The sequence below is a fragment of the Pristis pectinata genome, chromosome 9 (assembly GCF_009764475.1).
Source record: "Pristis pectinata isolate sPriPec2 chromosome 9, sPriPec2.1.pri, whole genome shotgun sequence".
NCBI lineage: Eukaryota > Metazoa > Chordata > Chondrichthyes > Rhinopristiformes > Pristidae > Pristis > Pristis pectinata.
In genome coordinates, this window is record NC_067413.1 from 87,634,384 (window position 1) to 87,778,562 (window position 144,179).

The window sequence follows — 144,179 nt, forward strand, 5'->3', positions numbered from 1 at the left end:
GGAAGCCCTGTCGAGAGTTTAAGGGCAGGCACGGTAATGTAGCAGTTAGCGTGACACTATTACAGCGCCAGCAACCCGGGTTCAATTCTGGCAGCTGTCTATAAGGAGTTTGTATGTTCTCCAGGTGTCTGCGTGGGTTTCCTCTGGGTGCTCCGGTTTCCTCCCACATTCCAAAGACATACGGTTTAGGAAGTTGCGGGCATGCTATGTTGGTGCTGGAAGCGTGGCAACACTTGCAGGCTGCCCCCAAGAACACTGTGTGTTTCAATGTACATGTAACTAATAAAGAAATCTTATCTTAAAAGACGGCACCTGCGACAGTGCAGGGCTCCCTCAGTCCAGTAGTGGAGTGTCAGCCTAAGTTGTACTTAACGATAAAGTGCAAGCTGGATCCCCCCACTTAACGTCTCCATCCTTGATTCTGGTCCATTTTCTCGCAACGTAAGGGGCGAGAATCACTGCCCTTCACTCAGACTTCATGTGAACGAGTTGCCCGCATTAAACATGGCGGCGGCCCATAGGGGAGCAGGCTGCGACTGCACATGCGTGGCGCCGCTCGGCTCTCGCCGTGCCAGTCTGCCGAGGTCCCGGATTTCCCAACACACACAAAAAAAACGGTCCGGCCGGGTCCCCATCAAGGCCGAGGGAGCCCCTGTCGGCTTCGCGGCCGCTGCCGCCGCCGTCCTCCGATACCGAGCTGCTCCGCGGGCTCGGCATGAGCGGCGCTAGGAACAATCGGGTGATGATGGAGGGAGTCGGGGCCCGGGTGGTGCGGGGTCCCGACTGGAAATGGGGCAAGCAGGACGGCGGAGAGGGGCATGTGGGCACCGTCCGGAGCTTCGAGAGCCCCGAGGAGGTGGTGGTGGTCTGGGATAACGGCACCGCCGCCAACTACCGCTGCTCCGGGGCCTACGACCTGCGCATTCTGGACAGCGCACCGACAGGTAGGGGAGCGGGAGCGGGGGCCGGGGGCTCGTCATGTTGAGCCTGTCCGAAAATCTGTACGGTGCAGGCCCCACCCCAGTGAGGCCGAGAATCAGCATCAAACCCTTGGACACAGAACAATTTCAGATACTCTGTAAAATTTCCCTCATCAACAATGGCTATAAATACAAGTAACTCGGGGGGTGGGGGGAACAGTAATATAAATGTATTGCTGCAAATGAGGGGGCTGAGAGTAATTACTGACATTGAGTTCCCTATTGTCGCCCAAAATAACTTCATTGTGTAGAATGTATCATCTTTGTTGGCTTAGCTATACGTTAATCTTTAGGCATTTAATGTTTTTCTTCACTCCCGGCTTTAGTTTTCACGAAATGTCTTTGTTTTGCGTTGGTTGGGAGGAATTCATTTAGTTGTGTAAAAACAATGTATGTTGTAGTGAAAGCTGACCGCTTTTATTGTAAATAGGGCTTCAAAATGAATAACTACCTTTGATTTTTTTTGAATGAAAGTGGATTAGGACACTTCACCACCCCCCCCCCCCCCCCGAGTCCCTGCCATGCAGCTTCAGTTTTATCTTATTGTATAAGAAAACATAGATTACATCATAGAAACATTTGCAAGCTGTCATTTAAGTTTTATGGACTTTTATTAGTTGTGTCAAATTTTACAGTGGAAATTTTCATTATCTGCAAATCTTTTTGTGATCTGTAGAGTTTCTTCTGAATGACCAGTGTGAATGATTTCCATTTTATATACTAGCTTTGGGATCTCATCGCATTGTTATCTACCTTTTATCTGAGAAGATTGTCAGAAACAGTAGTTATCAAATTGTTGTGATCTGTAATTCTCCTGGGTTCCTTGGGTCAGCTGTAATGACCTTCAGAGAGAGTGCATATTTTCAGAATCTAGTTGATGAGGCGTCATGCGGGTTTATATGTGCAATAAGTCAATAGTTAGTTATTACCAGTAGAAATGTTTGTGTTATTAAGAGGAATGTTTGTGTTATTGTTAGGCTGTTAATATTATGGTACCACTGAGCCCTTGGCGCTTTACAATCTTATGCGTATTACCTCTGTGAAGGGGCAGTACAATGCAAACAATACAATTGCTGACAATACAAAGCTACATGGTAAAGTGAGCTGGTGAGGAAGATGCAAAGAGTTTACCTAATGATGTACGTGGGTTCAGCTGACAAGAAGGTTCCATACTTTTGGAAAATATCAGGCTATTTATTTTTGTAGAAAGTAGAATAATTGAGTGCCTTTTTTTAAACACTGAGAAAGCATGAAATGTTGGTTGATGGACTTGACTGTGCTTATACTCAATACACAGGAATGTATCCTGTAGGTACAGTAAGCAGTTAGAAGTCAAATAATACGTTGATCTTTCATGACAAGGCTTTCATTGTACAAGAGTAAGGAAGACGTGCTGTAATTGGTCTTTGGTGAGATTGCATCTGGAGTACTGTGTGCAGCTTTGCACCGAAGGAACGATATACTTGCCTCAGAGGCAGTGCAGAATGCATGCAGTTTATTAGGTGAATCTCTAGGATGAGGGGATTGTTCTTTGAGGAGTGATTATTTAAGATTGGGCTATATTCACAGGAGTTTAAAAGAATGAGAGGTGATCCTATTTAAGTCTTCAAGGATTTTGAGAGATTGATAAGGTAGATGCTGAGAGACTGCTTCCTCTATTATAGAGTCCATTGGACAATCTCCGGGTGAAGGGTTGGCAATTAAGGTGTGAGTTTGAGAAATTTCTTCATTCAGAAAGTTTTGAGTCTTTGAATTGTTCTACCTTTTAAAGATTGTGATACTTGGTCATTAAGAGATTTTTTTAACAGAAGGAATAAATGAATATTGGGAATTAAGCATTAAATCTGTAGTAATTGGGCAGTAAGCTGTCAATGTCATCTAAACATTTGAGATTGTTGAACTTGAAGCTGCTGGATGAGCAGTTCAGAGTTGCTTTTGATGACAATGATAGTATTTGCCACCTTATCTAACACTCGGCTCCAGTTACACACTTAAAAATATTGTTGGCTTGGATGGATTTTTTTTTGCTGTAATAATTGAAAAAAATGGTGTCAAACTGTTACAGCAAAATTGGCTTAAGATATTGCATATGGGAAATGTACACTTGTGTGCATTCTTAACTGTTTATTTTGATTTTTGGATTTCCTCTAAAATGTTTAAACCTGTCCAGTTTATAAACAAGTGCAGAATGAAGCTTTCAACTGAGTGTACTTGGAATATAGATGAAGCCCAGCTTCAAATAGCACTGCAAATAACATTGTTTCACTATTATCACTTGATGGATTACTAGTGAGCTGAAGTTTGAAAGGATAGACCAGTAAAGCAAGAGACCTGTCTCACCTTTTGGCACCTAAAAGCTAGATGGTTTTGAGGGGAATGTAAAGAGGCTTTAGGAATATATAGCAAGGCGAAATGAATGACCGAGGACATGGCAGATGGGATATAAGGTGGAAAAGTTATAAACGCCAAGTATTTTTTTAAATGTTGGGAGACTGAAATGTGTTGCTGTTCAGGGGAATCTTGGTGTCCTCGTACACAAGGCAAATTATATCTTGGCCTTGTTGGCAAAAGGTACAAGAGTAGAGAATGCTGTAATTATATAATGCCCTGGTGACACTGCATTTTGGAATGTTGAATGCAAGTCTGGCCTACCTAAAGAAGGATATATTTTCAAATGTTCAGTAGGTTGATTCCTTGCATGGTGGGTTTATGATACGAGGAGAGATTAAATGAACTGGGCAGATAAGAATGAACAAGGTGATTTCACTGAAAAATATAAAATTGTTAAGAGGCTTAATGGGGTAGAGAGTTGATGTTTCATCTGGCTTGGGTGTCTAGAATCAGAGATTTCAAATTAAGGGTGCAAGTATTCAGGACTGATGTGAGAGGCAATTTCTTCACTCGGGAAAAATGAATCTTGGGAATTCTCTAACCAAGGGGGCTGTGAAGACTTAGTTGTTGCCAGAAATCAATATGTTTTTGGATATTAAGGGAATTTAGAGATATGGGGAGTGTCTGTAGGAAAGTGATGCTGAGACAAAAGATCAGCCATGTTCTTATTGAATGGTGGAGCGGGCATGAGGGGCTGAGTGGCTTATTCTCACTTGTTCTACCCTGTCAGTGAAGATCCAGTCAGGGAGGTGATGAAGTGTTTGCTGATTGCCTAGGTGAGTGTAACTGCAAAAACTAATGAACTTTATCTGCATCCATAACAAATCAGATTGCTTGATTGCCACCTCTGTCACTGGATACTGTTTACTGTCTCTCTTTATGCTGTGGATACAGTCTGTACAATTAACATTGCAGTTCCTCAACAAAGTTTCTGTAACAGCACTTTCCAATGTTTTATAATATTGTCTTGAACAATATTATGGGAGCATCAGCTGCAGATCTCATGTTGAAAATTCAGTCTGTTGTCACAAAGTTAATATCTTGGATTTCTTTATTTACAACTGTTATGGACAAACAACATAATTATTACTGTTTGATGGAGTCCTCCACCACTGAAATGTGCAGTAAATTATGATACCAGCATATTCCATGTACCAAGAAAAAATGTGAAACTGAAGTAAAGAAATGTGAAGTTGAGAAGATATTTAATAATATTGGGGAGTAAAATGGGGACAACTAATGCAATTAGCAAAAGGTACTATTGTTGTAATGTTAGAAATTCTATTGCATTCCTCTGAATTTCAGTGATATTCCACAATTGACAGAAAGAAAATGATGTTTAGACAATGTACAATATTGAGGTGCTTGGATTTTTTTTCAGGCAGAATCTTTTTTTTACATTCTCCTTGATGTTTGCTGCCTTTCAACATAGTCTTCTAAACTATCACCTGCTCATTTGGTGCAACTTTCAGCACTGAACTAGCAGCTAGTTTGTTCAGATTCCACTCCATTACTTCAGTGTCCAATATGTGCTAATACTTCAGTGCCACATTGGGAATGGATTTGGCTTCTTTCATTGGAGATGTTGAAGTGACTGTCATGTGATCTTTGAAGAGGTTCCATGATGTCGTGAGGAGTTGTTTTGTCCTGGCCAATATTTGTTCACATTGAACACCACAAGGAAACAGATTAATGACTGTTTGTCTCTGAATTCATTCCATTGAATTGCAACATCATTTTAAACATCTATTAGATCGCTACTGATATGTCTAAACTTGAGGGAATACAGACCAAATTTATGCAACATACTCCTTAAACCTTTAAGCTCTTGTGAATCAATGCTTAGGCCAATATATCTTTACTGGAAAGAGCACCCACAAGTTAATGTAGCACTTCAAGTAATGGTCTGCCTGAAGCATTGTACAACTGAAATGTAGCATTTTTTCCACAGCAATCTTAACCCTCTTGAGGTAAAGGCAAAAAATCCATTAATATTTTTGATTAATTTTTGTAGCATCCTAATGCATGTTAAGTTTTGGTTTCAGACTTCCTTCAGAGTTGAGTTGCTTTCTTTGGTTGATACGTTAGATTCAGAGCTAACCTTGAAAGTAAATCTGTGGCAAAAGGGGGAGGAGAGGGAGCCTGCTTACACTGTATGGCTTATGACAGAAGGTTTGTGCCTTTGTCACATCCTATGAGAATTAATATGTAATCAATTAGTAATGAATCTTGGATTTGGCAGTCGGAAACAACAGGAACTTGTATGTGTTTTCTGCTGGTAGGCTGCATGGTTAGTCTCTGGGAATATCCTTGTGCAAATAGTCAGGTTAGGAGCACGGTGGGAGGGAATCTAGTATCTTCTTGGACATTGGCAGCTGTTTTGCCGCACATCTTGGTTACTTTGGGCCTTTTGAGTTGGGGCAGTTCTTGTGCTTTTGGTTCTTTCATAAATGTCATAGAGAATGTGAAAGAGTTAACATCTGACAAAGGGTCTTTGATCTGAAATGTTAACTCCATTACTCATTCCTCGGGCATTGCCTGATCTAAGTTTCTTGTATTTTTGCTTTCATTTCAGCTTTGCAGCATATGCAGTTTTTTTAATAAACAACACACTAGTATATTAACCCCGTGCCAATAAGCTTGTATTTTTCAGCTCCCTGAAAGTGACAACACAAGTGGATAGGGTTGTACAGAAGGCATGTGGCATGCTTGCCTTCATTGGTCAGGGCATGAAAGTTGGTATGTCATGTTGCAGCTGTAAAAAAAACTTTAGTTGGGTCACTTTTGGAGTATTGTGTGCAGTTCTAGTCACCATAGTATAGGAAGGGTGTTGATGCTTTGGAGAAGGTGCAGAAGAGGTTCACTAGGATGTTGCCAGGATTGTAGTGTATTAGCTGTAAGGAGAAGTTGGACAAACTTGGATTGTTTTGTCTAGAGTGTCAGAGGATGAGGCGTGAACTGATAGAAATGTATAAAATTGTGAGAGGCATAGATGGGATTATATAGTCAGAGACTTTTTCCCAGTGTGTAAATGTCAAATACTAGAGGACATAGATCTAAGGTGAGAGGGGGAAAACTTAAAGATATGAGAGGCAAGTTTTCTTACACAGAGTAGTAGGAACCTGGAACATGCTGCTAAGGAAGGTGATAGAAGGAGATATAATAGCAGTGTTTAGGTAGACACATGAATAGGCAGGGAATAGAGGGATATGGACTCTGTGCAGGCAGATGGAATTAGATAGTTTGGAATCATGCTTGGCGCAGATGTGGTGGGCCCAAGGGCCTTTTCCTGCACTGTGCTGTTGTATGTTCTAACAGTCGTGGAAGGAGAAGATGTAGTGAAAGAAACCTTGGTGAGAAACTGTTGTGCATCTTGCTGAATGTATACACTGCATGTATACACTACAGATGCTGATAAAATTCAATAGTTTCTGGATCCAACCTGGAGATAAGTACTCTATAACCTCCCACTTGCAGCTTCATGTATGGTATGGAGACTTCTGAATTAACAAGTAATCTACTACTGATCAAATACTCAAACTTGTCTCTCCCCTTACAGCTATGATATTAATGTTTTTGATTCAAATAACCTTCCAGTCATTGGTGATCCTCCTAGATGTTGATAGTGGGTACTGTTGAAGCTGATACACAGATGGCTGGCCTTGTTACCACTAATGTTATTTGTTTCTTGTGCCATCTTGTGAATGCTTTCTGTTGTAATACTCTGCCTTGCTGCTTCCATCTTGCATTATAAGCTAGTGAGATAGGAGATGGGGGATGAATTCTCTTAACCTAGGCTCTTGCCACCTTTTCAAGTTCAGTTCTCTGAATGTTCTAGGTATCTATCTCTTTCATTGAGAATACAGTCATACTCTCAAACAAACATGAAGTGTTAAACTGAGGTCTTCTGTCACATATCAGAAACCTAGTTGGTCAAATAACAAGTAGGGCTTTTTTCAGTACCTGCGACTGGTGACCTCTGAGTTACAGCAATTTGGGTAATGGAAATCCGCCTAATGAAATTCACAAATTGCTACAAAAAAATCTGAGATACAGAACAAAAATTCGTTCTCACAAAGTTTGTGTCAATTTTTATTTTCAGCTCACATTTCTTGGTGCATGTGCAAATGATGAGGCTTCACATCATCTGAGAATGCAACCACCAACCCTCCCCCCCCCCCCCCCCCCCCCACCCCCGCCCTAGTAACGGGAGTTGCCTGTTTTCCTGCTAGTAAATGAGGCTAAGGATTAATTTCTACATTAAATAAATTAAGTATTGTAAAGATATGGACAAGCTGTTAGGTGGTGGTGGACCCCTTGCTTTGTATGATCCTGGAAAGCTGTTCTATTGTTTAATTAGTAAGGCATTAGTGGCAAACCCTGTTTGGAAATTTAGAACTTTTGTTTTACAAAATGATAAATCATCTTGTTATATCCTATGTGTAGTGACACGGAACCTAAAATGTATTTACTTGGAATGTAGGGCTGCAATGTAGTCTGCTTGCACAAGCTCTAACAGGATTTCTGCATTATATGACATTTTAAACTATAACTCAGTGAATGTGAATAGAAATATGATCCCCAAAACCTATAAAATAATTATATTATAAATTTATAAGACTTAAACATAATAAATTTGAAATGTATCCTGAAATTTGATAATTTTTTTGTATGTTGCTATAAAATGCTGTGAATACTGAAAATGTTTCTCTTGGCCAGCTGTTGATTATCTAGAGCAGCTCATTCCACTGTATTAAGACTAATTAGGCTGCATGGCTGAAACCTAATCCAGTTAAATCTGCTGATTTAAGTAAAAGTTGACATTGATGACTAATTTTGAATAACCTAATAATTTATGAAATCGTAAAACAAGAATTTACTGCAGTTTTTTAATCTGTTAATTTGAATTAGTAACTAAGAATAAACTATATTGCAGTTATTGTAAAGCAGCTTATGATATTAGGACCTGCTTGCAATTGCAAAGGTTTTGTTTTAAAATGATTATATATTGAGGGAGATGATGGATTATTGAATTTGAGAAACAGATGCAGTCTAGAGTGGCTATGGGAAAAATTTCACTGAGTGTCTCTTTTTAGTATTAAATGGTGTAGTTTACGGGAACATCGTGCTATGCTGCAAAATGGTATAAAATGGTAAATGCTGGCTCTTACTAGTTGTTGTTCCTGGGAGATTGCTAAATAGAAGAGTGATGTAATGTGAAGCTGATTGGAAGCCAGCAGCAATCCCTCAAAGGAAAATGGATTAGTTATTTCAGTATGCTTTTCTACACCTTCCAACATTTGGTCATTTTATCAGATTGCCATTTATTTGTCTAAACACATCCATATTATTGACCATTAGATCACAATGGAGAGAAATATTTTAGTCCAAAGTTACCAGGAGATGAACTACCTTGATGTTGTATGAATAAACATAATTGTTAGGTGACTTTCTAAATGTTAGTTTATCTTTGACATGTTATTGAATTTAGTATTTTTTTTTCAAACAGTATTCCCTAATTTTAGCCCCATCCATTTGGTTATTAAAATAGAATATAGAATACAAGTGATGTTCACGATGCTTCTGAAATTACAAAAGATTGTGTAATATGTTCTAGTTAAGGAGATAGAAGTCACTTTTTCCTATTGAAGTATTCAGGAGTAGCCATACCAACCACAGTAGTTGTGCTCTTCCACATTTCCCATCATATTCACCCTTATTTTAGGTTGACTTGGGCTGCAGTTTTGTTCAGTGCTAACTGATGATCCGAAATTTCCTTGGGCTATTCAGCTTTGGAAGACATGACAGGAAGTCCGATTCTAATGTGGAGTTGATGCACTTTTAGCTATACTCATGGTATAGTAGTTATTTTTCTTCCCTCATCTGTCTGAATCTTTTCCAGCAAAGTATGCACAAATTTTAAAGCATGGCTGTTTGTTGAAAAGAAGATTGAAGTTAGCTCTTTGACTTCAGTCAGAGAAAGTTTCATTAATTTGTAATGGAACTTAATGAAAAACATTCAATGGGATTCAGCAGTGTTGTCTGCAGCATGCAAGCAGGCCAGCAGCTCTACTTACTGTGCCATGGTACCACCCCCTTTCCGGTGGAGGTTTCATTTGCATTTGTTTTCTTTTTCCCCTCCACCTCCCATAGGCAATTAAAAGGAATATTTAGGTATACTTTTCCTAAAATCCTAATGACATTGGTACCTCTTACTTTGTTTAGTTGATATCGATCCATTATAACTTTCAATTTTATGGACATTGATATGATTTTTTTTCGAGGGCATCAAAGTGAAGTGCTCCTGAAGTCTGGGAAACTTGTCTTTTGTGAATAATGCAACACTCATTTTTGGTGGTAGATATTTTTATTCAACAAATGTGGTTTAGCAGTTTTGAGATCTAAAATATTGTTTGAAAGGTCTGCCCTGATTTTTTTTTTTAGCTTCATCAGCTTCTGTTTCCAGTCCTCAAGTTTATTCCAACCTTTAAGTTCTTTTCAATGTTACTCTGGTTAACTAAATTGAAGGAATTTATTTAAGCTATCCAGATGCAATGTTTTAAAGATCTGGGCATTTTTCTTCAACTTCTCAGAATAGGAATTTCAGCATCAGGTTTATTATCACTGACTTGTATGTTGTGAAATGTTGTTTTGTGGCAGCAGCATAGTGCAAGACATAAAAATTACTATAAATTACAAAATAAATAGTGCAAAACAAAAAGGAATTACGTAGTGTTCATGGACCGTTCAGAAATCTAATGGCGGAGGAGAAGAAGCTGTTCCTAAGCCGTTGAGTGTGGGTCTTCAGGCTCTGTGTACCTTCTCCTTGATGGTGGTAACGAGAAGGTATGCCTGGATGGTGAGGGTCCTTAGTGATGGATGCCACCGCCTTGAAGTACCGGCTCTTGAAGATGTCCTCGATGTTGGGGAAGGTTGTGCCTGTGATGGAGCTGGCTGAGTTTGACCCTCTGCAGCTTCTTGTGATCCTGTACATTGGAGCCTCCATGCCAGGCTGTGATGCATTGTACATCTATAGAAATTTGCACGTCTTTGGTGACGTACCAAGTCTCCTCAAACTCCTAATGGAAAAACTGGAGTATTGTCCCCAGTGAAAGCAAGCTCAGTTTGCCTTTAGTTTTGGATTTGGCTCTAATCTCCTGTATTCTTCTAAGGTAGAATAGAAAAGATTTATCTGGCTTAATTTGATGGGGTTCAGATGTGTTTTTATTTTTATTTACAATTGTTCTCCTTTTGTTTTTGCCACACTTTGATTTGGTTAGGGTTGTCTGTATCAAACAAATACTGACATGAAGGATTTAATAGTCAAAAGTAGAGAATAACATCATTTGTGGAATTAGTACAATTGACTTGGGTTAATATAATTCAGCAATTGGACAAAATGAGCTGATCAGAGAGTGTACAGTGCATCTGTACAGGAAATCAGCCAAGAAAATGAATTTTACTCTTTTTGGTACTCTGAACAATTGTTATTCTGCACCAGTGCTGACTCAGCTTCCTGCAAATTAAAAAAAACAGGTTGATTTGCATCAAGATATGTATACTTAATTTGGATTTGTGTGGTTCCCAGCAGGATCACACTCGATTTTGTGCAGCTGCTATGCACTAGTGAAAGAAGGGCAGGTCAGGCTCGGTAGTGTAGCGGTTAGCATAATGCTTTACAGCACCAGTGACCCGGGTTCAATTCCAGCTGCTGTCTGTCAGGAGTTTGTACGTCCTCCCCGTGTCTGTGTGGGTTTCCCCCATGTGCTCTGATTTGCTCCCACATTCCAAAGACGTATGGGTTAGGAAGTTGTGGGCATGCTATGTTGGTGATGGAAGCATGGCGACACTTGCAGGCTTTCACTCCCCCCCCCCCCCCCCCCCCCCCCCGAATACTCTGTGCAATAGATGCATTTCACTGTGTGTTTCGATGTACATGTGACTAATAAAGATATCTTATCTTGGGGTATTAACCCTAAGAAGTCTTGCTTTCCATGGCAGCCAACTGCCACCCATGTATAGTGGAGTCATGGAGGGGACCAAGAGGGACGTGAGGGGCAGGCAGAGAGCCAGTTGTAATTATTTTCATTTTGTTTTTTTTGTTGATTAAACAGTTCTGAACAGAAGTTCTGTTCAGTTGTACCCTCAGTAAGGGTAAATCACATCACTTGTCCAGATCCTTCATTGTACATAGATGTGGCTGCTGCTGGCATTGCTGCAAACACTGCTGTACATCTGATAGAAAGGTTGCTAATGGAGAGCTGCCAGTGATATCATCACTGAAGCATCCAGTGAATGAAAATTTGAGCAGCTAAATGCAAGAAAAAACATGCCATTAGTTTTAGCGCACCTTTTAAAGTCTACGGCATGCCTGCATTGAGTTGTGAAGCTGTCCAGTCAGGTCTCTGATTTCTGCAGAGTGCCCCTTTTAAAAAAGCGCAAGGCTTTATTTTATGTCGAGAAAGGATTAACTTGGGTATTGTGGTGAACATGGATAGCTTTGGGTCAATGTCTGATGCCAGTAAAATGTTGGGTGTGCCAAGGTGCATTGTGTACAAAAGGCCCAGTACAATTTCAGGATGTGTGTAATTTCACCAGGTAATGATCATTAACACAGTCTTAAAACATTAGTTAAGTCAACTTTTGTCTGAGTTGGGTGCAGATAAAAATGTCAAGACTTAATAAATTTAATTTCTAGGCTGTAATGTCCAACAGTTGAACTTTTCTTTTGAAGAATTAACTAATCTGGTGGTTATTTTTAAGTGGCGCAGGTGAGGCAGCTGTGGACGTTGTTGTGCCTTGGCCAGAGAGGTTGTGAATGAAGTGCTGCCAGTGGTATCAATAAAGCAAAAAACTTCAGATACTGGAAAACTGAAATTAAAACAAAAATTCTGAAAGTATTCAGTTTAGGCAAGACCTGTGGACCGAGGGGGAAAAAAAAACAGTTAACATTTAAGGCCAACTGAAGAAAAAAGTTAGAATTACAATACACATAAGATTTATATACCTTCCTGGCTATCTCTCTGTTGCCACTGCCACAACCTCTGTCATTCAGTCTCTCATGATTTTCGCCCTATCACAGATGGCAGGCACGGTAGTTTAGCAGTCAGTGTAACACTATTATAGCACCAGTGACCCAGATTCACTGTCTGTGAGGAGTTTTTACGTTCTCCCGCCTGTCTGCGTGGGTTTCCTCCCGCGTTCCAAAGACGTACGGGCTAGGAAGTTGTGGGCGTGCTATGTTGGCGCCAGAAGCGTGGCGACACTTGCGGGCTGCCCCCAGAACACTCTATGCAGAAGATGTATTTCACTGTGTGTTTCGATATCTTTATTGGTCATATGTACATCAAAACACACAGTTCTGGGGGCAGCCCGCAAGTGTCGCCACGCTTCTGGCGCCAACATAGCACGCCCACAACTTCCTAGCCCGTACGTCTTTGGAACGCGGGAGGAAACCCACGCAGACAGGCGGGAGAACGTAAAAACTCCTTAGAGACAGCGGCGGGGATTGAACTCGGGTCGCTGGCTCTGTAATAGTTACGCTAACCGCTTCTATATTTTCTCTATCCTGCTTTTCTGCAACATTTGACTTCTAATTTTCCTCTATTCCAATGGAAGGACATCAATTTGAAATGCTAACCGTTTCTATCTCCACAGAACATTACTGAGTTGTTGATTATTTCCAGCTTTCTGTGCTTTCATTTGGGATTTCAACAACATTTTTAAAAACATTTTTACATAAAAATAACAGATAATGATGTGGGATTTAAAGCTGTCTTGACAGGGAGCTAGCTGGGAGTCTTGGATGACCGAGTAAATTATCTCTTTGCTGACCATGCCATGTTAATTGGCACATAGCAAATAGTGTACATAGAAACAGAAGCATTAAGTTGCAAATAAATATAAAGTGTGTGTGTGCAAAATTGGCAATTGGACTTCATTGGAGGGAAGATGCAAGGGGATCCATTTTAGAGGTAAGTAAGGGAATTTTGTAAACAATTAAAAACAGATTTTGTGGATTCAGACAATTCAGGGTACAAATTCAGAAGTAACTCAGATTGTGTGTACAAAAATCAATTAAAAAGCTAATAGAACATGGTCATAAGTAGAGGATACATTGGAGCTAGATGGTTCACAAGTATCAGGGAGACTCCTTCACATGTTGAGTGGCAATGTGGGAGTCTCCTTCCAACAAAAAAACAAGGTCTAATTGATGGATCACCCATGATCTGTTTGAATGATGGAACTAATTTGATGAGTTAGTGTCAAATTTTTCCCTTTGGGAAGAGAGTCATTGGGGCCATTGAGCATATGTTGTGAAAGCTGTCTGTATTTTCAATCCAACTGGTAAATGAGCTAACTTTTCTTTCATTGAACACTTTTTCTAAGGAATCAAGCATGATGGAACAATGTGTGATACGTGTCGTCAGCAGCCGATTATTGGCATTCGGTGGAAGTGTGCAGAATGTACAAATTATGACCTTTGCACAGTTTGCTACCATGGTGATAAGCACCATCTGAGGCACAGATTCTATAGAATCACTATTCCTGGAAGTGAAAGGTAAGAGTATAGAAGAATTTGCAAATGATGCAGATGTTATTTGGTCATCCTTATTTTATAGATCTGTATCCTGTCATGTAAAATTTTAGCATTCTAGAATAATTCTTCAGTTAGTGTTGCTAGCTTTAGTAGAAGCTTGTTGAACTTGTTCAGTGAGTGGCTGAACTGTATGGGCCAGCAAGGACCCAGTTTCAATTTCTAATCTTGCTGAGTTAGCCAATTTCATCTAGGTTGATGGAAGGGTTACTGCTGTTTGCTTTGGTTATTCTTGGTTGGTAAAAGTTCCATCTCCTGGTCAATATTTACCACTGTAAAGCAATGTTGTATAGGAGAGCACAGGCCATTCCCGGGTAATGAATGGGTTCTGTTTTTACAGATGTCCATAAGTCAGGAAATGCGCAAAAATCACTTGATTATTGTAGTCATATCTCCACAGTATTGTACTGAATGGCATCATAAGACTGATAAGAATAATTACTAAAAGTGGAGAGAGAGAGAGGAAGCTAATTCTGCCATTTGTAGGAACAAACGTGTATGTATGTTGGACTTTTGAATTTAACAATATTATAGGAGCTCGCTCGTATGTAGCAGTGTTCATAAGTCGGATGTTCTTAACTTGGAGAAGGCCTGTACTTTCCACTTCTAGTCTATTTATCTGGTAATACTTTTATATGACTCTTGGATGTAAAGAATATCCACTTTTTTGCACTAAGTGGTCAAGTGGTAGGTCAAGGCTAAAGCTTTATTTATAATTGGTCACCGGTAGTTGTGGTAAAACTGATATCTTCCTTCTACTCTTCCCCATGTAATCATTGTGTTTGGACAAAAATAGCACTTTTGTAAGCCAGGTGATTGAACTTCATTTTTCTTTCTTTCTTCTATTCCGTTCTTATTCCCAGATCTCATTGTACAGTTCAACAAGTTGCTATGTGCTGTTGCATTCATTCAAAATGCTATTTTTTTAATAGTATTAATTATTTGCCAAAATTGCTGTAAGTTGCATTAATTGTACAATAAAATTCTGATAACTTGGTAGTTTGGAAACACTGGTGATCAGCATCTGGCTCACTCAGAATGCAAGTTGGAGGTCCAGACAGTTAGCGGGGTGTGTGGCCGGATTTCAAACTGTGGCCAGATTTCATACTGTGAACCAGATGTGTAGCCGAAGCAGAGTTCCAGTGTGCTTGTATGTTTAAGCTTGATTTGACTTGTTGAAAATACAAACTGAAACTCACCTAGTTCTATTATCCACTCCCATTTAAACTCACCAGGTTAACTGAAAAAAAATGGTGAAATAAAATTGCTTTGGGGTATTAATAAAAGTGACATCCAGTAGTCAATTAAATCTGCTGGTCCAGCACCACCTAAATCCTGAGGGTGCCAGATTAGTTTTACTCTTGCCAGGTAGAAATTTCTGCTGAGTCAAGATGGAATCGACTATTTTGTTGGATCTTGGTTGCTGCCAATTAAGGCTTGAAATTAGCATGCTAAGGTATGCTGGGTCAGAACTTGTGTCAGGTATAATGTATCAGGTATATGCCACTGAGTTCAGAATGTTTGTTTATGTTAATTTTATATAACAAAACAGAGTACGGTGAGTTTATCTAACTGTGGAGAGGCCTTGTATTAAATTCAGAACACCTTGGATCTGAAGGTCACAGTGGTATCTGGTCTTTCTCCCCTTTCAGACAATGGTTTATGAGTCGCAGGTTCACAATAAATCAGAGAGCATTGTCAAAGCAGTTCAATGTTATGAATGTCCAGAATATCCCATTTGGTTGTTTGACTTTTTAAGCCATGCCGTTTTCACCAGGATGAGCAAAAATTAAAATGACTTAAATTTAATTCTGATTTTGATGGAAAAGTGATGTTATTTGGTTATTGGTTTATGGTCCATTGCTATCAAGTATTGGATGTCCACTTGGGTTTGATAACCTTATCTGAGCCTGATGATACCCAACTATGTGATGAGATTGGGTCGGGTATCTAAACAATCATGGACTTGGGTTAGATTGAGATGGCTCTTGTATAAATAAATGAATTAATCGCCACATTTTGACATCATTCCAAAACATTTATCCTTTATTTAAACTAAAAGGCTGAATTAAAACAATTTTTTAGTGAAATTAAAACAGATAGTTGCCCATTTGATCTCTCTGAATGTCCCTTGCAGTTCAGCTTGATTTAGGAACAGGGCCCACTTCTGAACTGTCTCCTTCCAACCTGTTGATCCAGTAAGCTGAGGAATGGTACTGAGTGATGTAGAAGCATCTGGAACTTCTGGTTATGCTCTACTTTCAGTTGTTGGGAGGCTGGCCTGTGCAGGTCAGTAGTGGAAACTCTGAGAACTAGTTCTAACAGATCAGTAACCTTGTACCACACTAGGGCTGCCTTAAGATTGAGGGCCCTCTGCAAAATGTAGTCCAGTGGACAGTACAGGAGATCTCCTACCTATGCAGGGTGACTTTAGGAAGAGTGGACATCTAGCAGAGAAGAAGGGCACACAGCCTCTGGCTTGGATGAGCAGCCTGTTCTCCTGGGCAGCTCTACTCCGGCCATCTCAGCTCTGCATCTACTACTCTGAGCCTGATGTCAGATTGTGCTTTGTGCCACTACTGGCACAGTCTTTGTTCCAATTCCTGATGGGCAGGATGTGGGACCAAGAGCCGGGCAGGATGTGGGACCAAGAGCCAGGCAGGGATCGTCCCAGTTGCCAGATAGCAACTGTGTCGTTGGTAGATCGTAACAATTCCACAAGGCTGATGTTTGTGACAAAAGCCTGGCTTCCTGACTTGAGCCTGATGGAACCATCTACCTGTTTAGTTTGAGTTGTTTTATCAAAAAATTGTTGTTCATATTGGATTTTAATTTTACCCAAGCAGATCTCTAATATCCCTAATCCAGGGATAACTGAAGAGAAGGCAATTTACTGATGTTTGGGAGGATGAGGAAACAGCTGTGTAAATAGGTTGAGTGGAAATGTAAATTAAATACTTTGCCAATTGTATAATTTCTGTTTTCTTTCAATTAGAGTTTTGCTGGAGTCTCGGCGGAAGTCGAAGAAGATAACAGCAAGAGGCATTTTTGCTGGTGCAAGGGTAGTACGTGGAGTGGATTGGCAGTGGGAGGACCAGGATGGGGGCAATGGACGTAGAGGAAAGGTGAGCAGTTTATTGAACAGCGTTTGGGATCTGTTCAATGTTTAAGTTGCTTATTTGGCAGAGCTGATCTAAGGTGGCTGCTGCTTATGTATAGAATTAACATCAAGCAGACTTAGTGGGTAAACCACGTGCTTTTCTGTTTGGTGCCTTTTACCATCAAATATAACATAACTGATGAAAGTCAGTTGGGAATCTGAAATAAAATTAGAAAATGCTGTAAATACTCTGCAGATCAGACAGCATTTGTGGTGATAGAAGCAACTAATGCTTCAGGTTGACAAACTTTCATTAGACGGGAAAAGTGAGAAAGTAAGTCTGCTTTAAGTTGCAGAGGATGGTGATTGAATAAAACAAAAGGGGTGTTTCTGATAGGGTGGTGACTGAGAATGATTGTCACAAAAGTGTTGGTGCCAGTTGCATTGGCTTGTTAATCAGAGCTAATCTGTCTGGAGGAGGTGAATGAGGACAGAGGGGAGAGATACAAAACTTGGCAGTTGCTAGAAATCTGAAAATAAAGAGAATGCTTGAAGTATCCAGCAGGTCAGGCAGCATCAGTGAGAGACAAAAACTGAGTTAACTGATGAACTGACCTTTCATCAGAACTGGCCAGTTCTTAGAAACTGTAAAGGTTGCTCATCTGAAATGCTACATTCACTGAGTTCTGGGAGTTGTGCTATTCCTTGAGCTTAGGTTCAGCTTTGTTGGAACAGTGTAAAATGTTGAAAGCAGAGGTACCAGAGGATTAGATAACCACAAATGCAACATCTCTGTTCAAGAAAGTATTGTGGCAGAAATTGTGAAACAGTATCATCTGTCAATAGGAAAATGTTGGAATCATTATTAAGGAAGTAATAGCAGGTAAAGTAGAAAGTTGTAAGGCAATCAGAGTCATCCTGGTTTTATGAAAGAGAAATTGTGTTTGGCACATTTACTAGAGTTCTTTGAAGATGTAATGAATGGGTGGATGAAGAGGAACCAATTGATAGAATATCCTTGGGTATCCAGATGGCATTTGATAAGATGCCACATAAAAGATTATCACTCAGGATAAGAGCACATGGGTTGGCAGTAATATATAGGCATAGATAGCGAAGCAGCTCAGTAAAAAAAAAAGTCGGGATTAAAAAAAACACAAGAATTAGGAACAGGTGGAGGCCATCTGGCCTTTTGAACTGCTGATCTTTTACTTTAGTTGCCATTTTCCAGCACTGTCCCCATAACCTTTGATTCACTTGATATCCAGAACTCGCTTGATCTGAGTTTTGGATGAACACATCTAAACTACATAGAAAGGTATGGGTTCTAATTAGTAACAGATGCATATCCACGAACAATATAAATAAGTTGTTAAAATAATTTAGTGAATACAAAGTTGAATTACGATACTTTCGGCCTTGTCATTGTATAACAATTAACTTGATACTGCAGTGGAGGGAATTTTAGGCTTTTCTCAAGGTATACATTGCAGTGGGTTGAATAGCTATCCATATTCATATTAATCATGTAACCTTGCTTTATTACCTCTTTGATCATGTGTGTTACCATTAGAAATTATGCCTTTCCACTCAATTAAAATATCTGAGCAGTTATGTATAAAGAACTATTTAGTATAATATTTGATGATAAAGTTGATGATAGGTTTACTGAAAAGCAAAAAAAAAGATGCTGGAAATTTGAAATAAAACAGAAAATGCTTAAATACCTGCTGAATATTTCCAGCATTTTCTATTCTTATGAAGAATTTACTGTTTGTGCCTCAAGCAAAACAGAAAAGAGATAAATATGATTAAAAATAATTCCTTAAATTGCTCATTTTTGAATGGGATAAATAAAATGAAATCATATATAATGTCTTTATCCTAAATAATCAGCATGCCTTTGCTGTTGCTTCTAAATTTCTTAAAGGTCTTTGCATACAGTCTTGGTGCTGTTTCATGACACCCATCAGAAAATACAAGGTTGAGGGAAGAATCATTGTCTTTTCCAACGGATATCTAAAATGCATTTTGTAGAATTCTGGACTGCCCTGCTGTTAATATGCATACATGGGAGAGGACAAACAATGCTAAGGAATGTTATAACAGGGAAGGTTATTTGGAGGAACATAGTTCTGGACAATGCAGTTTCTTCAGTCATTGGATTGTAACATACTATGCTAGAGAAATGAAAAGCAAACAGGTCATGACATGTAAATTGCAGATTTTTGTTAAACAGATAGGCTTTTGAACTGTATTGCATGTATTTGTTATGTGAAGTATAAACACAGATTTAACTGGAAATATTTTGAATTCTTGCAGAAGATGCTGTTATACAAAACTATATTGATAATCAAAAAGTTAACTAAGATTTAAACGGGCATCTTCAAGTTTTTTTAACTTTCATTTTTAATTTAATATGATAAATCAACAGATGAGAGACTTATGAAAGGAACAAAATTCCTGGTAGATTGAAAACGAGATGAGATTTATTGGGTCATGGGAAAGTGTAATTAAATCATTGATATTAAAAGAATGATGCTGCCATCAGTTGAGGGAGAAAACTGCTAGACAAAGCATTGGTGAAAAACTGAAAGGATACGTGGTGAAAATAAATACTACACTTGGACATTTTCCTCTGATTAAGGTTAGAATCCATCAACGCCATGCTATGGAAATTTACAGTACTCTTGAGAAAGAAAATGCTCAGTAAATAATAAGCAACGTCTGTGTTAAATACTTAAATTCTTTAACTTCTTGTATTTGTTAATAACCAGTAAAAATAACAAAGGAACCATGTATGTCATGGATACATGGTCTCCGTCATGAATGAATGTTTAAATTAAAATCATGGTGGAAAGAGAACTGATATAAATTACATCGAGATTGAAGGAATCTTCTAGAAAAGGTCCTCCAGGATATTGCCTTGTATTTATAGATCTTCAGTGTCCTGTTATTTTAAAAGTAAAAGCAGCATAGTAGACTGATTTATTGAGACAATTATTGCTCTTGGTTCTGACTTTTTTATGTCTGTTTTATTGCATCACTTTGCTCGGCTAGAGTTGATAGTTGCTTCTTCCTCCTTGTGATTATTCTTTAAACAGCTTTTCCTGGAAGAGCGTTTGTGAATATTTGTGAGTATTGTGAAAGGGATTGGCTATGGTGCAGTTAAATTGTTTAATTTTCATCTGGGCTTACAATTCCTGCGTATTTATTGTAGAGCATTGTTAAACAGTGTCATGGAACATTGTTGCAAAAGTGAGGGAGCATATTATTTATAAGTATTAGAATATAGAATGTGAATTTAGTGTAAAAGGAATGAATATATTCAAAAATATTAGGACATAAGTGTTTGTCAAGGAGTAAAGCAAAAGAAAAGTAACTGGAATAGGTGTACAAGAGGGCTGTTAATACTTAAGCACAAAGGCAGTTGAGGTGGATTAAATAGCACTATTTGTGCTGTAAAATATTTTTTTTAGTAGCAGCATACATTCTATTGTTGAACTTCATTGTGCTATCTTTTGGATGAAATGTAAAATAGTGATCCTGTAATTTCCCTTGTCTGTCTCTGGATGTAAAAGATTCTGTTTCAAGAGGGGAGAATGTTACTTTTGGTATCCTGAATCATCACCATTATCACAGAAACAGATTATCTAGTCATCATCACATTATGTTTGCGGTTCCTTGTTTTGTTGAAATTAGCTCCTGTGTTTCTTACACTATTACAATGAATACTCGTAATAAGCTGCATGTCCAGAAAGGAATGTGAAAGTTGTTATATAAATGCAAGCCTTTTTTTTTTCAAATGACCAGAATTTTGTAATATCCATTTGAGATGTTAACTTCTTGTACTTGTTGAATATGCAAATATAATCATGGAACTGAGGTTATTGTTATTGCTTTGAATGTAGGCTGTTGGACAAATGAATAAAGTATTTAATATAGTTGCTCTGATATATTAATAAGAGAAAATAGTCCCTTAACTTGTCCAGGAGGAGAAATTGAATTTCAAAAGACCCAAAGAGCTTGTATCTGTTGACAGAGCAAGTGATAGAATTCTTGGCCAATGAAGGTTCTGTATTTTAATATCTATGAAGGGTGGAACATGTCGGGCAAATATTGGGAAAGTAGGTCTGAGGATTAGATGGGACAAGTAAAAGGGATTTTGTCAACTCTGAAGTATTTTCTTCAACCCCTTTACAAACTTGCCTCCTGAGAAACTCAAGGAACTGGTGGACAACTTTCCCAGTAAGATCATCTGTTCAACTGCTATAGTGCTCGCCCTGCAACTTGTTTCAGTTTTTGTCTAACCCCTATTCATCCTTTCATTTAGTCTGTGAGACTGTTGTTTTCTCAGCCCTATTTCCACTTGGCTGTTGCCCATCTAACTTTCACTTTTTTTACCTCCATGTTTGCTGATATTTTAAACTCAGAAACAGTCAACACTCTAAATGTCAACAAAATGCCTACCTTTGAGCACTGTCTTTGCAGAAAACTACCTCAATCTCCAACAATCTTTTACACCTCAAAAGGCATTGTCGTTTATTTCCAAGAGCTCAGTGTGTGACACTCTACAATTTGGATTGTTTATAATAGTACTGAAGTGACCATGCTCTATATCTGTTTTGTTGGTAATCTGTACCTTTTTTCTGAAGAACTTCTCGTCTCATCTCCTATTGTGCATTTAAGAGCTGTCTTCACTTCTGTTCTACTCTTGCCAGATAAATTGTAACCTATGAATCTCATCCAAGAGCTTCTAATCCCATCACTGTGCAGTTGCTTTTTAAGTCTCCCAGAATGCTTCTTTCTTGCTAGAAGAATTTAGTGGGTCAAATGGATGGTTGACATTTTGGGTTGAGACCCTGCATCTAAATGTTGATCATCCCTTTGCATCCACAGGTGCTGCTTGACCCACTGAGTTCTTCTGGCAGTTTATCTTCTGTTCCAGTTTCCAGAATCTGCAGTGTTTTGTCTCCATGCTTATTTCTTATTTGCACACCTTCTTGGAAGTATATTTCACAGGCATAGAATTAGTTCCACATTGACCCACCCAGCCTACTTCCAAGTAAGGATTGAGAAGTTCAAAGTTTTTTGTCTTGAGTCCACATCTTAATTCTTTTACTCACCGCTAATTTTGACCTGTAACTCCCACTACCCTGCTTTGAGCTTGCTCCCTTTGGTGCTGAACTGGTTGCTTCATTATTGCTGCTGGTTCCTCTCGGTCATCGTTCCTCCAGGAGATGGCAAAAACTGATAATGAATTTATGAAATATTATCTGCGTAAACAAGTGCAGTCTTTCCACTGTGACAAGGAAGCTAGGAATTGTTTGCTGCACAGAAAATGTTAAAGTTCATTCTTCTGCTGAAATTGTTTTATCTTCTGCAACCTCTGCACGTTATTATAACCCTCGGGCTCTGGTGATTTTACATTTTCCCTCACTGCTGTTCTTTTGGTGCTTTCCTTAATCCCTATGGTAGCTTTCCATTCTTTTATATCCAATTTGTACGTAGACATTCTGGCATTGCTGTAATGATATGAATGTCTTTTTTCCTAGGTGACTGAAATTCAAGATTGGAGTGCTTCTAGTCCTCACAGTGCAGCGTATGTTTTGTGGGACAATGGAGCCAAGAACTTATACAGAGTGGGGTTTGAAGGCATGGTAAGTGATGCAATGTTTTATCATCAAGGTAAAGAGTTCAGATATTGAAAGTCTGAGCTAATCATTTATTTGTGATGTGGCACATACATCAATTATGCTAAAATAATATAAAATTTATCAAGAGTTAATAAAATGGAAAAAAGTTATGCCTATAGGTCATGACAAAATTGATCTTCATAAAGATCACTGATGAAGTACAACTTGCTTCATACTCTATACAAGTCATAACTTGTATAAAAATTTCCCATACCATGTTTGTGTTTTTGAGTTACTTGCAGACCAAGCAAACAGGCATTTTGGCCTTGACTTTGAAACTATTGTGTACTCTCACCTTTGAATGACAACATTCCTGGTTCAGGAATTCCTGGTTTCCATTGACTTGAGCGTGAAAATCCAGTCTGGCACGCCACCATTACCCTTGAAGTAGTTCTTTACGTCATGATGGGATAATTAAACATAGAATAATACAACATTTGGGTTGACTCAGATCTTGCAGTCAGCAGCAACTGATCTGCAGAGCTGCTCTAATCCAGCATTTATTCCAGTGTAGTGCTCTGGAAAGATGTCTGTGGTGAAATCGAAACAAGACTTTTTAATCAGAATGCAGCATTCTCACTGAAACATAGTCTAAAATAGGAAGTATAAATTAGAAAAATACTTAAGATTTAAATCATGTACAAGAACCAAAAGATTGGAAACAAAAATGGAATTAAGGGAAAAACAGTAAAAAGATTTCAGTTTTACTTCTCCAATATATGAAGGAAATAAGTCACTACATTTCTAAAATTAAGTTTTCAGAGCCATGGGCTTTCCAGCATTTATTAAGTTTTATTGTGCTATTAAAAACTCAATTACACCGAAATGTTCAAACTGTAACTTTATGCTAAGACTGTCAGTGAGGACAATGATGTATCCTGAACAGCAAGATATCTCTGACAAATTCTGCTTTTAACTGGTTCTTCATTTTAACAATTGGTTGTTTGCCACACCATTATTCATATCATTGTCGGGCATTTTCAATCAGCAGCTATGGAGTTTTCCATTACCGTATTGCATGTTTGGAAAATTGTATCCATCCAGTTGCTTTTTTAATGGAAGTTTAAAACACAGTCCAAACCTCATCTAAAGCCAAGAATAAAATAAGTACCGCTCCTAGAGCATTCCTTTAAAATTCTGAGATGAATGAAGTTTAAACAATGGCTTTATTTAAGTTTTAAAAACATTCAAAGTTCTTCCTTTTCAAAAGAAGTGCTACTTTTGTCCCAATTTACCAGAAGCTCATGATCACTCCTTTGGACTGAGTGTAGGTGCTCTGCAAAGTGATCACCCGGTCAATGTTTGGTTTCTGTAATGTAGAGGAGGCCTCATTGTGAACATTGAATGCAGTACACTAGATTGGAAGGTGTGTGAGTGAATTGCTGCTTCACCTGGAAAGGACCATTTGGTCCCTGGATGGAAGGAAAGAGGTGAAAGGATAGGTCTTGCATCTCCTTTCCCTCCTTGCATGGCAAAGTGCCATAAGACTGGAATGGTAGGTTGGGACAGAAGAATGGACCAGGAAGCTGCAGAGTGAGCAATCCTTTGGAAGTGTTGAAGAGGAAGGGAATTTATAGTGCTGGACTCTTTGTTTCCAAGAAACAGACAAAGAAGCTTAATCTGATCTTTACTGCCACATTGCAGTCTCCTCCTATCTGACATGTTCACTTTGTTCCACCCCTACTCTTTCCCCTCCCTGACCTTATCTTCTACCTAAAAGCAACTTATTTTATTTCTAAAACAAAAACAGAAGATGCTGGAAATACTCAGCAGGTCCAGGGGCACATCTGTGGGAAGAGAAACAAAGTCAACATTTCAGGTCAGAGACCCTCCATCAGAATCATTGACTTTGTTTCAATGTTTCTGACGAGCAGTCTCCGACCTGAAACTTTGACTCTCTTTCTCTTCCCACAGATGCAGCCTGATCTGCTGAATATTTTCAATTCTTTTAGATTTGTTTTGTTTTATTGTCTCTTTCCCAGATTTGATGATGGGTCCCAGACTGGAAATGTTAACTGTTTCTCTTTCCACAGATGCTGACTGACCTCCTGAGTGTTTCCAGCATTTTCTATTTTTAGTACTGAGAATTAATTGGGAGCTCTGTAACCTGTTTTGGTTACCTACATGGAAGGTTAAGTCCCTGAACCATTTGTAAGGTTTTGATTTCTATTTTTTTTTTAAACTTAGGGTTTGAGTGAAATCTTAATATATATTGAACTTCTGTTTCTTGTACTTTTGTAAGAAAGTATGTAATGCAAGAGCAATAATATTCTTTCTTTTTCCCTATTTTTTAACCAGTCTGATTTGAAATGTGTGCAAGATGCAAAAGGAGGTTCCTTTTACAGAGATCATTGTCCCGTTCTAGGTACGTAACTGCAGCAGTTTTTATTTTAAGAAGGGCCTCAAGCCCACTGATTAGCTGAATACATTACGTGCTAAATCTGCATATTTTAATCCAGGATTCTGGGTTTATTTCTATCATTGTTCTCTATCAGTGATCATCTGAGGTTAAAAGGCTGCTACATTTTGATAGTAATAGCATGATGATGACTCTTAAAGTGTAAATCTCATTGTTGTTTTTGGACAGCCTATTTTGTTGAATTTTGTATTACAGCTATATCATAGTTTGTGGACAATCCAAGGAGTAGCACATGGCCTTTTGCTAATTTTTCCCTCAAGGGTTGCACTACCCTGTTCCAGGCACACCTCTGTCCGGAGCCATTGGCACTTTCTGAAGTTCAGATGTCAAACCTGTTAATGTAATATCCACATCACCTTGGACTAGTTAATGCCAAATGTTAGGTGATAACTGCCAAAAAAGTTGAATGAGCTTACATGAAGGCAGCATTTGACCAATTGTGGTACCAGAGAACTAATCACTCGATGGTGATTGCAAGGAAAACTCTCCAAAGAATTATTCCATTATTATGGAGTTGTTAGCGGCCAGTTATTTCTTTCCAGGATCATTCAGCAGATTTTCAACAGGGGCATGTCCAGATTCAAAGGCAAGTTCCTGTAGATGCTGGAAATATGAAAGGAAAATTGCTGGAAACACTTAACAACTTGGGTAGCATCTGGGGAGAGAGGAACAGAGGTAAAGTTTCAAGCTGATGATCTTTTATCAAAACTTGGAATACTTTACAGAGGTTTTAAGATGTGGGTGGGTTGATATGGGTAAGGATGTAGAGAACAAAAAAATGTTTATGATTGATGGAAGACTAGAGAAATGACAATGGGACTGATTATGCAGGTAACATAAGCCCTGGAGGAGTTGAAAATGCAGAGCATTTATCTGAAAATACAAAGGAACTTGTAAGGGGTGGTAAAAATCTGGAATAAAAGTGCTGTAATTACTCTGTCTGAAACCGTTGCGTCTGGAAAGTTGTATTTTGCCAAATGAAAATGTGAGATGTTTTTACTCAAGTTCATGTTGCACTTTATTGGAACTGTATTGGAGGCAGAGACCAGAGAACCAGTAAGAATGGAGTTTTAAAGTGACTATCTCATATTAAAGTGTACAAGTTCAGCTGTGTCCAGCTAGTTCAGTGGCCGCCTTCCATCATGGAAACTTCACTGATGATTGCACCAAATTAAGCTTCTTCGTCAGGAACTGGTAATGAAGCAATCCATGGCTATGTTCAGCAGGATTCTGAGAACATCCAGGCTTGAACTAACATTAATGATTTGGAAGAGGAGACCCAGTGTAGTGTACCTAAGCTTGCTGAATTGAGTGGAAAAGCAAATTGCGCAGAGGATGCGGAGAGTCTGCAGAGATATAGATCGGTTAAGTGAGTGGGCAAGGGTCTGGCAGATGGAGTACAATGTAGGTAAATGTGAGGTCACCCACTTTGGAAGGAAAAATAGAAGATCAGATTATTATTTAAATGGTGAAATATTGCAGCATGCTGTTATGCAGAGGGACTTGGGAGTGCTTGTGCGTAAATTGCAAAAAGGTTGGTTTGCAGGTGCATCAGATTATCAAGAAGGCAAATGGAACGTTGGCCTTCATTGCTAGAGAGATTGAATTTAAGAGCAGGGAGGTTATGCTGCAACTCTGCAGGGTACTGGTGAGGCTGCACCTGGAGTACTGTGTGCAGTTCTGGTCTCCTTACTCGAGGAACGATGTACTGGCTTTGGAGGCGGTGCAGAGGAGCTTCACCAGGTTGATTCTGGAGATGAGGGCGTTAGCCTATGAGGGGAGAGCCTGGGACTATACTCGCTGGAATTCAGAAGAGAGGGGATCTTATAGAAACATAAAATTCTGAAAGGGATAGAGGCAGGAAGATTGTTTCCACTGGTAGGTGAGACTAGAACTAGGGGACATAGCCTCAAGATTCGGGGGAATAGATTTAGGACAGAGATGAGGAGAAACTGCTTTTCCCAGTGAGTAGTGAATCTGTGGAATTCTCTGCCCAGGGAAGTAGTGGAGGCTACCTCATTAAATATACTTAAGACACACTTAGAGTTTTGCAGAGTAGGGGAATTAAGGATTATGGGGAAAAGGCAGGTAGGTGGATCTGAGTCCACGGCCAGAGCAGCCATGATTTATTGAATGGTGGATCAGGCTCGATGGGCCAGATGGCCTACTCCTGCTCCTATTTCTTATGCTCTTATGAGTGCTAAGCAACATGAGAGAGACATGTTAGAAAGTGCCTAATCTCAAGATGAATAGCTCTCTACCCTTGAGATTACTAAATGCCCCACAGTTGCCTTTCTGACAATCAGAAATTGAACTTAACTAGTCACACAAGGCATGACGATCCGAATGAATGAGCTTTTGGATATTCTTTAGTCTTGGCTAGTTTTTCTAGAAGCAAGTGGCTCATCTCCTAACATTCAATTTTTAGGATATTGGCATTGATGGCAAGACTAGTATTTATTGCCCATCCTAATTGCTTGTATGTGGCTTGCCAGGCCATATCAAAGGGCATTTAAGATTGCAATTGCATGCAACCCTGAGTGGATAAGGATGCCATCAATGAAGCAGTTAGTGTTTTAATGACAATCCAGTAGATTTGTTGTCAGGCCTAAATTTTAAATTCTAAATTAACTGAATTTAAATTCTACAGCTGCCTTGGTGGAATTTGAACTCTGGATCACTGGATGGTGGTCAGTGGGTTGTTAAACCAAACCACTGAGCCACCACCATACTTCCAAAGCCTCATCATCTGCACCCCCCAATTAGGAATTCAATGAGATATTCTCTGATCCCCTAATAACTTAAATTTACTACTGTAGTCCCTACCTGTAAAACATCCACACTTAAAATGGTTGGTCACTTACATTTAAAGAAAATTGATATCTATTAATTGCACAATAATTTCTAAGTATTTAAGTATTTGCTTTACTTGTGGCAGAAGCAGCTGTGTTTAATCATTAATTTGCAGCTTATTGAGCAGACCTATTACAAGGATAAATGTAATAGCACCAAGTTAAAGTTGACTGAATGTAACAGTTGTCTTAATAACTTTACTAACCTTCAGCTTCTCTTTCCTCTACAGTTTGAAATGCAGATTTAATATAAAACACATTTTCAGATTTTCTTATGGACTGTCCTTTGAACTTTTTTGAATGATTTTATCTCTAGTAGCTTTGCACAAGCTTGCGAAAAGAAAAAGAACCTTTATTAGTATTGGATGAGTAATAGAATAAAAGTTGTAAATTTTATTTACATCAGGGCCTAAATGCATTTACATTACTACTTGTCAAACAATTCTGAGCAGTTTTTATGACAGGACTGATAGCACATACAAAACTGTTAAAATTGAACAAAGAACAAGGTATATTGTCAATTCATTTTGTTAAGTTGAAAGAAGAACTGAATTCACAGAGCAGCCCATCATTTAAGGCATTTTATGTACACAGTTTCTGGACAGTGTAATTTTAATTTAACTAAATTTATCACGAAGTTTGTAAATTATGCCCGCACAAATACTTCTGCTTCGAGCAGCAAGGAACTGCATCAGGAAAACATCAATATATTTGATTGGCATTTGATACTCGAATGGCATAACCTGGCTATACTGCGTTATCAAGAAGATATAGAAACTTGCTAAATAAAATTATACCATTAAAAAAAAATGATAATTGGCAAGTCTGAGCATGAGACTTCTTCCAAATGTGACATTTAAATTTAAATTTTTAAATTTTATTTACAGCGTGGTAACAGGCCCTTCCGGCCCAACGAGTCCGCACCGCCCATTTTAAACCCAAATTAACCTACCCGTACGTCTTTGCAATGTGGGAGGAAACCGGAGCACCCGGAGGAAGCCCACGCAGACACGGGAGAACGTACAAACTCCTTACAGACAGCGACGGGAATCGAACCCCGATTGCTGGCGCTGTAATAGCATCGCGCTACCCACTATGCTACCGTGCCGCCCCCATTAAAAGATGAATAAATCTTAATGTAAATATGAGGTGGTGCAGTTTGGTAGGACAAATAAATACATCAAATACACCTTAGAAATTGAATGGGGTACAAAAACATAGGAAACTAGTGATTTGGATTACAAATTATTAAAAGCAGCAGGAAAGCAATTAAAAATAAAAACAAATCTCTTGAACTTGTACATCTGGGTCACAGAATTCAAAAGTGTAGAGGGTATGTGAAACTAAGGCCTTGGTGAAGCCACATTTGGTACTGTGAAATGGACCTAGAAGCATTGGAAGATATGCAAAAGAGATTTGAAGTAATAGTAAAATAAAAGAAACTGCAACTTTTGTTGGAGGTTGATGAAGTGAGGAACTATTTTCCCAACTATCATCCCTCAAATGCGAGGAACTAAAAGTTCCTAATTTTGATTTTAAATTGGCTAGTTCTAATGTTAAACATACAGTATTTCCTCTTGTTCTGCATTCCCAAATCAGATGAAATAGTTTTTCTTACTGTTTGGAATCACTTTTTAAATCCCTCAATTAGGTCACCCATTTTAGCCTTGGTGCTGTTCAGTTACCGTTCAAGGGATATGGGAATAATATTTTAAAAAATAGTTTGAGGTTAGGTAATTGATTAAGCAAGATCTTATCGAATGATGGTGCAGGTTGTTTAGTTTCTTGGGATGTGTTTGCCTTGTATTCTGTTTCCGAGGTCTCTGCATTATTACAATTGAAACATCACTTCCTAATTTGAATTCCAATTGCTTTAGGGCACAAGTCCACATTCCATAACTTTTTTCATTTACTTTTGGTACCAGTGCACTGGTTTTAGTGATTTGTTGATCTGAATATGTATATGCTTGTGCTTTTCTGTAACTCTTGTCATTAACAGATATTCTAGTTTACCTGTGTCAGCTTCAAAGTGGATGATCTTACATCTGCTTTGTCTTTGTCCTCTGCATCTTCCTGCTTTTATTCTCTCGCTTTAAGGTTCCTCCTAGCAATGCCACTTTGAAACTTAAATACACTCTATTCCTTCACATCAGTTATTCATCATCAAGTGCCTTCTAGTTTTCTATATAGACATTGTCCAAAGACACTCTCCTATTTATTTTTAAATGTTATGTCGGATAAATAGTATTTGAAAGTTGGGCAACAACAGAATGTTTAATGGGTACATTCTAAGAAATGGAGCATAAATGGTTCAAATGGTTTATCATAGTATTAACTGCTGTTGCTGAAGAGCAACAAAGGACTGCAGATGCTGGAATCGAGATAAAAACACTATGATGCTGGAGGAACTCAGCAGGCCAGGCAGCAGCCATGGAGAAAAGCAGGCGGTCAACATTTTGGGTCAGGACCCTTCTTCAGGACTGAAGATGGGAAAAGGGGAAGCCCAATATCAAGGATATCTCCTTGAGGCTATCTTTGGGGTCTTTTTGGGGAATTGGGAGAATAAATTTTAAAAAGTCAGAATCAGGTTTGTTATCACTGACATATGTCATAAGATTTGTTATTTTGCAGCAGCAATACAGTGCAAGACATAAAAATTGCTATAAGTTACAAAATAAATAGCATAAAAGAAGAATAACGAGGTAGTGTTGATGGGTTCAAGCATGGTTTGACTGTTATCTCAAGTTAGTTCTTTTGATGTGACATTACCCAATAGCATCTTGTGTGGAAACAGAAACACTACTGTTTTTGTTTTCGCTTGAGTTTAAATCCTGTTTGTGGATCCTTGTTTAGTATAAACAACAATCTAAACTGTAATTAGTTACAGATCTTTTGGTCATAATTATTACCCAATTTAGCTGTGCACTTGGTTTGCTCTGATGTGAAAATAATGCCAGTAGTATAATTAACAACTGTACAAAACCATTTTGCTCCTCTTATTATTTTCTGAGTAAGTAAAGGGTTTTTCTAAAGCACCGTGGGTTGAGAGAATTTTTATCTTGAGAAGCCCATGCATTTGCATTCATTTAATTAGTATTGTAAAATCTTTCAAGGCTGCAGCAATGTTCTCAGAGAAAAATCAAAATAGTTAATAATTTTGACCACCAGGTGTCAGCATTAATGTACACTTGTTGAGACAATTTTCTATAATGTTGGACAAAATTAATTTTGTTGTGCTTTGAAGACAGTTGTCTGGAATTTGCTATGAGAATACGGTAAAGCTTTAAGCACATACTGTAACAATAGAGTAAATCCAACAACTTTCCATATGCCGATGTACAGTTAATCACAGAGATCCACGTTAATGTCAGTGGTTTGCTGATCCTCTGCATGGTGCACTATTTTGCAGCTTACTGGATTTGGAAATTAATTATCAAGAGCTTTTAACTATTTAAACTCTTCTGATTGGTTAAAAATGACCTGAATAAATATTCCTTAATAAATGAGGTAGAAGCTTTTTTAGATAATAAACTGAATTATAACTATGGTTTATCAAATTTATTGGCATCAAAAAAACTTCTTATAAATGTTGATATTTCAGCTTGTGCATATCCCAATCTTTATTTAACATTTTATGAAATGTTTAAAAAGTTGGTTAAACTTGTTACTTTTTGATTCCTGGTTTGTCGGATGAGAATTTTTCAGAGTAAGTGACTGCTCTGCCTATTTGGTGCCATCAGATATTGCTGTATACTAGAGAGATGTAACTTAGACTAGAATGAAGTTAACACCAAGGGTAAATACATGCCTTTGAGATTGCTAAATTTATGAGGGCAGGGAGTTTTGATTATTTTACCACTGGCTGCCAAATGCAGGCCATTGTTTTATTAATGTATTTTTGTCAAGATAATGAAATGATAGTTAATTTATTTTTTCTTTTTGGTAATAAATGTCACCAGGTGAACAAAATGGGAGCCGGAACCCTGGTGGCCTCCAGATTGGTGATCTTGTAAATATTGATCTGGATCTAGAAATTGTTCAGTCGTTACAACATGGGCATGGTGGTTGGACAGATGGCATGTTTGAGACATTAACTACCACTGGCACAGTTTGTGGCATTGACGAAGACCATGACATTGTTGTACAGTATCCAAGTGGGAACAGGTATGTTGGTGAAAAATCAGAAGAGAAACCCCACAGAAATGATATGTAAGAAATGAAACTTCAGTTCATGCCTCTTTGGTTCTTAAGGTTCTTTGTTTCTTTTATTGCTATAGATGGACGTTCAATCCTGCAGTTCTGACCAAGGCTAACGTGGTTAGAAGTGGAGATGCAGTACAGGGAGCGGAAGGTGGATCGTCACCATTTAATGTTGGTGATCTGGTTCAAATTTGTTATGACCTGGAGCGAATCAAACTTCTTCAGCGAGGTCATGGAGAATGGGCTGAAGCTATGCTTCCTGTAAGTAAAAGTTCTTGTCCTTTAAGCTACATTTTAAAGTGTTTACAGTCCTTGAGTACTACAGAACAGAACCAGGCTCTTTGGCCCATCTAGTCCATGCCAACCTGATCTTCTGCCTGGTCCCATCTACCTGCATCCGGACCATATCCCTCCAAACCCCTCTCATCCATGTACCTATCCAAACCTCTCTTAAACGTTACAATTGAACCCGCATCTACCACTTCTGCTGGCATCTCGTTCTGCACTCACACCACCCTCTGGGTGAAGAAGTTTCCCCTCAGATTCCCCTTATATATTTCACCTTTTGCCCTAAACCTAAGTCCTCTAGTTCTAGTCTCACCCAACCTGAGGGGAAAAAGCCGATATGAATTCACCCTATCTATACCCTTCATAATTCTGTAAACCTCTATAAGATCTTCCCTCATTCTCCTGCGCTCAGGGAATGAAGTCCTAACCTATTCAACCTTTCCCTATAACTCAGGTCAAGTCCTGGCAACATCCTTGTAAGTTTTCTCTGCATCCTTTCAAGCTTATTGATATGTTTCCTGTAGGTAGGCGACCAGAACTGCACACAGTACTCCAAATTTGGCCTCACCAACATCTTGTATGGTGGCCTCACCAATGTTTTTATATTGTGATTTTGGTACAGTTTCAGGTTTTTTGGCTGTTAAGCTTTGGAGTCTTCAACCTGATCTAAATTGTGTATGAAAATCAGAGTGATTCCTTTTGGGGGAAAAAGATAGACTTTTGTAAATGCAAAAGTGGATATTTGTGTACGAGAAATGTGAAATAAAAACAAAAATTGGCAGCAAATAGGTAGGATATGTGAAGAAATGAAGAAACACCTTGTGTTTCAGGATAATGACCATTTACATAACCTTGTAAAGCATCAGTTCTGTTGAAAGGCAATTGATCTGAAATGTTCGCAGTAAACTGCAAGAACAACTCAGCGGGTCAAGCAGCATCTGTAGAGGGAAAAGGGATGAATCGACAGTTTGAATCAAGACCCTGCATCAGAGGTCGGGGGGGGGGGGAGGGTGGTGGGGAGGGGAGGGGATGGGCGGTATAAGAAAGATAGTCTGTATATGTAAGTGCAGGGGAAGAGTGAGACAGCAGCTCGTAGATGAGGGGTGGATGTGGGGGGGGGAGGGGGTAGGGATGTAAAATCTGAACAAAGGGAGAGAGAATCTGGGTGGACTGGTGGAAGTTGGAAAGGAACATAGAGGTGTGGGTTACTTGAAATTGGAAAATTCAATGTTCATATCACTGGGTTGCAGGCCACCCAAGTGGAATAAGGTTTTGTTCTTCTAGTTTGCGTTTAGCCTCACTGTGGCAGTAGTAAAGGCTGAGGACAGACAGGTTAGTGTGGGAATGCATTGGGGAGTTAAAATGAGATGTAATTTGAAGCTCAAGAAGGGCATTGCGAAATGGTCACCTAGATTATGTTTAGTCTTGCTGATATAGAGGAGGCTGTATCATGAGTGTCAAATGTAGGTTGGACGAGGTGCATGTGAATCTCTGCCTCACCTGGAAGGGTTGTTTGGGTCCCTGGATGATGGTGTGGGAGGAAGTAAAGGGACAAGTGTTGCATTTCCTGTGGTTGGTAAAAGTGCCCAGGGATGGGGAGTGATGAGTGGACCGGGGAGTGATGAGTGGACCAGGGAGTGGCCCCTGGGGGAGAGGAGAAGATGTAACTGGTGGTGGGATCCCATTGGAGCTGGAGGAAATGGGAAATTATGGTATGCTGGATGAGAAGGCTAATGGGGTGAAAGGTGAGGACCAAGGGAACTCTTTTCTGTTCTATCTGGGAAGGAGGGGTGGGATAACAGATATGGGGGAAATGCCTGTGAGGGCTCCAACTACAGCAGAAAGCAAGCCATAATTCCAGAAGAAGGAGGTATTTCACAAGTCCTAGAGCAGAAAGCCTGATCATGAGAACAGATGCGGTACAGACTGAGAAAAAAGGGATGGCATCGAGACAAGAAAGGGACAAGGAAGAGGTGGATCTATAGTAAATATCGGTGGCTAGTTTGTCTCCTGGGATGGGGGCAGATCCAGAAAGGGGAGAGAGAGTCCAGGTGAACGTGAGAGCAGGGTGGAAGTTGGTAATAAAATTGGCGGGCTCCGCACAAGTGCAGGAAGCAGCACCAATGCAGTCGTCATTGTAATGGAAAAAGCTTTGAGTAGGGGTGCCAGAGTAGGTCTGGAAGGAGGACTGTACTATGTAGCCACTAAAAAGACAGACATGGCCAGGGCCCATGCAAGTGACTATCACTAAAGCTTTGATCTGTAGAAAGGGGGAGGAATCGAAAGAGAAGATGTTGAGTGTGAAATATTATCTCTGAATTGTTACACCTGTTTGAGTCTCCACAGATACTGGCTGACCTGCTGAGTATTTCCAGCATTTTCTGTTTTTGTTGCATTGTTTTAGATTGATCCTGTACAGAGTACTTGTCCAATATTTTGTCAAACAGTGGAGAATGGTTAAATGTCCAGTGTTCCAGTTTCTTGGCTTTTTGAATGAGTACACTTGTCTTATTGAAATATATGACCGCTGTCCACCATTGACAGTCCTACCATAATCGCATAATACATTTTGATTTTGTTTTAATGCAGACATTGGGGAAAGTTGGACGTGTGCAGCAGATTTACTCTGATAGTGATCTGAAAGTAGAAGTGTGCGGGACATCTTGGACTTACAACCCTGCAGCTGTTACTAAAGTGGCGTCGGCTGGATCTGCTGTGAGCAATGCTTCTGGTGGTATGTATAAGCTTCTGAACAAATGTTATTCTTTTTACCTCTTTGTTACAAAACTTTAATTGATACCTTTCATCAGTGAATGAAACTTGTAATAAAAAAAGTTTTCTTTTGTTTGATTTGTTGCCTTTACTGTTGAAAGCAAGAAACAAGCCTGAGTAAAACTTAAGCTCCCTTTCAGCCAGCATTACAAGTTGATGCTTCAATTAGCACACATCACAAGTATGCAGAAAGTCAAATGTGGGCATAGAATGGAGCTTTATGAAACATGGGTTAAGCCATTGCTCGAATATTGTGTGCAGTTTTTGTTGCCATACAATAGGAAGGATGTGATTGCACTGAAGAGAGTGCAGATGAGATTCACCAGAATGTTGTCAGGGATGGAATGGTTGAGTTCTGAGGAGAGACTGGATGGGCTGAGTTTGTTTTCCATGGAGCAGAGGAGGCTGAGAAGGGACCATATAGAGATTTATAAAATTATGAGGGGCATAGATAGGGTAGTTTATGAGAAACTTTTCCCAATGGCAAGTGTCTCAGATCAGAGAACATGGGTTTAAGGTGAGGAGTAAGAGCTTAGGAGGGGATCCAAGGTGATTGAAGTTTGCAGGTCAGGCTGCATCTGTGGATAAAGGAATAGAGTTATAGCTTCACGACAAAGACTCACAGTTATGATGATGATTCCAGCATTTTCTGTTTTAGTCCATTTTAGTAAAGGGCAGTCAAGTGGATCGGTTAAGGGAAGAACATGAGTTATGACTGAACTAGTGCATCACTCTAGCCTGATAAGGACTCATTTATTGCAAGTCTTTGTTTTCTATGTGACAGCCTGTTTTCAGTCCATGCTGACACACTTCCTCTAATACCTTGGGCTCTTAATATATGCACCAACCTCTTTTGTAGAACCTTGTCAAATACCTTTTGAAAATCTAAATACACTGCAGAAGGATGTGATGGTTTTAAAGATTTTGGGGTGCTGAGGTTGGGGGAGCAGTAATTTCCAGGCCTGGAGAGTTTTAGTTTTGAGAAAGATTGGCTGAGGTGGAGATGTTTTTTTGCTTCTTGGAATTGCTGATGCTGAATTGAGATTTAAGTGGTGTTTATAAGATTGAGAACCCTAGGTTGATGAGTTCCCTGCCTGAAGACTAATGGAAGTAATAGAAGTATCTAGGTGAGGACTTTGTGTCATTGCCTACGGGATTACAGGCTGAGAGCAGGGAGGTCAGACTATTTTCAATAGCTTTGTTTGTCTGTCTGTCTCCCAACCCTAAGACCTACACTATGATTTCCTACCCTTGATTCCTGAGCCCCAGTGAGGTGGGTGTACTCGATTAGTTTCAACTTGTTCCATCCTACATGTGACTCTAATCACACCATAATTTCTTATTCTACTGTCCTGATGAAGGTCTCAGCCTGAAACGTCGACCATTAATTTCTTATCAGTCTTGGTCCTTTTATTACAAACAACTGTTTCTTTTTAACTCTTGATCTATATTAATGTTACAAACCAGCAACAAAAGAAACACACCGAGTCATGTATCAGTTTTAAAAAAAAGTACTTTATTAATAACTAATGATAATAACAGAAATAAAAGTAAAAATGTTAGAAGTAAAAATGTTAAATCTTAAACATTAACCCCAAAAACTAAACTTGTAGTGTGTGTGTGGCAAATTCCCAAACTCCAAGTCCAGGAATGGTTCTTTAAGTTCAGTTCAGCAAGCCATAAGGTGAAACGTGAGCAAAGGCTTCTTCAACAACCACTGTTGACTGAAGACAAAACATAGATGTAGAGAGAAAATAGAGAGCAATTATGAAATCCAAATGTTCCACTATGGAACCCATATGACACCTCAGTGTCTACTCAGCAGTGACTACTTCACTGCATCTGCCTTACCCCGAAAGGTACTCGAATCGTGGCTGTCCACACAAATACGTGTTTCCTTCTACAGGTCAACAACAAAGTGAACTCCACTGCTTTGTTCTGAAATATCTGCCACCCTGAAAAGCATCCGAGAAGTGGCCGTCCACACAAATGCCTGTTTCCCTCTACAGGTTAATGACAAAGTGGGCTCCACTGGATTACTCCAAGAAGCCATACATGGATTGTAGTGACAGGCACAGTTATTGTTTCTCATCCATCAATAGAGAAACTTGCAGGCTGGTCTCCCTCTGTCCTTCCTTCCACCACCAGCACCACCACCCCCAATCCCCCCCCCCCCCCCCCTCCGATTCCAACTGACTGCTTCAAAAAAAAAACATCATAACGTCCTTTATCTTCTGTTGTCGTAAGCACGCCAACACACACACACCACTATGCCCTATCTTAAAGGGATATTCACCAGTTGTAACCCAGTTCATAACATTAAGAGGAAGTGAACAAGTTAAGTAAAGTTAACAAGTGTTTACTTTTGTTAGTTTGGAGGCTTAATACTGTTATGAATTATTCTATTCACAATTTTTTGTTTCATCAGAGCGCTTATCACAACTATTGAAAAAACTATTTGAAACACAAGAATCTGGAGACATCAATGAAGAACTTGTTAAAGCTGCAGCCAATGGTGATGTTGCAAAAGTGGAAGAAATAATGGCACGGCCAGATGTTGATGTGAGTGTTTTTAATACCTGTTTTTCTGCCAGCATACTAATATATTTTTGTGGAAATTGAGGCAGAGAAAAAGTGAGAGCCAGGTTTTGGATAACGCATTCTCTTGACACAAGTTAAAATGCCCAATAGAGTGCTTTTGGGATTTAAAATGGATATCTATCTTTTAATTTTTGCCTTCAAGTTTCCATGGGAAGAGATATTCCAAAAAATGTATTGGTATCAGTCTACAGGACAACAATGTGGTACATCTGGTTAGTACTCTGAGGATATCCCATTGCTTTTGATATTATAATTATTTTTCTAAAAAAGAGCAGAGTTACACAAAATGGTTTTGTTTCAGAAGGATGACATATGCAGTGCTTTTTTTTCAAAATAATAATTTACTTCTTGTGAAAGCCAACATTATGCTTGGGGTCCTTTGACTCAAGCATCATCACCTACCTGCATTTTGAGCGGAATGTTCAGCAGTCCATTTTATGTACATCTACAAATCGAATGCACTATTACATACAAGCCACTGGTTTTTCATTTTATTAGCTTTGTAGCGGTTGCTACCGCGAAATAAAACAAGACGCTAGTCGGAGGATTGTCGAACAAGAAGTGGTTTATTTTCCCGCCTTGCACGGGCCCTTTAAGGGAGACTGTTCCCGCCCAAAGCAACTGGCAATGACGTAAGTACTACGTCATCAAGACTTTCCTGCGCGCGGGTTCTCCCCGTCGCTCGGGAAAGACGAGGCCCGCGGCCATCTTGGGCCTCGTCGCTCCGACGCCGCGCGACCCGACTGCCGAGCCGGTTCGCCCAACTAAACGGTGAGTCGCCACACAACCCCCCCCCCAGAACTGGCGATACAGTCCCCAAGGTCCGCGGGCTGTGCCAGCTGCCGCTTAGGGGGCCGGCCTCTGCGTCGTGGCGCTGCAACCTCGACAGGTTGTTGCAGATCCAAATGGGCCGGTTTGAGGCGGTCCGCCGTGAAAACCTGTTCCCTGCCTCCAATGTCCAAAATAAAGGTGGATCCATTATTCCGTATGACTCGGAACGGTCCCTCATATGGTCGTTGCAATGGCGCCGCGGTGTGCCCCTGCGAACGAAAACAAACTTACAGTCCCGTAGTTCCTTGGGCTGGCAGGATGGGGCTTGACCGTGCCGTGAGGTGAGAATCGGGGCCAAGTTGCCAAGCTTCTCGTGCAGTCTTTGTAGGACTGCTGGGGGTTGTTCACCTTGGTCCCGAAGGGCAGGTATGAAATCCCCGGGGACAACTAGGGGCTCCCCGTACACAAGCTCAGCTGACGAAATGCGGAGGTCTTCTTTGGGGGCAGTGCGTATGCCGAGCAGGACCCAAGGCAGCTCGTCAACCCAGTTAAGACCCTTCAGGCGGGCCATCAAGGCTGATTTCAGATGGCGGTGAAAACGTTCCACCAACCCGTTTGCTTGAGGATGGTAGGCCATGGTGGTGTGCAGCTGCGTGTCTAGCAGGTTCGCTAATGCAGCCCAGAGACTGGAAGTGAATTGGGTGCCTCTGTCTGAAGTGATGTGGGCCGGAACACCAAAACGTGAGACCCAAGTTGTGAGCAGCGCCCGGGCGCAGGAATCGGTTGTGATGTCAGTCAGGGGGGTTGCCTCAGGCCACCTCGTGAACCGGTCCACGATGGTAAGGAGGTACCGGGCTCCTCTTGAAACCGGCAGAGGGCCCACGAGGTCGACGTGTATGTGGTTGAACTTCCTACGGGTAGGCTTGAACTGCTGTGGTGGGACCTTGGTGTGTCGCTGGATTTTTGACGTCTGGCAGTGCGGACAAGTCCTGGCCCACACACTAACCTGTTTGCGCAGGCCATGCCAGACAAACTTGCTGGCGACCAGTCGGACAGTAGATCTGATGGACGGGTGCGCCAACCCATGTACCGAGTCAAAAACGCGTCTTCGCCAGGCTGCAGGGACTATAGGGCGGGGCTGACCAGTCGCAACGTCGCAAAGTAGGGTCCGCTGACCTGGACCAACCAAGAAATCTCGGAGCTGCAGACCCGAGACTGCGGTTCTGTAGCTGGGCAGTTCGTCGTCGGCTTGTTGTGCGTCAGCTAGGGCCGCGTAGTCGACACCCAAGGATAGGTTGTGGATGGTTGGTCTGGAAAGTGCATCAGCAATGACATTATCCTTTCCGGAGACATGTTGGATGTCAGTTGTGAATTCGGAAATGTAGGATAAATGTCTCTGCTGACGAGCTGACCAAGGATCGGAGACTTTGGAGAAGGCAAAGGACAGAGGCTTATGATCGGTGAAAGCGGTGAAAGGCCTGCCTTCTAGAAAGTATCAGAAATGCCGGACCGCCAGATACAGTGCTAGAAGTTCCCGATCAAAAGCGCTGTACTTCAGTTCGGGCGGTCTAAGGTGCTTGCTGAAAAATGCCAAGGGTTGCCAGCGGCCTTCGAGTAGCTGTTCCAGTACCCCACCCACCGCGGTGTTGGACGCGTCCACCGTGAGGGCAGTCGGGACGTCAGTCCTAGGGTGTACAAGCATCGTGGCGTCTGCCAGGGCGTCTTTGGCCTTAACGAAAGCAGCCGCAGCCTCGTCAGTTCAGGTGATGTTCTTGCCCTTACCAGCCAGCAGCGAGAACAGAGGGCGCATGATATGGGCTGCTGCAGGGATGAATCGATGGTAAAAGTTGACCATCCCAAGGAATTCCTGTAGGCCTTTGACTGTGTCGGGGCGGGCAAAATGGCGGATAGCGTCCACCTTGGCGGGTAGGGGTGTTGCCCCGTCGCTGGTGATTTTGTGGCCGAGGAAATCGATAGAGTCAAGTCCGAATTGGCACTTGGATGGGTTGATCGTGAGGCCGAAATTGCGGAGGCGGGAATACAGCTGGCGGAGGTGGGAAAGGTGTTCCTGGCGGTTACGGCTGGCGATCAGTATGTCGTCTAAGTAAATGAACACGAAGTCCAGGTCTCGGCCTACCGCGTCCATCAGCCGCTGGAAGGTCTGCGCGGCGTTCTTAAGGCTGAATGGCATCCGAAGGAATTCGAACAGGCCGAATGGGGTGATAATCGCTGTCTTGGGGACGTCATCCGGATGGACCGGGATCTGGTGGTATCCCCGAACGAGGTCCACTTTGGAAAAGATGCGGGCTCCGTGTAAGTTCGCTACGAAGTCCTGGATGTGAGGGATGGGATAGCGGTCCGGGGTGGTAGCGTCATTCAGCCTGCGGTAGTCACCGCAGGGCCTCCACCCTCCGGTGGCTTTGGGGACCATGTGCAGGGGGGAGGCCCAGGGGCTGTCTGACCTGCGAACAATCCCCAGCTCCTCCATGTGACGGAACTCTTCCTTTGCCAGGCGGAGCTTGTCTAGAGGTAATCGTCGTGCTCGGGCATGAAGGGGTGGCCCTGTAGTAATGATGTGGTGTCGTACCCCGTGTCTGGGCCTAGAATTCGTAAACGAAGGTGCCAAAATTGATGGGAATTCGGCTAGGAGCTTGGCGAAATCGTCAACCAGGAAGGGAAATGGAGTCCAGGTGCGGGGCTGGTGTGCTGATTTCTCCCAGGGGATAGGTCTGGAAGGTGCTAGAGTGGACTAACCGCTTCCCTCGCAGGTCGACTAACAGGTTGCGGGCCCGAAGGAAATCAGCTCCTAGGAGTGGTCGGGCGACCGTGGCAAGGGTAAAGGTCCAGGTAAAACGGCTGCTGCCGAATTGTAATTGAAGTGTATGGGTGCCGAAAGACCGTATCGTTGTACCGTTGGCAGCATTGAGTAGAGGACCGGGTGGCCTGTTACGAGTGTCGCGGCCGGTCGGGGGCAAAATACTGACCTCTGCTCCAGTATCAACGAGGAAACGCCGTCCAGATTTCTTGTCCTGAACGAATAGGAGGCTCTGTCGGCGGCCAGCCGCCGTAGCCATCAGCGGCAGCTGGCCCTGGCGTTTCCCTGAAACTTGCAGGGTGGGCGGCATCGACGGGCCTCCGCACCCTACCTCTGATGGTAGAAGCACAACTGGTCACCCGTGTCGTCGTCTGCGTTCCTGGGGCGTGGTTGCTCGGTTGCTGGGGCCGGGCGAGGCGGGCATTGGGCTCGCGGCCTGGTGATTTGACTGACGGACGAGCCGCTCTCGCGCTTGGCCCTCCACAGGACGTCTGCCCGGGCAGCCACCTCACAGGGGTTGCTGAAGTCGGCATCAGCTAACAACAGGTGGATGTCATCGGGGAGCTGTTTGAGGAAGGCCTGTTCGAACATCAGGCATGGCTTGTGTCCCTCGGCCAATGCCGGCATCTCATTCATTAGGGCGGATGGGGATCTGTCCCCCAGGCCGTCCAGATGAAGCAGGCGGGCAGCGCGCTCACGACGGGAGAGGCCGAAGGTCCGAATCAAAAGGTCTTTGAAAGTCGGGTACTTATCTTCCTCCGGAGGCGACTGGATGAAGTCTCCAACCTGGGCAGCTGTCTCTTGGTCCAGAGAGCTAACCACATGGTAGTACTTCGTGGAGTCGGAGGTGATCTGCCGAAGGTGGAATTGTGCTTCGGCCTGGTCAAACCAGACGCTGGGCCGAAGTGACCAAAAGGTGGGCAGCTTGAGGGCCACTGCGTTGGCTGCTGTGCTGTCGGCCATTGCGCGGGTCCAAAATCCGTTTGGACCATCGGGGTCACCAATGTAGTGGTTGCTACCGCGAAATAAAACAAGATGCTAGTCAGAGGATTGTCGAACAAGAAGTGGTTTATTTTCCTGCCTTGCGCGGGCCCTTTAAGGGAGACTGTTCCCGCCCAAAGCAACCGGCAATGACGTAAGTACTATGTCATCAAGACTTTCCCGCGTGCGGGTTCTCCCCATCGCTCGGGAAAGACGAGGCCCGCCGCCATCTTGGGCCTCGTCGCTCCGACGCCGCGCGACACGACTGCCGAGCCAGTTCGCCCGACTAAACGGTGAGTCGCCACAGCTTCAACAAAATAAACTTGAAATTTTAAATGTGTTTAGTTGAAGCCAGTTATAATTTATAATAAATCCAAGCCATTACAGCCCAGCATGTTTCCTACAATTTTACTTTGGCAGATCTGATAGCAGATCCTGAGCCCTACAGCAAAACATTCCTCCTAGCAATTGTAATTGTTTTCCTAACCTGTATTGCTGACCCTCTTTTTTTTCATCCCCCCTCTTTCCCTTGTGAAATCCATGCTGAGGTGCTATTCTATTCACCTTTAAGCCATAAATTAGTAATATGTCATCTGTCTAACTCACAGAGCTCATTGAATTAGGCATTGCCAAACTCTCTTACTGTTGATTTTCTAGCTATTGCTCTTTCTCCCTTTCAAACTTGTGTATTGTTTCTATGTCTTCCATTTCTAGTTTTGTTTCTCTCCTTTCTGAATACTCTCATTTCCACTACCTGCCAAGTTAGTTTAAACTCTTCCTTTTGAATACCAATGACAACTTCATTTAGACTGTATTGTTCCTGTCCCAGGAGTATCAAGTATTCCTTGCACCAACTGTCCAGCCAAGCTTTCATCTGTGCTTTTCTCTTATTTCTATGCCCGTGCATGGGACTAGAAATAATCTCGAGTATTTATCTTTTGAAGTCCTACCTATTAAATTCTTCCTTGGCTCTCAAATCTGCCTACAGAACCTCACTCCTCTGTCTGCTTGTTGCTAGTATTAATATGCACCACAGATTCCTGGCTGTTTCCTGATTTCATCAATGTTCCAGGTGATATCCTCATCCTTGGCTCCAGGGAGGCAACATTAATTTCATCTGTGGTTGCAGAAATGCTTGTCTGTCCCCCTATTGCTATTGCTTTTGTGATCTTGTCTCTGTGTACCTGAGCTGCCCATGGGACTGTGGACTTGGCTCTCACTGTTCTCCCCTAATAAATCATTCCCCTCTTCAGAAGTGAACTGAATTATTTTTCTACAGCTTGACACACTTGGGACTTGTGTTCTACCAGTCATTACCTCCTTTCCAGCCCGGCAGTCGTGCATTCTTGTGGCTGAACACTACATTAGGGTTAGAGCTAGCTGCCATGTACTACTAGTCGAAATGTGCATCACAAGTGGCTTTCAGCCTTGCTGTAAAGTCTGCTGATGTTCAAAGTCTGGAAAGCCAGAAGTCAAACTTCTCCATCTTATGATATTTGTTGCTTATCATTTTACAGGGCACAGCAAGTATACTTTCTACATGGTTCAGGACGTATAGTGGATGGGTCTAAGGTTTTCCACTTTGCTTCTTTATTGGACTAAGTTTATCAGAAATAATCTTGGAAGTTGTCCCTGATCTAGTTGAAAGTGCTCACTATTTACTCACCAACAGTTCCTCCTATTGTGTTGGTGTCGTTCCGGGTGATTTTTGAAACCTTTCTCTTTGACACCTGCACTTCCTTACCTCCTGACTTGCTGATTAAGATTTGTAAGGCATAAATGTGCCACTGCTCTGCTTTTCTACACTTTCAGGTCTGTATTCCTTGCCTCCAAGTCATTGAATACATCAATTACAGTTCTGTGAATATAATCTCATATATCTAGGCAGATTTCTGAGTAGGGCATTTAACCAAAACCCCACTGACTAGTTGAAGATCCTAAGAATGTACTTGTCTCCTTTTGCTGGCCAATGACATACTATAAAGCGTATTCACAAAAGATTTAACTGGTAATAAGCCTTAAAACTGTTTGAAGGACATTGCTGGCACAGAATTACTGTATATTGGCTATACTATAATTACTGTACATCTGGTAACTTTTCAAGTGTTTGTTTTAAAGAATATTAGTTTTACATTATCTGAAATGAATTTTCAGAAATGGATATCTTGATTCTACTTTCTCAATGGTTAGTTCAGCTGTTCCTTTCGAACTTATTTCTCAATGAAACTTGTGTTAGAACTTTCAGAACTTTCTCCAGTTGGAAGTGTTAATTTAGAATTTGGACAGAACAGTGTTTATGGACTTGAATGATGGAAAATTGTTTAATTTTAATCTTGCAGGTGAATGGTCAGTGTGCAGGACACACTGCAATGCAGGCAGCAAGCCAGAATGGACATGTGGATGTCCTGAAGCTTCTTCTCAAACACAGTGTTGACTTAGAAGTTGAGGTAAGTTTTTATGGTTTATATAAATTTGTTCTCTCATGTAAAATTGTTCATATTGTATTCTTGCATGGACCCTGAAGTTAGTTCCCAAATTTAACTGCTGTATGGTACATGGGTACTGGTGCTGTAGGGGAAAATATTGGCTCCTTAGTATAAAAATTAGACATGAGCACAAAAGGACAGTAGTTGGGTGTGTAATTGTCAGAAATTTACAAATCTGTGAAAACGTTTCTATTGATTTTTAGAGCATAGTAAGAAGTGTTAATGTGCTCAGAGGGGTGGAGAGTAATCCGGTTGTCCTGCTTTGAACAATTAAGAAGCCATTGTTCCAATTTGTGTATCTTTTTTTTGTTTGTATTTTAAGGTTAAATTTGTCTTGTTGTTCATTGGCTCACTCTGTCATTAAAAAGCCAAAGGGTCAATTCTTTGGCACCAGAACCTCAGTGGTAAAATTTATTATTTAAGTGATATATTGGGCCAGATTGCACTGGACCTGGTCCATTGCCCACACTTGCTGTCCACCTGCTTGGATGTAGCTCTTCCAGATGTGGAGGACTAATTTTGCTGACCTCCTCACCAAAGAGGTGTCCCATGAAGCAGAGCAGGCAGCACAGTGGAACAACTAGTAAAGCTGTTATCTCGCATCTCCAACAACCCAGGTTCAGTTTGTTTGGAGTTGACGCTTTCTATGTCACTGCATAGATTTCCTCTAGATCCCAAAGATAATATGGGGTTATGGTAGGATTATTTTAAATAGGTACAGTGGCATGCAAAAGTTTGGGCACTCTGGTCAAAATTTCTATTACTGTGAATAGCTAAGTGAGTAAAAGATGACCTGATTTGCAAAAGGCATAAAGTTAAAGATGAGACATTTCTTTAATATTTTAAGCAAGATTACTTTTTTTATTTCCATCTTTTACAGTTTCAAAATAACAAAAAAGGAAAAGGGCCGGAAGCAAAAGTTTGGGCACCCTGCATGGTCAGTACTTAGTAACACCCCCACCCCCTTTGGCAAGTATCACAGCTTGTAAACGCTTTCTGTAGCCAGCTAAGAGTCTTTCAATTCTTGTTTGGGGGATTTTCGCCCATTCTTCCTTGCAAAAGGCTTCTAGTTCTGTGAGATTCTTGGGCTCTCCTGAGGGCTATCCACAGATTTTTGGTGATGTTTAGGTCAGTGGACTGTGAGGGCCATGGCAAAACCTTCAGCTTGTGCCTCGAGGTAGTCCATTGTGGATTTTGAGGTGTGTTTAGGATCGTTATCCTGTTGTAGAAGCCATCCCCTTTTCATCTTTAGCTTTTTTTTTACAGACAGTGTGATGTTTGCTTCCAGAATTTGCTGGTATTTAATTGAGTTCATTCTTCCCTCTACCAGTGAAATGTTCCCCGTGCCACTGGCTGCAACACAAGCCCAAAGCATGATCGATCCATCCCCGTGCTTAACAGTTGGAGAGGTGTTCTTTTCATGAAATTCTGCACCCTTTTTTCTCCAAACTTTCCGGCGTCCTTACTACAAAATTCAGTGTCAGAAGTTTGCAAAGGAACATCTAAACAAGCCTAATGCATTTTAGAAACAAGTCTTGTGGACTGATGAAGTTAAAATAGAACCTTTTGGCTGCAATGAGCAAAGATATGTTTGGAGAAAAAAGGGTGCAGAATTTCATGAAAAGAACACCTCTCCAACTGTTAAGCACGGGGGTGGATCGATCATGCTTTGGGCTTGTGTTGCAGCCAGTGGCACGGGGAACATTTTACTGGTAGAGGGAAGAATGAATTCAATTAAATACCAGCAAATTCTGGAAGCAAACATCACACAGTCTGTTTTTTAAAAAAAAAGCTGAAAATGAAAAGAGGATGGCTTCTACAACAGGATAACAATCCTAAACACACCTCAAAATCCACAATGGACTACTTCGAGGCACAAGCTGAAGGTTTTGCCATGGTCCTCACAGTCCCCTGACCTAAACATCACTGAAAATCTGTGGATAGACCTCAGAAGAGCAGTGCATGCAAGACGGCCCAAGAATCTCACAGAACTAGAAGCCTTTTGTAAGGAAGAATGGGCGAAAATCCCTCAAACAAGAACTGAGAGATTCTTAGCTGGCTGCAGAAAGCGTTTACAAACCGTGATACTTGCCAAAGGGCATGTTACTAAGTACTGACCATGCAGGGTGCCCAAACTTTTGCTTCGGGATCTTTTCCTTTTCCTTTGTTATTTTGAAACTGTAAAAGATGGAAATAGAAAAGCAATCTTCCTTAAAATATTAAAGAAATGTGTCATCTTTAACTTTTTGGAAATCAGGTCATCTTTTACTCACTTAGCTATTCACAGTAATAGAAATTTTGACCAGGGGTGCCCAAACTTTTGCATGCCACTGTATATGATGGTCAGCGCTGATTTGGTGGGCTAACAGGCCGGTTTCCATGCTGTATCTCTCGATGACAAGGACTAAAAGGCGAGTAAGGCATAGTAGATGTACCACTGACCCTCTCTCCAGAATGTACTGATGGCCTTTAACAGGTCGTTCCCATTGTGTATCTGATAGAAATGATTAAAAGCTATTCAAATATATTTAATATTTGAAGAAATAAATCACTCAAGTTAAAAATAGCTTTCCTATAAGGTTAAAATCATTAAAAGTGTAGAAAAGTGAAATAATTTGTGTTACTGACATTTAATTTTTTCTGTCGAGTCAGCAACCCTGTTCAAATGAATGGTTTCACCACTCGGGCACCAGCTGTCCCTGTATAAGAGTAACCATAGGAAATGAATCCACCCCTTCTCTAGCACTTAGTGCTCCATTGCTAGACTTGATGGTGAGTTCAGCTGCAGAGTGGACCTCTAGCTCATCAACAGAATGACTGGCTCTCAATCAGTTGCTATGTTCATACTTTCAAGTCACTATGTTATCTCTGGCAAGGTTTGTTGTATAGTGGAACAATGAATTGTGATTTATAATAGTGACAAGAATTTTGTGTATTTAATGCTATAGAGTTCTAACATAACTGGAGGTAAAGTGGGAGTTACCTTTCATTAGCCCAATTTTTGTGTGGAGGCCAGAGATAGATAGACTTAGATTTGGCCAAATTATTGGGTATATACATTTGTCAAGATCAGAGGCTTAGCTTGGATGTAAGGAATGTGTTGAGCAAATTAGAACCTCAGTATAACTAACATGATGGTAGTTATTGAGGCTAGACTGCCAGCTGGTCATGAGTAGGAGATAAAAATTGCAGATCAAGTCAGACTTTGCTGTCATTGTAAAACATAGCACTGGCTGTTACAGCTGTCTACAAATGTTGGACTTTTGAGGGGCAGCTTGTGGTCATTGGCACCTGCGGGGATCTATGTAAATAGGGCAGGTGACAAAGTGTCTCTTCAACCAATCAGATTAATGAAACCCTTACTGAGGAAACAAATTCTAAACCAGGAAATATAATTTTTAAATATAAAATCACACTATGAAAATAAAGTTGTGAAATTTAGGCGTGGTGGTGATGGAGCAAGATGGGATTGTATGAGAGAAATAAAATAAAATGAAATAAGTAAAACAAAGACATTTTAATTTTTCTTTCAAACCTTCAATAATTAAAATCTGAAGAAGGGGATTCCATGTAAATTGATTTTTATTGCCAGTAATAACTAAAAATACACATATGGACCCTAACCTTTCTTGGCATGTTTCACAGGTATCTAGAGGGTAAATACAGCACTGTCATATGTTTCAGTGCCAAGTCTTCCAGTGCTGAGTCTTTCATCAAAGTATCAGTGTAGCGAAGTTTGTGAAGAAGGAAGGTAAACCAGACAACAAATAACTGCACGTTTGTAAACACTAGAAAATATGCTCCAGAGTACTACATAATGATGCTGAACACTGGTAGCCTCAACATTATTCTTAATGTAGAAAGAAGTTGGCAAGCTTGAAGACCAATAAAGCCCAAGGACCAAATGATCAACGTCTCAAAGTTTTATAGGAGGTGCCTATGGAGATAGTGGAAGCTCTGGATATCATCTAACAAAATTCAGAATCCTTCCTGTGAATTGGAAGGTAGTTAATGTGACCCCACTGCTTTTTTTTTAAAAAAAATGAGAGAAGGAAAATCTGGGAACTGCTGACCTATTAGCTTAACATCAATAGTAGGGAAAATGTTGGAATCTCTAATAAAGGATATCATTACAGAACACTTGGGGGGGGGGGTGGGGGGGAGAAGGGAAAAAGTAATAGGCTTAAGCAGAGCCAGCACAAATGTGTGAAAGGGAAATTGTTTGATTGCTATGCTGGTGGTGTTTGATGATGTGATGAGTTTCCCCCTTATTTATTCATTGAGAATTGGTCGTGGGACAGTAAGCAAAGAGTAGGGGGGAGAAAAAAGGCTCTCAGATTAGTGGATAGCGTCTAGTGGGGTACCATAGAGGTTGGTGCTTGGGCCCCCAGCTATTCGTAATCTATCTCAACAGTTTGGCTGAGGTGGACCAAATGTCATAATTTCAAGTTCGCCGATGATACTAAACAGGGTGGGATTGTTAGTATGGAGGAGAATGTAAAGAGAGGCTACAAAGAGGCCTCAAAGGGTAATAGACAAGTTGTATAAGTGGGTCAGTACATGGCAGATGGAATATAACGTGGAAAAATGAGGACACAAAATAGAAAAAAGCGTTAGTTAAATGGTGAAAGATAGGGTGATATTCAAAGGGACCTAGGTGTACGTACAGAAATCACTTACAGCCAACATGCAGAAGGAGCAAGCCATTAGAAACATAAATGATATATTGAGAGGATTTGAATATAAGAGTAAGGAAGTCTTATTTGCAATTTTGTATTGTCTTGTTGAGACTGCAACTGGAGTATTGTGTACAGTTTTGCTCTCCTTGCCTAAGAAAGGATACCCTTGCCAAAGAGTGAATGACGTGAAGATTCACCAGTGTTCCAATGGTTGGTGGCTTTGCTATGAGAGGAGAGAGCAGGTAGATGAGGTCTGTATTCTCTGGAGATCAGAAGAACAAGGGGAGATCTCATGACTCTTATAAAAATTGGTAGAAGGCAAGATGCAGAGAGGATATTTCCCGTGGCTGAGAAATCTAGAACCAGTATGTTTAGGACTCAGATGAGGAGAAACTTATTCACGCAGAGGGTGGTGAATCTTTGGAATTCTCTACCACAGTGGGTTGTGGAGGCTGTTGTTGAGTTAAACCGTAATGGAAACTTATCGATTTCTGGATAGTAAGGGAATTGAGGAATATGGGGATAGTGCAGAAAATTGGCATTAAGTTAGAAGATCAACCCAGATTTGGATAAATGGGGTGAAAGGGCCAGATAGTTCCTTCCTGCTCCTATTTCTTAGACCGATGAGTATAAGTGAATCAGGAAACAGTGCAGGTCTGTAACTTCAGTCTTGTAATGGTACAAAGATTTGTGGCTAGCTGTGAATAAAAGTATAACATTTTTAAGAATCATAAATTGATTAATAGATCATAAGTGGACTTAAATGCACATAAGTGTGGGTTAAGTCTGGACCAGCAAAAAGTAGAAGAGGATTTTTTAAATGGTAAAATGGGAGAAAGAGTGATAATTGGGCAAAGTCACTATTATGTGATTAGTTACAAAAAATAATAATAAAAAGCAATGGGGTGTTAGCCTTTTTATCTGTAGACCTGGAATATAAACAGGAAGTTTCCCTATAAAGTTTTAATTAGATCACAGCGAGAACTGTTCACCATTCTGGCATCTCAGCTGGAAGGAGTCCATCTGAGATGTACCAGAATATTACCAGGGCACTAAAGGTTCTGTTAGGATGAGAGAATATTGGGGTTGTGTTCCTTGGAATTTGAAGGTTAAGCAATGCTAGTATTATGATTTTGAAAAAAAAATATGGGGTGGATAAAAGCTTTTTGTTGCTGAGGGTGTCCAGGACAAGGGCATATAAACTTAAAAACAATGTTTGGGAGAGAGGTTAGGAAGCTTCTTCATGCAAAGAATATGTACAGAACACTTTCAAAAGTAGTAGATGCTACTTCAATTCATTGTAAATTTAAGATTGATTAATTTTTGGTAGCAAATGCAGCATCAAGAAAATCTCAAGGAGAGCTTTCAGTGAGAGCTATTTGTTTGGTACACCACCAGTAGTGAGAGAGATGGGTGATGTACAACAATGATGAAAGGTTATACATGAAATGCACTGACCTTGGATAGAGCTATTTGACCAAAGATGAGAGTTATTCAATCCAGATGGCTAGAGCCCAGTGGACAAGTGGCTGACTTGGAGAAACCATGTGTCTTTCCAATTGGTCTGAGTAAGTGCTAGGGGCATAGGTAATGATGAGCAGGCATGAGGGTCATAGATGTTTGGGAGGGTAGTAATGGAGGTTGTGACTTTATCCATTAAAGTATCCAATGTAGACCTCAGATGTGATTTTTCTGACTTGAATAAAAAGTACAATTACTGTAACATTTACAGGTCAACAACCATTTCAATTGGATGTCCAAAAATCCAAAATACATAGTTCAAAAAATGTAAGAATTACATTTACACAGCGATTTTTTTTCACAATTTCAAGAAGTCCCAAGGAGGAGCATCATAATATTTTTAATTTTGAAATGTAGTCATTGTTGTAATAAAGATAACCATAAAATTAGTGAATTGAGATAGAATCCTTACATGCCATATGATGTTTCTTTCGTGACCCAGCTTGAAGGGGTGCCTCTTGATGGCAGAGTACTTCACTCTTGGGAATTAGAAGCTGAGGGACCCATCTTGCCCTGTTAATATGCTTCATGCTATTTGAAAAGTACATAGTTCAGATTGTTCTTCCAGCTAACTGAGGTTGAATGTGATGGAGAGGTAATATTTTTCCCCCATTCGTGGCACTGAGTGACATGGTGAAAATTTGAGTCTCAACAATCTTTGCTTTTGTTGGCAGTATGAATCACTGGTTCTGTTTCAGTTATACTTTGTATCACTCATGAAAAACATTGTTAGTTTAGTACATAGGAAACCATTTGGTCCACTTTGTATGTGCTCTATACAGGACCTTCATATGGTTTTATATAGCCCTGTTTCTTTGTTTCTCTGAGGTTCCCACTTTGATATTTATCTTGACTATGGTGGAATAATATGTTTAATTAAATTTTGATCATTACGTAAACTGGATTAAATTTTTCTTTTGGTCTTGCCTATCTCACTTTGTGATTCTCTGAAGATCATGGCTTTTGGTTGGCATCTCAACTGTCAGGAGAAAATATCTATCTGCATTTGTCTGCTCCTTTAGCCCCCAGAATGTCAGTTTGAGGAAAGATGCACTTACTTGATTTTAATAATAGTTCAAGATTTCCCCAATCTTGGTGTTAAAATGGAAGGTCTGTTGTCCCACTTGCTAAGGTTTTTATAATCTAGTCACTGTCCCCCAAGGTTACTCAGTTTGATGCAAGGATCACTACATATAGAGTCATCTAGGAATCTGAACCCAAAGCTTTGTATTTTAGCCCATCTGCTCATCAAGACGATAATACATCTTCATGCCCAAGAACTATATTCAGTGTAATGAGTGTATTCCGACCAGATTTTATCCATAATCCTATAAATTTTAAAAGGAAATCTTTTTTTTCATTGGATTGGTCCAAGATGCTCTGAAGTTTTCCTACTACTGACACTCCACTGTTAACTTTTTTTCTCCAAATCATTTTGCATAAGGTGTCTTTCTTCTGCAGTTGGCTAAATTTAATCAATATTTTTTTCCCTTTTTATACTTTGCTTTTTCTTTTTAATCAATAAAGCTAATAAGAAAATTGGTCCTTTTTTTTCTATTTTCATGGTGCTGATTTATATTGATCCAGAAGTTTCTTGAATGGATTACATTCCTCCTTTTAATCCTTGCCAGATTTCATCCACAGTCTGTCTTGTGGAGATGATAATATGTCACTAATTACCCAATTATTTCCATACATGTCTCAGCTTTCTGCAGACTTTCTTGTTTTATTTTAAGCAATTTGATTGTCTTTAAAAGGATACTCCATATTCCCATGTACTTATTTCATTGGCTCAATTCCTAAATGGATCAAATATAAATTTAAAAACAGTAATAAACTTCCTGTAGCTTAATTCATTTTCCCTTCTTTGAATTAAGGCATAGGTTGTGGTAAACTAATTAGAGTGTGTTGCAGAGATCAGAGTCTGTGGTTTTAGTTTTTCCTATAAATTCCACTGAGGGCATATGAATCCATCCAGAAAAATCTTGAGAATTCTTTACTTTAGTTGCAGTGTTATGCAAATGGTTAGCTGGCTCCGGTTGGAAATGTTGGAAGAACACTCAAGAAATGGATAAAATGTACTATGATTTGAAGAAATTGAAGTACCAAATGCCAGTGTTTTAAAGGGCTTTTTTGCTGTATAGGAAATGGCTTCTTTGCGTCTTTTATCATGTTTTCTTTTGTTAAAGGATAAAGATGGGGACAGAGCTGTTCACCATGCGTCATTTGGGGATGAAGGAGCTGTTATTGATGTTTTACACAGAGGAGGAGCAGATCTAAATGCTCGGAATAAGCGGAGACAGACTCCGTTGCACATTGCTGTAAATAAAGGTCATTTGCAAGTTGTTAAGACTTTGCTAGATCTTGGATGCCACCCAAGCCTTCAGGTAAGACATTCATTGTATTGCCTAAATGTTCAAATAGAAGTGTAAAAGATTTATGATGTACCATTTTTAGTTTGCATCTCTCGGTGTTTATTGTTGAGCAGTTGCAATTAGTCATTCATTCTAAAACGAATGTTGATTTTAAAAGAAAATAAAATTTATTTGAAGTAGATTTAAGAAAACACTAAGTATCATTATTTATGGCAGCTGATTTTTAAAAATAACATTCAGTGGTTGTGGCCAGAAGTGGTATCCACAGAGAGAGAAATTAACAATTAAGTTCTCTATAAACTATTATATATGTCCTTTAAAAGTTCTGTTTAATCCATATATGGGACTTTAATTTATTCCATCATTTTATATAGGAATAAATTGCAGGCATATTAAGTTTACCTTTACACATATAGCAACATTTTTAAGCGTACATTTTTATTAGTTTTTACTTCATTTTTCACTTAAGCAGTCTGATTTTGAATGAAAAATTGGCAGCTTTAGAAGTTTATTTTATATTTTCAAATTATACCAAATGCTTTTCATGATACCTATAGAGAAATATTCCATGATTTATTGACAAAATATTTAGCATTAGGTAATCATTAGAACATCTTTGTTTATATTTGGGGAATATTGTGAACAAAATGTTTTTGAATATATTGATCTCTAAGACATTCAGCAAAATGCCATTAATAGTCAAGGGATTTCACATAGTAAATTTTCAATATTTCTATGTTCTCAGGCATTATATAGTACTTTGGAAAGTATTTATTTAATACATTTTTATATATTTTTGAGGAAAGAACCAATGGTCTAGATTACTAACACATTGAAGTGTATTTTGAAGATAATATCTTTACTGAGATGAACTTATTTTTCTATAATCTTGTTTCTGCCTCATCACTAGAGTACCTGTATGACATTCTGAGCACAAAGCTCTTATTATTTCTGTAGGATTCTGAAGGTGACACACCTCTTCATGATGCAATAAGCAAAAAACGGGATGATATGCTCTCAGTGCTGCTTGAATCAGGTGCAGATGTAACAATCACTAACAACAATGGCTTCAATGCTCTTCATCATGCTGCACTGCGAGGAAATCCCAGGTATGGTTCACATCAAATTTTATTTCTTTAGACTCCTGGGAAGCTGCTTGAGACATTATGCAACTTTAAAGGTGCTATATAATTTTTCAATGTTGTTTGTCGCTCATTATGTTGGGAGTGTGGTTTACTGAAAAACTTTCAGGTCATTCTTATGAAAAGCTATTATAAAACAGCCAGATTTATCTGCTCTGCTTGTAGATGATTGTTGTTTCAGCAGAAAGTGTACCATGATTTATTTGTCACTTAAAGCTTTATGTATGGTGTCACCCAGTTTCTTATTTAATAATATCTGGTGGGAATTAGAATGTGCATGCAGTTGCACATTCTGAATTCTCAGTATCTGTGTTGAACTGTTGTTTCTGAAGTTTTACTGTAGCTAAGAAAGCAGGTGGGTTGTTATGTCAACTTTTTAATACCGATTCTTTTTCCACTTTTCATGTGCTCTTTTCTCGTTCTTGGGCAGATCATTGCCCCATTTAAAATGACTTCATGATCTTTTTCAAATTCTGAGCACTATTACTGGTTCTTGACTGTATCAGGAACCGATATTAAATGATGTGTCTTTTATTTCTTTTCCTCAATCTACTTTCTTAAGTGATGAGAGCTTTTGAGACAGAAATGTAGCTTGCACTTGTGAATGAGAGAACAATAGAATTACTTTGTATTAATTTTTGTCAAGGAATGTAAAACTAGTGAGAGTAACTAAGTAGGACATGGAAAGAAACAGCTTGGGCAAAAAACAAAACCTGAAGATTGTGAACAATAATAGACATAAAACTAGAAACAAAATAAGGCTCATATGATGTGCATTTAAAATGCTGAAGGAGGTAAGATATTATCCATGATTTTTTTTTCACAAATCTTGGTTGAAAGGAATTGTGACAAAAAGTTGAACAATGTCAAAAATTGTTTCTAAATCTTGCTGTGTTTTTTTTTAAAAAATGGGAAATTATAATTCATTAAGTCCTTTGTCAGATGTACTGTGGGTCAGAACATAGGATAAGGTCAGTAAACTTTATCCCATTTTATTGACCCAAAATGTGTCTGAAATGAGACTGAATGGATTTATCAAAGGCATGTTCTGAATTTGTTGAGGAAATCTGTGAATGTGCAGGAAGTGTTATACATAGGTATTTTCAGAAGGTGCTTGATATAAACTAGCAGTCAACGTTGTAAATTTATTTTCATTTAATATTGAAGACGTGATCCACATCTGGTCAAGCAAAAACCTAACTTAGTTGTAGTCAGAAAATCTGCCCTTTCACCCAACATCCCAAAATATTCCTTTTTCATCTCTTGGAGAAAAGATGTGGTAGAAGACTGAAATTAATTGGGAGCAAGTGACCTTCAGTATTGACTCCAGACCCTGTGATATTTTGTGACATTAGGTTAAACAGGAGCCAAGAAAGCTGCTGATTATCATCTGGAGTTCACCTTCAGCTGATGATTCAGTACTCCATGTTGAATACTGTGGAAAGAAACGTGGAAATAGCAAACAAAAGTAAAATCTTTGGGTGGTGTCATCCATGTCCATCACCAAGAGGTGAGCCACTACTGACCAAGCTTGTCAAGTCCTGAAGGAATAAAGTCTTCATTATCCATCACTAGGAGTAGCACCATTATTGACCAGGGTTGTTGAACCCTGAAGGATCTTGTTGCCCAGCTAGGTCCAAAATGTTTGGCAAGAGAACAAATGAGAAGGGAAATCTTATTTGATACACCTCTCTCAAAACTGGGAAACCATAAGGTGGGCCACGAACAGCATTGTATTCCACCACAAACATGCCCAATTGGATTCTGCCCACCCCACATCTACCATTGGATAAAACTGGAATACAAATATTTGTTAGAGATTCTGTTGTGCTATAGGCACAAAATTATTGCTGTGATTTGGTCACAAACCCCGAACAATTGATATGCATATAAATCAAGCTAGGATAAAATCCATGATAATTATGTTACCAGTCATGCATTTGGACAGGTGCCAATTGGCAGTATTCTTGTCTTTAATTCTTCAGTTGTCAGTCTTCCAATTGAATAAGGTGCTGGATGAAAGTCAGCATTAAGTCAGTTTCTTGGAGCGATTTTTTTTCGCTGCTCGGTACTGACAGAAGCAAGTTGCCTACTTTAACAGCAGTTTTTACCGGTTGTTCTTGAAACAGGTTACTGGGTGGCTGGTGACGACTGTATCTTTATTTGTGTTGTATTGGTCTTGTAGCATTTTGACGGATGACTATTTGCTGCCTTCATGCTTCTATTTTTAATTACATCTGTCAAGAATTTGTTTTATCCCTCCTTTTTCTGCATGGATAATTTGACAGATACATATAGTATTTACACATCTAAAAAATTACAATAGCACACATCTTAACATCACATTCTGATTCTCAGCATATTCTAACACTAGTTTACTGAGCAATGTGGAAGAATGCACTAGATATATCTGAAAATAAGCTGCAAACCTATTTAAGCTACACCACAAGGCTACATGCATATTAAACAGTGGAAGCCGCATGCTATTAGAGCTGATGCTTATTAAAACTCATGGATCAGCTCGAAGTTCGGTCATCCAGTTATTTCAGTTGTAAATTGTGGTGGATAGTTATACCATTGAGAAAAGATGCCTCCGTATCCCCATTCCATCTAAGTGGAATCCATTGGATGAATATAGAAGATGAATCTGAAAGCTTTCCACCATTTTCAGCTGGAAGTGTGAAATGGATTCTAATTCATTCCTATCACCTCTGAAGCCACTGTTCAGACAATTTGTTTCAGCCTACACAATATCAAAAGATGGCTAGATGCACTGGATACAGTGAAGGCCATGGGTCTGTCAACATCCTATCTGTAGTACTAAAGACTTGTACTCCAGAATTAGATGTGTCTCCAGCCAGGAACGGTTCCAGTGCACTGCAAAACTGGTATTTAACTGACAATGTGGAAAGCTGTCCAGGCACTCCTGTCCAGAAATAGCAGGACAAATCCAGTTTGACTAATCACTGCTGTCTCATCCTAGTCGTCTTAGAGGGTAACTTGAAATCAAGTTTGGCTGACTTTCACTCCAGGTCCATTGGTTCTTAGGGGACTGTGGATAGTGTGGGACTTGTAGATTTTGCTGCAGATGGAGCAAACAATGCTTTGTAGGGCAGGTGGGTGAATGGATAGGGAGGTGGTGCGCTCCTTTTGCCTTGTATGCAGATCTTCTCTTTGCTCTTGATACATGGAACTTGATTCGTGGTGTCACTCTAAATACTCCTCTCTGTGTAGTCATGACTTGGGGATTCCCAGGAGTCAATGGGGTTGTAGCAACTCTTTCAAGGATGTTTTTGAAATATTAATTCTTTTACTCAGTCCACCTGGTAATCACTTCCATGACAAATCTCAGAAACGTGTCGAAGGATGCATATGACTTGGGAGCTCAGTGCCGGGTACTGGGCCTGGGATAGGATGCTGACACTGGTTTGCTTATCTTGCAAGTGGATTTGAAGAATTTTGTCAAGATAGTGTTTTCTCTCCAGTTGCTTGAGGTGCCTGACACAGGTGGTTCATATCTTAAGAGGAATATAGAAGGGCAGGATCACTGCTGCCCAGATTTTTGTGCTGGGTTTGAGGTCTTGATTTTCAAAGAACTTTTTCCTGAGACAGACAGTTTTGTTGTGAAGTTGATGGTATCATTGATAATGCTGTCAAGTGGCATTTTAATCACCAGTAACTTGCTCGCTGATGTTGTTTGGGTTCTGCACGAAGCACTCTACTCCAGACCTCATTTCAGCCTTGGTGAATGCATAAACAGAAGTGCTGAATTCCAAAGATTAAAGTAACTGCCTTTAATGTCAGTGCAGCATTTGACTGATTGTCACATCATGGAGGTTGAATTAAAGTGAGGTTAAAAGGAAATTTGGAGAAAGACATTCTACTGTCCAGAGCAAGATATCAGATAAAGGAAGATAGCTGTAGACGTTGCAATGACAGTCATCTTGGTCCCAGGAATTTGTCAGGATTGCTCCAAGACGGGCCATCTAGCTTGCATCCTCAGGTCAGATGTAGTGATATTTACTTAAGATTCAATACTGTCTAGTGTCATTCATATTTCCTCAGCAAGAGCTAGGCTAGATTCAGATTTATAGTATTCAAGGGTAAGTAACATTTGTAGTTCAAGAAGTCATTTTGTACTTTTCAAAAAAAAACATTGACACAATACTCCAATTGTGGTTAACCAATTTCTAGGAGCTGCAAGTTGTATAAAGGCTGTAGAGAGTTTGCAGAAGAGATTACCAAATGATCCCAAGGATGAGGGACTTCAGTTAAGGGACAGACTGGAGAAGCTGGGGTTCTTCTCCCTTGAACATAGTGGGACTTTTGAGGAGATTTTGAGAGAAGTATTCAAAAACATAGAATAGGTAAAGAGAAACTATCCTGCTTGGTGGAGAGGGCAAAGCTCTGGTGCGTAGAATGAAGGTGATTGGTGAAAGAACCAAAGTGATGTAAATTTTTTTTAAAGTAGCAAGTGGTTAGGATTAGCACTGCATTGCTGGAGTAGGTGCAGAGATGTCCAAATGGGTTGGATAAAGAGGAACCAGTAAGTGTAGTGTAGTTGGAGTTCCAGAGGCATTTGATAAGGAGCCACATAGATGGTTATTGTACAGGATAGGAGCACATGGGGTTGATTGCAATATATTGACGTGGTTAAATGGAGTGAGACTGCAAAATGTTGTGGTAGAATGGGGATCCTAGTCCATTTGTGTCGCGGTTAGCATAATGCTATTACAGCGTCAGCGACCTGGGTTCAATGTAAGGAGTTTGTACGTTCTCCCTGTGACTGCGTGGGTTTCCTCTGGGTGCTTCGGTTTCCTCCTGCATTCCAAAGACGTATGGGTTGGGAAGTTGCGGGCATGTTATGTTGGCGCTGGAAGCATGGCGACACTTGCGGGCTACCCCCAGAATATTCTATGCATTTCACTGCGTGTTTTGATGTACGTGTGACTAACAAAGAAATCTGATCTGAAGCATTGTTGGCATGCAGATACAGCAAGTAATTAGGGACCTTATGGAACATTAGCCTTTAGGGGCATGGAATATAATAGCTGGAAGTACTGATGAAACAGTTTTGGTCATATTTAAGGAAGGATAAACTTGCACAGGAAGCAGTGCAGGGAAAATTCACTGGGTTGATCCCCTGGTTGAAGGAGTTGACGTTTGGGGAAAAAAAAAGGTTGAATGAGTTGGGCCTATGCTCATTGAAGTGTAGAAGAAAGAGAGGGGATCTTCTTGAAATACATTCTCTAAAGGGCTTTGACAGGGTGGGTGCTTTGTATGTGTTAAAGTATTGCTGACAGAAGGTTTGTATTGGAACTTTACTGCACCATAAAACTACTACTCAGCAGCTGAATGAAAAAGCTTCTGATTCCATGTTTTTCTTGAAGGACATATCACACTGACTTCATGATTGCTTATTTAATAATGAATTTTTATTGAAGTTATCCTAAAGTAAAAGTCACTCAAGTTAAAATATGTTTCAGAAAGGTTTAATATGGCATTAAAATTGGGTAACTAAGTAACCTATAATCATTGACTCTGGTATCAGTTAAGTAAAATCGATCCACTCGAGGTTGATAGTTACCCTTTGTTTAACATGAACCATTGTATATCAATAAACATGTAACATTTTAAAGCAACTGCTATTTCCCGTGCACCTATACCAGTTATATTTCTTACAACATGATTGGTTTTCAGCCATTGTAACCAATTTTGGTTACTTAACTTATTTTGGCATTCCATAACTTATTACGTTTATAACTACAGAGTTGGTTGACTTGCTATGTTGTTAAAAATAAACTGTTCCCCACTGTAAATATTTCAATTTGAATGGTTATTGCAGTTCTGTATATCCACAAAATTTCCGAAGAGGGTTATAATACATAAAAAGCACAGTTCACATTATTTAAATTTGTTTTAGATGACTGACTCAAAATTAATCACTGCTTGCACCATGCGAGAGTTAACATTTTTTCCATTGCCCCACTCCCGGCCCAGGCCACCTGAATTACCTGTTGTTCACTATATTATCATATTTGCTCCTAGCCCATATTCTGTTTCTTTTCGACTTATTCTTGATGCATTTGCAACAATACAAACGTAAAATGATCCTGTCATAACAGCCTCCATCATTTCTCTCTGCTTGTGCAAGATCAGGGATACCAGCAGTTGTCATTTTTGCCCAACTGATTTATAGTATGCATGTAGCACTCAAATCGCTCCTATTTTCTTTCAGGGTTCAAAGGCTAGTTCTTTTCCCCATCTGTACAGTGTTTAGTACACAAGACAATTATTATTGATTTTGAGATTCCAGTCAGTGCATCTTGACCCATTTATCCAGAATATTCCTAATGTCCCTTTACAACATCCCTTTATTACTTAAATAATACTCTCCATCTCTACCTTATCTGAAGGAAATGTTCCCTGTTTGATCACTTCTTTACGATACTTTTTGTTACTTCTGCCTATGATCCTCTCCTTTACACGTCAATTTTAAAGTTATCTACTTTTTACTAATTTAAACCATGGTACAGTTCTGTTCTCCGCCATGTTTTGAAAATACCCTGTATTTTACTCAACAGAAACAAGTACTCAGCACATCACTTATGTAATGTTTTGTTTGTTTAATTTTAGTATCTTTATATTGGTCTAGAATGACTAGCATGACAAGTCTTGGGTTTGGTGTTGCTGCCTGCATCCTGTTTAATGCTGGTGTTTATGCTGCAAGGACAATGTCATGGAAAGAATGCATTTAGTTTGGCATTTTTGTCCTGCTCTACTTGGTATATGAATAGTAGACTAATTTAATTAAAAGAAAATAACAGTTAAGAATGTGAAAACTCTGTTTGGATGAATGATTAGAAATTTACAGCATAGAACAAAGTAATTTGGCCCATTGTATAATGCTATCTGAATATGAAGTATTTAGCTTATTCCCATTTCCCTGTTCATGCATTGCCTTGTAGATTATGGTTACTCGAGGACCATCCAGATACATTTTAAACTTGAGGGTTTTGGCCTCCACCGTCATTTCAGGCACACTCAATGAGTTCGGGGGGGGGGGGGGGGGGGGGGGGGAATTTTAATCTAATTAAGCATCACAGCCAAACATTGTTTCAGCTGTTATGCCTTGAATAACATTAATGCTTTCTGCTAATGCTGGTAATTTTCTCTTTTGTACACGTCAATCTTGACTTAGTCAGAAGGAAGGTGGTCATCTAACATCCTGACAAATAAGTTGTGGAAAATTCAGTCAGTTATGTTTGGCAATGCAGTGGGAGTTTGTATGAGTGGCAGAACTTCCTGCAGTGGCTACAAGTTCCTTGCCAAATGGAAAGTGAAGCATATCCTGTTTGCCTGTGAACCTCTGCCTGGGCTCTTTGGCTCTTCATGGTGATTGCATCAACTTGACATTGCTAGACTGAGGAATTGTTGTCAATGTTCTTCTCGTTGTTAGTGGGAATATTGAATTTGTTCAGACCTTGCTTGATCCTGTCAATGTGTCAAATCTTCTATGTCATCCTCATACTGATGGTTGCCTTTGTTTCCTCGTAAACGGTAGAATACCATAGCCAAATTTTAGCAGGATCTTATAGCTGCATTCCTACTGGGTTAAAGGTTTTCTGCAAGTTTATGAACACTGCGCAGACCACTTTTATTTTTCAATGAGTACAATTGTGAGAGATGTCTGATATGGAACCAGAGGGTCAAGTGTTTAAGGTGATGAATACATAATCAAAGCTGGCATTTCCTTGCACAGTTTCAGATTGCTTGTTAAATAGAGGTCCCAGCTCTAATCAATAGATAAGAGAACAAGGAATTTGGTCAACACTTATCTCTCAATCAATTTTAGTAAAATTTATTATTTGATCTTAATTCTGTGTGCAAATTGTCTGCTGTGTTTGCATCTGATGCAACAGACTACATTCAAAAATACTTAGTTGTTAAGTGCTGTTGTATCCCTTGAGGTGTGGGAAGTATTTTTGTATATATGTATTTTTAGTGTTGTTCTTTTATCAGCATTGTAATTTTTGAATTCTGCTGCTGCTCCTAGTTTGGTATCCTTTGCAAGGTCAACCAAGATGTGTTGATTTTCCAAGTTCGGATCACAAATTAGAAACTGCAGTAATCCAGGGTATGCTAAATAAGTGCCTGTTGTTTTTTGGCATTTATTTTTGACTCTAATTCTAATTGGCCACTACCCAGTAGTCTTCCATGTATGCCTTCATCAATTACCTTCAGGGAGTCGCAACAGTTAACTTAGGATATTTTTACAAGGCATGAAGGAGATTGATCTAAACAAGACCTTCTCCTCCTGAACACATTGAATGCTGTTAATTGTTAATCATGTGGGTATTTAGTTTGTATTTGGTATTCCCCTATTCAGCATCTCTTCTGCACCCCCCACCCCCCCCCCCCCCCACCACACCTTTTAAATATCACTGATTCTGTCATCATGGATCTAATCAACTTGATTTTGCTTAAGTTTTTATACATAATGTTCCTGCTGCCCACTTATTGTCAGTGCACATCTGATTCCCTAATGTGTTTTGTTCAGTCTCTATCCCGAGTAATGAATGTGCTGTTCAACTTGTCAGTCAGTAGCTGTAACTGCATTGCAGATATCTGAAACTACCTCTGTGAAGGTGACAAAAGGATGTTCAAGGGTACTGCTGTAAAACCACGAAGAAATTAGCAAAAAGCATTGAAGTTAGCTCTGATTTCCAGATATCTTGGGTGTATCTTGTCTTTTTGCAGGTCTTGTGTAAACTGCAAAAGATTTAAAACTGTTGAACTGAGAATTTTAAATGTAAACATGTATTTATTTGCAAGGGAGGCTTATAAGATACAGCATTGAGACCAATTTTATGTATTAAATGTTTTATGCGTTGTATTATGTGGCTGATAATACAGCCAAATCAAAGGTAAATATCCTAACTGAAATTTGTAGTTGGTACTGAATGCTGTATTAAATTCACAAATATTTTATTACATATTAACATATTTGCAGAATGTTTGCCTGAATGTAAAGGAGTTTTTTGTGACTGTTCATAAGGCACTGCAGTCAGTTGAAGCATTGTAATGCCATGGTATTATTTCAAATTTGAACACTTTTTGAAGAATATCCTCTTCCAGTAATTTGCTGTTAATCCAACAATTGGGGTACTCCATTAATATGTTTTGGCTTTCTTGCTTCTGCAGTGGTATCATACTTCCTGGCAATGGTAAATATTTTAGCACTTTTTTAACTTGACATTTTAACTTCTAAAGTAGAGATTTTAGCTTATTCATCTTTACTGACAACAAAAAATGAACTGTTCACCAAATACCATTTCACAACCTTAGCTCAGATAAGTTTCAAGTATGTTCTTTTCAATTGGAATACAATACATTTATAAAGTGCAATTTCAGTACAAATATACAAATAGATACAAGTTGCAGTTGGAGAATAGCATTGTGTTGTCCCTTTAAAATTTAAAAAAAAGTCTGAATTGGATTTTTATATAAATATGAAGATTTGAAAACCAGGTATTAAATTTATGCATTGGCCTCCCAAGCTCTCTTAGTTCATAGATTGACAGTGTCAAATGTACGGATGGCAAGTGAGTACTATTTTCACTCCTGCTCATGTTGTGATCAATGCACAGCTACAGCTGGTTGAAGGGGACCAAATCCATTGAAATGTTGATTTGGTTCCATTTTACCAGCTTTAGTAAAGCATTGGCTATTGAGAAGTTGGCCAAAATAAACTTTTCTAAGGGAGGTGGTGCATACATTGACCTTTGTTCCTTTAATTGCCCCCCCCCCCCCCCCCCATATTTCTGTGTCCAATAAAAATGCAAAGCGGTGTCACAGTTATCTAGTTAATAATGAACATGTTGCATTTCAGATTCTTTTGATGGAAAACATAACATATATAGTGACATCAAATTATTTTTACGTAGACTACCTTTAAGTATCTCAGAATATGAGATATAAAAGCAAAAGACCAGCTATGAAAGAAGGAAATTTGAAGATGTTTGAAAGGGAGATGGGTAGTGGTGGCAGGGTGGAGGTAGCAAGGGTCCAAATGTTTTGGGAAAGGAGCACAGTGCCTGAGGGAGCCACTTCCAGTGTTGCACCAAAGACACTAGTTATGTTACGATTCTATTCCTATTGGTATTCTTGATCCCATTCCAACGTCCAGGGAATTTATATCAGATTTTTTTAAAACTTCATCAAAAGAAGACACTAAAACTCATTCATTTCCAAACACCAGTGATATTTTCCCATTGATGCAATGCTCATGGTGCATTGTACATGTGAATGTTGTATTACATATATTTCTTGCTGTTCTCATTCATGGTCCACAGTTTTACCAGCCTTGCCTTCCTTCAGTAAAACTGTTAATATTATGCATTTCTACATCTTTGGCTTTAAACTTAAACAGTCTTGTCCTTGCATCACTTAAGCACTTGTTTGAACAGGATTGATCCGTTCAGAATATTTCACTGGATGAATTATTATGTCTGATGTTGCATCTTTTGTAGTAATCTGTTGCGCTGCTCAATGCAGTTCTGGTCACATTATCATTGCCACTTTAGTCAAGTGCTGTGTAGTGGAACAGCAGTGACAAAGTCAGCTGTAAATTGTGTTAATAATAGCCAATGTAGTAGTGTGCTTGGGTGAGTGGATGAAGAGCAGTGTGCTTTCATGCAGTGACTATATCCACAGACAACTAGCAAGCTGCCAGAACGTGTCAGTTGCCAGTCCTTGGACCATCCTCTCAGGATATATTTGTTTTCTGGGAGGCTGCCTCCCAGTTGGTTGATAGGCCCAACACAGCATACCACATGACAGGATCCCTTTGGAGTGCAAGTGGTCAGCTGTGCTTCCAAAAGTGCCTTGGTAATCAGTGAAGCCCAAGCTCGGCCACTGTCAGAATTGTTACTCACAAGCATTCAAAAATATCCAGGAAGTACTGAAGAAGTACGAGTTTTAAAGAAATTATCGAAATTAAAATTGACAAAAATACTTACAACGATCTGCTGGAGGAGCTCAGTGGGTTGAGTAGTGTTTTTGGGGGGGGGGGCCAAGGTTTCAACCCGAAATATCGACAATTCCCAACCCCCCTCCCCCCCCGCAGATACTGCTCAACCTGCTGAGTTCCTCCAGCAATTGTTTGTTGCTCCAGATTCCAGCACCTGCAGTCTCTTGTGTCTACAAAAATACTTGTACAGGCAAATGTAAATGCATTTAAACTAACTTAAATTATAAATGTCTACTTACAGTGCTTCAGGTAGATGTTGCCTTTCATTTCTTTGAGCTATTGTATTTGTACAACATTAACTTGAAGGTTGAGTGGAAAAATAAAACACCTCTGTGCTGAGCCATTTGGATGAGTCACATCCGCTAGCACAGCACAGATATGGCTGGCACTTACCTGGAACAGGAGACTGCACTTCATCCTGTAGATATATCAGCTTTTAACCTTTAATACCAAATAATATCAACATCTGTTTACAGTGTATAAGTCAATTGTTTGGAAATCTTAGTGTACAATCAGCAAAAGCTCGAGCTTCTGATTTTCAGTGTTTTAAAAGGGATGGGGGTGGGGGGAGAAGAGGAGGAGCGGTGGCGATACTGGTCAGGGATACTATTACAGCTGCAGAAAGGGTGGATGATGTAGAAGGATCCTCTCTAGAGTCAGTATGGGTGGAAGTTAGGAATAAGAAAGGAGCAGTTACTCTACTGGGAGTATTCTGTAGGCCCCCCGGTAGCAGCACAGATACTGAGAGGTAGTTTGGGAGGCAGATTTTGGAAAGATGCAAGAATAACAGGGTTGTTATCATGGGAGACTTCAACTTCCCAAATATTGATTGGCACCTGCTTAGTGCCAAAGGTTTAGATGGGGCAGAGTTTAAGTGTGTCCAGGATGGATTCCTGTCGCAGTATGTTGACAGACTGACTAGAGGGAATGCCATATTAGATCTAGTATTAGGTAATGAACCAGGTCAGGTGACAGATCTCTCAGTGGGTGAGCATTTGGGGGACAGCGACCCCTGCTCCATAACCTTTAGCATTGTCATGGACAGGGATAGGAGCAAAGAGGACAGGAAGGTATTTAATTGGGGAAAGGCAAATTATGAGGCTATAAGGCTAGAATTTGAGAGTGTAAATTGGGATGACATTTTTGAAGGGAAATGTACTATGGAGATGTGGTCAATGTTCAGGGATCTCTTGCAGGATGTTAGGGATGAATTTGTCCCGGTGAGGCAGAGAAAGAATGGCAGGGTGAAGGATCCATGGGTGATGAGAGGTGGAACAACTAGTTAGGAAGAAGAAGGCAGTGTACATAAGGTGTAAGCAGCAAGGATCAGATAGGGCTCGTGAGGAATATAGGGTAACAAGGAAGGAGCTTAAGAGGGGGACATGAAGAGGCTTTGGCAAGTAGGGTTAAGGAGAATCCCAAGGCTTTTTTTCTCGTATGTGAAGAGCAGAAGGATGACGAGAGTAACGGTAGGACTGATTAGAGACAAAGGTGGGAAGATGTGCCTGGAAGCTGTGGAAGTGGGTGAGGTTCTCAATGAATACTTCACTTCAGTATTCACCAAAGAGAGGGGCCTGGATGACGCTGAGGACAGTGTTGATAAGGTTAATGTTCCAGAGCATGTAGATATTGAGAGAGAGGATTTGTTGGAGCTATTAGAAAATATTAGGACAGATAAGTCCCCGGGTCCTGACGGAATATTCCTCAGGCTGCTTCGCGAGACGAGGGAGGAGATTGCTGAACCGTTGGCTAGGATCTTTGAGTCCTCGTTGTCCACGGGAATGGTACCAGAGGATTGGAAGGTGGCAAATGTTGTCCCCTTATTCAAAAAAGCTAGTAGGGATAGTCCAGGGAATTACAGACCAGTGAGCCTTACGTCTGTGGTGGGCAACCTGTTAGAAAGGATTCTAAGAGATAGGACCTATGGGCATTTAGAGAATCATGGACTGATTAGGGACAGCCAGCATGGCTTTGTGAAGGGAAGATCTTGCCTCACAAGCCTGATAGGGTTCTTTGAGGAGGTGACCAGGAAGATTGATGAGGGTAGTGCAGTAGATGTGGTCTACATGGATTTTAGTATGGCGTTTGACAAGGTTCCACATGGTAGGCTTCTTCAGAAGGTCAGAGGGCAAGTAATCCAGGGAGGCTTGGCTATGTGGATTCAGAATTGGTTTGCCTGTAGAAAGCAGAGGGTTGTGATGGAGGGAGTGCATTCGGATTGGAGGGCTGTGACTAGTGGTGTCCTACAAGGATCGGTTCTGGGACCTCTACTTTTCGTGATATTTATTAATGACTTGGATGAGGGGGTGGAAGGCTGGGTTAGCAAATTTGCAGACGACACAAAGGTCGGTGGTGTTGTGGATAGTGTGGAGGGCTGTCGAAGCTTAGAGGGATATTGATAGGATGCAGAGAAGTGGCAGATGGAGTTCAATCCGGAGAAGTGTGAGGTGGTACACTTTGGAAGGACAAACTCCAAGGTGGAGTACAAGGTTAATGGCAGGATTCTGGGGAGTGTGGAAGAGCAGAGGGATCTGGGGGGTTCATATCCATAGATCCCTGAAAGTTGCCTCACAGGTGGATAGGGTAGTTAAGAAAGCTTACGGGATGTTAGCTTTCATAAGTCGTGGGATCGAGTTTAAGAGCCGCGAGGTAATGATGCAGCTCTACAAAACTCTGGTTAGACCACACTTGGAGTACTGTGTCCAATTCTGGTCATCTCATTATAGGAAATATGTTGGAAAGGGTGCAGAGGAGATTTACCAGGATGCTGCCTGGATTAGAGAGTATGGATTATGAGGAGAGACTAAGGGAGCTAGGGCTTTACTCACTGGAGAGGAGGATGATAAGGGGAGACATGATAGAGATATACAAAATATTAAGAGGAATAGATAGAGTGGACAGCCAGTGCCTCTTTCCCAGGGCACCAATGCTCAATACAAGAGGACATGGCTTTAAGGTAATGGGTGGGAAGTTCAAGGGAGATATCAGAGGGAGGTTTTTCACCCAGAGTGGTTGGTGCATAGAAAGCGCTGCCCGGGGTGGTGGTGGAGGCTGATATGTTGGTCAAGTTCAAGAGATTGTTAGATAAGCATATGGAGGAATTTAAAATAGGGGGATATGTGGGAGGAAGGGGTTAGTTGGTCTTAGGAGTGGTTTAAAGGTTGGCACAACATGGTGGGCTGAAGGGTCTGTATTGTGCTGTATTGTTCTATGGTTCTTCTATTTTGTAAGGTGAGGTAGTCAGGTTAAGGATGTGACATTAGTGGTCACTTGATTGGAGAATAAGTACTTGCTTTCTTCGGAATTCCTAATTGTGTTGCCTTGATAAATGAGACAACAATTATACTTCTAAATCTATGAAGCTTCAGAGTCTTAAACCTTGCCATGAAGTAAAATGATGTGCACAGATGGGGAAAATTTAACAGTAAATAACAGCACACATTCCAATATAGTTTGTAACATTCAAACCAATCAATGAACATACTTTTGCTTTTATATTTGTATACCTATTTACCCATTGTGCATGTAATCTTTATAGGGACTTGAACATTGATATCTTGTATTTATGTGTTCAGAAACCTCCATTCTTCACTGAATGCTGCTGGAGTCCTTGGACAGATGAATGAAATTTATTTAACTCATTTTACTTACTTTCATGTGATTTCACATGCTACTAGCTGACTTTTTAAGAGAACTTGGCCTGTTTGTCAAACAGCCCTGTTCCTTGATGCATTCCTGCAGCATTATGTTGTGCAGAGCTGAATGCCAAACTTGAACAATATTTGCTATGGATATCTTACTGAAGCACAAACCTTCAAGGACTGCATTTATGTAATAATGTATTTGTTGGGTTAATATCTTACCATAGTTCTTTTATTCTTCCTCTCTCCCCCCCTCCTCCTCTCTCCCTCCCCCCTCCTCCTCCTCCTCCTCTCTCCCTCCACCACCACCTCCTCCTCTCTCCCCTCTCCCTCCCCCCTCCTCCTCCTCTCTCCCTCCCCCCCCTCGTTCTTGTAGAACTTATCATAATCATAGTGTAACATTCTAAAATCTCAGTCAAACTGAGTTAATTGCAGCAGTTGATGTCCACAGGAGAAGACCTTCAATGATAGAATGAATACTCATAAGTTGGTTAGCGGATATCCTGGATAGCTGCTAACCAACTTACGAGTATCCATTCTATCACTGAAGTTTTCTTTGGTTGGAAAAATGTGGTGATCAGGGATGGCAAAAGAACAAATGAGCCGGACTATTTGTAATTGAGCTTTTTCACTGAAACATTCAGCAAGGATTAGCAATAACTTTGAGAAGTACAAGTAGGAATAAGTCAATTCTTTTAACCATTTAAAGAATCTTATCCTGCTGCAATTGAATAAAATGGCTATTAACAATTCAAATAATATTTGATTATTTGAATCAATTGTGTTTTATTTTAAAGCTATTTTACCAGTGCTTTCTTTCAAAGCACTGGTAAGCTTATCTATTGATGCATTTGGATATTTTTGTTATCCTATTTTACTACTTTTCAATTTCTTTATTTTCATAGCATCTCAAATGCTTATTTCTGAAGAAATTTGGAGTCAGTTTAATTTGCAGCTTTCTTTGGGAATGTAAACTCAGTCTTCAGCCTCCGGAAAAGGGTAGAATAAATTGTGATATTGGAAGGGGGAGGAATGTACTTTGTGCATATAGCAAATTTGTAGGTCTTTTTCCGAATGTCCCGGAACACTTCAGAGCCAATTAAGTACTTAAATTGTAGTTGTTGTTGCAATATGGGAAATGCAGCAGAAGGGAAGTGTTGTGGAATTATGAATCCCTTCAAATAGTTGCTAACATTTTGATTGAATTAATTAGGTCTCAACTTGCATTCAAATTTGCAGAAACTACAGTTAATTTCCATGCAGAAGACTATAAAGGGATTTTGTTTATTTCAAATCTGATTGAACACATGCCCTGGAACTTGTGCAGTGTTAGTTCAGCCTTCAGGGATTGCACATCTTCCATCAAAGGATATGAGAAAGTACTACAGTATTTAAAATGTTATCTTAAGGTTATTTTACCAATGCTTCCAAATTTAACCATTGATGCATTTTAAAGATTTTTTGATAAACAGGAGAATTTAGAGACTGTGAAATGTTAATATTTAATATTGTTACTTACTAGCTGTGCTGCAACTTATTGAAAATGCTCTGGCTCATATTTGATAAACTTGACTTTTGACTTATGCTTTTAAAAAGCAGAAAATTCAGCATAAGGGTAGTTTGTTTTGGTTTTTCAAATTAGTTAAATCATTGAAATTTTGTGTACCTATGAATGGATAATTGTCTTTGACAGACAATGGTATATTAAAAGTAACTTAAGCTGCTAATATTGTTGTAGGCTCTGATATTAATTTAAACTGGAAATGATTATATTTTGTCCACTAAGAATTACTGGCCTTCATTCCCCATTTTTGTTTAGCATTGTTTTAAATCATATCTTCAGTATGAGGCATCTTTAAAGAAAGGACTGAATCCTCAGTTTATTGGACAATTGCTAATTTGGTATATTAGTTTTATTGGTATAAGTCCTGCTTTGCAGTATTTCACATTTGTATTGAATGCTCTGTGAATTCTATGACAAAAACTGAAAGCCGTACTTTGCTCAGTAGCCTAATACTTTTTTATTCAGTAGGAGCTAAATTTATTACGCTTAGATGCTTGATATTTTTGTTTGACATGATTTTCTGAAAATATTTCAAATTTATTATCTCTGCATCTTCATTTATATTGCATGACTTCTATGAATTAAATTTCAGTTTGATAACTTATAATTTTAGCCAGTCTTTAATAAGCTGTGCACTTTGTATACTTAAAAGATGCAGAATGCACATTTTAATGAAAAGCTGGTTTAAACAAAAATGCTTAGCACTATATTTCCCTGTTGGCTTTGTATAATGGTGCAGAGTCAAGCAACAGGTATTGGTCAGTGGCTTTTATTGCTTTCCAGCCAAATTTGTTACCTGTAAAATATGTTTTGTATTCAACGAGGAAAGAGAAATAATTAGCATCCATCTCAAGCAGACAATGTATATCCAAGGGTTTTATTTGTTTTCCATCATATGTTTTAGCTCACATTTTGGGTGCTTGTTCTTCTTGGTTGCTCATTGCCTACCAGAAATACATACTTCTTTACATTCCATAGTTGTTTAGGTTCATATGGGCATATAAAGAAGTATGTGTTCCAGGCAGGGAAAACATTTGCAGGTCATCTTTCTTGAATATAACTGCTTTAAAGTGATGTGTTTTGCTATAAGATTCATCTGTGGCTGAAACACTTTTTCCCACCAGTGTTACAAGGAATAAGAGGCTGAACTTGGTAGAAATACTGCAGAAAATGGTACCTTTCTCAAAGCAGTTTTGTCAATTACCTTAAAAATGCCAGCTTGGAGGTTAATCTTTCACCGACACAAAATCAAATGCCAGCAGTCGTACTTCATTTTCTGTTGTCTTATTTATCCACTTTTCCATTTCCTGCAGAAATTAGACGGATCCTTTTCAGCGCATTTCAATTCCATTCATGATCTGTTATTTGTGTGCACAAAGATTTCTTGATTATCATTTGGAATTATTATTTTTGAGGACCAAAATTTGTTGCAATATTTTTGTTCACATGCAGGATGTTAAGGGTATCAATCACTTTAGCTCTGGAGCATTGTCCTTTGAAGACTTGTCTTTTATCTTTTGACGTTTTTAACTTTTTACAACACGTCCCTTTTTGCTTCTTGTATCCTTGATGCTGTGCTACCTAATGAAGTTCTGATGAACTTTGAAATTATCTCAAAATATTGAGCCATTATGTGTGGGATTTAAAGTACAGGCAGATTATAAGTCACAAGGAAATTTAATGCTTATAAAGCATTTCTTTAATATAGCATTTTCTTTGTCCACTCACTTTCAGAGCAGGGAAGAAGGACAAATCTGTTCCAGGCTTTCCCTATCAATATATACATGTGAAATGAACAGTTTGCAGTTAATGAGTTTTTTCCCCGTTTCTTGGATTCCACGAGTAATTACTGCCTTAGAAGGAAAAACATTTGTCTCCAAATGGTTATGCAAAGAAAATTATGCAGAAACAAAACTACAAAGTTAAAGTTGCTGTTTTGGTAGGCAGATTAAGGATACTTGAAATTTATGAGCAAGTTAACTGTTAAAAGTGCTTTGAGTATCGCATATTAAAATTTCTATAAATGTCTTATGTTCTCTGGACAGTTGTATCATATTCAGGAATTTCAATGATTTTTGAACAATGGGATAAACGTAACTAAATTTTTGAAGCACGATATTTAAAAAAAAATGTTCAGAGGTTGAAACATCTGAGTTGCAGTTAGAACAGAAGCAGGGCAGGCAAAAGCACTGCAGCATTTAAAAAAACCAGGCAGTCTGCGTATTTAAAATAGGTTATTGTATCTACTAGTTTCATGCAGGCAAACTCATAGTTTTTAAAACTAGCTACAATGAGTTCTAAAGACAGAGATTATTGCTACTGTTGTCTGTTATCATTGGGATTCTTGTTTCAGAGCAATGCTTTAAGATAAATCTAAATCTTACACAAATGAAATTACAGCTTTAAATTTGCTCTTTAACTTGGATGAAATTTTGTGGGACACATGCATATAGCTAACAGCTGGCATTGACAGCAGCACATTAACCATCTCCTCGTATAATGCAAAATAAGTTTGTTAGAAACATGCAGTAATTTTCAATTAAATTAACAGCCACGAGGGCTGCAGTCATTCAGCCAAAACTATTTGCTGCAGTAGCTAAATCACCCCACTTTTTCCTGGGATGGCTACACAGATAGCCAAAACAGATAACGCACTGATATATTTTTTAAAAAGACGGCATGATTCTATTGTTAAGGCTTATGGGGGGGGGTGTAAAAGGTCTTAAATGGGCAGTTTGTACAAGCCTTAGCAGCTTTCCTTTTTTTAAAAAAATAAAAGAAACAAACAAGATTGGCCTATATTAGTGGGAAACAAATACCTTTTGCTTGCCCTGCCAGAAGTTGAACACAGCAGGGTTGTTGCTCAGGTGATTAGCAGAAGCTGAGAAGCAGAAAGATATAGAGGGAGAGAGAAGGATGCTGAGAAATGTTCGGCACTTTAGGTGGAAAGATGGATCTTCTGCCTGCTTCGACGCTGCACTGCGTCACTTCTCACTTCTGGCTTTACGTATAGATTGAACATCTGTTGGAGACTACTACGTTTCTTCAGAGGTCAGGTCTGCTACCGAGGTCAGGGTTTCCGCACACAAAAAGCTGCTGGACGCATTTTGCACTCGGAAGGAAAAACTAAACTGTCCTAGCTTTATAGTCAGCTAAGCATTTGAAACATGCATTACCAGGCAACCAAGCTCACCAGTATCGCTCCCTCCCTGACCATATTTAGTCAACCATAGCAAAAAATAGCCTTTCAGCTGTCGATTGTCGATCCAAGAGCTGGGGAGTTCTATCGTGTGTTCAGTCTATTGATTGCTTCTCCTGCAGATCCCTGACAAGGCTGTGCCATTTGGTTTCTATTTTTAGTTGAACCAAATAAAGCAGTCTCTCATGTTTCTACTAATATTTCCTGGCTTTTCGGTGTTCCTATACTGCACATGGTAGAGTCTGATGCAATCTGCACTATACTTAGAAGCACTGCAGAGAACCAAGGGAAAGTGGGAAGGAAAAAGGATTGTGTAACTTGATCTCATTTGTAATATAATAAATTACTGGGAAAAATGTGACTAGTGTAGAGGTACAATCGCAGGGATCATGTTAAGTCATTCACTTGCCATCACAAGTTTCTCTACACTAATATATTTTGCAGAAAATTTCACAATTTGTCTATTAAGCGCAGCACATTTCAAAAATCATTAAGTTTAATATTTTTGAAATATAAAATAATCTGAATGACATTGCATCAGGTATTTTATCATTAACTTTTTATTACAAATGCAGTTGTTCTGAAGATATGCACAATATTTCACCGTAGAGGCTAAATTAATCTGTGCTGAAGGTCAGTTTTACATCCTGAATGTTGATTCATCTGCTGCTGTCTCATTGTGACTGTAGAATGAGGCCAAATCCAATGTCATATAGATATTTAAAACATAAGATAAACATTGGGATTACAATGGGACTAATCCTTTGCTGTCTAGAGCAGTTGAAGATATCCTTTTCCTTAGCATTCCACAACTAAGAAAATTATGATTTATGGACAAACGATCAGTATAGTTACTGTGAAAGAACTGGGAAGTTTCTCTAGACTTGCAGATCACGTATGTATGGGAGATGGGGAATGGAAAAATAGAGAACATCCTCATAACCCTTCATCAAATAAGTTTTTTTAAATGCATAATTTTTACACAGCATTTTGTATGCAACTAATTGCTTTTTTTCCTCTAAATTAAACATTAACAATGTGGTCATAAGCTTATCATATGAAATTTGAGCTGTTAAGCTTTGCTTTACCTTAGCAAAAGCTGCACAATAAATTGACAAGTTTTTCACTGTACCTCCGTACAAGTGACAATAATATACCAATTAATCAACATAAGTAATATCAAAAATGCTACTGTCTTTAATTCTTGTTCTTGTTTGAAATTGCAATGGTTTTGCCCCACTGCTCTTCCAGGCCTCTATCTTCTGAAATGGTCTGATCTTTCAAATTCTATGCATGCTTCACTTACTCATTCATCCTCTTAGATGGATCATTTAATTATCTCTGCTCTTTTCTCCATATCTCTTGGTTGTTCTCTAATTATCTACCTTTCATTTCATCCTATCAAAGTCATTCTCAAAACCCTTTTCCAGACAAACTCTCAGGCTCCAAATTCAATTCTAGTTCTTGTGCAGGAAATCCTTGATCTTTTCTACAAATGAAACAGCAACTTCCATTTATCTAGGATCTTTTGTGACCTCAAGGCATCACTAAGCTGCTATTAGTCAATTAAGTACTACTGAATTAAAGTGATTGTTATAATGTGGAAAACTTGCTAATTTGTGCACTTAAAACTCCTCCTACAAATCGATTCTTCTTCAAGTCCCTTGGGATCATGGATAACTTGCTTCTACCCCAGTTTTGATGCCAGTGTGGGAACTTAGGAGCATGCCAAAAGTGGCAGAATGCACTGGACAGGTGGATAGTTTAAGAAACAATGCATTTTCTTCCATTCATACTGATCTTTAGTGTGCTCCCAACAAGTGGGCTCGATTTTTTTTTTTAACTACAATCCCATATCCTTATCCATTTTGACCAGTCAAAGCCCAGGGATTCCCAAGAGATAGTAAAGAGCACATGTTTTGCAGATGAATTACCATTCTGTTGTTTGCTTTGGTGAACTAATTGATCGTGACTTGGAGCTCAGCTCTTGAATGTGCACATATGCAATTGTTGCCTATGTATGGAAACTCAATGGCTGTGGTTCTGGAACAGAGGGATAGGTTGAGCACTTTCCTACTTATCCTGGGAAAATGCTCAACCTACAGTGTCACCCCTGTAAGAAGCTTGTCTGAAGTGAAGTGTGGCATTGTGTTAAGAAAGCCAGTAAAGTTTTTGAGTGATGACAGAAATTTGCTTGACACTAGGCTCCATGAGATTTGGTCTGTTGTGGACTCCTTGGTTAAAATCAAAACCACGAAGAAGCTAAGGTAATATGGAAATAAATTTCTGCAGGTAGCCAAGTTTGAGAATGATGTTCCATAATCCCTCTTAACTACATAGTCAAAGGCTACTGTGAGTTTAAATAAACCCAAGTGTAGTGTTCGATGGTGATTCCTGTATTTTTCTTGTAATTGATCTGTGGTGAAGCTCCCTTCCATTATCCCTATGGATGGACAAAATTCACGCAACAATTCAAGAAGCAGCTTTTGGCCTTCTGTATTTGCAGTTAATTAACTCTTGCATCTCCTCATCATGCTCATTATACTAATCTTTGGTAGATGAGCCAAGAGTCTTCTCACTGCAGTTAATTATGGTGTGGCTTCAGGGCATTCCAGATGCTGAAAGTGCACTGCTGCTCTTGCTGATGAGGAGCTGTCTGTGAGTCGCTTCCTGAGTAGAGCTCCATGTTGGCTTTTGATCAAGCAATTAAAAGCAGATTGTATTTGTGACGACCAGCCTATCATCGGCAGCAATGGGTCAGATGAGGCAAATTGGATATGTGGTGAAGTTGGCCTGCTTCAGGGTTCTCCTTGGTTCTTGAAAGACCCATGATTGTGGCAACTCTACCAACCTTGCCCCTGTGGTTTGTATGAAGTGTGAGTTGCAATTCCCTTTGGCCAGAGAAAAGCAGCCCACTAACCCAGCTGTATTCCATTATTACTTCTCCCTCCACGCCCCCCCCCCCCCCCCCCCCCCAGCAGTCAAACATAGTGTCAGAGACGCAGGTTCAGTCCTAATCTCAGGTGCTGTCTGTGTGGAGTTTGCATGTTTTCCCCCATGACCGTGTGGGGTTTCCTCTGATTTTCCACCCACATTCCAAAGGTGTGAGAGTTAATTGGCCACTGTAAATTGCCCCTATAGTATGTAGGTGAGTGGTAGAATCTGGGGGAGGAGTTGATGTGAATGTTAACACAGTTAAAACAAAAATGGGATTGATGTAGGATTCATGTAAAATAGGTGGTTGATTGTTGGTGTGGACTTGGTGAGCCAAAGGGTTTGTTTCCTTGTGAATCTCTGACTCCTAAGACACTAGGAGGAGCTAAGCTGACAGCAGAGGGAAGAATTGCAGTGGCATTGGTGAGGCATGAGGTTGGCCACAACATGGTGCTCACCTCTTAACGCATCATCAATCTTTCGGAGATGATATCCAGCAATTAGTTCAGGTAATGGTAGTGGCTTAGGGTGCTCCTCTGTTTCAGCAGACATTCAATTTTCCTGTCCAGATTTTGCAGCCTAGATGAAGGGTCTCGATGACTCAACGTCAAACTGTCAATTTCCCTCCATAAATGCTGCCTGACCCACTGAGTTCCACCAGCTTTTTGTGTGTTGCTCCAGATTCTGGCATCTGCAGTCTCTTGTGTCTTCAATTTTCCTCTCTCCCTTTTGTGTGGGAATCTCACTGAGCCTGTGCTGGTGACTTTCACAATGTTACCTTGCGCAGCAGTTTTCAAAAATTTTTTAAATTTTTTATTTACAGCGTGGTAACAGGCCCTTTCAGCCCAACGAGTCCGCGCTGCCCATTTTAAACCCCAGATTAACCTATTTGTACGTCTTTTGAATGTGGGAGGAAACCGGAGCACCCGGAGGAAACCCACACAGACACTGGAGAATGTACAAACTCCTCACAGACAGCGACGGGAATCGAACCCCGATCGCTGGTGCTGTAATAGCGTCGCGTTAACCGCTACGCTACTGTGCCGCCTGTGCCCCTTACACAGATCACCGTTTCTCTGCTCCACTTCTTTGTGTCCCAGCACAAGTTTTAAAATTGTCTGTTGAGGCCACAGCTTTCTGTGTTAAATGATTTATGATGGTGCTTCAAAGTTCAATCACAACTGCATCGACACATCTGCCAGTTAGACTTAACTGCCTGAAATGTCACATCATGATGTTTCGTATTTCCCAGTCATTTTCCCTACTCCTCTGGCAGGATTAGATTCCACAGAAATCAGTGATTTTTGAAGGATCTCATTTAATTTTTTATTAATTTATTTGAGGGATGTGGACCTTGCAGGCTGAGCCGGCATTTAATTGCCCATCCTTAATTGCTTATGAGAAGGTGTTGGTGAGCTGCTGCCTTGAACTTCTGCAGTCCTTGAGGTGTGGATATATCCACAATGCTGTTCAGCTGGGAGTTCCAGTATTTTAACCAGAAACAGTGAAGGAACAGCAATATATTTCCAAGTCAGGATGGTATGTGGCTTGGAGGGTAACATCTGGCTGGTGGTGTTCCATGTTTTTGCTGCCCTTGTCCTTCTAGCTGGTAGATATCGCAGGTTTGCAAGGTCCTATCTGTCTTGGTGAGTTGCTGCAGTGCATCCTGTAGATAGTACTAACTGCTACTACTGTGTGCCAGTGGTGGAGTGAGCAAATGGTTATGGATGGGTTGCCTATGAAGCAGGCTGCTATGTCATGTATGGTATCAGGCTTCTTGAATGTTGTTGAAGCTGCACACATCCAGATAAGTGGAGAGTATTCCATCACATTCCTGACTTGAGTCTTGTAGATGGTGGAAAGGCTTTGCAAAGTTAGGTGGTGAGTTCCTTGCTGCAGGATTGCCAGCTTCTGACCTGCCCTTATAGCCAGCACTGAATGTCAGGGGGTGTTAGCTGAAATTTTCTTGTTGGAGACGGTCATTGCCTGGCATTTCTATGGCATGAATGTTACTTGTCACCTATCAGCACAGGCTTGGATATTGACATTTGGATGTGGACTGCTTCATTATCTGAAGTCATGAATGGTGTTAAATATTATGCAATCATTAGCGAACATTCCTACTTCTCACCTTGTGATTGAAGGAAGGTCATTGATGAAGCAGCTGGGGATGGTTGGGCCTAAGACACTACCCTGAGGAACTCCCGCAGAGATGTCCATTGGCTGAAATGATTGACCTCCAACCACCACAATCATCTTCCTTTGTGCCAGGTATGATTCCAACCAGTGGAAGGGTTTCCCCTTGATTCCCATTGACCACAGTTTAACCAGGGCTCCTTGATGCCATAGTCAATCAAATGCTACCTTGATGTCAAGAGCAGTTACTCTCACTTCACCTCTGGAGTTCTGCTCCTTTGTTCATCTTTGGAGCAAGTCTGTAATGAGGTCAGGAGCTGAGTCACTTTGGCAGAACACAAACTGAGCTTCTGGGAGCAGGTTCTTGCTAACCAAATGCTGCTTGATAGCATTATTGTTTATCCCTTTCATCTCTTTGCTGATGATTGACAGTAGAATAATGGGGTGGTAATTGGCCGGGTTGGATTTGCCCTTCTTCTTGTGGACAGAACATATCTGGGCAATTTTCCGTATCGTCCGGTGGATGCCAGTGTTGTAGCTTTACTGGAAAAGCTTGGCTGAGGGTGTGGCAAGTCTGAAGCACCAGTACTATTGCCGGAATATTGTCAGGGCCCATAGCCTTTGCTGTATCTAATGTCTTTAGCTGTTTCTTGATGTCACATTGACTGATGACTGACGTCTGTCGTGCTGGAGATCACTTGAGGATGAGGTGGATCATCCACTTGGCACTTCCAGCTGAAGATCTTCCAAGTGCTTCAGCTTTCTCTTTTGCACAGATATGCAGGGCTCCCCCATCGCTGAAAATGGGGATATTTGTGGAGCTGCCTCGTGAGTTGTTTAATCGTTCAAATAAAAATTCTGTGTGTGTAAGCCTACAAGGAGTGTAAACTAGTTGGGTGGCGATGGCCAGTATTGGAACAAAGGAAACAAGGTTCAAGTTCGTTACTTTATTGTCATTCACCCATATGCTATAAAAACAGAAGAACGAAATGTCGTTTCTCCCAGATCCTCACAACAGAGGACATACATAAAATAGAGAACATATAATAAATGCAGACAAAAAAAGTTGTGCAAGTACAAATAGTGCAAAAACGGTATATACAGAATACAATTTAGTGTAGAGTTAGTGCAAAACCGAGTTGGATGAAGAAAATACAGAACTTAATTCTATAAGCATGTTCAGCAGCAGCCAAAGTTCTTATATGCCGTTGTGCAAACCAGGGCTTTTGACACGGCATTTGTCTGAAACTGCCTCCAGGGTATTCAGGAGCCTGACAGCCTGGGGGGAAAAGACTGTTGTACAGTCTAGTAGTTCTAGCCCGGATGCTCCGGTACCGCTTGCCAGACGGCAGTGGGACAAATAGGTCGTGGGAGGGATGAGAAAGGTCATCTATGATTCTGCAGACCTTGCGTGTGCATCGTGTGTTGTAGATATCCAGAGGAAGAGGTACTCCAATGATCTTTCCAGCTGTACTCACAATTCTCTGCAAAGACTTACGGTCAGAGATGTTACAGTTACCATACCAGGCAGAGATGCAGCTGGTCAGGACACTCTCAATGGTACCCCTGTAGAATGTGGTGAGGGTGGGGGAGGGCAGGGTTGCTCTCTTCAGCCGCTTTAAAAAGCGGAGATGCTGCAAGGTTGCGTGAGGAGCTGGAATTAGAGGAGCACAGAGATCTCGAGATGGTGACAGAAATATGGAATGGCAAACTCGTGGAAGAATTTGAACACAAGAATGTGAATTTTAAATTTCACTACCAGAAGCTATAAAGGCGAGCATACAGATTAGAAATAGGAGTAGACCACTCAGTCCCTCAGGCCTGCTCAACCATTTGTTAAACTCATCGGCTATACAAAGATAATTGGTAATTTGCTTCTGTTTAATTAAGTCCAGTTAATTCACAGTTTTTATGTATTCAGTACCCTATATCAGGATATGAATACAAATACACTGATATACCTTTCATGTTATTGAGGAAGTTCCAAAGGTATGGATACTAAATTTGAATACCATGTATTTTAGGTGGGTAGAGGATTTGCATTAATACTGATCCCTTTGTGTTTTGAGGACTTTCTGTGCTGCTTCGCACTCCATTAGTTACTCAAAGTTTCGGCACTGATTTAAAGAGAATTCCAATAACCAATTTGCCCAGAAGAAGAATTAAACAACGTTGAGAGAAGAAATATTTTATGTGTGATGATTATATTTTCATAAGAGCTTTGGAAGAACCCCCTTTGGTGCCATAGAAAATCTTTTGCATTCACCTGAATGGGTAGATGGAACTTTGGTTTAACATCTCGTAGAGTCATAGAAAATTATGACATTGAAATGGCCCTTTTGCCCACCAAGTCTGTGCTGAATGTCAACCACCCACCAGTGGAGCATTCCTCAGCACTGCACTGAATTGTCATCCTAGACTAAGTGCTCAAGCATGATTGTCACATTCCTGTCTGTTCAAAATATTCCAAGGATGTTATTGGCTCAAATATGTATGCTTAATTATAAGGAACATCGAACACATTTTATTACTCAAACATTTCTTGTATGGTAAAAACCAATGTGCTGCGCAAGATTTGATATTGCTATCCTAGTGGATCTGAATTTCAGCTTCAGCTTTTCACTGTATACAGTACATTGATGATGAATGTGGAAACAGAGTGGTTTCTGGAAGTTTGTGGATGAAGTCAAGATAGGAAGTGCAATACATTGTGCAGATGGGAAGAAGAAATTCCAAAGGAGTGGGCCCAGTCTGGGCAAAGTTGTGGTAGATGCATTTAGTTGTGGGTAAGCATGATGTCATCCATTCTGGATCTGAGTAAGAGAACTTGGAATATTTTCTGTGTGGTGAGAGATGAAATGTGACCAAGCAAAAGGATTTAGAATCCTTGCATTTAAATCTCTGAAGGCTTAATTGCAGGTACATAAACTTATTGTGAAAACTGCACAGCATCAAATGCTGCAGCATTTTCTTTGTCCTGCATTTTTTGTTTTCTAATGTTCACTGAGATAGCCAGTCATGTTTATGTACAATTTTATTGGTATCTTGGAGTCTTTGTCTGAATCACAGTAGCTGGAGCTGCTTTATGTAGTTTCAAAATTACCCTTTGTCCCTACAGAATAGTACCTAATGTATAACTGGCAGTTTACCATAAATATGCTTGGTTCATTTTTGCTTGTTATCATGTTCTTTGAAATGTATTCAGTATTTTGATAATTGTGTTGGTGACCTGTTCCTGGATGTGATTAAGGTATCTTTTTATTTCTATAACATTGAAATAACCTTCACTTGCATGAATTGGGCTCTGGTTATTGTACCCAGATCCCCAGCTGACTTGGTAGACAGCTGATTCCTATTTTAATGTGTGACAATGACTCCTGCACTTGTCCGTGACACTTGTGTGGCTCACATGGGATGTGTTGTATGTTCATGGTCTTTTCAGTATCAAATTATTTCCACCTGTTTTGAACATTTTTATAATTAACAAAGATATTTGTGTAATTGCTGTATTTCAATGCTCAAATGATTTGTGCTGCTTAAATATTTAAGGAAGAAAGCATCAGTGATCATTACAATGCTTAAAATATCCTTAAAATTTGTATTAAACCTATTAACCATATTTCCTGTAGAAGTTTTGAGTGCTGTCATTTTCTCAGGAATGTACTACAATTGTGCTTTTATATTTCTATATTTTTTAAAAATAGGTGATAAAATTGGCTCAAGAATCTTGATTCTATTTGTACTCAATCTCTCTATTCAAGCAAGGAACATTTAAATAAATTTGAACAAACTGGAAATGATCTTTGCTGGAAATGTGATCAAACTGGAAATGTTTTCTGTTTTTGGTGAATTTTAGGGTTTGGCGAAACCAGATGAATGCAAGATTAATGTAATCAACATGGGATAGAGCAGAAGTATCTTTTACTTCTCGTAAGTTGATAGAATTTGCTGATTGAAACACATCAGCTTTTAAGAATAGGTGAGGGTGAAGAATAGAATTGGTACATGGATTGATTACTGCTTATGTGGCAAACCAATGTAGACTAATTGGGCTGAGCAGCTCACTTCAATACATTAAATTTTTTGCAAAAATCTTCAAATATTAAATAGTACTGAATTTGCTGCATAATTTGAGCTTTCAGCTGACTTATGGACTATTCATTACCTTTTTTTTCAAAATAGTACTCCTGACCATGCATTTGATAGAGATGAGACCCATCTTGGTTTGTTTTTAATTGGTTTGCTTTGTGTGAAAGGAGCAAGAGAGATTTCATTCTTGCTACTATTAGCAATTGAAACTTCTCTTTAATTGGTTCTTAAGTTTAATACTTTCTTACATACTTTTAAAAATATTAAAAATGAACATGCAGAACAAGTCAGTACTGAATGTTATAAGACCGGATTGACTGTATTCTAAAATAATAAGCTCCAGGTAAGTTTATAAAATGTGAAAGTGATACCGAGACACTTCATAAAATGGATTTAGTGCAGCATTGTTGTTCTATCCCATGGAGTTAGAATATCTTCCTTTGGGAGTTCCATAATCACTTTATATGAATTCAGTTAGAATCAAATTCAGGTCATACCCTCACTTTTGAAACAACATAATCTTAAAGGGGCATTATAACTGCACCTTTTGAATGTAGTGCTATTGGTGAGATTTAAAAAGTGAAAGCCCAGTACAATGCTTAGAAAATTAAATTGCAAGGATAATAGATATTTGGATTGATCAGTCTTATTTGGCAGTGTTCCTAAACACATTCATATTGAAGAATATGACAAACATTTGCAAGTGCAATAGGAGGAGTTAATTCAGCATTTCATTCAATAGTGTTAAAAATTGGAGGTGATCTGAGAAAGATCCAATAGTTTACCTGAAAGCAGCAACACACTATTTCAGCTGATGCATGCAGCAGTTAAGAGTATGTTATTTAATCATGTGTTGTTGCTGGTATTCTAATACCATCTCTCTTTACATTCTTATTCTGTTTACAGTTACATTGGTGTGTCAGAATAATGCAATGTGATTTAGACAGTTTGTAGTAGTGTGCAAATTTTGTTTCAATTCATGATGATTATCTTTAGAGCAGCCATGTTTTGTTATGGTCTCTTCTTAGCTAGGCCAACCACCCTTAGAGGTAAAGGAAGGCTGGCCTTTTCAGTGATGACTACAGACCCTGTAATATGTTAATGGTTTGTGCAGTTTCAGGACTACAGTACATTTGCTGGATTGTTTGACTTGAATGGAAATGCTATGTTCTATTCTGCAGCAGCTTGGATATTTATATAATCTTTGCTGCAGTTTCAAAAATTTAAAGGTTCATTGCTGAAATATGCAGCATACCTCCAATATATTATGACGGCAATATGCAGTCATTGGAAGCAGTGCAGAAAAAGGCAGAAAAACTTTGCTTTCTTTAACTTATCTGAACTGTGAAAAGAGGTTAAAAAGTTTGATTGCTTACGTTGATGAAGTGAGCAAGTGTAGCCGAACGTGACGCGTTGCTGAAAGGAAAACTCAGAGATGTGGAGGCTGAGCTGGAGCACACTTTACTGTGACAAGCAAAACGTGCGCGCGCAAAAGTACCCGAGAGCCTCTCCGGCGGACGTGACGTAAGATTCCTGCCAGAAGGCCAGGCCCGCCCCACGGTTAGTCTACAACGCGCTTCCGCCCGTGGCTGCCAATGGTGGTTCGAGTCCCGTGAGTACGGGCTGCTACACAAGTACCATTTAGAAATATGATGGGAGTGTACAAAGTGAAATCTCCAGTAATATTTAAGGTTTGACTTCTGAAATTTGTGCCATTAGAAAGGTGCACAGATGTCACTTTTTATTCTTGCTATTTGGGTGTTACTTACAGGCTCTGTCTTCCGGTATCACCATCAAGAGTTTTGAAATTATAGCCAAAACAGTGATTGTGTTTTTCTCTAAATATTACTTAAGATCTGCCACACGATGCCATTGGTGAATTGGGTGGATAAGGTGTCAGTTGAGCGGAGTCTTTTGTTGTGATGCAGTCCACTGTGCTTATAGTAAGCACGTTCATTTGAACATGATTTTCCCACTTAGTATGGCAAAAAAATCACTCTTCAAAGAGACTGTGTTTGAAGTGTTTTGCTAAATCATTGCTTGGTTTGCAATATACTTTTCATTCTTTTAAACATTTTGTAAATGGTGTTATTCATATCATAACCAAAGTTTACGTGATTGAAAAGAGATGGCTTAAAATTAAATTATAAACAGAAAATGCTGTAAATACTCAGCAGGACAGACTGTCCACGGAATGAGAAACAGTTAATCATTTCAGGTCAGTGAACTTTAACCAGAGCCGATGAAAGATCACCAACCCAAAAGGGTAACTATTTTACTTCAGAGTTTGAGCATTCACAATGTTTTTCTATTTTGCGGCATAATTTTGCTTCTGGTGTAAGTAAAACCTACAACTGTTGCATAACTGCCTTGTTGTTCCCACAGTATCAATCGGTTTGATATTTTTAATAAATTGATCGACTTATAATTCATGAACATTTAAAATTATACAAGAAATGCAAGCCCAAGAGTAGTAAAGTCTGTAACTCAGACATTTTTGCATTTGCTACAGATTAATGAGGTGAAATTTACTTATGTTTGTTCTTGCATTCACTGAACCTCTGAGATGCCATTGAGTGAATACAGCTGTTTCCGGCAGGAATAAACACTGTGGCCCAGAGTTTCCACTGATTGCTGAACTGCCCAAGGTCACAGCTTACTTTCCCTCAAAGCACGTTTTGACTTGGAGCTGGTCTTCTGCCGGGAAGCTGGGTCCCAGCTGATCTGCAAGGCCCTGCACAAAATAGTGCAATGCCCCAGAATGAAATTGACATCCCATATACCCACCCCTCCCCCTCCCACGCCTCCGGAATATTTTAAGAGCTGGTGAGACAACACCCCCTCAGATTTATCAGTTGGCAAAGCTGTTAATAATTTTCCATAAAGCAAAGAACTTCAGATGCTGGAAATCTGAAATCAAACACAAAATGGTGGAGCTATTCAGCAGATCAGAATGCTGTCTGACCTGCTGAGTATCGATGCTATTTTTTAAATGACGGATATTCAGTGTTTGAATGTTCCTGACATTCACAAATGTTCTAAAGCACTCACACTCTTTCTTAAAAAAAAACTCTGCAGATCTTATACTATCTTTAAAAAAAATTTGAAGCACATGACAGCAGTGCAAAACAATTAATAACATTTAAATCAACTGAATTAAAATATGTGGGAAAAAATTGCCTCGTATCTGTTCCTTTGTTCACAACCTTTTTCCATTGAAACCAATGGACCTGCTGGACTTGTACCAGGTTAATCTGGCACAGGTTCAGTAGGCATTTTCCCAGCTAAAGGGTTGGGAAGTATGCCTAAATTTATGCTGCGCAACTGGGCTTCAGAGGGCAGTTGCCTGTTATTAACAATCAGCTGAGCTGAAGTTCAGGACTTTTGCCTGTGTTCAAGAGTCCTGAACTTCTGCCAAGTAGGTTAAAGCAAGCTTTAATAAGGGTACTTACCAGTTTCTAATCAAGATCTGGGCCAAGCATAAATGGTGAACTTAGAGTTGATATAAATGGTTAATGGGTACTATCTTTTGTACCAGAGTAACCAATGTGGATTGATTTTAAAACAAAGAAAAACAAATCTAGGCTATGGAAGACATTCTGTTACACCTCATATTAAGAGTATAAAGGAATAGCAGCCTGTGACATGTTGTAATACTATGGAATATGTGTGGCTGACTATGTTTACATTTTGAACATGGTCATCATGAAGGTGATGAATTTGGCAGATTCCAAGATCTTGAAGGGAGTTAGTTTGACACTCCTGCAAATAGCCATTAACTGGCACTTGTGAAAGCTCCAATATTATTCTCCACTTATCAGCCAAGTTTAGATGTTTTCTAGGTCTTGTTACATGCAAGCGTGGAATGAATGCTCCATTACTTGAGGAATTATTGGTAGTCTCTCTCACGCTCTATTATGTTGTTTCACATATATTCATGACTGATGAATTAACCAAGCATTATTGTAAATTGGAGGTAAATGTTATTCCGTAAATGTTATTCCTACTGAATTTTTAGTTGCTAAGTACAGTACAATATAAATAGCATTGTTAGATACAATTACTGAATAAATAAAATAATGTAACTTAAAACTGACAGTGAGGAGTCAGAAGTGTAATTTCTGTAGTGTAAGGCATTCTTTGATTCCTGTGACAAAGCTAGTTCTCAATAAATCTTGAAATGATACAATCTTAAATCTGTTTAGTGTTTCAAAACAAATTACATTTTGATTACCTTAAGGTAAAAGTAATAGTCCTATTTAATATAAATTTTAGGTGCAGTTTAGTCTTCTTTCATTGATTTAAAAGCGATTATTGTATAGTTAGGAAGCCCAAATTAAAGATTCTGTGTGGGCTGTGTTTAAGGCTAATTAAATAAGAAATGCTTGGAGAAAATCTCTTGAATTTTTACTTTTGCATTGTACTTCTGCCAAATTCCAATTTTTTTTTACACTTCCTGATCTTTGTAGGGTTAAGATCTATTGGTGCTGTTGGCCAAGTAACAATTACATATTTGTGAGCATGAGCAGTGAGTGGCAATGGGGCTGTTCCTTGGTGCAGGGTTTTTTTTACAGTCAAGCTTTATGCTGTTCTTAAACATCCAAAATTGATAGAAGTGTGCAGCATAGGTACCTTTGGTAATCATGTCTGCATTCACATTTTGCAATGTTTATTTAAATCCTAAACTGTTGCTCTATTTTCATAATTTTTATATTTTATGGCATTCTTGGTATTCTCAGCTTCATAGAGCACTACAGTGCAAAAACAGGCCCTTCGGCCCATCTAGTCCATGCCAGCCTAGTTTTGTGCCTAGTCCCATCTACCTGCACCCAGACCATAGCCCTCCATACCTCCCTCATTCACGTACCTATCCAAACTTCTCTTAAATGTCACAATTGAACCCGCATCCACCACTTCCGCCGGCAGCTCATTCCACACTCGCACCACCCTCTGAGTGAAGTAGTTCCCTGTCAGATTATCCTTAAATATTTCACCTTTCACCCTAAACCTGTGACCTCTAGTTCTAGTCTCACTCAACCTGAGGGGGAAAAGCCTGCATGCATTCACCCTATCTATACCCCTCATAATTTTGTATACTTCTATAAGACCTCCCCTCATTCTCCTGTGCTTCAGGGAATAAAGTCCCAACCTATTCAATCTATCCCTGTAACTCAGGTCCTCAAGTCCTGGTGGCAACTGTGTAAATTTTCTCTGCACTCTTTCAATCTTATATCTTTCCTGTAGGCAGGTGACCACAGCTGCACACACTATTCTAAATTTGGCCTCACCAACATCTTCTACAACTCCAACATAACATCCCAATTCCTGTACTCAGTGTCCTGATTTATGAAGGCCAGTGTGCCAAAAGCTCTCTTTACAACCCTATCTACCTGCGATGGAAACAGTATTGCTCTTCTCTCTTTGAAGCTATACATTCTCATCCCTCCCAACATCTTAGTGAATGTATGCTGTTAAGGTCCATTTTATAATGTAGTGCTTAAATTGCACGCAGCCCTCATTTGCCTTAACCAGACCTTATCATTAGCTTTTCATTCTTGCATAGTTCTCTTGAACAATTATAACAGCCTAAGTGATTTTTGTTTTTATTACCTTTAAAATCATGTTTGTTAATGCCAATTATAGATCCCCAGTTGTTCCCTTGGCTTAGATCAACTAATTCACTGTGTTAGAAACTATAATCTAGAAAATTCCTGATCCATGTGCTGTTCAGTAGATAGATTAACTGGTATTGTTTTATTATTGTCACTTGTACCGAGGTACAGTGGAAAAACTTGTCTTGCATACTGTTTGTACAGATCAATTCATTACACAGTGCAGATACATTGAGTTGGTACAGAGTGCATGGAGGTAGTACAGGTGAAAACAATAACAGAGTACAGAGTAAAGTGTCACAGCTACAAGGAAGTGCATTGCAGGTAGACAAGGTGCAAGGTCATAAGGTAAATTGTGAAATATCAAGTGAATGTAAACCAAGAATTAACATAATTTGGTATTTTTATGTGGGTTTCCTATGTTACTATCCTTTCCATGAATTGGAAAATACTGTGTGCTATATTTGAACTTTGACTTGGATGGAGTATTTGAGAAAAAGGACCAATGAAATTGACATTTGACATCTTTTGTTACTACAGTGCCATGCGTGTGTTACTTTCCAAACTTCCAAGGCCGTGGATTGTGGATGAGAAAAAAGATGATGGATATACTGCTTTACATTTAGCAGCACTGAACAATCATGTTGAAGTGGCAGAATTATTGGTGCATCAGGTATGACTTTGTGCTCAAAATGTTTACATTATGGAAATTGAAACAATTGGAGGCAAGATGTGTTAACTATAATTTCACCAGTGAAGTAATTCACTAAAATTAGCTTCATTTTTTAAAATTGTGGAAACAGATTAGGTAAGAGTACATTTAGGAACAGTGTGCATTGCAGTGTTTTACTAATAGTACAAGAATGATTGGGGGTGGGGGGAGGGGGTAGGGAGGCATTTAAAAATATGGTACCTAGAGAGTTCAGTAGAAAAGAGTACTTTTGCAACTGCTGAGTTAGAGTCTGGAAAGTTGGATTGTGGGTGCTCTTCCAATGTGCACAGTGAGAGTGAATTAATTTAGAACTGATGCGGCAAGGCTTATGTAAAACATATGCTTAGATTGTTTGCTGGAAATGTTGTTCTGCAATAGACTCTTGACATTCAGAACTGCTTACTGTACTGATATTGCAGTGATTTCTTTTTTTCATCCACAAGTTCTTGGAGTTCTCCCTTTTTAACAATGGTGTATTCAGTTGTTGCAGACTTGGTGCATTTTTCCTCCATCGAAAGCCAAGTTATTCAAGATGTAGCAGGTGCAGACCTAATTGGTATTGAAAAAGTCTCTCTCAATTATCCGCCCCATATTTACCAGGAGGCTGTGATGTTGGGGAGTTGGAGATGGACAGATTGAGGTGTTGAACAAATGGTAGTTGGTTAGTAGTATTTACAGATTTTCTTGACATATTTAGATAGTTTTCTGCCAGACTTAAAAGACAGCCAGATACAAATTTTGGAATGTATTACTGGGCTGCAACCAGCCTGATTGAGAGGCTGGCTGTTGGGTAGATAGGAGTGCAACACAAAGCAATAACTATAAAGAAAGGTGGTAGGGTGGGATAGTGGTTGCATATGCAGTGATATTGTGGATCAAGAGATGAGGTCAGAGTGCAATTGGGGGGGCGATGGAGAGAATATCATATTGCACTATTGAGAAGAACAGAGGTTGGGGAGGGTATTTGTTCTTTGGATCACGGGATGCATGGATGATTACTGGGGAAGTTGTAGCTCTATGATCTGAGAGGAAGATTTCCATTCTCTCAGCCCACAAGCATTGCTGGAAAGGTACTTGCCTGTTCCATCCAACAATTTGAGCCACTCTTCAGCTGACAAGTTGAAGGGGGAACGAGCAGGGATATTGTCTTCGGCATTAATAGAGTAAAGATGCAGTCAGGGGCATTGAGTCTTAAATATTTAAATAAGGAGACAAATCCCTAAGAGCCAGTTCACTTCCCAATCCCTATTCTCATCACAACTGGAAGTAGGTTGGATCTGGGTTTGACATTTTTTTAAATATAATTTTTTATCCTACCCAACCATACCCATTACTTTTCAATCACAATTACTTCCTGCAACACACATCCTCTCTCGTTGCCCTAGTCTTCCATTGCATCGCTTTCCAGCTAGGATTCATTGATCCAACAGCAAAATACTGCTGATGATTAAAATTTGAAATAAAAACAGTAAATTCTGGAAATAATCAGCAGGTCATGCAGCCTCTGCTGAGAGAGAAACAGAGTTGGCAGTTAAATTCAGTGGCCTTTCATTAAAAACACTTGTTCTTGAGATTCATTGATGCCTAGTGTCAGCAGCCATGGCAACAGCAAGGAGGCACTGACCCTTAATGGCTATTATTGAGCATGTGGCTCTTGATAAAAGCAAAATTGAGAGTATATTGGAGTGTCACCTGATGAATGCAGCTACCAGGATATCACGTAGAATCTGCGTAATTTGTGGAGATGGTGGCATGCTAGTCACACATTTAAAAGCTTAATTCCTTGCCTGCTCATGCTGCTAGTAAGTAGCATAAGAACAGTGAATACTAACGTGAACTTGTTGCAATCTGGCAACCCCTGAAAATAGCAATGTTTTATTGTTGACTATTGGTAACTCCTAAAGGGTACCTTGATATGCTAGTCATGGATATAGTGATTTTGATAGGTTAATGAAATATGCTACCACATAGATGTACTGATTAATAAACCGCTTGGCTGAAGGCCACCTATCTAATGATGTGTACCTTTTTCTAATTGTGCTTGAATTATTTAAATCTCTGATTGCTCTGAAAGTGCATGAGAAGCATATGGTATTCCACAGTTCATAAAATGATATGGAAAGAGGCATAGATAGGGTAGATAGTCAAAATCTTTTTCCCATAGTTGGAGTATTAAAAATATGGGAGCTTGGGTTTAAGAAGAGAGGAAGGGTTTTGAAGGGGATTTGAGGGGAAAGTTTTAAACAGTGGTTGATATCTGGAACTTGCTGCTGGAATCAGATAAAGTTACTATTAAGAGTCATTAAGACACTTAAATAGACATTACATAGAAGGATATGGTCCTAATACAGGTACATTGTGGTTAGTGTAGATGGGCAAAAAGGTTGACATTGAACATAGTGGGCTGAAGCGCCCATTTCTGTACTATACAGTTCTGACTATTTCCAGAATTAAAGTAATGTTTGATTAATAATTACAACTACATTAGAAAGCAAGAATGATCACAATTATACATTTGTAATACTTAGATGTACCTTAATTTTTATGAGAACTAAGAATACAGGCCATCCCCAGGTTAAGAGCTCCCAACTTGGGGACAACCCTACATATCAGTGAGCTCCCATAATATTACATTCAAAAGTTTGACTTGAGTGCATCCATTTGTTTCTACCAAGAGCAGAACTTGTTTCTTCTCCACTTTTAGTAATTCTTTCTCATCCATCTTATGTGCTTTCAATGTCATTCATTACAATAGTGAAGGTATGGTTACCATATCGAGTGATCTTTGAGTATTTTCCGACGTGGACAAAATCGACATGGACATCTGTAAAAATGGAACCCATTTGTTACCTGGGGACAGCACGTATTGTGTAATTGGGAAAATTGCTATATCACTTAAATCACAAAGTTCCATGGATTCTCTTTTTCAGGGCAGTGCTAATCTGGATATTCAGAATGTAAACCAACAAACTGCATTACATTTAGCTGTTGAGCGCCAGCACACGCAAATTGTTCGGGTAAAGTACAATCTATGAATTCTAAGAGATGGCATTTATCTATTTGTGGAAATTGATTGTTGAAAAAATGGACTCTAAAATGCTCTCTTTGTACAAGTCTGCATTGAAGTACTTGTATTGCATCGATGCTTGGTATTCCTGTACTCAGCAGTTATGGTGATACAGAATTGACCTCAAAAATCTTGCGGGACTGCTATTGTTTATATGACTGCTTAGATTTCGCTTTGACAAGCAGAATTACAGCCAGACCTGCAGTTACAGTTTTGAGTTGCACTAATTCATGCTTTGTATAAAGTGTCAATGTTTCAACTCGTGTAGATTAAACTCCGCTTCAAGATTAAGCGGTTCATTGATACCTGTTTAATACTCTGGAGGTATTCCCAGGAACTAATGGAACTTCTACCCTCCCTGCTGCATGTAGCTGTGCTGGAAACCTGGTGCAAACTTCTGCCCTCTGCTGGTATTCCTGTAGTAATAATAGCCCTATGAATTGGTGTGGAGAGGTTGCCTGAGAGGCCAGGTGTTGGTGCAGCCACTCAGAGCTGAGATGTGAGGCTTGGGGCTGCTTCCTGGCCAGCACAATGAATGATAGCATTGCTGGAAACTGGCAGCCTTTGTTCCTTAGTGGACAGACAGCCCAGATCCTGTGGTCTTTCTCATCACCTCCTATTGGAGGTGATGGAAGCTACTGTCTTCCCTTCTGTTCCTCTGCACAGTTCTTCCCAGTTAGGAGATTTCTCTATAATAAGCTCAACAGCATCAATCACAGTTGTGAATAAAAGTTTTAATAAAGCTATTCATTCCATTATTTTGAGTCTAATTATCATCTTCTAATGACATAAGGTTATCAAATTTTTAAACCAAGTCCCTATCTCCCATTTTCCATGGACTTAATGCCTAAAGTTACTCAGCTTCCACTTGAGTAGTATTTTACTGTATTTTCCATTTATCTTGGTGTTCCATTGTATATGTATTTATCGGAATATTTCACTCTTTTTGTGTCATACATCTGTAACCATTTTGTAATTAACCTAAGAATTTGACTGAAATCTAGAATTGAAAATATCAACCAAGTTATTTTTTTACTATTAGGAGTAATACTCATCCAATTTAGTGTTTAGTAAATAAAAAGTTAAAGACATTAGCCTTTTAAGAGGAGACACAAGAAATTCAGCCTGACCTGCTGAGTTCCTCCAGCACTTTTTGTGTATTGCAGCCTTTTAAGAGGATGTTATAACTGTGAATTCGAATTCATTTTTAAGCTGTTGGTTCGTGCTGGTGCAAAATTGGACATCCAGGATAAGGATGGTGATACCCCTCTTCACGAAGCCCTGCGCCATCATACTTTGTGTCAGCTCCGTCAACTGCAGGATATGCAGGATGTGGGGAAAGTAGATAGTGGTTGGGAGCCCTCTAAAAACACAGTAAGTATAATCTATTGACATGTGTTCCATGCTCAATACTTATTTTATGTATTGATTGAGGAGAATGAGTGAGAAACAGCTGGTAATATACAGTGCAGATATTTAGGGCAAGTTGCATAGACAATGGTACGTGTATTCCCTGGAGTTTAGAAAGTTGAGTTGTAATCTGATTGAAATAAATTATTTAATGGATTAAAATAGGTAGATTTCCTGTGTAGAATTCAGAAGACGAGAGCATCATCTTACAATGGGACCATGGCAGTTAAAGAGTGAAATTAGAAAGGCATCTTCAAAAAGACTGGGTAATCAGGAACCCCTTTCACGAAAAGCCTTTGGATATTGACATCAATAGGTTCTCATTAGGGATTGGTGTTAAGGATTAGGAAATGAAAAGAGACAAATGAAACTGAGAATTGGCTGTGATCTTATGAAATAGTAACCAGGCTCAAGGAGCTGCAAACACACCCCTTTCTCCTGTGTTCGCATTGGTCCATTTGGAATTTTTGGTCTTGACCTCTTTTGGAAAGACATTTTTAACATATCTCAACTGTATTGAATATTGATTTACAACCTCACCCTATCACTGCAATTTTTGGACTACCAACGACAGAGTCTCACCATTTATCTGCTTCCGCTTACCGTGTGATTGCCTTTGTCACATTAATGGCCAAACGATCCATTTTGCTTAAATGGAAGGATCCAATACCCCCTACTACTTTTCAATGGTTTTCTCAAACTATATCATGTCTAAACTTGGAAAAAATTAGGAGTGGTACTGTTGATCCTTCGCTTAAATTTGAAGACATCTGGAGTCCATTTGTTCAATACTTTCATATGATATAGATCCCTTTTCAATAACTTTTCAATTTAAAGGGACGGAGTTGTGGACATAATATTGTTCTGTTTTTATTGAGAAATTTCAGTCCAGTTTTTTTTATCTCTTTTTTTTGAAATTTTCTTTATAGTTTAGTTTGTTATATTATTTACAATTTTTTTTAATTGATTTGGGGATTTTTTTTATATATACAATAAATCTTTTTCTTTTTTATATTCATCTACTAAGAGATCGTGAGATCTAAAGATTTTTTATATTTTATTATTTTTTATGATTATCTATGTCATTGCTCTCTTGATCTCTGTATTATGTGTACAATCATTGAGGTTATATATTAATCTGTATTAATTTGGAAACTAATAAAAAGATTGAAAACAAACATTTGGAGTTAGCTCAATTGTTTAATTAATTGAAAAGACTGAAGAATAACGTCTTGTTAATTTAGATAAATCAAACAATTGGTTTATTTTATTAAGATTTGGATGTTGGGAAGGTAAATTTTATTAACCCTTCTGTGATTGGGTGGACTTGTAAAACACATTGGATGTGATGCATTGGTGTCTCTTATCAACTCCATTCTGTAAAAGAAATATTGAAATATATGAAGTCCATTGGAGTACTTTTTTTTAATGAGTTGAATTTTCTCAAAATTAATTTGCCTTTTTAAAGTGCAATCTAGCCTTTATACATGCCTGCTAAGAACATTATGCCTTATTTGCTCATTTCATCTTTTAATATGAATTCTTGGAATTTATCCACATGGAAGAAGAAAAATGAAGTAGCATAAAATTTTTGGATTTATTCTTTTCTCTCTAGAAGTAATGCACAATCAGGCGTGCAAGTAACAGGACGACAATAATATTTTTTGTGTGGATTATGAAAGGCTTTGTAATTGAGTGCCATAAAATCCTGTGTTGAAAATATGAAAGGGAAGCCATCCACCTGACTACATATTCTCTATTTGCCTTGCGTCTTTAAACATTATTCCTGTCATTTTTTTGGGAAATTAATTTGTCAAAATCAAGGGTGTTGTACCCTAATATAGGGAAACTTGACTTCTACTTGCATCTATACTTGAAGGTTAGAGTATTTTAATTCAGTTTGTTCCGATTATGAAATCGGTTTGACCATCTGGAAAAACGTAGTGCTGTTACTGATGCCCTCCAAAGGGAGCATGCATTCTAAACAGTTGACAAAAGAACATTTAAAGATATTACCATAGAACAATACAGGCTCTTTGGCCCACCATGTTGTGCCGACCTTTAAACCACGTCTAATACTATCTAACCCCTTCCTCCCACATATCCCCCTATTTTAAATTCCTCCATTTGCTTATCTAACAATCTCTTGAACTTGACCAACGTACCTGCCTCCACTACTACCCCAGGCAGCACATTCCATGCACCAACCACTCTCTGAGTGAAAAACCTCCCTCTGATATCTCCATTGAACTTCCCACCCATTACTTTAAAGCCATGCCCTCTTGTATTGAGCATTGGTGCCCTGGGAAAGAGGCACTGGCTGTCTATCTATTCCTCTTTTAATATTTTTTATACCTCTATCATGTCCATGTTACCATTGACTTAAATATAGCAAATTCTTGAGACATGTTTATCATGGGTAATTTTGATTCCATAAACCAGTTTTTTTTAAATGCAACTGCAAATAATTCTTTAGAATTTGAACAAGTTTAGCAACTACAGTCAATCAGTACTCAAATCAAAGGTACAATATAAAGACTGTTTAAATTTTGTTAATGCCTCTATTATTTAAGTTTTCTAACATTGTTAATTTTTATGTGCATTATTATTATTATTATAAATTTGGTTCAACTTGAGGTTATGTGAGTGCGTGGGTTTCCTGCAGGTGCTCCAGTTTTCTCCCACATCCCAAAAATGTGCATGTTGGTGGTTGGCCATCCTAATTTTCCCCTAGTTTGTAGGTGAGTAATAGAAACCTTAGGGTGCTGATGGGAATGAAGGTGAATAAAATGGGTTAGGATAGGCTTAACAATTGTTAACAAATGCTCGATTGTTGTTGGAGACTCATTGGACTGTAGAGCCTGTTTCAATGCTGCATTACTCTGTGTCAAATCTCAGTTGTGCTGGTGATTCCATTGTGATTGATCCAGACTTACTATTACTGGGGAAGAGGGGTCAGGTCAATTGCTGAGAAAACACAGCTGGTGCATCTTTATTCTGGCATGAGTCCAAAAGGAAAGGAGATTTAGAGAGTCTCCTGAGTTAAATGTAAAAAATTATTAAAAGTTTCAATCAAAACATTTCACACATTTAGTATGCATGTTTAGAGGCTACATCACAAACAGAAGCATTATTTAAATTCGGTTGCTGAGATGCAAACATTCAAAGAAAAACATTTAATATTGACTGGATTGAAGGCTATTGGTATTCCTGAAAAGGCTTTTGTCTTAGTTGTTTGTTTTGATTACTTACATTCAAGTACTTACTTTAATGGCACCTTCAAAGAAACAATATCTCAATGTTTGGTTTTGCACACATAGCAATTGAAAATGAGAGAGCTTGCATTACTTTGCATGACAATTGTAGGTACTTCATCTAGATAAATTAGATCAGCAGTTACATTAATAAAAATGGGTTGAAATAAGCGCTCAACAACAATTTACATTTGGTTTACAGCTTTAACAGAAATATATTTTAAGGTATTTCACAGGAGTGTAATTAAACAAGAATTAACACCATGTTTAACAAAAAATTGAGAGGATAAAGAATAAGATAGTGAATTGGAAAGTTTTATGGAGGTTCTGGGCCTCTGCAAATGAAGGTATTTGGGCTGTACAAGTGGCAAGGGCTAGAATAATAATTTTCTTGTGGATGCCTAGAAGGCAATGTGAGGGGGACAGGTGAGACCATGAATAGATATAAAAACTATTTTAAATTTGAGGTATTCTAGACTACTAGACGATGTAGGTGAGCAGCTACAAGGATAATGGATTAGAGGAAGTTCGTACAAATTTAGATACTGATGGGGAAGATATGAATAGCCGAATTTTTACATGAATTTTAAATTGCCTAAGTAATGAGCACAAGCTTATTTTGTTTTCAATCAACAACTTTTTTGACATTATACAGCCCCAGCTGACAAACTTTTCTTTTTTTTAATCCCTTTTCCTGCATAGCAGTTATCTCTGGTTTTGATGCCACAAGCAGTCTCGACCAATGTTTTTGGATTCATCAGTGTTAGAGATCCAAGCAATTTAACTAAATTGGAGGAAGGGGTTGAGAAGGACAGTTTCAGAGAAGAGAAGGAGCTTAGGAAAGATTTATATGTGGGGAAAGTTATCTCAGTTTTGGAGAGGAAAAATAGAAAATGTGTGGGGAAGGCATTAGTGGGTGTTGTAGTTTCTTTAAACAATTTTTATTAAAAACTCAATAAAGAGACTTTACATTTGAAAACTGCAAATGGCATGAAATAAGTCTTTCTGTATAATTTGGAAAACAGAAAAGCTGTGCTGAAAAAAATTCTTAAAATAATCCTGCAAGTAATAATTCTTGTTCTGCAGTGCTTCTTGTATATATAAAAATATTTAATCATGGTGGCACGTTTTCCTAAAATTTATAATTCTTCCTTTCAGTTGCTTATGGGCCTCGGGACACAAGGAGCAGATAAAAAGAGTGCTGCTTCTATTGCTTGCTTTCTAGCTGCAAATGGAGCCGATCTTGCTATTCGGAATAAAAAGGGACAGTCACCACTTGATCTTTGCCCAGATCCAAACCTCTGTAAGGTCTTGGCCAAATGTCATAAAGAGAAAGTCAGGTTTGTGTGTCAGTATGGTGTGTACTAATTTCAAATATTTAAAAACTTTTTTAATATAATTGATTAGCATTAGCCTTTGATATTTTTTTTATTACGTTTAATATGTTCAGAGACCCAACAAGTCATTGAAAATACCAATAGGAGATTCAGTAATAAAGATCATTGTATCAATAAATAGTACAAATTGTTATCCCCAACAGTAATAAAACTTTACATGATGCTTTTTGTAGAATTTTCCTTGTATCGCATATAAAGCACTGAAAGGCATCTCCTGAGAGCAAAAATTGATGTACTGCTCAACTCCACCACACAGATTACTGGAGAAAAATTGTTGCAAGTCACAGCATTGTCCTGATGTTTCTCAGACCTTTTTGGGGGGGAGGGTGGGAGGATGAGTAAAGAAAGAATACACCATTTTAGAATTTGCATTTTTGTTCTCTTAAATATTTACAGTAGACAAAGGGTAGCAAATTGTCATATTGTACCAGGTCACACTAACCAAAGTCTCTCTTTTTCTACCTCCCTGAAACCCATAACATCTTCACGGCCATCAGCCTGGTATCACTGGCCCCTTACACCAGACTTACCAGATGTGGAGAACTCCCCTTCCGCGTTCTGAAGTCTAGTGGCGAGACCCGGACAGTGTGTCCCTGCTGCATCACAAGGCACAGTGCAGAGTGCCTTTCTCAAAACCATCCTGGCAAGGCAAAGCTGGTGACACACCTTTGTCTTTGGTCAAAACCAAGTGCTTTTAATAATTTGTACTTATCTGTTAAGATTCAGAGATATTTAAATATTAAAATTTAAGAATCATTTAAAATCCAAGGTGAAGTTAATTAATAACAACATTTCAAAATAATTATATTGCTTTGTTTTTTTTTACTTTACTCTCTCTTCGCTGCATAAATCTGTGACCAGCCAACTCCATTGAAATTTTGGATCCTGTACCTGGTGTGATCTGGTGGAGAGTCCAGGTCAACACAATCCGACCCACTATGGCAATGTACTTCCCCTGCTCCACAATAACTAGGAGAACAAAATTGCATATTCCAAAACAATGTAGTTTTTACCAATTTCCCTAAAAAAAAAAGGTTGAGACATTGCAAAGAATCACAAAAAAAGGTGTAAAATGGGGGTTTTCCATCGAGATTGTGTCCTTCTATCGTAGGATCCAGGAACAGCTGACCTGACTGATATGGCTGCCTGAATCGGTCAAGTTTCTAAATTTCAAGGAGGTATTCAGCTACACTAAATGTGATTTGACCCGAGGACTTAAAACACCAGTAATTTGTGAAGCAACAGCACAGAATGCAGATAGCTTTTCAAATGCTTTAAATTCCTGGTATTAGACTAAACCACATTTGATGTATGGCCTAAGACACCAAGGAATGGAAACACTGATTTTATATGTACCCAATACTTCCTGAAGGACTCTTAATTTGATGTTGAGCTGTCCATTCCACAAAGGTCCCATATCCGTGCTGATTTAGTTAATCATAGCAGATGCTAGTTTCCTTTGGTGTCTTTCAATTATGGAAGGGAAAAGTAGCCAGAATTTCCACTGTCCAATTCTATCTTGTCTAGAAAGGTATCTGAGGGTAAATACGATCTTTGAGCCATACCTCCCTAAGGGCACCTTCTGGTGATGGAAGAAAGCTTTTACAGATTGCTTAAACACACCCATCATTTATTTTTGTTTGATATGACTTGAATTATAGGTGACATAATTATAGGAACATTAATTATTTTATCCTTCATTTCAGTGGACAGGTGGGATCACGTAGTCCTTCTATGATTAACAATGATACAGAGACTTTGGAAGAGTGCATGGTTTGTTCAGATATGAAACGTGACACTTTGTTTGGACCTTGTGGACACATTGCTACTTGTTCCCTTTGCTCACCACGTGTTAAAAAATGCCTCATCTGTAAAGACCAAGTTCAGTCTCGAACAAAGGTAATAGAACCTCCTTGTAAATTTGTATTTTTCTGTCTAATTCAGTTAATTTGACTCCTGAGGACGGTGTCCTTTCTCTCCACTCCCTTTTCTATCAGTTCTCTCTAGTCTACTGTCAAGGGTCTAAGATTATAAAATTCCAGCAGAGCTGCTCTGATTTCAGGCTCATTCACAGGAAGGGTCAGAGTGTGTGTGGTTATTGTACAAGTTCAGGTTTAAGTTTATTATCGTGGGGATACATGCCTGTTATAAATGCCATGAAATTCAGCTTTTTGCAGCAGCAGCACAGTACATGACAAACATAAATTATATAAACTTAAATTAACATACAACAGAATGGATTGATATCTCTCTATTTTTTCATAAATACTTACTCATTTTTGCATTCTTCTTCCCTTCCTCTTCCCCCAGTTTGGCCCACAGGTTTTTTTCTTGATGTGAAACATAGAAATTTGGTAATGTTGAGCATGCAAGTTCGGGCTTTAACTTACTGTATTTTTATATGGTCTACTTGTTGACTAATTATATTTTTTTTCTTTTCATGAAATACTTGATAAAATTATTACATTAGTGAAGAATTGCCATATTATGCCTCCTCTTAACAAATATTATTGATGCAAACATCAAAATTGTAAAAAAAAATTCAGGTTGTACATTGTGAAAGCTTGATCATTTAGAGTGAGGGAACTGCTTGCTAGGTTTTAATTTCCAGACTGTCATGAAGCTAATTCATTTACCCACAGATTGAGGAATGTGTGGTATGTTCTGATAAGAAAGCAGCAGTGCTTTTCCAGCCTTGTGGTCACATGTGCGCCTGTGAAAGTGAGTATGATGAGTTTAATTTGCAATTCTGTGAATTTACATTTTCTCTATTTACATATTTTTGGATGTGGAAGCCAATGCTTGTTTTTCTGCCTTTTCTCTGAAGTTTTGATTTGTCTGTTACCTACTTCTGATGTGATGACTACTATAGAGCCTAACTTGCGTGCAAATGTTCATGCAGATAATTCAATGGAAATGACCGAACACTGTAGTAACAAATATTCCATGAGCCCATTGGGAATTATCCCTTATGAGGAAATTCAAAGAAAATGACTTCTTTTGGATAATATAAAAATGAGTTTATAAAAGGGAAATTAGTTTTTATTGCAATACATTTGATAACTAATCGCCATTGTATGTAAAGACAAAAATTTTTTTCTGACATGTTGCTTTTAGTTTTAGTACCATCTCTTAAACCTAAAGTACACTCCAAATACAGCAACAAACCATGATCCTTGTCCTAACCCTGATCTAAGTACAATTCATTTAAGTACTTGTAGATTAACAATCCAAAATAGACAAATAGTAATGAAACTAATTCCTGTTAATGAATCAGTGCATCCCATGCTCCTTCATAAATTAAAATTAATGCATATGCCTTAAATGAGTGTCATCCTTTGAACTCCTAAGAGTTGATTCTTGAGCCAGAGGAATGTCCCAGCTCAAACTCCAAATACCCTAACACCGAACTTCTCACTAAAATACCCCTAAAATTCTTATCATAATGCTAAGCATGACAAATGTTTCCTTAATATATGTACGTCCAAATGTTGGGAAGCTGAATACTGAACCTGAATTCTCCAGCATGACATGGATAAGCTCAAGTGCAGTTGGACTGAGGACAATGAAGGGTTTGGGCCAAATCAAAGTGGTAGTTGCCAGTAAAACCAAGAACTTTGGGTGTTGAGAATGGCATACCTGAGGGACAATTGACCTGCTGTCCACAAAACTTGCACCCTAAATATTCTGAATCTTAACCTGGATCCAGGCACTAACCTGAAACCTTTCATAAATATATTAAAACATATGTCCAGTACTAATCCTGACCATTACCACCCAGTACCTGCCTTGGTCCCTAATTTGGAAACTCTTGTTCTATTATTCCTCCAATCCTACATTTGACCTTAAACTTGGTCTGGCCCACAACCAAGCCTACTGTCATGAGGTCAGCGAGGTAGGAACTAATCAAAAGTGTGAACGAAATAGAAATTGCAGGCTCCAGTGCAAGAAAGGAAGGTACCATTCTTCCCAAACAATCTAAATGTAACTCGATTTTTTTTTACACTTGCATCTTTTTGAAGTTGTGGTTATAGATACTCAAATTGCTCAAGAGTATCACTCAATCCATTGTGACTTGAATGAAGCAATGAAAATTTTCTGGTGTTTATTTTTTTAATGTATATTTTCATTATAAGTTTCTGTGTCCAAAACTATGATGAAAATTGGCTTCTGGTTCTTGTGTCCTTCTATCAAACTGGAAAGGTGCTTGAAGTATCAGTCTGAAAGACTCTCAATGCAGGTATTTGGACACTCCTGCTGCAGTCATCTGGGGATTGACTACATAAATGTTTCGCTATGTAATTTCACTTTCCTGTCATTGGTGGTATGTCATAGGCACAGACTGAATTTGGACCTTAGGAAGATCAGCACTGAGACAGGGTTTTCTGTTCTAAATCCTATCATGTGAGATGGGGTTTTGGGGGTGGGGAGAGGCATATCCAAATAAGGCCCACACATGAAGTCGCTGAAAAGCTTTGATAACTGGCTAACACCCCGGCTTAGGTTGTCAGAACTATGCTGCAAGTTTCACAACCTAGCATTGACAAGAACACAATTGTTGCCTTATGTGCAGCAATAGCAACAGGAGGAAAAAGGAGGCAGCAAATAATGTCACACTTCATGGACATGATTTCAGGGTACTCCTTGAATGCTCATGAAGACTCCATTCCAGTTGAGGACATAGAGAGAGTCTTTATGCAAATTCAGCAAGACCTTTCACCCAAGTCTTCATGGTGATATAGTTGCTATGTTGCCATTTCTCCATTACTCATCATTGTGGTGTCTCCTTTTGCACAAATTATGAATTTTATTTCTGCATGACAGGATTACTTCCAATTATGTTCAGAAGAGTTAGAATTCAATTGAGCCAAAGTCCTAGATCTTTCATTGCTCATGGATCCACTAATAAGGCCTATATTTGCTTGAATTGAAACAGTTGCTTTACAGTAAATTGTCTGAACTGAAAAGTCATGCCAACATCATTAAAATTCCTAATATTTTATCATGCATAGATTTGAGTACTCATAGCTTCAGTCATTTTTATTTGCTTGCATATCCCACTACTTGGTTAACAAGCAAGTCTCAATTTATGTCCTGATTTTTAAAATTTCCCTCTTTCACTAGTTGATCAGAACATCCCTTGGATCCGTTCAAATGAAACAAAACAGTCTGCGGTCTCTTGTAAACACGTGCACCATTACTTTTCATCAGATGAATTGATAACAATATATGAGTGTAAATTGTCTCTAATTACACTCTGTCTCAATGGGTCAGGCTAGAAATTAGAATCTGTTTGCCCCATTTGGAGATTTAGAATCTAAGAACTGTTTGATCCACCATTCAAATAAGATTGAGGCTGATCTAACCCTGATCTAATCTTTTAAGTAGCTTAGTTATGTACTGGAACTTGACCTGTGCTGGGATTTGGGACAATAAATTTGATACGAATATGTTATTAAGACTCTGATATCTGCGTAAAATGAATAATGGGCTGATATGTACATTAGTTAAGGGTCTGATATCAGTTTAAGAGCCTTTTTTTTAAATGATCAGGTGCTGGGCTTGTCTTGTTTGGATTGTCACCTGCCAATAAAACATGTGTTTTTTGAACTAATTGCAATATGTGTAGATGGTAAGATGTATGCAAATAGTTAAATGGGTAATTTTTTTAAAACTTTCTCAGATTGTGCAAGCCTAATGAAAAAGTGTGTGCAATGCCGGGCAGTTGTGGAACGAAGAGTGCCTTTTATCATGTGTTGTGGTGGGAAAGGTACGGAAGATTCCAATGATGATCTTAGTGAGTCACTTCTTAACACAATCCATTTTTTATTTTCTTTGCATTCATTTCTTGATATATTTTAAGCCCAATATATAAATGGGGCTGAATCTAAAACTCATTCCATTTTCATCACTGTGGTATCATGAAATGATATGTATGTGACAGCAATTTGACTGTAATTTTATATGCATGTAAGTGGATAGATTACAATTTAGGTGAGCAAAATTAGGACTCTGGTATTGAGAACACACAGCTTAGTTAAATCGTTTCTTTATTAAATCTTTAGATGTTTTTCTTCAGATTTGTGATGGTTTGATTAGGGAGCTGATGAGTTTGGTACAGATTTTACATTTAAAGAAATGTAATCCACAAATGTAATCTAGAAAAAAAGAGAGTTGCCATATATTAGTCTCTCAGTATCAGGGTACCTAACAATCTGATATTTGATGTCATTGCATTTTTTTCAAATATAGTTATTTTTGGCTGAAGGTTTTAGTTTGATGAGCAAGATTGAGTCTTGATAATGAGTGCTGATAAGTTTTTCCATTGCACTTGGTATCAGAACGAAGCTTAAACTGCACGATAATTCGTCAATGTTCTTATCCCAAAGAGAAGATCTGATCTTAACTGTCAAGAATGGGAACCTTGGCTGACTTTTTTCTGTCCCCCTCCTACCTATATCATTATTATGTGTTTTAATGCCTTTAGGTGGGCATTAACTCTTAAACTTAGTGATGCTTCTTTTTTGGAGTTTGTTGTTGAAAGTGTCAAAGATGAGAGGTGATATTCTGCTTGTGCTGTACTGAATGAAAGATGCTATTAAGTAACCCTACTGCTTCCAAAATTTGCAAAAGGAGGTTGCATTTATCAGAAAATCTGGGTCTCATATGATAAGGGTCCTTTTTAATATTTCTGATTGTTGTATATCATTGGGGTTTTTTTTAAGCTGCTGTCGTATTAAGTAAGAATGGCCTGATCTTAATGGTAAAAGTCAGCAATTTTGAATCTGTCCATGAAAATGCAGTATGTAATTACCCCTTTACATTTGATTCAATTGTTCCTGAAAATGCATCCTGAATGCTCAGGGAAGGACCAGTCTACAATTATGGGGTATGCTAGTCAGCACTTGGAATAATGGATAAATAATTTATGAGGAATGTTGATGTAGCATCCTATTACAACAGCCAGATGTTGCTAATCATTTAGAAATATGTTGGCATATAATATTTTAAAATGTAACTTAATGCCTAAAATATTATAATATTATATGTAGTATTATAATAGGACCTGTACTTTTGAAGGAGGCTGGAAATATTTACTTCAGTTTTTTTTTTGTAATTTATATAACTGACTTGGATGAAAGCCCCAAAAGAGTGGTTGCTAAATTTGTTAATAGCACAAAGATCAGTAGGGCAGTAAGTTGTGAAGAGGCATAAGAAAGTTACAAAAATGTATAAATAGGTTAAGTGAGTGGGCAAAGATCTGACAAATACACTTATAATATGATAAAATGTAAACTTGATCATTTTGACTGGAAAACTGAAAAAGCACATTAAATGGTGAGAGATGACAAAGCTCTTAGATGATGCAGGTGTCCATGTGTATGATTTGCAGGTACTTATTAGAACAGCTAGCAGAATTATTTGTTTATTGCTAGGGGAATTGAATCCAAAAGTGGGGAGGTTATGCTTGAGCTTTATAGGGCATTGGTGCTACGTCACCTAGATTACTGTGTACAGCACTGAACTTGTGTAAGGAGGCATGTTAATATGTTGGAAGCAATTCAGACTAAGTTAACTAGATTGGTAGCTGGAATGGGCGGTTGTCTTGTGAGGAAGGGTTGGACAGGCTAGGCTTTTATCCTCGTGTTCAGAAGTGACCTGATTGAAACATAGAAGATAGGGGTCATGGCAGGTTGAATGTGAAGAGAATGATTCCTCTATATAAGAGAGACTTAGGGATCATGGTTTAAAAGGAAGGGTCATCTATTTAAGATGTGGCAAAAGGTTTTCTCTGAGGGTCATGAGTCTTTGGAACGCTCTTCGTGAAAGGGCAGTGAAAGCAGTGTCTTTGAATATTTTCATGGCAAAGTTGTATAATTCATAAGGTTACTGTAGCTATGGGATTGCAGAATTGAGGTTACAATGTGATCTTTTTGACTGGTATAGTAGCCTTGAGGAGCCAAGTGATCTCTTCCTAATTTGTATGTATGTTCATATGCCTGATATCTTAAGATTTTCTACACCACAGATGGCTCTTAAATAGTTTGATAAAACATAAATACTATGTTCAGTAATATTGATTGCTTAACATGATAGCTTGGACTATGCGCTTATCTATCATTCCCTTGCTGTCCCTAATCCTTCATAAATTATTCCCTCTGCATTAGGCAGACCACAGCCTAGCTTCTATTTGAGTATGTTGCTACCCATAACTTGAATGGCCTGATGTATTTTCTAGTTCAGGTGTTGGTTTAAGTCACCAATGGCTCTCTGGGTTTTTCTCTATTGACAGATTTCATTCACTATGCATACAATTTACCTATGCATTGTCTAAATGTCATTGTACAATACCAACTGTTTTTATATAACTTAGTAAAACGCCTTATTCAAGAGTGCTATGTTTTTAATTCTTCCTCTTCCTGAGCTGGCTTCTTATATTTATCACATCCATAAGTAGCAGGATTTTTAAAAAATTCAGTCTCTCTCAACTAATTCAGATTAAGTCAATATCCTTCACGGCTCTTGCAGTAGCGGATCTTTTACAAGTAACTAGCACTTTCTTTGAATAAAAATATCTGTTCCTGCAAATGTTGGAAAATCACTAGTTATGGAGGACATTTTCACAACTTGAACACTGGTTTTCTAGTCAACCTTCTTATTGTAGACTCAGGATACTTTGCACTTCCATTATATGGAATCTTGGACAATTCTGCGATGTATCTTGATATGACTTTTTAAATGATGATCTGGACATCTAGCTTTCATTCCTGGAAGCTGAGCATCTGTCCATTCTGGAAGAAGTTCTGCTTAATTTCTGGTAGCTTAGTTCAGAAAATCATTCACTTCCTACTGCAGGCCTATTACATAAAACTGTCCATGTATGGACAGCTTGGCCATCTCACTTAGAGGAAATAAGAATGGAAAGGCCAGAAGTCAGATTGGTGTACAAATCTATTTTCAGTCAAAAAATGCATAAAACCAAATTGAGCACCAGATTAGGACACAACAAAGTCACATCCATACCACCTGACTCTGCAGGGAATTCATTCCTAACATCTGGGAGCTAGTGCCAAATTTAAGGGAGATGAACTGCAGACATCAAACAATAGTCTGACATAATCACGGGATTGCACAAGTATAATTGCTGGCCAAGGTGCAAGACTTCTCCATCTCTGAACATATCCTGTTCCAACACTAAGATGACCACATCAGCTTCAGTGTACTGTGGTATACCATTGCTACTGTGGTGCTTCTGGAAGCCTTGGTGCTGCTTCTGAAGCCCTTGTTATTTTTAGGCAAAGAAAGACTTAATTACAGTGGATAGTCATCTTACAAGTAACAAACTAGATCTCTTCCAAAAGTTAAAGCAGTGATGGTAGTAAGGCTGGTGTACTTCAGTGGAGACATGAGACTGCAGATGCTGGAATCTGGAGCAACAAACAATCTGCTGGAGGAACTTAGTGGATCAAGCAGCATTTGTGGGAGGAAAGGAGTTGTTGACTTTTTAGGGTTGAAACCCTGCATCGGGGGTTTGGATTAAAATGTTGACAATTCCTTTCCTCCCACAGATGTTGCTAAACCCTCAGGGTTCCTCCAGCAGATTGCTTGTTGCTGGTATACTTCAATGTTCATCACCAAAGGCAGGTGTACTTGAAGGTTCATTGCCAGGGGTTGTTTTCCCTGGAGTGAAAGAGGCTGAGGGGTGACCTGATAGAAAAATATAAGATTATGAGAGGTGTAGATTGGGTAGATAACCCAATTATGGGAAAAAAAAATTGATTATCAAGAACAAGAGGGCATAGGTTTAAGGTGAGAGGAAGGAATTTTAAGAGATCTGAAGGATAATTGTTTTTACACACAGAGTGGTTGATATCTGCAGGCGATACAATCAGATACAATTAATAAGTTTAAAAGGAATTTAGACAGACACTTAGATACGGGATAGAAGGATACAACCCTAATGTAGACAAATGGGATTAGTGTTGATGAGGAGAAAAGTCGGCATGGATGTAGTGGGTCCCATTTCTGTACGATTCAATGATAAGTGTGAGACCACTGACTAACTGGTCTAGTGTTGAAGGATGTAGCTGCCAGATTAGGCATATAGTTGAACATGCACTACACCCACCAATTGTGTTTGATGAATTGTTTAAATGGTACAAAGTGAGTTGAAACACTAGAAAGCTCTCACTAGACTTTTTATTTTGGTTTAATGTGGCATGGTAGCCAGTGAGGTTAGAAGGATTTTGAGCGTATGACAGACTCTTTAGCACCATACAGATTGAACTACTTAGCACAATATACTTGAAAATGAGAGAACCATTATAAATGCAGTTGACCTAACTTTTTTGTTTATAATACTGTGAAATTTTACATAATTCAGTGGGGAAAAAACTCACTGTAGTATTTTTTTATCATTACCAATGGTTTAAACCGAGGAAAAATCTATTTCTGAAATGTTTGAGTAAAATGGGCTCTTGAATTTCAGGTAGTGGAAATATTACTCCTCTTCAGCGAGACAAGGACAATACCAATGTCAATGCTGATGTACAGAAGCTCCAGCAACAGTTGCAGGATATCAAGGAACAGGTAAAATACCACTGTGAATGGGGGGAGAAAAGGGATTTAATTGTAATTTCTGGTTTCAAAAACTGGAATCCAAACATTTAATGCTCAGTTTTGTAAACCGTACAAATTGAATTAGGAAGTTAAGCTTTCAGAAAGGATTCTAACAAACAACTGGTGTCCATTCCAAGTTCATCCTGGGTCTCCTTTTTCTTTTTTTAAAATAATAGTTCTTGAAGATTTCTACAGATTACCCTTCCAATTTGGTAACCTTATTGGGAGTTTGGGGGGGAAGGCACTAATTTAATATATTGCACTGAATTTGTGACATAGATTAATTGAAAAAAAACATTTGGCTCCACTGGGTTATAGTCCTGTTTGGACTAATTGATCAAGAAATGTGTTGCAGAGCTCTAAAACTGAAGCATTTATAATCCTCAAATTATAAGAGAACGATGAGCAAATACATACCAGTATTTAAATAATGCCTCTAGAATCTTGCAGCTGTATCCATGTGCATTGTTATCATTATCTAAATTAAGTAAGAAGAGGTTGTATTTCTGAGATAATCCGGGTCTCATAGTGTCCTTTTGTAATATTTCTGATTGACTAACAAAATCAGGCCATTCTTACTTTATAAACAACATATATAAAGTAAGAATGGCCTGATTTTGTTAGTAAAGGTCATCAAGTTTATGACATCTGTGTGTACGTAATCAAATCTGGAGGTCTGGAACTTAACTCACCAATAATTGGTGCTATTTCAAAATGCATCTTGCTGAGATTCTCCAATATTTACCCTGGATTATTGGCTCTTGGATCCTACATCAGGTTAGACCTGATGTAAGATCTGCAATCCTCTTGGCTAAGGGAAAGGGAAGAAAGCAAGTTCCTTTCTCTTCAATGTCTTTAATGACTTGATGTTTTAAAGTGTTTTTAATTGTTTGTTCTTAAATATAAATTTTGAAATATTTTAATTGGTTCTATTTCAATAGTTTCTAAATATTTTTGGAATGTTAGAAACATTGCAAGATGTTTTAAAGGAAAAACCCAAATAGGTTTTACAGCTGTCACTTATCAAAGCTGCCAGCAGAGTTTCAGGTAGGGTTTCTTCACTGTGTCATAGAAGGCCCTGCCATGGTTCGGGGCTTTGTTGCTGGATTTAAGGACCCTATATTCCAGCAAAAATGGTCCTGTGCATTCAGATCAAGTAAGTTTGGATGCATTCAGATCAATTAAGTTTGGATTTGGGGTGATTGCAGCTGATGACTGTGCCAGCAAAATCTTACCTATTGTCTCCTTCAAATTCGGTCATGGAGTAAGTCCAACTACATGTGGGAAGTGGGTTCTACTGGCTTGGCTACAAATTACTTACAATTAATTTAGCTTACTGAGAATATCATGATTATGTGTAAATGGTTACATATTTGTTTTTTTCCTGTTCATTGCACTTAAACTGCATAGTTTATTCAGTTATGTAATCCTGTGAAGTGAAAGTATAGAATGATGAGGAAGGTACTGAATTCAAACCTTGAATGATTACCTGATTCAGCCTTCATAGTTAATATTTGCATGCTGCAGAATTCCTGTTATGCACAATCACTTTGGTAGAATCCCAGTACATATCAGTAAATCAAAAATGAAAAACCAAACTCTAGATTGCTATCCTGCTAAAATGAAGTGTATTTGATGTTCAGCAGAACACATAGTTAACAGTGTTTGATGTGCAATCTGTTTCAGACTATGTGCCCTGTTTGCCTGGATCGTTTGAAGAACATGATTTTTCTCTGTGGACATGGGACATGTCAACTTTGTGGTGATCGAATGAGTGAATGTCCTATCTGCCGCAAAGCCATAGAACGCAGGATTTTACTATATTAAACTGAGAAAGTATTGTCTGAGTCTAAAACGGAGCACTACACCTGTATCATAGTCCAAAATAAATTATTTTTGGTAGTCCTTTTGTTTGTAGTATCATAGTTGGATCATAAAGTCTGGAGCCTTTAATATGTTATAATGTTACAGTATGGGAAATTGAAAATTTATATGTGCAGTTCTTATAAACATCAAAATGCCTTGTTCCGGTAATTTGTATGGTTGGTATCAGCTCTCAACCTAGGCCCTGATGCATCCAATTGCATTCCTGTAGTTGATAAAAAGGCTCTAGGCTACAATAGGAAGATAGTAACAAGTTTTTTTTGTCATACCTGCTGAGTGCATAAAAACATTTTCTTGATATTGTGTACAACAGTAACTAGTTATTTAAATTTATTTTAACAAATTCACAATACATGCATAAATTCTTGAAAATGTGTTTAGGTTTGCAAACAAATTTCTGTTACAGAGATGCTTATAACTCAGCAAGACTAATTTTCTAGAAATAAAAATAATAGGCAATGGTTTATCATCTGCATGGTCCAGAAACCCAACTTAAAAAAAAAACGAAGTTATATTGTAAAACTATTTAAAGTTTGCGATCCTGTTAATCTATTTTATCTGGAATACAGGTGTTTAAAGTGTGCTGTTTTAACGAGAATAATACCTCAGCAATTAATAAGGTGCTATTCTGTGTTAGAATTGAGAATTTTAAGTCATTAAAATGTACTTTGTTTATGCTATCTAATTTTAATACTGCAGTATTCTCATTTTTTTTTTCCTGCATAAAACAGGCATCCATTATAAAAATCCCCTTTAGTTTGTTGGGTCTATCCACCAAAAGAGCATGACCTATGGAATTAGAATGTCTTGTTTTTGTAGTACCTTGACTTTGTTGGTGAATTAGTATTTATCAACATTTGAGAAAATGCTAAAATAGTAGTGTTTTAAATACAGCACTGTAAAGGCCAAAACAGGTTATGTTTGGTATGTGCTGCAAAAGGGAAAATAGTAGATCTGAGGTTTATAGTCATTCACAAGTAAAAAGCAGTTGAAATCCTGCAATTCAGTGATTTATAGATTTTAAATAGTTTGGGCCTTGTACTGACAAAAATTAACACAGTTTATAAACCAATTGAAATTCTAAGTTATATTGTTAATTTGGGGAGGCAGGTGATCCTATATTTTTGCATGTTTGGATGATCAGTGTATACTAGTTCAAATTCTAATCATGATCTTCATTGAGCCATTTAAATGTTGATAGTGTTACAGGCTTCAGGCACATAAAGATGTATAAATAGCAGATTTTCTTTGAGCAAGTGCCTCATCTGTGCTTGGCAGCACTTCACACAGCCTAGCAAAAATTGGAAGCATGCTCTAATGCATACACCAAGATATTTTCATCACTGGACTGCTCAAATATTGATGATCTTTAAATACAAGCCATCTTATTTGTGGTTAGTTTGCTGTGGCTCTGATAGGTTTAAAAAGAAATAATTTTTGAAGGAACATAGTTTATGAAATTTAGTTTAAGGTGGATTATTGAGGTCCACACACTTGTTCTCTTGTATTTTATATGTTAATGCCATTTAAACAATTTGGCTCCAAATCAACTGGATATACATCCTTCTACAATGTATAATTGCACCAGCCATCCATTGTCTTAAGTGCACAGTTATATTTTGCAAAGAGAAGCTGTACAGTTATACTTTTATCACCTCCTTTCTGCTGAGATGAATATTGCATCTTGGAGATTCAATGCCATGAGCTTCAAGACTTCATTATATGGAACAAACCAATTTTAAAGTTCCAATTCCAGATTGGATATGAATTAAAATGACTTCCATCAAGGGCAGTTGAAGAAACTGGATCAGGAACAAGATTTGAAACAGCATTGAAATTATTTACAATAAACTTTAGCAGATAGAAATTATTTAGCAATTTTATATTTGCTTTGAAATCTTTGGAGTATGCAAGTTTCCATAATGTGTTTCTAGTAAATCATGACACTGGCACATTGATAAAATAAATCCAGCAAGGTTCTTGGCTTCTTTCATCCACAATAGCAATTCTGAATAACAATTGAATACCTAGCAGCAAATTGAATAGTTTCAGCCTTATTTTGAAAATGTAAGGGGAAGCCTTTTTCAATATCTGATTATTTGTGCCTCCTGTGTCTTGATGGTGAAATGTTTTTCTAACTGCTCTGTGGTTTCTGAGAAATTAGCAGCCTGCATGATGATCAAGGTTTTTTTTAATTTTACAGTTAAGTTTTTAGGATTATACTTTAATACAACCTCGTAATTGATTTTCAGAATGGTTGAATGATTTTAACTATTTGGGTTAGTTTAATTGTACAAATATTTTGAATTTAAAATTTGTTGAAAAATGTGGAAATAAGAGCGTTTGTACAAGAACTTTTGTTTAGTTGCATTTCATAATTGAAATTAATGATTCTAAATGTCAGTACTAAACTCTTAGCTTTGCTTGGTAGCCTAAAGATCAGGAAACCTCAGTACTTTCTGATTGTCTCAGATAGTCTGTGAATGTCTCTTTCTTACTGATTACAGTTCTGCCTTTATTGTCATTGAAAGTTTGGCACCATTTCAACCATTATTCACACTATCTGAATAAATTCTTGAGAGTTTTTGAATGATTAAAATAGCCCGTCATAAGTGACTTCAGTAAGTTTAGGTCGAACTGCAGTGATGGGAGTTGAGGGTTGATGGGGTGGGGTAGGGAAGGGAGAAGATTGTGATGATGGGTTGTAAGCAAGGAGAACATTTAAGGGAAATCATAATTCTTAACCTTGACTCTGTTACTTACAGTAGGATTCTGTCAAATGATTGTTCAGATTGAAGTGAGATGTATTTCACAAGTAAGACTTATTAATTTTGCTACTCTGCAACTTTTGCTATACTGATTGCAACTGCAGGTTTGCTTTGCCTCATAAGCTATTCAATAGCAGTGAAATACACTATGGAATAAGAATAACTGCTTTGTGATAATTTAGAATTTTGCCTAAAGAGTTGATGCTGTAGTTTTTTTGTTAGTTGCTTAATCTTTGGTATTTCGTACATGAATATCTACTTAACATCAATTTTGTGATAGAATGAACTTGTGTGTAAAGTTGGTAACTCATTAATTTACTGGCTATTCATTATGTTGTTATAGTATGTATAGTTATAATGAAGTTTTTGTAATGTTCATGCAAATTGCCTGAAAATACATGTTTTGCCAAATCACTTTATATTTAAACATTCAAATGCTAGTTGCTAATGGATAAGTGGACATTTTGACTTTTATTTCTACTCTTTTAAGTACTGCCTTGTTTTGTCTCTGTTTTGAGAAGAAATTTATCTTGTTTAAAGCAGAGTTTCCTTTGTCGTATTCCTTACAACATCAGTGTGGTGGGGTAGGAGTGGGAATTAAAGAACTTCCCCTTTTAAATTGGGTGAATTCTGACCAAACTGTCTCACTGTTCATTGTTTTTGCTATGCTGTTTAGTGTCTGAATGCAGCAGTACTGTGCTTGTTAATGAAAATTGCACAACCAGGTCAAAGCTTTAGAAATAAAATCTCATTTATATCCCTTGGTTAACCTGCCTGGTGTGATTTTAAAATCTAAAAGAAGGGATACCATTTAAATCACTACTCGGGCACAACTAATGTTCTTCCATCATCCACCGCGCAGGATCTGTAAGTGGTCTTGAAGTTCACTTAAAACAGTTAAAGAAATACGTACTATTCCAGACCATTACATTGAGGGCAAGTGATGATTCTCTTCAAATGGAATATAATTATGAATAAATCTAAGATGTTGCATTAGAACACTTTTTAATGCTACCATGTGGATATAATTTCACTGCATAAATCTCCACAGCATTTACTCTGTACTTTTGATTTCCAAAGCCTCCACGACTATCCATCATCCATTCCTTATGCTTGCTTTCTTGTTTGTAAATTCTCTGGTAGCTTCTCTTACGCTCTCAGCCTCGGGCAGTTTCTCTCCTTTGTTTTAGATTATAAGTGGTTACACCCTGAGAAATTTCCTCCCTAAATTGATCTTCATACCTTCTGTATTGCCCTTCCTTTGGGGCAATGCAGTGACGTCTATGTGGAGAAATCGCTCCTTGTCTTAGCCCAAAATGGTCCACACCTTGGGACTGTGGACCCAGTTTTAGACTCTAGCCAAGGTTGATGGCCTTGCGGCATCTGCGTAGTCCTTTCAGAATCATTCTTTATCTCCACCCCCAAGAAATGACCTCATTTGTCTTGCCTCCAAAAGCTAGAAAACAATCCATTGCATTTTTTTCTCATCAAGTATCCCCTCATCCCAGGATCAATCAAATTAACCTCTGCTGCTTTATCTGCAAGGCAAGTTTAGTATTCCTTTTGTGATGGAGAACAAAACTGCACAAAGTACATGAATGTGATCTCACTAAGGCCTACAAAATAAACTATTGTTTGTCATGTCCTCCAAGGCCTTTGCAATAAAAGCCAACATTTCATTTGATCCCTAGGTTCTTTTGCTATGCCTGCATGTTAATGCAGTTTTATTTACAAGGGCATCCTAATCCCTCTGGTCACCAGAATTTATCTTTTTAAATTGCAAGTAAAATATTATTCTTTTTCTATACTTTATACCAGAGGAAATAACCCAATTTTCCTCCTCATTGTACACCATTTGTCACTTTCCTGCCCCTTACTTAACCTTTTGCATCCATTTGTGCTCATTTTGTAGCCTCCTCATAGCTAGTTTTGTACTGCCAGCAAAATTGGGTCCATTATAATAAGAACATTTATCTAAGTAATCACATAACATTGAAACCCCAGATTCCACCTGTCGGTAAAAGGACCTATTCATTCCCATCTCTTCTGTCTAAGTTCAGCTAACCAGTTTTCTATCCACACCAGTGGCAAAACTCTACCTGAGCCTTTATGTGGGTTCCTTTTATTAAATCCCTTTTTGATAATCTGGTTGCATCCACTGGTTTCTCCCTTATCATGCTCCCCAATCCTGTCCACTCTGCATGTTACATCATCAAAAACATATCAAGCACAATATTTTCCTCTTCAAATCCTGTTCACTCACCCTAATTGTAACTTTTTCAACTGCCCAGTTTATGAAGTAATGAATTTCAGCATTTGCACACACTATTGTTAGGCTAACTGGTCTACTGTTCCCAATCTTCTCTCCCTGTTACTGAATATTTAGTGTTAGGCTATCTTCTATTGCATTTTTTCCAGATCTTCTTTTCCAGACCTCGGGAATCCTGTGAGGTTGAGTTCCAGGATGTATGTTATCTTGTCCAGGGGATTTATAATTAACAACTTACATTCCTATTAACTTACCCAGTAGTTTTTCATTCCATAATGCCAGTTGCTCACATCATACTTTTATTTTCTGTATATTATTTGTTTTTTTAAACTTGGAAGAAGGATACAAATTCTTTAAGTCTGTCATTTCCATATTGGTCATTATAATTTCTACTGCCTGAGTTTCTAAGGAAGCAACATTGGTTTTGTTGCTGTCTTCCTTTTTACAAGATTGTAAAAGCCTTACAATCTGTTTTCATATTTCATGCTGGTTGCCTCAGACCATGAAAGGATGTTCAACCACATTTGTTTTTGAAAGTTTGTCCAGTTTTCCTTGGTGGATTTTAGTAAATAGAAGCAGTTGCCACTAGCAGATGGTTTGAGGCCACAGGAGAGCTATCCACTATGATTGGCAAAAGACAAGGAATGTGAGGGAAAGTTCTCATTAGTATTTCTAATGCCAAATCAGTCAAATTAAGTTAATCCCATCTACAGACTTGTGTGTTTTAATGTACTGGTTATTAAATTGGTAGGCCGAATAGATTGCCTGCTGTTAGACAGCCTCTATTTCATTTCCATCAAAGTTGGTCAAAAGTCATTTATCTATGAGCAGCGAGTGATGGTCAGTTTCTGGGCCAAGTGAAGATAAGATTACTTCCCCATTCATCCCTTCCCTACAGCCTTTTCTGCCACATGTATGAATGTGTGAGAATAGAGGTGGCACTGTGGTGCAGCAGTTAGTGCTGTCACCACAAGCTCCAGCAATTCCATTTGATCCTGATCTCTGGTGCTGCGTATGCAGTTTGCAGATTGTACATGTGAGTGTTTGCATTTCCCAGACGCTCTGGCATCCTCCCACATCCCAGCTTGTGTAGTCAAAAGTCCTTTCAACTGTTTAAATATGTTTCTAAGAATCAAGAAATTAAATAAATTAAAAAAACACATCTGACATATGTCAATTAAAAATATTAATTAAAATAAAGAGATGAAACAGTCTACTTGACTTGTCTTTTTCCGTTAGGTTGGTACCCCCATTATGCCAGGCATAAATGGCTTAAATCTGAGAGTCCACATAACTCAGCAGTGGAGCAAGAGGTCAGATGAACCATGTATCTGACTTCCAGCATATTCCTAATTTCTGTGCTGCCACGCACAGTTACAGGTGAAAAGTGCACAGACCCACGACCTGACTGGTGGCATCCTTCTGACCCAACCGCAAAAGATTCAGCCCATTACTGCGGTTAAATTCCACCTGAGTGTGTGCTGTTGTATATTGCCTGAAAATGAGCATCAGGCTGTGACCTTAACTGTCCTGACGCAACAAAGCTCTGCAGAAAGCCATATGAGATCAATACTGAAAATACTCAGCAGGTCAGGCAGCATCTGTGGAAAGAAATAGCATTAACATTTCAGGTTGAAGACCCCTCGTTCAGAATTGGGAAAGAGAAAAAGATGGTTTCGAGTTGCACAGGATCAAGGAAGCGTGGATTAGGAAAAGGAAATGTTGTTGATGAAGCAATCTGCTTGATAGTTTCATGGAGAATTGTCCTTCCTGTCACTTCATGACCTTTCTGTGTGTGCCCTCCAACACTGCTCAGGGTACACTTGAACACCTTGTCTTCCATCTGGGCACACTGCAGACTTCTGCAGTGTTTAATGTCAATGTTTTCAGATCATTTGCTCTCTCTATTCTCAACTTTTGTCAGCCTTCCCTGCTCCCTCTTCCCTTGGCCAGATTTGTTGCTTTTATGTATCAATGATTTAGGCAAACAGGGACAAAAATTCAGAAGTTTGCATACGGTAAAGCTCCATTAATCTGGCACTCATTTCAGCCTATTTTTAATTCATTTTTTTTAAAGATGTTTTGCAGTACAATGGTATAATAATTTTTACAGTGAGCCTAATAAGTTTCAAAGGAGCATCGGAAATGATCAGGTGAGATTAACGAAACCGTAGGAACCAGGGCCCAGTGAGTGGAAAGAGAGCATGGGAACCAGGGGCCTAGTAATTTTAATAGGAGTGATGAAAACTGGGATCCCAGTGTGATAAAGGGAATGTGGGAACCAGTGCCCAGAGTGTGGAAAGGAAACACAGGAACTGGGACACCAGTGACTTTAAAGGAAGTGCAGGAACTTGGGCCCCGGTGTGTCGGGAGCATGGGGACAGAAGTTAACACAAATTTAGTTCCTCAGTACTGATTACCTTGTTGATACTATAAGCTATGAATTAAATGCCTTTAAAGTAAGCTGTATACAGATTGCAATAAGTTAGACTGTCAAACAAGGACTAAATACAAAAATTGCTGGAAATGCACAATTGGTCGGATAGCATTTGAAAATTGAGAAGGCAGATTAAGATATTTTTAGGTGTTCCCTCTTCAACAGAGCTCCAGGATTTTTATTGTATTGAGAAATATACTTATTTGTTCACTGGATTTGGACATCTCTAACACCAGCATTTATTGGCCATCCCTAATTGCCCAAAAAATCAGGTGGCGATTAAGAATTGGCTACACTGGTGGGCCAGACTGCGTAAGATGGCAGATCTCCTGTGGAGGATAACAATCTCATGGTTTTATGTGTACTGTTACTGAGACCAGCCTTCCTTAAATTCCCCAGCTGCTATGGAATTTGAACTCATGTCTGTGGATCAATGATCTGGAGCACTTGGTTGCCAGAATGGTAACTTGACCACCATTATCACCACATTAAAAAGCAACTCCAGATTATTCCCTGGAGCTGGTGATTGTTTTTTTTTAAAAACCTATGATTACTTCTAATGTATTCAATTCTGAAAGTGAATGGATTCTGGATTGTGGGGTTTGTTAGATCGTAATGGGCCAGAATTTGATCTGCACTTGCTAACCAGATGCACTGCCTACTTCAAAAGAAATCCAAAGTGATCCTCCCATGGAAATTTGAGTGTGAGAGCCGACCCTCATGAGACACTTCTGTACTATAATTGGATCATGCTGGGAAGGAGAGAACAAGCCCACAGCAGCAAAAACAAAGAATTTAATAGCTAGCTAAACCAAGCTCTGTGACTGAACCAGAACTATCAAAGATAGAATGATTCGGGAAAATGTTCATGAACAATCAAAAATGATAAAATAAACTTAAAACCAACTCTTTTAAAGCCTTTTTTTAAATATATATAAAAACTACATTAATATTACTCAACAATGCCCCTTGCTTGTTCCATTTCATTGAAATGAATACGCTCTTCATACCACATGCAACCTGTTGCAGATTCTTTATGTGGATCCCGTACAATCTGCTCCCATGGGGATTCCAGCAATGGAATACAAATGACAAAACATCAGTGAATCTCTGTCTGCATCTTAAGAGCTTTATGTGTGTGTGTGAGAGAAATTTCTGAAGTTAGTTACACAAGGCAGTTTAGTCAATGTTTTCTAACACAATGCAGATCACTAGGCTCAGCATGATGTACTTATGGCATCATAAACTTAAGATTCCAAAGTTCTGCTTAATCCAAAACCAGATAGGTTAGGACTTTGGATGTGATCATTGAAAACTTTACATTGCAAAATTAGTTCAAATAGCAGCAATTCACCTTTGATTGACCACCAACTGGTATCTGGCTCACATAATGTTGATACCAGTAATGCAAGCAATCCTGACTTCCATTTTCTAGCTGCAATTTTTTCCACAGTAGGAAATGGTCCTAACAAAAGCCATTCTATGCCAGAAAAAGAGACCATTACCAACAACTTTTCAATGCAGTGCTGTGATTCTCATGGTATTAGATGAGATGGCCATTTACATTACAGCTAATGTTAGTGGTTACAATATTCTGCAAATGCAGAATGTATTTAACTATCTTTTGAAATCTTCTGTCTCAAAAATATTGGTATATTTTCATCACCATTTTCTTTTTCTGGAACATTGTAAGTCTTTTCTTGGCTAAACTTCAAATAGGTTGATAAAAGTAGTCTCAAGCAGTTTGAACAGAATTTACACTTCCTTTCAGGACAGGGTGTTGTGCTTAAGATACCAACTAACAGTAGAAAGTTTGGGAGTTGTGTCTCTTCCCCGACTGGAGGTAACCGCCATTGAGAAGTAGCTTGAGGAAAAAGTAGCATCTTACTGTCTTTTGTAAATGACTCAACTTCCTTCATATTTGGTGAGCTATTTTAAAATTGGAAGGATATTGTTGTGTAGGCAATTGTGGCCATTCTTCAATCAGTAAGATTGCCCTGAAATGGTATTGAAATGAATTATTACTAATTTGCCAGTTTTGGTTGTGAAGGACTGCTACGCTGATAACTGTCACCTTTCCAGCTTTTAATTAACACTTTTCTGCAGATTTTTAAAGGAAAACAGTTACTTTAAAGTTATAAGCTTTAGTATAAAAGAGTTGCTACAAAACAAAGTTTAGAGAAAAACACCATGATGCTGGAGGAATTCAGCAGGCCAGGCAGCATCCGTGAAGAAAAGCAGGCGGTCAACGTTTCGGGTCATGACCTCAAGAAGGGTCCTGACCCGAAACGTTGACTGCCTACTTTTCTCCACAGATACTGCCTGGCCTGCTGAGTTCCTCCAGCATCATGGTGTTTTTCGTCTAGATTCCAGCACCTGCAGTTCTTTGTTTCTCCAGAAAGTTTAGAGACGTTTGTAAAATCTGCATTGGTCAAACATTGAAACGATGACAGAGAGTGGAGGAGTTCTCATTTCAGAGGCTCTGAACAAATGATCACCAGATAGATATAGAAAGTAAATCTTTAGGAAAATAATTTTGGCTGTGGTGGCAAGTTCTGGCCATGCTGGAGAACGGAAATGGGTCAGGAATCAATTTACTATACGGTTAGGAAAATGAGGGACAGATTCATAACAGTGAGGTTGAAAAGATAAATAAAACTTAGAGAACTAAAGATCATGTAGAAAAAACTGGAATTTTTTTTTATTTTGTATTCTTCTGAAAGAAATATTTGTACCAGTTGAACTAGGTGAATCTGATTCAAATTCCTGATTCGTATTGGTTTATTATTGTCACACGTATCAGGGGGAATAACTTTTGGTTGCATGCCATCCAGTCAGATCATGCCATACATAAGTACGATGAGGTAGTAAAAAGAAAAACAGAATGCAGAATATAGTGTTGCATCCAAAGAGAGTGCAGTGCGGGTAGACAAATAAAGTGCAAGGAGATAACTTGGGAGATCAAGAGCTCATCTTTATCATGAAATAAAACAGCTTAATTACATGAATCAATTCATTTATAAGTGATTCGGCCCTTTTTAGGATAGATTGATATATACATGTGAAGGGCACGATTTAGGTCACAAGGAATTATCGTTTCACTTAATGCAGCCATTGTGCAAGCATGAAAGGGCCAATGATAGTAAATGCCCACCAACAGTAAGATGGATAGACTGTTTTAAGAAGTGACTGAAGGCACTGAAACTGAGAACGTGGCCACAACGTGCCTGCATTTGTAAGACTAACTTTGCAGATACTGGCAAGCTAATGGCAGAATGGAAATTGAAGCCGGTATAGTCCTCCACTTACACATGCACTCTTCACACAACAATTCTATTTGAAATGTTAAATAGGGAATGTGTCCAAACCCATCAGGTATGGACCTAATTTCATAAAATGCAGATAGTCGTATATGTTTGTGAGTTTGAAGAAATTGTGCACTTTATTGGCTTTCCATGAGAGCCTTGATACAGAAACATGTCTTTTCACAGCATGGGGAGAAAATCCATGAGAGACATTCCTGGCCATTGTTGCACAAGCCCTGGAGATGACCTACAAAGCCAGCTTGCTAGAGATCTAGAAACAGCTTTCCTGCCTTCTGCAAAATTGGGCATAGATTGGGGTGACGTAAAAGGGTAGAAAATCCTTTTCAAGTCCAGAAAAAGAATCAAAAAATTTGTGTGTGTATTTATAAAGTATCTCCTAGTGAATTATGGACATTTAATTTAAGGAGAATTTTTAAAAATACCAGATTATCTCATTTATTTAGTGTTATAAATGATTGTTGATAATCTTCGCAGGATTTTATTCCCAATTTGGCTCTCCTGACAATATCTCATTTAAGAATTGATTAACAACTTATTAGTCATTCGTAAATGAAAAACAGCTGTCCTTGCAGCACAGAATGCCAAGTAGATGTCATATATTTCAGCCGCTTGTATTTCTAATGCAAGCTGTTGCTGTGGATTCCACATGATGGCAGCAAAGGCTGTCCTACTGAGGCTTTTCATACACTTGTGCCTTCATCTTCTGTTCCATGTGAGGTAGGATTAAGATAACAGTACAGACCTGGCTACGTCTTAAACTTGATCATTTAAAAATATATTGAGCTGAACTTTATCCAGCTTTGGACTTTATGTACTATCATTGGGCATGATTACAGGACAGATGTCACCTGTATTTCATGTTAAGTCTTCCAGAATCCTGTGCACTTACTGCATACGGCAGAGTTCCAAGTACCTAATTACTATTGGCTACAACAACTTACCAGCTCACTGATAATAAGACCATCGGAGTTTGGGGAAAGAGACATAAGCTTGATATTCCACACCTTCTACAAGTATAATTTTAAAATAAGCACAGATTAGTTGTTTGAACTGGGTCAAAGACAAATATCCTCCCTGGCTTTCAGACAAAAGCAAACTCAAGAAACACTTGAAGGAGAAATTAAAACCAAAATAATAACATTAATTTAAAAATCACTGCAAGAGGGTTTATCACAATTCATTCCAGAATACAATGGAAATTATGTTTTGCATATGTTTTATAAGAACTTAAAGTTAGATCATGGGAACTGGTAATTAAAGGCAAAAATAGCATATGGTTAGTCACAGGTTGCTTCTTTCATTGATTTATGTTTACCTTTTGTTAAAATGATCCTTGTTAAGAAATGTTATACTTTGAAAGTAGGAATAGTCGGCTTTATTGGTGATTGAGTTGACATTTTAAAGTAGAAGTTAAATGTTGAGTGTTCTAATCAATTCATAGTCCCATTTTTATTTGTACATTAATATGATTTGATGGTTTTTAAGATTTTTTCTGCAAAGATTGCAGCATTGCAGTTCCATTGTGCCTTGTGAAATGGTTAAGCTCTGGTTAAATCCCAGCATTCCTACAGAGAAGTTTTAAATGGAGGCAGATGTTATTGCATGACATGTATACAGGGAGCATCTTTGTTCCCAGGTCAATTGGCTGAGGTTATATCCAGATAAAATGGTCAATTATAACAGTCTTCCATTAATTTTCTGCAGAATGGCTTTGAAGATAAGTTGCTTTCCAATTTTTAAACAAAGTGTACTTTCAAAAGTTTAGAAGAAGACACCAAGATGAAAGCTTGACAGTACCTGCAATAGGGGTTGTTATCCCAAGTGACCATGGTGCAAGGAACTGATATCAGATATATGGTGGAATGAAAGTTATTTAGTTTGAGATGACGTGAATTTACAGCAGGTGACTCTGACCTTCTGTTAGCTCCAGGAAAGCCTTGTGTAGAACCTACTGTCGCTGTGGATGGACAGACGATGCATGCAGTGGACAGGTTCACCGATTCTGACAGTACACTGTCACATTCAATTTGGATTGATGATGAATCGGTGTCAGAACTGCCAAAGCCGGTATACCTTTGGTAGATTATGCACTTAAATGCAGTAAAGCAGAGGCAAATGAAAGTTGTTCACTTTGATGTACAAAGTGTACAGATGCCACACTATCGAACTGAACCAATTTCACACAGGCGAGCTGAGGAAATCTAAATAAGAGCACAAGAAATAGTAGAATATGTAATCTATTCCCACAACCCCCACCCCCTGCCCTCCCACCATTCCTGCTCTGCTATACATTATCATAGCTGATATTTTACCTCAGCAACACTGTGCTACACTAACCCCATGTTCCTAGGTTCCCTTAATATCTAAAGATCTAGCAATCTTTGTTTTTGGTATTGATATTGGTTTAATTATGTCACTTGTACCGAGGTACAGTGAAAAACCTATCTTGCATACCGTTCGTACAGGTCAATTCATTACACAGTGCATTGAGGTAGTACAGGGTAAACACAATAACAGAGTACAGAGCAAAGTGTCACAGCTACAAAAGAAGTGCATTACAGGTAGACAATAAGGTGCAAGGTCAAAACAAAGTAGATTGTGAGGTCAACAAGGTAGATTGTGAATGTACTCAGAGCAGCCTGCACAGCTCTCTTATGTAGAGAATTCTAAAAATTCACCACTGTCCAGGTGAAGACATGTCTCATCTCAGTCCTGGATAGCCAACCCTTTACTTTGAGATAGTAACCCGGGTTCAACCACCTACCTATCAAGTCCTGTGGATAAGATGACAAGATATGGAGAGATTTAAAACCAAGGATGAAAAATTTTATATTAGGTTGTACCATTCGAGGAGCCAATGTACATTGGTGAGCATAGAGGTGATGCATGAATGAGACTTAGCATGATTCAGGATACAGAAAACAATGTTTTGGACAAGCCTAATTTTCCAGAGTGGGTAAGATAGAAGCATGCCCAGGAGAGCAATGATAATTGAGAGTTGTGGCAATGAAGGAATAGAAGAGAATTTAAGTAGCAGAGTGATATTTATAGATATGGATGGCATAGTCTTGATGTTGCAGACTAAATGGGTTGAAAACTCCTTAAATAACACCTTAATTATGCTCAAACAACATTTCTTTAAAAAAAGTGTTAAAGAATATACAACATCAAATTAAACTCATCTGAATGTTTAGATTACAATAATGTCACTAGAAATTATTTCTATTGGCCCCAAATTTGCACTGAGCAATGAGTCACCAATGCTGACCAATAAAAAAGGTTCCCACTTGCAACATGTAGTTTCCTAGTGGGAACCTTTGTAAGTGTAGAGTACAGGGTTGTAGGTTCAGAACAAGCTTTGCCCCCATGAGGCTGCAGAAAAAAACTTTACCAGCAGGCTGAACCATACCCTGGCTTAGCTGGCTGTCAAAAAGTTCAAATAGATATGAATGTTTCTGACACACAGGGACATTAAAAATGTTTGAGATCTATTAAAACCTAATCAGCCAATTAAAGTGAAAAGACTGAAATCACTAAAATAAACAAGCAATTTAAAAAGGTGAGAACTGTTAATACTTACTTTTGTACTTTGAAGGTGTTCCCTTCCATTGAAATAAATGGAGAAGCATTTCTTGTGTCCGGAATAACCTGAAGCAAGTTGTTCAACATATTTTAACATGATTGAAATTTTGAAATAGTTATGGAAAGCCACATAAACAATGTGATATTTTGGGAGCCAGAGATTAGGGTTTAGTGCAACATTAAAAATCCCAGTTACGCCTCATTCAATAAAGCATAACATTTCATGTTTTCTTTACAGCAAGCATTGCTTATCAATATCCTACATTCTTATTTGGCCAGTGATTTCTGCAGATTACATTAGAAAATCTTGAATCAGGAGCAGGGAATCACCAACAGAAACAAATGGATTTGTTCAACTGCACATGTGCAGACTCCACAAGCTGATGCCCAGTTTCCTCCAGTTTGATGGTCAATACTCATATCACAGATCCAGGGCCAATATCTTCTTAAATATTTTAATGGAATATTTTATATGGAAATAACAACAGAAGAAATAATTGAAGAATTTTAAAGTAATTAATTTTGAATAAAAATTTTTGTTCACTTTTTAGCATTTTGTTATAGTAATATTTACTCATTATATCTGAGTAGCCTGATTACTGGAATAGCAGATAATGGAGATCTATTTCTCCTACTCATAAAGAATTGAACAATATTTGAATTTTGAAAGTCCACATGCTCCATGAAGCCTAACAGATGGAGATTAAAATTATCCTGCGCTTTGCTTCAAGCAATAACAAGAAGTTCCTTTCTTAAGTACTATGGTATATACAGGTATATTTATTTTTAACTCATTTTCACTTGATTACTTGATACAATGCTATACTGATTATACCCTCGTATTTGGTTGAAACATCAATGTGCTTGCCTTGTCACAGTTTAACTATATGATTCAGACTCTGTTGTTTCCATTGGTCCTAGCACCATAGTACTGGCCTCCCATCGAGAGAACTTGATCTTCAAACTGCAGCCTGACTGAATGGTTAAAATGTAATTTAGCCTTGGGTGGGATTACAGAGGATGTACATACATACCTTGTTCTGCAGAAGCACATCAGTCTACTACTGAGAGCTAAGGACATTGCAGTATTATAAAGAAGATGACAACAAATATGCCAAAAGAAGACAATGGCAAAGGACAAATGGACTTTAGAATGTGGAAGAGCGTTTTAAATAAAGTTCTGGCACATTTACCAAATTCTTTTGCAATGATGAATTTACTTCTTCATTTGAAATGTACAGGTATGCTGAATTTGTGAGTGTATATCTAAGAACATTTAAACCAGTGATTTAAAATAAAAACAAAAAAATGCAGGAAATCTTCAGCAGATCAGGCATCATTTCTGGAGAGAGAAACAGTTAATATTTCTGGTTAATTTTCTTTCATCCACAACTGATTTAGTACTTGATAGGATACAACAAGTAGGTTCCTTAATTGTTCCAATCCTTGCCAATGTCCCTATGGATTAGCAGTGAGAGAAATGGACACCTAGAATTTTATATTCATCAAACAGATTGATCCTTTTACCAGAAAAGCACAAAATCATCTGAGCAGCTTTTTTCTTGGAAACTTTATATGAAGTTTAAAAATTTCGGATAGAAAATAACTGATAACATCACAACAGCTGTCAAAGCATTTGCTGGGAAATTACAGAATCCTCATTTCTTATCCCTCCGTGGACTAACTGAAATGTAGGAGAGAAGCTAAGTTTTGTACATTCAGAGTCAGTTTGGCCTGTCTTAAAGCTTAGTCCACTGGGGTTTAGTTTAATCCAAGGTCAGCAGTGTAATTGTATTGGTAACTTTTGGGAATGAGACAAACTATTTTAGCTTTAAGTCCATAATATTTACAGTTACTCAAAGATCTTTGTGTCAGATCTGGTAATCAATAGGTCTGATTGATCTTGCTGACATCCAATGTGTGTGATATTAATTGAGGTATTTTTATGTAGCCTTTCTAGCTTTCATTTTATGCCAGTATGTTAATTACTTTTGAGAGGGGTTGTGAATGAGCATATTCACCCTGCATTGAAACTTGCATATAATTTGAAAAACAAACCAAAGACTGCAACAAGGAAATCATTAACCAAGTTCAGAAAAAGGAAATTGTGCCTTGTTTACAGACACATATTGTAGTTTTTGATTTTAATTGCGCTTATGGATAATAGAAAATCCACAGTGGTAATGGATAACATTATTGATTGATTTTTCAAGCAGTGCATGGGAAAATCATACCAATGTGGAAATTGGATCCACTGGTGCCTACCTTTTGAGCACATATGACAATTAAAAATGATTTAACCTGGGAAAGACTCTGCCAGCAATCACTTGTGGGTAAAATCATGCCCATTGCAAAACTGACCTGATCACTTCTGGGTGTAATTCACTCTAGTGCGGCCAACAGCTTCAACCCCACACTTAATCATGTCACAAGTCACGCACCATATGGTTCCTCCCTTGACAGTGTAAATCAAAGCCTTTAAGTGCAACCTATGAACAGTCACATAGAACAACAAGTGCATTGTACTGTATTGTTGCATTTGTATCTATTTAAAGGAAAGTCTGGAGACATTGGGGGATCTGAGTGGGCAGCTACAGAACTCATAGTTGGCAGTCCCAACCCATTCTCATGTTCACAGAGTTTACTCCAGCATTTTGTTACTGAGATGATGGGTGACACTGCTGACAGCTCCCCATAAGCAATACGGGTCATGGCAGGATCTGCAGCAAAGCCAGTGGCCACCAACCCAAAGTCAGCCACACCAGTGACAGTTCTTTGCACAATAAAGAATTTTATTATTCCTAAATGAAGACACAGTTCAACAGAGCCGAAGGGCTCAAAATCACGTGGTCGTGAGGTCTTGAAGCATATCCACATTACACCACTAGAGCTCACCAACAAGCACCAAGACCTCGCTTGGCTGGCGGTGAGAGGAGCTCTCCCAGTCAGATTCTTCATGTATGTTCAGAATATCCCTCCCAACTCTCGCTGCTCCCGGGATGGCGATGGTTGCCCACCTCTTTGCAGACCCTGGGTTTGCTCGGAGGACCTGGAGAAGGATGCAAGGGTCCTTGTCATGGTTCATCCTGAGCAGCTGTGTAACAAAGGACTCTCTGATTTATGGGCTGTTCCCTGGGACATACTCAGAGATGGATATCACGTGCTGCTGGAAGATCATCAACTCGGTGTGTAACACTCTTTGGTCTTCCCACAACTAGTGCTGCTGACTGGCACATTCCAGGCTGCAGGAGTACAGAAGCCTGGTGCAGCCAATGCAAAGTTCTAACACTACTATGTATAGAACCAGCAACACTAAATGCATTGACCAAGTGACGCTAAGAATGTAAAGATCTTTGCACTGTTCTTCTTTTGTATATAATTTTTATTATGAACAAAGTTTATTTTTGAAATTAAAAAAATATCTGCGTTACAAAGGAGGAGGTACTGGTGACCTTAAAGTGCATAAAAGTGGACAAATCCCCAGGACCTAATCAAGTGTACCCTAGGACATTGTGGGAAGCAAGGGAGGAGATTGCTGGGGCCCTGACAGAGATTTTTGTATCTTCGTTAGCCATGGGGGGGGTTTTCCAGAAGACTGGAGGGTCACTAATGTTGTGCTCTTATTTAAGAAGGGCTGCAAGGACAAGCCAGGGAACTACAGGCCAGTGAGCCTAACATCAAAGGTGGGAAAGTTACTGGAGGGGATTCTGAGAGACAGGATCTACCTGCATTTGAAAGGCAAGGACTGATTCGGATAGTTAGCATGGCTTTGTCCGTGGGAAATCATGTCTCACGATTTGATTGAGTTTTTTGAAGAGACAACCAAAAGGACTGATGAGGGCAGGGAGGTAGACATTATCTACATGGACTTTAGCCTTTGACGTGGTCCCTCATGGTAGGCTGGGCCAGAAAGTTAGATCACATGGGATCTACGGCGAGTTAGCCAATTGATACAAAATTAGCTTGGGGGTAGGAGTCAGAGGCTGGTCCTGGAGGGTTGTTTTCAGACTGGAGGTCTGTGACCAGTGGTGGGCTGCAGGGATTGGTGCTGGGTCCCCTGTTGTTTGCCATCTATATGACCGAATTGGATGAGAATATAGTTGGCATGGTTGGGAAGTTTGTGGATGACACTAAAATTGATGGCATAATGGACAGTGAAGAATGTTATCTAAGATTATAACAGGATCCAGATCAACTGAGAAAGTGGGCCAAGGAATGGCAGAAGGAATTTAACTTGGACAGGTTTGAAGTTTTATATTTTGGGCAGGACTTGAGCAGTAAATGGCAGGGTCCTGGACAGTGTTGTAGAACAGAGAGATCTAGGGGTACAAGAAAGTAGTTCCCTAAAAGTGGTGACACAGGCAGACAGGGTGGTTAAGAAGGCATATGGCACTCTTGTCTTCATCAGTCAGGGCATTGTGTACAAGAGTTGGGATGTCATGCTACGGCTGTTCAACATGTTGGTGAGACCGCACTTGGAGTACTGTGGGCAGTTCTGGTCACCTGGCTGTAGGAAGGATGTCCTTAAGCTGGAAGGAGTGAAGAAAAGATTCACAAGGATGTTGCTGGGAGTGGAGGGTTTAAGTTATAAGGATAGGCTGGGACTGTTTTCCCTGGAGCATTGGAGGCTGAGGGGTGACTTTACAGAGCTATATAAAATCACGAGGGGCATAGATAAGGTGGATGGTCACAGTCTATTTCCCAGGGTAGGGGAGTCTAAAACTAGAGGGCATAGCTTTAAGGTTAGAGGGGAAAGATTTAAAGGGGACCTGAGGGGCCACTTTTTCACACAGAGGATGGTGGGTGTATGGAATGAGCTGCCAGAGGAAGTGGTACACTTACAACATGTAAAAGACTTTTAAACAGGTACATGGATAGGAAAGGTTCGGAGGGAAATGGGCCAAATGCAGGCAAATGGGTCTAGCTCAGGTAGGTAACTTGGTTGGCATGAACGAGTTGGGCTGAAGGGCCTGTTTCTGTGCTGTATGACTCTATGCCTCTATGAGAGTCAAGGTAGTCTCCTCCATATGGGTGAAGCACTGAATTCACAAGGGAATCCTCAAATACAGGTGACCTCCTAGCTGTCTTTGCCTGAATGGAGGAGGTGAAAGACTTTGAGTGAAGCATGACCTCTATATGAGAGGTGTTAAGACTCTAATGTCAATTTCAATGGTGGGGTGTGGAGGGACTGACAGTTGCTGTGGTTAATAGTTTATTTGTGTCTGTGCCTGAGTTAGTATCAGAATGAAAGAGCACTATTTCTTTCGGTTTGGAGCTCACCTACATATCTTGTGAGATCATGAAATTGCTTCCTGACTTGCTCTTTTGTAGGGGGATTCTCGGTTCTGGAGGAGACTATCCTGGCCACCTCCTCCCATGCTCTTCATACACGACTCCTGGCAGCTCTCCTGACAGCCTCTTGGCACACAGACCTCCCTCCTGGCCTCTGTCTCTGCCACCAGGATTTTGATCTCTGTCTCTCTCCTCTATTGCAGCTATGATGTATGTCACTTCTATTTGGCTGCCAGGCAAGTGTGTCTTTAAGTGTTTCTTTATGTGCTAAAATATGTGAGGAAACATGCAGATCCCTCTTTACTGCATGCTTCTGGAGGTAAACAACCATGGCACTGTTTCCAACAGCTTTGGTCAATTTCAAGAACTTTTGTAGTGTTACGTGCTGCACATTCATGACACTAAGGGTGATTTTCCAATTTCAAAGTCACAAAGTGATGTGGGGACTGAACTTTCACAGAGAACATTTTGAAGCAAAGCTAATTCTGCATAAAATCATTTGCTTAAATATCATAAATGTGAACCTATAAGGCATTAAAGCAAATGTAGCGCAACATAGTGGATTTGTTATTAAATATAAAACACCGCATCTCTGTAAAGCCTAGTAATGCTCCAATCACTAACCAACCCCTCTAGAAACAGCTTTCAATACATTTTCTGCATACACAGAAGTAGGTGTAGATGATAATGCTTATGGTCTATACAAAGAAAGAACAAGTCACCTTTAGTGCTTCAGCGCATTCAATAAATGTTATTCAAGAACCCAGAGGTTATAACCATCAGGAAAGATTGAACAAGCTGGGAATTTTATAAATGGGAAGAGTGAAGAATGATTTCACAGACATTGATCAGATTATAAAAGGGAAGAATACAAACATTGCAACTTTGAGAAGGATCCAGAATCAAGACCCATAAATACGTGTGTCACTAACAAATCCAATAACGACAAATTTCTTTACCCAAATAGTGGTTGGAAAATAGAATTCAATGCACAGGGAGGCAAACTGTATGGTTGCAATTAAAGTGAGGCTGGAAATACATAAGGCGGAAAGGGGCTGAAGGATATCCTGATGGGGATGGATGAGGAAGTGCGGAAGAAGGCTTGCAAATGGCAGCTTGGACCCGTTGAGGCCATTGGATTTTTAACATGTTATATTTCAATATTATGTAACTCCCAGCACGATACAACATATTAAGATGCTCTTCCTTTCGTTAAGAGCAATTTTCTATTTGAGTTATAAAATGTTGGGTTCAGACCTGATTTAGGGTTAGATCACATGTCTGATATTTTTACTGTAGTGAGTAGGGTCTCTTGCATTGCCACACATATCATTACCCTTGTGTCTCTGATTTATTTTTACTCTGATTGTTTTTCCTTGAGTTATTGGCTGGTTTCAAACAACATGCACTTGTTACTGTGGTGGTCTGGAAAAGTTATTTGTGCCTGTTTGCAGCTTGAACCTTAATGACACTTTCAATTGGATGTTTCTGTACTTTGAAATATAAATCACATCATGAAATTCCCACAATAAAAACTGAATTAATTTCAGTAGGGAACTTTCTCATTTATTTTGGTCAGGCTGTAAATTGCCCCCTGTGATGAAAGCAGGCGATGGCATCTCTTATTTCTACCACAAAACAACAGGCAGCCATGGTGGAAATAATTTTCCTCACATACACTCTCTTCGCTGCCTATGTTTTGACATTTAATCCTAAAAGTAAAATAATTAATTGTGCACATTTCACTACCGGTTATTCAGTAGAAATTTATGCCAGATAAGAGTTCCGGAAAACAATGCTTGCTTCCTGTGTCCTCGTCATAAGCATTTCCTCTGGACCTGCCGGTTGTCTTTCCTGAAAATTTTCGAGCAATGTGCACTTAGGAGACCCATAGCCCAGCGAGACAATCTACATATTCTTAGGGTTGCCAGGACAAATTGAGAACTTTTCAGAATGGCCACACCTCTTTTCCTGGTCACCCCACCCCAAGAGTTGGCAATTCTTTCCTTACTCCTTGGCCCAATTGCCCTTGCTGTTGCTTGGGAAATTCTGGGACCAGGAAATGAAAGCAATTTTTATCTCAGGCCCTAGGTGAACCTAATTCCAGGGATCATGGCGATTTCTTCTGTATGTGATTACACAGTCTCCAGTCGGGACTTTCTTTCATCAAATGCACGTATTCTTGATTGATCATCTTTCTGATTCTGTCCTCATGGTGCATTGTTATTGTTATCCAGGACAGTTATTGCTAATTTGTCCATGAAGGGTGATATAAACAAAACCTGCTTTTGCAACTGAAGTTCTGTCTTTATGCTTCATTCCCCAAAGTTTGGTTTAGTTCCAGGCTTTTTTTGTAAATCTTCATTTTGAACATGTGAATAGGAGAGTGCTTGAAACACTGGAAAATGCATGAAAGCTGCAAAAGTTAAGGTTGTGAATAGATACTAGATGGAAACAAGCAGATATAAGAGAGTCATCTAGATGTATTAACAAGGATAAAGCAATTATGCATTTATCCAGCACTTTTAACATGACAGAAAATTCAATGCTTCACAAGAGTGTTTCCAAACAAAATGTGACACTGAACAACTTAAGGTGATGTTATGAGAGAGGTTGATCGAAGAGAGATGTTTAAGGAATGTCTCAAGCAGCGGTGCACAACTTTCTTGCAGGAAAAGTCAGACTGACAATCAGAATAAATATGAAGATCACTCATATTTTATTCAAGAGTAACCCAAAACTTAGACAGTTGGCAAGCGTTTCGAATCCATTTGAAGGGGCAGCATAAATATTAATTTAGAAATGCACAGATTAATCAGGGTAAGTCAGCAGGGATCTGCTAAGGGAAGGTTGTGCCTGACTAATGTGATTGAATGTTTTGGGGAGTTTACAAAGATAGATCAATAAAAGTAGTGGGTTTAATGTCGTGTGCATGGATTTTAGTAAGGCTCTTAGTAAGGTTCCACATGGCAATCTGGTCAAAATAGGATCCAATGAAAGTGCAAATTGGATACAAAATTGGCTCAGTGGCAGGAAGAAAAGGGTATGGCTGATGGGTGTTTTGTGACTCGAAGGCTGTTACCAGTGGGATTCAGTGCTTGGTTCCTTGCCTTTGTAATATGCTATATATTAATGATATAGATCTTAAAGTAGGGTGAATGTGAGAGTGAGGTTTGCAGATGATACAAAAACTGAATATGTGGTGAGGCACAATGCTTGAGACTGCAGGAAATATAGATAGTTTACTCATCTGAGCAGAAAAAAATGGGAGATAGCATTTAATCCAGTGAAGTGTGAGGAGGTGCATTTGAACAGGTGCAACAAGGCAGGAAGATTACAATAAATGGGGTCATATTGAATGCTGTGGAGGAACAGAGGGACCTTGGAGTTAATGTCCAAACTTCCTTATCGGTCAAAGGACAGGTCAATAACATGTTTAAAAAGGATGCTCTCCTTTATTAGCCAAGGCATCAAATGTAAGAGCAAGGTGATTAAGCTAGGAAGATGAATAAATCAAATCATATCACAGGTTGAGCAAGGGTTCTGCTCAGCACATTACAGGAATGATCTGATTGCACTGGGGAATGTGTAAAGGAGATTTATAAGGATCCAATCATCGGCTCATTCAGCACAGAAACAGGCCCTTTGGCCCACAACATCCATGCCGACCATCAAGTCTCCATCTGTACTAATCCCATTTACCAGCATGTGGTCTGTAATTTGGTAATTCAAGTGCTCATCCAGATGCTTTTTAGGTGTTATCAGGGCTGGAAATTTGTATTTGAAGTAAGATTGTCTTAGTTGAAGTTGCTTTCTTTGGAGAAGAGGAGGCTGAAGGGAGACTGTAATAATAATGAGGGTCCTAGAGAAAGTAAATCGGAAGGAGCTAATTTCCTTAGCCGAGGGATTAACGGGCAGAGGCGTAGAATTACAATAATTGGTAGAAAGATTAGAAGAGAAACGAGGAAAATGTCATTAACCAGAGGGAGGGAAGAGGTGTGCATACCATGAGACCCCCATAAATGGCTCAAACGTGACCATTTTCAAGAAAGGAGATGCCTGACTGTGGTAAGTATGGGGGCTTCTTCCTGTAGTCTGTCAGAGGGAAAGTCAACGGCAGGGTCCTCCTCAACCTCTTCCTGGCCAAAAAACTGCTTCCTGAATCACAATGTGGATTCCATCCAGTTAGAGGGATGGTGGACAATATCTTCACCACAAGACAACTCCAAGAAAAGTTCAGGAAGCAGCACCAGCCACAGTACATGGCCTTCTTCGACCTCATTGCAAGTTTTGACTCCATTATAGCGTGAGTGACTGTGGAACACCCTCCTCAAATTCATCTGCCCACAGACGTTTGTTTCCATCTTATGTTTGCTCCATGACGGCAAACAACCCAACATACCCACCAAGAAAATGGACATCAAATACCTACCTAAAGTAATCCCATTTTCCAGAAGTCAGCCTGTGGCCTTCTATGTCGTGGCATTTCAAGTGCTCATCTAAATTCTTGTTAAATGTTGTGAGAGTACCTAGAATACAAGTTAGTACAATCTGTCTTTCTTAGAAAAGAGATATTTCAGTAGTTTGCCATGGGGGAAGAATTGGAAGAATTCTTGGAAGGATGGGCATATGCCTGGGAGGTGACAGCACTATCTGGGACCTTGGAGAGAGAAAGGAGTTGGAATGGGTTGGCAGTTTGCAAGGAGAGAGAAATTGAGGCTTGATTCTTTTTGAGGGAGAACTAATGAGGGCTAGGATAGTGAGTGAGCTTCAGAAGAAGTTTGGCTTGGTGGATTGAAAAAAAGAGGGGAAGCAGCAGACACATCAGGTTGGAGCTTCAGACAATCTGCTGGAGGAAAGCAGCATCTATGGGACGAAAGGAAGTGTTGACATTTCAGGTCGAAACCCTGCACCAGGACAGGGAGTGGAGAGGGGAGAAGATCTATATCCATCTCTTGTGTCGACACACCAGATTGGATGGTTTCAATAAGTCCATCGTCTCCTTCCACGTCATGGAAAAAAAAAGGTGAGTATAAAGGGGAAGGTGGTTTAAGAAAGCAGCTTGGCTGTGGAGAAAAGAAGATAATGTTATCTTTGTAGTCAAAGTCGAGTTTATTGTCAGATGCACAAGTACATGGATGCACAGGTGCAATGAAAAACTTACTTGCAGCAGCATCACAGCCACATAGCATCAGAGACACAACATTCACAAGAGATACATAAACATAAGTTATACAAAATTATACAAGAAAGAACAGAATTAGAACAAATAAAAAACAAAACAAAGAAAACCTGGGATGATGCTGGAATAGGTGCTGTACTAGTATGGTACATGGTCATTTCGATCTTGGCAAACATAACAGTCACTTTATGCACAGTGCAATCTCACCAACACCAATAACACATGTGCAGCAATACTTGCAAGGAGAGTGGTTGACTGTACCTACATTAACAGGACTAGGTGCCACTAAGGGTGCCTGCACAGTAAGACACAATTTGTGCTCCACAGTTCCAGAAATTGACCAGAACTGTAGTATCTCAATGTGCTCTGAGATAACCAGGGCTCTGTGAATGCATACACTGTGAACAGCAATAGAGAAAGAGAAAGATGCATCCGACATCCTGTCCACATGAAGAATGCTATTGGGAAATGGGCTTCGAAGTCATAAACTACTTAGTCAGAGCTGTTGAAAAAAACCTCAAAAAGGATGCCTCAGTTTCCCAAGTAAACAAAACCACTACACTGAAGCAGTGTGTCTGAACAAAGAGCAGTTGTTGGGAAGTTTCTAAAGTCATTATTTTCCATCCTCATAGGAGTATACTCCATTGTCAATTTGTTAAAGTTAGTTTTTGTCTGAAATCTTATTGAAGTAACATATACCAATACTAACAAATGAAGTTGTGTTTAATCAGCTCGGAACATAATTTAGAATTATGACTTTGTAACATTAAAAGTCATATCCAACAAATGACACAGACCAAGAGCAGGGATCACCTAATGTACAGAAAGCAAATGAGATGTGATACTTGGGTAAGGCTTTTCTGGATGAATGTACTGAGATGGATCGAAAGACCATCATCAAGCATAACCAACCTGTGAATCCAATGGGATCTGAATTGACACTATCAGTCCATGAGCTTTACCAGTTCTTAGTTTGACTGCTAGATGGAGCACTTTACAATCCTGGTACATTCCTCCTTGGGAAAAGGCATAAATAAAGTTCAGTGCCTGCTTTTGTATTATGAATATATAGATCTTATAAATACAGAACGAACAGTGATAGTGACTGTGCCAAAGACTCCCATCATGTAACTGCTGAGAGTTGTTGGGTACTGAAAGACATATATTTAATTTGCAACCAGTTCAGAAATGATGAGATTTGAGGTTGAATCTTTAAGGTTCTTAATTAAAATCTTTTGTTTTAATAAAATGCTTTCTGCTGAAGCTTGGATATATGTGGAAATATGAAGTAGCTAGGGAAATTAATAAAAATGGCTTGGATGTTTTAATAGATTTGATAAATGGTATGTTCAACCAAAGCAGATCTCTCATTAAGAAGCTCCAGATGGTGCTGAACTGAAGTAGAACCAGAATTTTTATTTACCATTAATAGTCCTATACTTTTTCAATATAATTATTTCCATTGTATTTTATTGAATAACTTAGTGATGTTCTACCAATCAGTCAATAATGTCAGCAATTCTGACTGACATTATCTGATTGAATGGTGTGACATCACTGTAATTTTCGTAATGTTTTATATCAAAAGAGTCAAATGGAAGTGAATGTTGAAAGACACTGCAAGGAGAGGTAAATAAAACAAAAATGAAGTATGTACACAATGGAAAGCAATTGGTAAAATAAACAGCAATGCTAATTTCTGTAAATACAACAGATTAGAATGAATCCAGGAAAATTACTTCTGAGGGTTTCTTACACAGCCCAATAAAATACAAGTCCTTCCAATGCTGTGATGTACACACAGGAAGCAATAGTCCTGTTTTCTCAATGGAGTCCATTTTTTGCCATCTTTGTAAGTGAAACTGAAGCATAGTTGTTAGTTTCATTGCAGCGAAGGGTCTTTTGAACACAAAGCTGACAATCATTCCAGATCAAGTTAAAAGTTTCACATGCTGAATATTTTTTAAAACGAGTTCCTCCTTATTCACCAATGGGCTTTCGGTTTTAATCATTAGAAATTATATGAATGGAAATAATAGCCAAGTGCAATTTGGGCAAGTATTTGAGGGGTCAAGTCTGAAACAGCCGTTTGCCTTTTGTCTAGATGACATAGTTAGTCTCTTCAATTGTCATTGGAATCACAGGCTGGGGAAAATTTTCACACATTATCATTTCACAGACTAGAAGAACTATCCAGACAACTGACTCCAGGCAGAATTGCATGTAGCTCACATTCAACTCTCAGACCTAAAATGTCCCTTTCTAACTCTAGGTACAGAGTTCCATTTTAAATTTCCAATCTTTGGCCAAGCTAAAAAGTCAAATTTTACAAATTAATGATACAGTTAACTTAGAGGTGAGATCATTCTTCATTCTGTAATTTTAGTTCTTATATACCATCAGGAGGAGATGTTTGATGCCAAAGGGTGATTGACAGGATGGTTCACTGCTTTAAGACAGCTTGGAAACCAGGGTTAATCAGGGTGAAATTTTCACCAAAGCAAACATGGTTGCTCAGAGTTCATTTGATAATTTACAATTATGCAGTATAAGCTAGCAAGTTGCTTTTATTATTCTTATCTTTATTATACCTGCATACTGAGATTTTGCATTCTGCTTTCCTATTGTGAACTTTCAGGCTTTCAGTGCTATCTGAGTTCTAAGTCAACAGGTTCACTTTTGATTCCAAAGTCTTAACATAAAGTTTGTGGGAAAATGCTGTCACCTCCCCAATTTACTTATTCTGTGCCCATTTCATTACCCTGCCCAGTGAGATTTTTTAAAAAGGCAGTTGAAAAAATAGTGTGTGTTAAGACTATATTACAGCATTATCTATGCAGTCCAGTAAGGATTGTTATTTGTGAATAGTTAATATTGGTGTACGATGGCCTTATTTTGATTCAAGTGTCAGATGTACAGTGAACAGTGCAAATATAAGCTTTAGTGAGGATGGGGAATGGTGGGCAAGAAAGGAGGAGGAACAGTAGACAGGATCTACTGTAAATCAACCATTGGGAGGAGGTGAGAGCAGATGTTTGTGGAACTGAAGGTATAGCGTTTAAAAAAAATTAAATTTGTCTTCAATTTTCAAAGTGTTTTTCTCCTTTTTAGGCTGACTTAACCTCCATGGGCAGTGTTACTGAAACACCAACCATTCTTTTCATAACCTACCTTGAAGCTAAAGTCGGTATCACATGGCCTTTACCTTATAGCAGTTTGGCAACTGCCATAGGAAATGCTGCCGAGTTTAATGAAGTATTATTGCCAGATGTTTAAAATTAACTAATGGCTTATCTTCTGTTGGCAAGGTATAACTTTCAGAGTTTACACAGTGTAATGGAAATAGTATGGATATGCATCTTCACACGTAACTGGTACTACATTTAAATATTAATGAGTAAAGTTGCTCAAGTAAATGACTCCAGTGACAGGTGACAAAAAAACCTTTTCCCTGTTGGAGGAAACCACTCCGAGTTTGACACCTTCTTGTACCTTTATATTGGATCCAATCTTTATACGTTTTTCCTACATTCACAAACATGAACAAACTTCGAAATCAGAATCTTCATAGATTAGGAGAGATAAGTACGAGAGGACATGGCTCTAGGGTGAAAGGGGAAAGGTTTAGGGGGAACATTAGGGGGAACTTCTTCACTCAGAGTGGTGGGAGTGTGGAACGAGCTGCCATCTGATGTGGTAGATGCGGGCTCACTCTTAAGTTTTAAGAATAAATTAGATAGATACATGGATGGGGGAGGTCTGGAAGGTTATGGACTGGGTGCAGGTCAATGGGACTAGCAGAATAAAGTTTTGGCACAGACCAGCAGGGCCGAATGGCCTGTTTTCTGTGCTGTAGTGTTCTATGGTTCTATGATAAATAGTCCTTTAAAATGTCAAAGCAGGTAGCATAGATCTTACATTTTCTGAACACTACTTTTACCTTAATGTTTCCTTCAATGCATTACCATCTTTCAACTTTGAGTTTCATAAAGGTCAATATGGAACATAACATAATTTTAAAATATGCAAAGGTTTTGCATCATAATAGAATATAGAGGACACAGAGAAAAGCCAATGCAAACTACAATATAAAACATTCTTATCAGTGCTACTTTATTTTCTTATATTTAGAAAAGCAACTTTACTGACCCTACAAAGTTTAATACCAACACCACTCAGGTATTTGTAGAATGACTATTGATTTGGTATAACCCCATGGCTATAAAATTTGATAAATATGTTACTTATTAACTTTTTCTGGAGGTCATTTGTTTGTTTCTCATAGGTTATGTTAAAAGCTCCCACAAATCCTTAAATCAGCATTATTGATTTTTTTTGTTGAAACTCCAATGATGATGTGTCAACTTTAAAGTGGGCACGTCAAGGTTAATAGTTCATTTATGCATTGCATTTTGGGAATGTAAAGATTTAAACTCTTTTTGTTGCTTAGGGAAAATGTTGCTTTGCTTTAGAAGCAAAATGCAATGGTATAAGTTAATTTCATTTGCTATCACAAGGTTAAATCAGTTTCTTTTGTGTTCTTTGCAATTGTTTTTTTCCAAGATTTTGACTTGAAGCCGGGAAAGGTTGTCTGTTCTCGTGCCCTTTTCTTACATGTGGCCTGTTAAGTGTTAACTTATAATGTCAGTGCAATGGCGCCATTCACAAACAAAACTTGATCAACACAGCTACCTGTCACGTTATTTGATTGCCTTTCAGTCTGATAGCCATCAAAAACTGTCTACCTGGGCTATTTTAGAATAGTTACTAACCTAATCTATTATTTGAATAATAAAAGAAAGCAGCGATGAGATGAAGTAAACAATCAATGTACATGGAGCAAATAATGGAAATTTTTATTAAAGCAATATTGAAATAGGAATGCACTATGAAATGAACTGTAATGTTAATGGGGGTGCAAAGTATAGAGAGGAAATTTGGAAATACACCGTAAAGTCAGCATCTGTAATGAGAAAAGATTGGTTAACCTTGAAGATGTTTATACTTATTCTGAACTATTTAGGTTATTGAGATGTTTACGCATTATTTAAAGCTGACGTATTATAGAAAAAGTAAATATTCAATGAAGGAGAAAATCAAAATTTTGCAGTGCAGAGAAAGATCAGTCAGCCCATTGAGTTTGCAGCAGCTCTCCCAGAAAGCAACCTGGTTTTGATGAATTGTCATCAATTTGAAAAGTTGACACTGTTTCTCATCTCACAGATTTTGCCTGACATGTGGAGCATTTTCTGGTTTAAATTTTATATCAGGTTTCCAATATTTTGCTTTTGAATGGAGTTAATTTGACTCTCTGTGCTTCCACATGCCCTGTAAATTTTACCTCTCAGAGTATTTATCCAATTCAGTCTAAATTTACTAAGGAATCTGCTTCCACCATCCTAACAGGCATTGCTCTGCAAATACATGCATCTGATCCTTTTGCTAATTTGTGCCTTTTGATTAGTCTTCTGCCTTCACCATCAAATCTCCATTTTGATGCTTAATCCATCCCAATTGTAAAAACTTTTACCAATTTATGCCTCTGGAGTACCTTTGGATTCCTTTCTATGTTAGCTCCCAATCTATGTGTTTCTTTGATCTTCATCTTGTTTCTCACTTTTTCGTAGTTTTTATATTCTGCCCAGTCTCTCATGTAACAATATAATATTTTCCTTGATCAGAATTGCTGCCCTTCCCCATCTTTCCTGAATGCCCTTTGTCCAGGATTGATAAACATCCAGTATCACTCTATTACAGGCCAAATCTATCATTGTCTTGAAATATTAAAATTATATTAAAATTACTTGGAATACACTGCATGAGAGTGGTGAAGACAGAGACTCTCAACATTTAAGAAGTATCTAGATGAGCACTTGAATCACCTAGACAGACATGACTGGTGGAAGCAGATATGACAGCAATGTTTGAGGCATGTAGACAGACACGTGAACAGGCAGGGAACAGAGGGATACGGACCATGTGCAGGCAGAGTTTAGACTGGCATCATGGTTGGAGCAGACATGTGGGCCAAAGGCCTGCTCTTGTGCTGTACGGTGCTATATATGTTCTGTGACTTATTCCTATAGGATTATTTATGCCTGAACTCACCAGTCTTATCAATTAAAGGTTAAATTTTATGCAAAATAGAAAGCAGTGGATGAAACAAGATGGTCTCTGTGAAATTATGGAAAATCTTTCCAATGAATATGAAATCAGATAAGAGACGCAGGTGCGTAGCCTGAAGTGGGAATCACTGGGAGTTGGTGTGAGAGAGAATTGGTTGTAGGGAAATGAGTGGGGGGATTAACTCTGAGATTGCTCTGAGAACCAGCATAGGCTTGATGGGCCGAATAGTCTTCTATGTCATAAAGAAATCTGCAAGAAACAAGAAGCCAAGAAAACTGGGGAAAATGGAAAGAAGGACAACAATTTTACACATGTAGGGCAGCTGAAGAAAGTGCACAAAAAAGGCCGGGAGTATTTGGTGTTTGGTAGCCAATGTAAGAAGATATTAGGACAGATGAATATAGAAGCTGGGTTTAAGAAATGTGGTGGAATGAGCAGAAGAAGCTAGTGAAGTTTGGAAAGTGAATTCCGGAGAATGGGTCCAAGATGGCTGACTTCTGGTTGTGCAGGAATGAAGTTTAAGAATGTGAAAAAAGGCCTGAAGTGTAGGAATGCAGAGATCTTGCAGAGCTACAGAGCTGGAGGTAGCTGCAGAACTAAGGAATGGTTCTACCCATGGAGGGGCTTGAAAACAAAGATGAAAATTTTAAAACTTACCTGTCACCAGACTGGGATGTACTGGAGGTGAGCAAGAATGGGATTGAAAGGTGAGTGGGATTTTGTGACTTAGGAAAAGAGCCACAAAGTTTTTGGAGGAAGTCCAGTAAATGGAGGATGGAAGATTGGAGACCAAGCAGGAGAACAAAATATTTAAATCTAGAGGCAATAAAAGCATGGACAAGCAGCAGGTGAGCTGAGACAAAGGCGATGTCATGGAGGTGGATCTTGTCAGTCATGGTGTTAGAGCAGATCTATTGCCAAATCTTATCAAGGGATCAAAAATCACATCAAGGATGCAAATAGTTCCAGTTCAACTTTGCACGGTTGCAGGATGTAGATGGTGGGAAAGAAAGAGAGTTTGTGATGGGGGATTAAAAACAATAGTTTTTGGCCTGTCCAGTTGTTATTTGGAGGAAATTTCTGCTCATCCTACATAGGGTATTGGATAAACAGTGTGACAAGTCAGAGAAAGGGAAGATGTCAAAACTGGTGGTGCTAAGGTAGCGCTGAGTCTTGTCAGCCTACAGGTGGAACCCAATGTGCTTTCCGTCAGTAAAATAGAAGAAGAAGTTATGAAAAATGACAGGGACCAGGCTCCAGTGTAGTGCTGCAGGAGCAAGAAGAAATGAAATAGATACAAATGGAATCAGCAAGCACAACAGAAAAGGGTGGTGTGGTCAAATGTGTCAAAGGCTTCAGACAGATAAAGAAGGAAGATGAGGGATATTTTAAAATAATCACGGCTCACACAGTGCATTTCAGTACAACAGCAGAGACAAAAACCTGGTGGGAGAGATGCAAATATAAAGTTCTGAAAAAATATGCCAGAACTCAAGGGCAACAACACATTTGTTTTGGCAGAAAAGAGAGATTGAAGATAAGGCCATGGTTTGCAAGAGGTTGTTACTGAGAGCGAGGATAATGGCAGATCTGAAATGAAAGGAGGACAGTAACGAAGGAGGGAGAATTGATAACAATATTAACTCAATGAGGCTATAGTAAGGGTAGCTGGGTGGTCAGCAGTTTGCAGGGCATTGAGCTAAGAGAGAGCAGGAGGTGAGTCTCTTGGATAAGGTTACTTTGGTGTGGGTATGAAGAGATGGAGCTAAGGCCTTATTTGTTACAAGCTGCCCATGCACTGTAACGCATATGTACAAACTTTGCATTCCTGCATCCTAAGTTACCAATATCATCATATCCTGTCAGAGAATGTTCACTCTACCTGAAACCTTACCTCCCAACCAATTAGTAAATCATATCAAAAAGTTGCTTCTGATTATGAATATTTTCATTATTGCTGAAATCTTATTTGCATTCCGA

The 144,179-nt window shown here is 39.0% G+C and overlaps 1 protein-coding gene across 2 annotated transcripts; it reads left to right on the forward strand.

The window, feature by feature from the left end:
- Positions 1–564: 564 nt before the first annotated feature.
- mib1 (MIB E3 ubiquitin protein ligase 1) lies at positions 565–111,908 on the forward strand. 2 transcript variants are annotated; one of them, XM_052023327.1, is made up of 21 exons: positions 565–944; positions 13,761–13,932; positions 16,964–17,093; positions 22,624–22,728; positions 25,063–25,129; positions 31,995–32,199; positions 32,313–32,496; positions 35,113–35,257; positions 37,724–37,857; positions 44,803–44,910; positions 53,339–53,536; positions 54,482–54,633; positions 89,414–89,546; positions 92,516–92,602; positions 93,865–94,026; positions 98,475–98,656; positions 100,420–100,612; positions 101,356–101,434; positions 104,397–104,483; positions 109,203–109,303; positions 111,020–111,908. In XM_052023327.1, the coding sequence occupies exons 1-21, from the start codon at positions 716–718 to the stop codon at positions 111,158–111,160; spliced, it is 2,994 nt and encodes a 997-aa protein (XP_051879287.1). In that variant the 5' UTR covers positions 565–715; the 3' UTR covers positions 111,161–111,908. The 2 variants fall into 2 exon arrangements, with proteins under 2 accessions (XP_051879287.1, XP_051879285.1); XM_052023325.1 differs by having other exon boundaries at positions 579–944; positions 104,397–104,510.
- The last annotated feature ends 32,271 nt before the right edge of the window (positions 111,909–144,179 follow it).

Coding starts and splice junctions, on each gene's coding strand:
- mib1 (XM_052023325.1), top strand. CDS start 716: ATGAGCGGCGCTAGGAACAATCGGGTGATGATGGAGGGAGTCGGGGCC. Junction 92,603..93,864: donor AGCACACGCAAATTGTTCGG/GTAAAGTACAAT, acceptor TTCATTTTTAAG/CTGTTGGTTCGTGCTGGTGC. Junction 94,027..98,474: donor GGGAGCCCTCTAAAAACACA/GTAAGTATAATC, acceptor TCTTCCTTTCAG/TTGCTTATGGGCCTCGGGAC.